This window comes from Homarus americanus, unplaced genomic scaffold (genome assembly GCF_018991925.1).
Source record: "Homarus americanus isolate GMGI-L3 unplaced genomic scaffold, GMGI_Hamer_2.0 scaffold40244, whole genome shotgun sequence".
Taxonomy (NCBI): Eukaryota; Metazoa; Arthropoda; class Malacostraca; order Decapoda; family Nephropidae; genus Homarus; species Homarus americanus.
The window spans coordinates 876-145054 of NW_024744801.1; the positions used below are offsets into that span (position 1 = coordinate 876).

Genomic DNA, 144179 nt, shown 5'->3' on the forward strand with positions numbered 1-144179 from the left:
TTACTGTTTGTGTACCTGCACTGTCTAGGCACACTGTATGCTACCTGCACCGTTCAGGCACACTGTCGGTATACCTTTCTTCGCACTGTCTAGGCACACTGTATACCCGCACTGTTCAGGTGCACATTGTTGTATACCTGCACTGCCCAGGGTACACCGTTTGTATACCTGCACTGTCTAGGCACACTGCATACCCGCACTGCTCCAGGTACATTGTTTGTATACCTGCACTACCCAGGCACACTGTATACCTCAAACCGTTCAGGGCACATTGCTTGTATACCTGCACTGTCTAGGCACACTGTTTGTATACCTGCACCGTCTAGGTACACTGTTTGCATACCTGCACTGTCTAGGGTAATAATTGTTTGCATACCTGCACTGTCTAGGTACACTTTTGCATACCCAGCACTGTCTAGTACACCTGTATACCCACACTGTCGAGGCAGGGGCCACTGTTTGTATACCTTCACTCTCTAGGTAATATTGTTTGTATACCTGCACCGTCTAGTACACCGTTTGTAATACCTTCTCACCGTCTAGGTACATTGTTTGTATACCTGCACTGTCTAGGCACACTGTATACCTACACTGTCTAGGGCACACTGTTTGTATACCTGCAATTGTCTAGGTACACTGTATACCCACACTGTCGAGGTAATATTGTTTGTATAATTCTCTTCACTCTCTAGGCACATTGTTTGTATACCTGCATTGTCTAGGCATTGTTTGCATACTGGCACTGTCTAGGGTACATTGTTTGTATCCCTTACTGTCTAGGTATTAATTGTTTGTATACTCTGCACTGTTCAGGTACACTGTATAAATTTTCACTGTCTAGGTACACTGCTTGTATGGCCTGCACTGTTCAGGGTACACTGTATACCTACACTGTCGAGGTACATTGTTTTTGTATGGCCTTCACTCTTCTAGGTACATTGTTTGTATACCTGCACTGTCTAGGTACATTGTTGCATCCCTTTACTGTCTAGGACACTGTTTGTATACCTGCACTGTCTAGGTACATTGTTTGTATACCTGCACTGTCTAGGTACATTGTTTGTATACCCAAAATTTTCGTCTAGGTAATATTGTTTGTATACCTTCACTGTCTAGGCACACTGCTTGTATACCTGCACTGTTCAGTACATTGTTTGTATACCTGCACTGCCCAGGGTACATTGTTTCTGTATACCTGCACTGTCTAGGTAATAACACTGCTTGTATACCCACACCGTGTTCAGGGGTACATTGTTTGTGCTACCTGCACTGTCTAGGTACATTGTTTGTATACTCTGCACTGTTCAGGCAATAATTGCATACCTTTCACTGTCTAGGTACACTGTTTGTATAATTACCTGCACTGTCTAGGTACACTGTTTGTATACCCAAAATGTCTAGGTACATTGTTTGTATACCTTCACTGTTCAGGGTATGGACTGTTTGTATACTCACACTGTCTAGGTACACGTTTTGTATACCTGCACTGTCTAGGCCATTGGTTTGTATACTCACTGTCTAGGTACATTGCTTCTGTATACCTGCACTGTCTAGGCACATTGTTTGTATACCTTCAATGTCTAGGCATACCGTTTGTATACCCTGCCACTGTCTAGGCACATTGTTTGTATACCTGCACTGTCTAGGTACATTGTTTGTATAGCCTTCACTGTCTAGGTACATTGTTTGTATACCTGCAAAGTTCAGGCACATTGTTTGTATACCTGCACTGTCTAGGCACACATGCATACCTGCACTGTCTAGGTACATTGTTTGTATACCTGCACTGTCTAGGTAACACTGTTTGGTATGTACCTGCACTGTCTAGGCACATTGTTTGTATACCTCTCTCACCAAGTCTAGTACACTGTTTGGTATACCTGCACCGTCTAGGGTACACTGTTTGCATACCCACACTGTTCAGGTACATTGTTGTGGCTACCTTCACTGTCTAGGCACACTGTTTGTATACTCACACTGCTCCAGGGGTACACTGTATACCTGCACTGCCCAGGCAATAGCCTGTTTGTATACCAGCACTGCTCCTAGCACATTGTTTGTATACTCCACACTGTCTAGGCATACACTGCTTGGTATACCCACACCGTTCAGGCACATTGTTTGTATTCCCAGCACCGTCTAGGCACACTGTTTGCATACCTGCACCGTCTAGGTACACTGTTTGTATGGGCTCCACACTGTTCAGGTACATTGTTTGTATACCCACACCGGCACACTGAACACCCACACTGTCTCTGGCACACCGAATACCTACACTGTCGAGGCAGGTTACTGTTTGTATACCTGCACTGCTCAGGCACACTGCTTCTTATATACCTGCAATGTCTAGGTACATTGTTTGTATACCTGCACTGTTCAGGGTACATTGTTTGTATACCTGCACTGTCTAGGCACACTGCTTTGTATACCTGCACTGTCTAGGTACATTGTTTGTATCCCTACACTGCTCCAGGCACACTGTTTGTATACCTGCACTGTCTAGGGTACATTGTTTGTATACCTACACTGTTCAGGGGTACATTGTTTGTATACTTGCACTGTCTCGGCATTTTTGTATATACCTGCACTGTCTAGGTGCATTACTTGTATACCTTCACTGTTCAGGTACATTGTTTGTGTTTGTATACCCGCACTGTCTAGGTGCATTGTTTGTATACCTTCACTGTTCAGGGTACATTGTTTGTATACCTGCACTGTCTAGTATACTGTTTGTATACCTGCACTGTCTAGGTACATTGTTTGTATACCTGCACTGTTCGGTACGATACTGCCGCCATGTTTACCTTCCCTAAAATAAACAACTGCTACTCACGTCACAAACCAACTTATGGACTTACTGAAGATGAGTCGACCATACGCCAGGTGTGTTAGGGAGGGCGTCTTGACGATCAGGTCCAGCTGGGAGTCCTACCCCTTCACCACCGTGCCAGTCACCTTCACCTCCGGCCACAGATCTGGGAACTCCGCCTCCAGCTCCACCTGTCCAAGGGAGGGAGGGGACGGGTGATGATTAAAACAAACATGGATAGATAGAAAGATATTGATAGATATAGGTTGATAGATAGATAGATACTGATATAATTTATTTAGCAAAATCATCACACACACACACACACACACAACCTCATCGAAGCTGTTATGGACGATGACGACGACGAAGGTGTAGTCGTAGAGGATCTGCTGGAGGAGGTGGTAGGTGAAGCGGTCCTCAGCCTTCAGGTACCTCACCTTTTGCTTGATGTCCCGCTGTATCTCCGTCAGTAGCCTACATAAGTAATACTAGTAAGTCACTTTAAAATGTGGTTTTGCAGGGATGGGATAACATGCGTATCTCTCTCATTGTATCCTGGGTTCGATCCGCGGCCCAGGACACATGTGAGAAAGGTATTATCCTGTGTGACACCACCAAACATGTCAGGTTTTTCGCGGGTACAGTCAGGTTTCCTCCTGTACAGTACTGGACAATAAAGGTCATAACAAATTAACACAGAACGGCCAGTATCAACCGCCTGAACGGCCAGTACCAACCGCCTGAACGTCCAGTAAGCTGACATTCGATGAAATGATAACTGAGTTACTTGATTGTAAATTTTACTATATAATAATGCAGGATCACTATAACCAACAGCTATATTCATTTTTAATCTTTCATGAATTTGTAAGACGTTTTGGATCAGCTAAATATTAGACTGCGCCATTGATCTATAATTATCCACTAAGAATGAACAAAGCTTTACTCATCAAGGACGACCTTTTAAAATGACCCTAAATAACAATAGATAACTGTATGAAAAACACTAATTGCCTCTACTACAAAACTCAATGAAAATTAATCTAGTAACATCACCTGCATCGCTCCTCTCACAAATGAATTTACCCGGAAGAGAATTCCTAAACCCCTTAATAAAAAACACGACTACAAATATCATCTGTGACGTGTTGAAATATTTACAGTGATCAGTAAGAGAGACTTATCACCTGTAACTGTAGAACCAATTAGGGGAACCTCCGCCCTGGGAGTAGAAGGCAGCTATCTCCATCTTGCCTGACTCCTTCTTCCTGTACACCCTGATGCTGTAGCCTCTGGGGTCCTTCAGTAGCGAACTGTTGAGGGTGACCGACACCTCCTCCCCAGCGTCCACAGCCCTGAGGGAGTAATAACACCATGACGATACTCCTGGTTGATACAACATGTAAAAAAACTGTAGTTTATTGAGTGTTGCAGACAGACTATAACAGTGAATTAATATAAGGATATTATTAAAATGGAATAAATGTTGAGTGAGTGCCAAAACTAATGAGAGGATGACCCAGTGGGGCCATCAAGTTAAGAAGAGATAATATAAGTTGCTTTTTCTGACACATCATTACACTGGGAAGACAACTTTATCTACTGTAGCCTAGTAAGGAGACCGATATAAAAGACTCAGTAAGACTCACGTGAAGGCTCCGGTGACCTGGAGAGAGAAGCCGTCTAGCACTATTACCCCGAGGAAGCCGTAGGTGTCCCCCGCCCTGTCGTAGCTGCACCTGAGTGACCCCGACGCCCCTGGACGAACCAGCGCCCCCGTCACTAGATACTGATCCTGCACCAACACCACCACCACCTGTTATTCTTTGTATTCTAAAGCTACTAAACTACAGTGGTGCATCTTAAGTTCATGAGATCCCCCAGATATAAACAAATTAAATTTACACACACACACACACACACACACACACACACACACACACACACACACACACACACACACACACACACACACACACACACACACACACACACACACACACACACACACACACACACACACACACACACACACACACACACACACACACACACACACACACACACACACACACACACACACACACACACACACACACACACACACACACACACACACACACACACTACCTGCTCTGAGCGACAGTCGACGTTGAGGACATAATGATGGTGGGTGTTGATACTGACTCGGCCAACCAACACCAGCGACACAGGAGGGTACGGCGCCTGTAGGAGGAGACAAGAGTTAGTGAAACATATTGATAAACAAAAAATAGATAAACATGGACGAGATACATAACACAAAATTTACTTAAAATCCCTCGGGGTCTGAAAGTTGTGAAGAAACGATAAACATTTACTTAAAGACCTAACTAAAACTAACCTTTTATATTAGGTTCTGGTATTAAACCGCACCAAAAGTATCCTCAGTACAATTGCATATGGTGAACCTGTCTCATATTTATCATAACTTGTTTAGATACGGTGAGCCTTGTGATAATAACTAAATCTCGTGTACAGAATGGTAAACTAAACCTGCTGGGAAGTAATATCGAAGGCAAACACACACGAAGCTAATCCGTATGAGGTTGGGATGGTAGTCACTAGTACCAGTCGTCTAACTAACCAAACACCCACCAGAGCAGTGTCTTACTCACTCTCAAGTACACACACACCTACACATGAGGAAGTATGACAGAAGTGAGGAAGCGGTTAAAATCTCTCTCTCTCTCTCTCTCTCTCTCTCTCTCTCTCTCACTGTTTTCCTCTTTATATCCATATATCTACTATCTATATCGATTTATCTATATATAATAGTAATCCAGTCGTCTCTTTTATCTATCTATTCAATGTCTCTCTATGTAACTATCTCCCTATTCTTCTCTACCCTCTCACCACCAGCCAACTCACCTGAGAGATAGTGAAGGTCATGGTAGAGTCGATGTGGTGTAGAGTGGCACCGGGGTTGTGGTAGTTGAGCGCCACCTCCAGAGCTCTGCCTCCCTCCCTCCACTGGACACCCGCCACGCCCTTGATCAACGCCCACGCCACATGTCCCTGCACTGTGCCGTCCGACCACTGTGGTCAAGTACCCGCCAAGATAAAGTATGGTATACATAAATTTTTTGATAACCTATATTGTATACATAAACCTTATAATAACCTATATTGTATACATAAACCTTATAATAACCTATATTGTATACATAAACCTTATAATAACCTATATTGTATACAAAGACTTTATGACACAATAAAGTTGGTGACTGACCTTGAGGAAGATGTTGCCTCCAGGGAGTGTGGTGAGGTAGGTGGCGAGGGCGAGGTTGAAGGCTGAGGTGGCCGGCGTCCACTGTACCAGAGCCCTCACCTGCCCCGCCTCCTCCACCAGCCCCACACTCACCTTACTGCTCAAAGATGTCTGCCACACACACACACACACACACACACACACACACACACACCATGAAGTGTTATTATTGTTGTTGTTATTGATGTAATTATCATAAATTGTCTCGTTATCACTATTGTTAGGACACTATTATTATTATTATTATTATTATCATTATTATTATCATTATTATTATTACTACTGCTATTACCTGTCTCATTGTTATCATCATTATTATTGTTGCTTCTATCAGTATTAGAATTATGATGCTTAATGCTAGATTGTGTAAAAGCTGTCAATTGGATACAACACTCGCCTACTGGTTAGCGCCCTGTGAGGTATACCTAACTTTACAACTGAGGTAGTGAAGGTGGTCAAGTGTAGTGACGACTTATGCAAGAGATCATCCTACCTGGAAGTTGTCTGGGAAGGTGCCGATGTGGTCTGTGTCGAGGGCCAGCTTAAGTCTGGCCCAGGGGAAGGAGGGGTCCACCAGGGTCAGCAAATGAGAGCTCTTGAGGGAGTCATTCCTGGCCACGCCGTACGACTCCACGCCCACCGCCCTCTGCCCCGACCACATGCGACCGTTGAGGGAGTAAGTGTCCACCGACCTCGTCAGTATCCCGTGCACCCGACCCAACTCAGGTACTGTCTCAGTTATCAGTCGGATCTGTAACATAACATATAGTAAAGATATTGTTACCTCCATAACACTCTACTTTACTGTTCTATACTCTTATTTTTTCGCCTCCCAGGCCCCGTTGTGGGTCGATGAGGGTGTGTCCGGGTGGGCTCTACCCCGTAAAAAAAAAAAAAATATGCAAGGCGCAATCGTGAAAAACGTATTTTATAGTCAGGAGACACACTAAGCTATAACCAAGGACTATCCGATACAGATATAGTTGATATTCCTCGGCTACAACGCAGTCAGCTATAAGTAACACAAGCGGGTACTAACATCAGTAGTTGTCACGTCGCTGGTGTAAGAGGTAACTTGGTGGTCTCCTTCAGGGGGCGGCTGGAGGGTCCTTTTGACCTTGATGTTAAGCTTCACCTCACCAGTAGGAGGCGTGTTGGTCCTCAGTAAGGTCTCCAGGTTAAGTAACAAACAACCTCCTCCTCCATCAACACCGCCTCCCGCACCACCACTTCTGTTATGGACGGAGGTGTTATACTATTACAGACATCTTCCCGGGCACAGTTCTTTTGTTGCTGATCGTCCTACTTATTGACGTACAGTTAATATAAATGTGTGAGTTAAGTAAACTTGTCTTGTCCTTAAGGATATTGTCAACTTATCTTTTACCATGACACAGTTCCAGCCCGAGCAGCCCACAGCACCTGGGGTTCCCTCTGCTCTCTGCTTAGGTCATGTTTAAGGAAAGTGTCAGACGAACTCTCGCCCACCTTCTGTTAAGGTTCCCAGTTAGTAGTAATGTGTGCTGAGGTCATTATGGTGACAAACACTGACCTGTAATCACTGGAGAGAGGTTGCTGGAGGTCGAAGTCCCAGGACAGGAGGTAAGAGGCGTCGGGTCCTGCTCCGGCTGATAATGTGAGGGCGGCCACCACAGACTCGGTGCCGGACACCTGGGAGCTGACGTCTCCGCTGGCCGTGTAGTACATCCCGGTGGGCGTCATGAGGGTCGCCTGAACCACAACACGGGAGATGAGACACACCTAAACTTGTTCCTCCCTCGTGTCATATACACAGACAACAGGTAGCCACTTCTGTAGTGACGGTGTCTGGCTGGCTGAGTCATTAAGCAGTGAGAACCGAGTGGCAATAAAATAAACATGGTGCACAAGGTAAAATTATTCTGTGATGTAAAAAAAGAAACTATTTTGGGGCATACCTTTTGCCTATGCATATGACAACAGGTGACCAGGTTAGGCAGCACCAAACACTGCCACTGTTTATTTCACTAACTTTTCTTCAGTGACCAAGAGACCTAATACATATATTTAACAATAACGTAAATTAGAATATTTTATTTATAATGTCAGAACTAAGAAACTTTATCGTTTACTTAGAATTCTTTCATCTGTTTTGAATTTGTAACAACAGGAACGTTGATGCGTAATAACTTAAAGACTCCCCTAAGTGAATGATAAATGTTAACACCTGATATATAAGACACACACACACACTTCACTAACTACGATGACGAGACTGTTGAGTTAGTGTAGTTACCTTAACGAAGTGTCTGTTGTTGATGACCGTGTGTCCAGCACGGCCCTGCACCACTCCTGCCCACAGTTGGTGCCTCCCTCCTGCTCACTACCACCTCCTGCCTACCAGATACCACCCAGGTATTAGTGCTGCTACCACACACACACACACTCTTTCATGACAATTTATTCTGGTGTACGTATGTTTAAAAGTGGTGCAGAAAACGAGTTATTTCATGGCAAATAATTCAATATTAAAAAATAAAAAATATTATCATCCAAACCTTTATCACCACCACGATACTTAAACTACCACCAACCACCACCATCCACCACCACCTCACCCACACACCGACCTGACATGAAGCGTCCTAGCTTGGTAGTTGAGTGTGAGGGTACCGTTGTAGGCGTGAGTGAGAGGCCCTTGCAAGCCCTCCTCCAGTAGCTCCTTCACCAGCACCTCCGCCGCCGCCACGTCAGTTGAGGCTACATCCACCTCGACACGGCCCTCAACCAGACGACCCCACCGCCACACAGCCGCCCTGCCCTTGACGTTGTAGTAGCCGATCATGTGGGCCGCGTCCACTGATACTGACCCATCCACCCAGTGCTGTAGAGACAACGTGTGGTATTACTACAGTGACCCATCCACCCAGTGCTGTAGAGACAACGTGTGGTATTACTACAGTGACCCATCCACCCAGTGCTGTAGAGACAACGTGTGGTATTACTACAGTGACCCATCCACCCAGTGCTGTAGAGACAACGTGTGGTATTACTACAGTGACCCATCCACCCAGTGCTGTAGAGACAACGTGTGTATTACTACAGTGACCCATCCACCCAGTGCTGTAGAGACAACGTGTGGTATTACTACAGTGACCCATCCACCCAGTGCTGTAGACAACGTGGTGTACTTACAGTGACCCATCCACCAGTGCTGTAGAGACAACGTGTGGTATTACTACAGTGACCCATCCACCCAGTGCTGTAGAGACAACGTGTGGTATTACTACAGTGACCCATCCACCCAGTGCTGTAGAGACAACGTGTGTATTACTACAGTGACCCATCCACCCAGTGCTGTAGAGACAACGTGTGGTATTACACAGTGACCCATCCACCCAGTGCTGTAGAGACAACGTGTGGTATTACTACAGTGAGCCCATCCACCCAGTGCTGTAGAGACAACGTGTGGTATTACTACAGGACCCATCCACCCAGTGCTGTAGAGACAACGTGTGGTATTACTACAGTGACCCATCCACCCAGTGCTGTAGAGACAACGTGGTATTACTACAGTGACCCATCCACCCAGTGCTGTAGAGACAACGTGTATTATTACAGTGACCCATCCACCCAGTGCTGTAGAGACAACGTGTGGTATTACTACAGTGACCCATCCACCCAGTGCTGTAGAGACAACGTGTGGTATTACTACAGTGACCCATCCACCCAGTGCTGTAGAGACAACGTGTGGTATTACTACAGTGACCCATCCACCCAGTGCTGTAGAGACAACGTGTGGTATTACTACAGTGACCCATCCACCCATTGCCGTAGTAACAACAAAAGTGGTACTCACAGTGACGACGATGTTGGCCTCGGTCCGAGAGACGCCGCCTGCAGCAGTGTGTTGGAGGTGTAGGTCAAGGAGCTCGTCCCCGCCCTGCTCCGCCGTCACCACCACCGAGCACTGACCCTTCCCGACACAGTTGAACGTCCCCACCACACTGTAAAGTTATCAGACGGACGTTGATGTTTACACGTGTACTTATATAATGTTATCGCCGCCCTCGTACGCCGCGACCTCTGACTCACATACCAGGTGGTCGGTGGTGGCCCAGATGTTCGGGGACGCACAGCAAGCATTTCGTTGTTATGATCATAGATAAGGACTCGGGACGCCCCTGGCTGACAGTATCGTCCAGACCCTTTGAGTGTACACACACTAGCTACCAGGAGTTACATGGAGTGATACTAGGAGTTAAGTGGAGCTATAAGCCTGCACACGTTAGTGAAAGGACACAGTGATTGTTTGTGTTATGGTGAAATGTTGTGAACTACATACTGTACGTGCACAGTGTAAGGCAATTTGGATAATAACCATACAGAATCGTGTATTTACTAACTGTCGTATAATGTATACATGTAATGGAATGTAATCAGTAGTTAACGAGTGTCTCACTATTACAGGTTTTGACCATGTCAATCAATAAACGTTGAGTGAGTCCACGTTGCGGGTTTCTCTCACCCTTAAGACGTGTCGTTATCTAACTGTCGAACATTCAGCAGTTAAATATACAAAGTTTGGAGAACACTCTCTCTCTCTCTCTCTCTCTCTCTCTCTCACCTGACGGGGCTGACCCAGGTGAGAAGCTTGAAGGTGTTGGAGAGGCCGTAAGAGAAGATCTCGTTGTCTGACCTCGTGATGATGATGGTGTCCATGTTGAAGGTGTTGCCGGGCTCCAGCCGTACCATCAGCTTGTTCTTGTAGCTCCCCCCCAGCGCCTTCGCCAGCGTCTCCTGCACCTCCACCACCTGACCTGGCCACATCACCTGCATCACAAGTTTCATATTAACCACCCAGAATCACACCATCTGTACCACAAGTGTTATAACATTAAAGGAAGGAAAACGTGTGTGTGTGTGTGTGTGTGACTGTGTGTGTGTGTGACTGTGTGCGTGTGTGTGTGTGTGTGTGTGTGTGTGTGTGTGCGTGTGTCTGTGTGTGTGTGTGTTATAACCTGAGAAAAATCTCTGGAGGATGAAGGAGAGATTGAGAGAGAAGAAAGATAAAGAGAGATAGAGAGAGGACAGACATACAGAGAGGAGGGAGAGGATAGAGGGAGGAGGGAGGAGGGAGGGGAGGAGAGAAGGAGGGGGGAGGAGAGAAGGAGGGGGGGAGATAGGAGGGGAGGAGGGGAGGGGAGGAGAGAAGAGGGGGGAGGGGAGGGAGGGAGGGGAGAGAAGGAGGGGGGGAGATAGAGGGAGGAGGGAGGGAGGAGAGAAGGAGGGGTGGAGGATAGACGGAGGAGGGAGGGAGGAGAGAAAAGAGGGGGGGAGATAGAGGGAGGAGAGAAGGAGGGGGGAGGACAGGAGGAGGAGAGAAGGAGAGGGGGGAGGGAGGAGGAGGGGAGGGAGGAGAGAAGGAGGGGGGGAGATAGAGGGAGGAGGGAGGGAGGAGAGAAGGAGGGGTGGAGGATAGACGGGAGGAGAGAGGAGGAGAGAAGGGGAGGGGGGAGATAGAGGAGGAGGGGAGGGAGGAGAAGGAGGGGAGGATAGGACGGAGGAGGGAGGGGAGGAGAAGGAGGGGGGAGGATAGAGGGAGGAGGGAGAGGGGGATAGGAGGAGGGAGGGAGGAGAGAAGGAGAGGGGAGGATAGAGGGGAGGAGGGGAGGGAGGAGAGAAGGAGGGGGGAGGATAGACGGAGGAGGGAGGGAGGAGAGAAGGAGGGGGGAGGATAGAGGGAGGAGGGAGGGAGGGATAAAGAGATAGAGACAGAGAGACACAAGGGAGATACACCCACCAGAACCCTGAGTAACACGTCGAGGTGAGTGTAGGAGTGGCTGGCGACCTGGACGAGGGAGGAGACCTTGTCGAGGGGGTTGTTAGACCACGAGACGTTCAGCCAGTGTCGTAGCTGATCCTCCCTCACTAAGAGCTCGTGCTCACAGCCCCACCACACATCCAGCGGCTCGTACGCCACTGTAATACAAGGCACAGGTTAACATCACTCGTACAGCACTGGACACAAGTTAACATCACTCGTACAGCACTGAAGACACAAGTTAACTTCACTAATACATCACTGAAGACACAAGTTAACATCACTCTCACATCTTGGACACAAGTTAACATCACTGTACAGCACTGGACACAAGTTAACATCACTGCATAGCACTGGACACAAGTTAACATCACCTGTACAGCACTGACACAAGTTAACATCACTGCATAGCACTGACATGCTAACATCACTGTACATCATTGGACACGTTAACATCACTGTACAGCACTGGACACAGTTAATATCACTTGTACATCTTGGACAATAAGTTAACATCACTCTGTACAGCACTGGACACAAGTTATCACTAATACATCACTGAAGACACAAGTTAACATCACTGCTGTACATCATTGGACACAAGCACATCACTGTACAGCACTGGCACAAGCATTATCACTCGTACATCTTGGACACGTTAACATCACTGTACAGCACTGGACACAAGTTAACATCACTCGTACATCATTGACACAAGTTAACATCACTCTGTACAGCACTGACACAGGTTAACATCACTCGTACATCATTGGACACAAGTTAACATCACTCGTACAGCACTGGACACAAGTTAACATCACTCGTACAGCACTGGACACAAGTTAATATCACTCGTACATCTTGGACACAAGTTAACATCACTCGTACAGCACTGGACACAAGTTAACAACACTCGTACAGCACTGGACACAAGTCAACATCACTCGTACATCACTGGACACAAGTTAACATCACTCGTACAGCACTGGACACAAGTTAACATCACTCGTACAGCACTGAAGACACAAGTTAACTTCACTAATACATCACTGAAGACACAAGTTAACATCACTAGTACAATACTGTAATACATCAAACTTCAATTACAATTAGTTAATATGTTAACTGTTAAGAATGAGTTGCAGAGATGAAGTGGAGGAGGTGTGTTAAGATCTACAGTAAGTGGTGAAGATAATGCTAAACTTACCTCTGGCAGACGTCTTGATATCCCCGGGACCACTGTAGGTGTGCGAGAAACTGAACCCTCCTTTCTCGGCAAGAACAAAGTTGAGGTCCACATCTACCTAGGGAGAAAGATTTCCCTAAAAAATACAATGTAGTATTTATCTTATCTTCAGAGCAGGACAAAAACACATTGCAGGAGGTCCTCACGGTGTTAATAAACTACTATACACTATTTAATCAAACGGTAAATGGTTACATGTTCTTGATGCGTTGGTCAAGGGTGCTGATGTTCAAACTCGTGTGAATACGGTTAGTTGAAGCCCCAAGTATTAGTTTAAGGACACCACCACAAGACTTAAAGGCGATATAAAAGTGTAAACTAATAAGATAAATAACAAGATATAAACTCAACTCACTCGACCAGCGTCCAGGATGAGGGCGACACTACCCTCCGTCACCCCGGGCTGCTCCCTGTGTCGGCCACTGATAGAGAACTTGAAGGAGGTTCCTCTAGTCCCCTCTAGTTGCTGCTGTTGTTGCTGGTCTATCAGGAAGGTCACCACAGGACCCACCGCCATACTCACTTCAATCTCCCCGTCATCCTCACCCCATCCAACCTGAAATTTTATGTATGGTAATGTGTGATATAACTACATGCTTGATTATCTATTTTATACGATAAAGATTATATGACATAATTTATCTTAGAGCTGAGTAAGAAAGAGGCCGTGAGTCACTGTGTACTAGCTGACGTGACCTAACGTGTACCGTAGTGAAGGTGAATAAAACAATAACAGTAACGGGTGAAAATAATCTAGGACGGTATTTAAATTGAATGAAAGACTGAGTGACGATGAAGTGTTTAAATTTGATTTATCCTCACATCATATATCTACCTCTGTTCCTGTCGTTCATGAATCAATAGAGTGTACCTTTATTATCATCATCATTAGTACTATTATTATTATTATTATCATCAGTTTACCATTATTATTACAGTATATACAATATACTACAACTGGCGTCGTAACAGAGTCAGTACATCACCTTGCAGCACTCATAACACAATACCTTGAGTAAGCCGTGCCCGTGGGGTGATAGTGTCAGGAAGAGCCGCCCGCTGGTGTCCACACGGAAGGTGCCAGGCCAGGCGACCGTCAGCGACCTCACCTCTACCATCATGAGTGACCCGTCCTCGAGGCTGATGGTTACCCCCACCTCGCCTGTCCTCATCATACACACACAGACATATATTAACGATCTTCCCACCTATACACCATTCTCTTTATAAATTACAGGTACAGTACAGGGTGTCTCATAAATATGAATACACACTGCGTGACGATCATGTGAATGTTTGTAATACAACAGCAACATTGTCCTCACCTATTGATGTACATTATCTAGCTTAAGAATTAGACAAGTTATTGGCGTTGCCAATGTTCACTTTTTAGTTTTCTGGCTTGTTAAACTATTTCAGTATCAACCTAAGGCAATAAGATACAACAGAGGGCCACGTACTTGCAATCCTTAAATTGATGTAGTCAGTCACTGGTCCCATCGTACTTAAACTCAACTCAGCAGAGAACACGTCCTCTTGCTCCTCCTTCCACGATATAAACCCCCGCATCACCTCCTTCTCGCCTCCTTCTGGGGTGGTGATGAAGGCAGAGGGACTCCATACTCTCTGACGCTCCAAATGTGGTGTGGATAACTGGAGACGGACGCCATAGCGGGATCGATCAAGACCCACCTCCAGTCCCGCCATCTGGGTAATTCTCTCCCGGGACCCAGCAAACCCTGTGAGGTACACGTAACACCCGGATATTACTACTTATATTATCTTCTCTTTTTGTTATACTAAATTTCCTCATTGATATGTTTTTGGTAAGGTAAGGTAAGGTATGGTATGGTAAGGTAAGGTAAGGTATGGTATGGTATGGTATGGTATGGTATGGTATGGTATGGTATGGTATGGTATGGTATGGTAAGGTAAGGTAAGGTAAGGTAAGGTAAAGCTAAGCTAGGTTATATTTGGTTAGGTTAGATAGGTTAGGTTAGGTTAGGCTATGTTACATTAGGTCAGATTAAATTATGTTACATTTTATTTATAGAGTTACATACATAAGATTGTTTGTATTTCTGTTCTAAACACTAATACTGTTGCTGTTATGTAATAATAATGATACCACTATAGAAATAACGACGATAATAATACTATCACAACTCACATGACTATCACTACTACTACTATTACTGTCATTAATTCTACCACTTAATGCTTTTTATAAATATTACTACTATTTTCCTACTCTTACAACCTTCATTCACTATCCCTCGTATACTATCACAACACCATTTACAATATCCTTAAGTCACATACAGTACAGATTTGACTCGACCTGTTAAGAAAGTTACTAATATTAAGAGCGGTGTTATTAATCAGTAACAGGGGTTCTTGTTCACTAATAGAGTTTTACCTTTGAAGTAGTACGAGTGATGGAGGGAGTTGAAGGTGAAGATGACGGAGAGGGAAGGCAGCTGTTGTATGACCAGGCTGGCGTCGAACCTATCACCGCCCGCCTCCACCATTATCTGTGTTACCTGAGCTTCGCCGCCCACTGTAAATCAACCAATTTTTTAAACACTACATCAAGATTATGACTTATAATAAAAGACAATTCACTGAACTACTCACTAAAACTAAAATGACTTGTTTCCCGGACTATGGTAAGTACACTACTACTGGACATTTTACCTTATTTACCTAATGGCCACCAAACAGAGATGCCTGTCTTTCTGGAGGTAGGGTTTCCATGCTTTAATACAGTAATCCAGACCTGGACGTAGTTAAGATTCTTACAGTTGAATGAACATTTTCCTATTTTTATATTGAAAGGTACGCTTTAAAATTCCCAAATCTCGATTTGCTGCCCCCACTTGTTGCGTCGCCTTTGGTGAATGATCTATCACAACACATCTTTCTCCTCACCGACAGTATCCAGGAAAGTGTTATTAATAGAATAGATGTTCTTAGGGTTGTTGTATTCTACGTATAAGGTCTTGCATTTCATAATTTTAAAGAGCATTTGTCAGTCTCCAGACCACTAAACAGCTCATTCAGGTCTTCCTGCATTGTTGCGAAATCATCTTGACTTGTTACCTGCCCAAATATCTTCGTGTAGTCCGAAAACTTGACAATATGACTCAATATATTTTCATCTATGTCGTTTATGTAGATCACAAGATCACAAACAAGGTGGGTCCAAGGATAGAGCCATGTGGTACTCCACTGAGAATCATTTTCCATTCAGAATGTACAGTCGGGGTCAAAAATCCTGTCGCCTCTCCTGCTGCTCCACGAACAACAACGCCTCTCCTGCTGCTCCACGAACAACAACGCCTCTCCTGCTGCTCCACGAACAACAACGCCTCTCCTGCTGCTCCACGAACAACAACGCCTCTCCTGCTGCTCCACGAACAACAACGCCTCTCCTGCTGCTCTACGAACAACAGCACCTCTCCTGCTGCTCCACGAACAACAACGCCTCCTGCTGCTCCACGAACAACAACGCCTCTCCTGCTGCTCCACGAACAACAACGCCTCTCCTGCTGCTCCACGAACAACAACGCCTCTCCTGCTGCTCCACGAACAACAACAACGCCTCCTGCTGCTCCACGAACAACAACGCCTCTCCTGCTGCTCTGCAACGCAACAACGCCTCTCCTGCTGCTCCACGAACAACAACGCCTCTTCTGCTGCTCCACGAACAACAACGCTTCTTCTGCTGCTCCACGAACAACAACGCCTCTCCTGCTGCTCCGTGAACAACAACGCCTCTCCTGCTGCTCCACGAACAACAACGCTTCTTCTGCTGCTCCACGAACAACAACACCTCTCCTGCTGCTCCGTGAACAACAAGATTCAGACTGTGAACCCAAACACTGATGCATTATTCTGTCCACGGCGGCTTCGGGTTCACTAGTCTGAATCTGGGGTTGGTGGAGCAGTAGGAGTGTTGACAGGACTTTTGACCCCGACTGTACTTCATTTATTATTAGTCTTTGTCACCTGTCTTCAAGCAAGTTGTTAATCCACGTCAAGATCTTGCCTGTGATGCTGTGTGCCTGGATTTTAGAGGCTCGTCGTGTACGTGGGACTTTGTCAAACAACTTGGAGAGATCCAAGTACAGCACATCCATTAGTAAGCTTTGGTCCAGGTAGTATGTTACTGTTTCAAGGAACGTGAGTAAGTTGTCAGACAGAATTTTCTTTCCATGAAACTGTGTTGTGATGCGTTGATAAGACTATGTTCGGTCAGGTGTTCGCTGATGGTGTACTTCAGAATTTTCTCAAAGCGCTTGCATAAATGTGATGTCAAGCTGTTCGGCCTATATTTTCAGCTGCACTTTTCGTACCTTCTTGTATACTGGGGTGACGTTGGATAATTTCCAGTCCCTCGGTGTTTTACCATGACTCAAGGATTTCCTGAATAAGAGTCTTAGTGGAGTGAAAATCTCGTTTGCCACCTCCTTTATCACCTTGGTTTGTGCTCTGTACATTCCAGGGTCTTTCAATTCTTTTAAGCTTTCCTTTTAATGATATCGTCTGTGCTTGCTATCTCTCTTAGGTACTGGCATGTTATCCATTGTGTCTTGTGTGAATACTGATGCCAAGTATGCATCTAAGGCATTTGTCATTCTCTAGGGCCACGTTATTTTCATCCTTTAACAGGTCGACGGTACCTTTAGTTTTCAATTTGCTCCTAACATACACATAAGAGGACTTGGGATCTTTCTGAATATTTTAGGATAATTTCATCTCGAAATGCCATTTGGTTGATCTAATTTCCTGATTGGTCACATTTAGGGCTCCTGTATACTACATAATCTGCATGTTGCCCTGTGCTCTGGTATTTCTCCCAGTGTTTATTTTCCGGCTTCCCTAGATCTGTGATTCATCCACCTGGTATTATTCTCTCTTCTCTTTGTTTTCCGGGGTATACATTCGTCTACTGTTAATTATTAAAATTTCCTCTCAGTTAATTCTCTGTAGTTTGTTTCTCATGAGCTGGTAATCTCCATGGTTGAAGTCATAGTGCTCTTTAACTACCGTCTCTCACTTATCAAAGACAGTATTTCATCTTAGTATGTAGCGGTCGCTGGTCGGAGTTAGTTTCTCCCTACGTGGACCTCGTCCACCAAAGCCTCCTCAGTTGGCAAGACTAAATCTAGAAAGTTGTCTCCCCTCGTGAGTTGTGACTACCTCCGAAACAGAAAAGCACAGCTGCAAATTAGTACGTATTTAGGCCCAACCATAGACCTCGAAAGTGGAGTGCCCCAGGGTGCCGCCCTGTACCCAACATTATTCACCATATATACAAGCAACCTACCAGAACCAACACAACTAAGCGAACATATCATCTACGCAGACGAGACGACATCACACAAATCATATCATACCTTGGGAAGTCAGAGGCAATGATGGCACGCTATACAGCGCATGCAATAAAGAACATAAATGATAATACGAGAAGATGGAAGATTAAAACAAATATTAAAAAATTTAAAATAATACCAATTGCTAAACAAAAGGTCGAATCAGTCATTGTGGATGAAGAAAAATAACCATACGTTATTACGTTAATGAAGGTACCATATTAAGACTCAAGATCTCAAAAACCGGATACCAAAGCTTCGTTAATGAAAAAGACAGCAAACTGCGCAGCAAAATTAAAAAAAAAAAAAAAAAACTAGGAGATTCCAAAACCTAAATACACAAAACAAACTAAAACTGTATTCAGTACTAATAAAATCAATAATAAGCTCCCTGCCTGTACCAATCAACGCATTCAGTGACACAAGAATACAGAAACTACAAACAATACAAACTAAATGTCTACGACTTATATATAACATCAGATATGAACAAAGGATAACAAACGAAGAACTGCACAGGAGAGCTAACATCGAGGCAGTAATGTAGACATATACAACAAAGCTAAAAGAACGTGGGGCAAGTAGAAGAGTTAGAAGCTGTAACTCACTGGCTCGGTAATGAAATAGAAAGAGTGAGAGATCATTCATGGTTCAGATCCAGCAGAACAAGACGAAACAACTCAGCACCAATACCAAGATATAAATAACCACCTCAAAGCAATACAAAAAAAAATCGCATAGAATGAATAGCCGATTAAAACACTGCCAACACAAACGTCAACCTTTTCAATTAAAATAAAAAGATAGGACCACCTCCTTGCGAACCAAAGTAGCAAGTTGGATCCTAAACTACTTCCTTGAAAAAAAGTTTCCTATTTTAAACAAAAGCTTCAATTCCTTAAAAGAGAGAAGAAAAGAAAAAGTGACCAATGGACACTTTCCTTGGCCTCTCCAGCCCCTTCCTGCTGCTTTTCCTCCCACCTTTAAAGCAAAACATACGATGCTCAGCCAGCTCCATAAAGAACCTGTCCAGAAGTAGTCACATCTTCCTTGAAATACTGGCTACTGCAATGACAAAACATGAACGAGAATAAAGCCCAGGCCTGAGAGCTAGAACTTAAATTACTAGTACAAAAGATCAACAAAGAATTTTTAAATACAACATACTCGTATCGGGTTGAGCCCGGATACCTTTACTCTCCTACTTTCCTTCAAACATTCCCCTCATTTAGCTTCTCTTAAAACCCATCCCCTCCCCCCTAAATACCCCCAAAGTACTTCCAACCCATAACCCCCCTCTCCTACCCAGCAACAAGCAATAGCCCTTCATCCTTATCTACAGGCATCAAGTCAAGTCGTCTCGTGGGTTCCGACACGTGTTGTGTGAAGATATAAGCATCTAATGGCTTTGTTGGCTATCCTTAGTCGAATCGATTTGGTGTTTACCATTGTTTGTACACCTGTACTATCAAAGGACAGTACGTTATTCGTGTGCCTGTACTTTCTATGTACCACCCTCAGTGTCAACACCTGACTGAATTATTCAGAATAGGCAAACTGTACTACAAGCTTTGCCAATAAATTTGTTAAACTAAACTAAAACTACATTATTTCAATTATTTGTAAGCCAGTATTGTCCATGTATATTGTCTATATACCGAGATTGTCCATTAGGGGGCAGTGAAATTTTGCTCAAAGCTGCACTCTTCAGGCATTGTTCCTTATACATATCTAAGACTCCATGCCAAATTTGAAGCTGATATGTCGAGGTTTAGTCTGCCGCATTTTCTACTGAAATTTTTAAATTTACCTACAGTACTAGCCAAACAGCCGCTGTGGCGGTGCAATGTTCTGTTCAGTGTTTATCAACTTTTTTTTCATATCTCTTATAGTTAAGGAGTGTGACGGATATCACCTGGCATGTAATTGTGTTATAAAAGTTCCCAAACGTGAGGTGCAGTTTCTCCTTGACCAGCGAGGTGATAGGAAGATGAAGATTGCAGGGGTTGACATGAAAGTGACGAAGATGTGGGACAGAGTGACGGCAAGAGAGAAGCATGATGCGGACAGAGTTAGGAGACAGCTTGAGCAAAAACATAGATATCTGGTAGCTGGAGATATTCCTTATGTTGAGGATAATTCAGATGATTCAAGAGATATTCCTCTCGTCAATACTGATGCTGATTTTGTCCCTGATCCAAGGGCTCTGACAGACACCAGTTCACAGAACCGGACAAGACTCCCTACACTGGCTGCCGCTTGTGACCGATACTTGATTAGTGATTATGCTGGAGCTGCCATTGCTACTGCCACCTTAACTGACTATGGCATTATCACAAAGGATGACAAGAGTCAGGTTATTGGACCACATAAGCTGCGGGATGCGAGACAAAAATACCGATTTAAGAGGCAAGAAATTGAGATGGCTAGTTTAGATAATTTGACGTCACTCTATTTTGATGGTAAGAAGACCGCCACTCGTGTGATGATAAAGAATGAGAAGACCGAGAAATGGAGTTCGAGGATGATGGTGAAAGATCATTATGTCATCATGGTTGAGCCTGGCAATGAATATCTCACACATGTGACTCCCAAGACTGGACACGGAAAGCAGATTGCCAAAACTATTCACGAGTTTCTGGTGGAGAAAAATCTAACCCAGCAGCCCATTGTGTGTGTTGGTTGTGATGGAACCAATGTAAATGTAGGATCAGAAAATGGAGTCATTCATCATCTTGAAATGTTACTTGGTCACCCGCTCCATTATTTCATATGTCAGCTTCACGGAAATGAGCTGCCTTTCCGCGCAGTTTTTTATCACTATGATGGTAAACCAAGTGGTCCTGAGCATTGGCGTGGTCCCATTGGAAAGCAGATCAAGGAGTCTTTGTCTGAGCTTCCAGTTGTCGCCTTCCAGCCAGTCAGTTTCCCTGATTTCCCTGTGTTTAATGATGAAGTGGAGAAAGATCTGTCCTGGGATCAGAAATACCTGTATAGGATTTGTAAAGGAGTTATCACAGGTGTTGTTGAAGATGACTTGGCTGCTATTGAGCCAGGTCCTCCCTGTGTGTCAAGGTGGAACACCTTATGGAGTAGAATCCTCAGGCTGTATGTAGCAACATCAAGACCCAGCCATGAGTTGAAAAGAATTGTCATTACAATAATAAAGTTCAGTGCTCCAATGTGGTTTTACATCAAGATACACCCTTACGTAACACACGGCTCAAGGAACGTATTCCAGTCCCTGCTATATATGAAACACCTGAATAGTGAGGAGGAGACGATAGTGAAGAAGGCTGTCCAGAGAAATGCATACTTCGCCCACACAGATCAACTTCTTCTTGGTATGTGTGCAGATGAGGACATGACTGTTAGAGAAAAAGCTGTCTCAATGATAAGAAAAATTAGAGAGGAGAATCAGCAAAAGGAAGAATGCACTGGCAGATCTGAAGAGGAGGAGGAAGATTCTGATGCTGCTGTTGACGAGAATTTGTTAAACTATACTGATGAGGAGGGTAAAGATGGAGATGGGAATGAGGATGTGCCTCCTGTAGTCAACATGAGAAAGGTGGTGACTCCGAAACTAAAGTGGCAAGCAAAAAACTATCATTCCATGATTAACTGGAGGAATGAACTCAAGACTGAGCCTCCTTACATTGCTTCTCTGTCAAATCTACAGGTTAATGACATTCTTGAGACACCATTAGTGGTGCCCAAGTGGCCAAACAGCACTCAGGCGGTCGAGAGAGGCATAAAAGTGATGACTGAAGCTTGCACTGAAGTGACGGGATACGAATCGAGAGATGGATATATTAGGCAAAGATTATTGTCTAGGAAAATGATGCCAAGGTTCCGCACAAAAAAGAATTTCAATATGAACTTGTAATGATTTTCTATACGGTGTACCTGTAAAATAACATGTGAATTAAATCGATGTCACCCATGTAAAATTTATCATTATCCTGGAAAACATTAAATGACACCTAATTTTTGGTATACACTAAAAGTTGACAAAAGTCGTTCGCGATGCGGCAGGGTAAGTATGCAACTATGCATGAAATGGCATGAAATTTTGCACAGGTGTTTGTTACAGCCATACAAACGATGCCTGAAAAGTGCAGCCTGCAACTCAAATAAAAGTGTTTTTCCCTGCCCCTATTGTCCATATATATGTTGAATAAAAGTAAACTTGTATGGCGATTTTACTGAATAAATGTCTATCTACTTATCTATCTCTGAACTCCCCTGGTAATACAAACTCTACGATGGACTACAATAGTGTACGTTACAACTGACTTACATTCTCTCCCCGACACAAATAAAGAAAACGTTAATATAACCCAAACAGTATCAAATTCTACGATTAAGCTCATCTTTCCTGACAAACAAAATTCATTAACATATTGTTATTCCGAAACATTATTTAGTATTATAATTTTTGTGAAATAGGTGTTTTGATTATTTTCTATTCCAAGCAGGAGCTAATTGGCACGTTTAGGAAGATTTTCTTGTATATGTAAGAATTTTCAGTATATTTGCTTTTAATTGCCCCCACTCCACTAGGGCAACAAATTATGTTTTTCCGATGGTTTTGATGAGTTTCGAACGATTATGACCTTAATTTCCGTCAGAAATCACTCGTTTCTGAAATACCGTCACCTCTACCAGTCTACCCTTCCCCAAAACGAGTGATTTCCGACGGAAATGAAGGTCATAACCTTTCGAAACTCATCAAAACCACCGGAAAAATCTAACTTAACCTAACCAGACCCCAGTGGCCCCAGCCACTTTGTTTCCGACAAAAATGTCATAGAAGAAAGGTGTTTTAAAATTTTCTAAACTACATGAAAGGTATATGTGGCTTATGTGAGTCCTATCTTCAAGAAGGGCGATCGTCACTCCACGAACAACTATAGACCGGTGAGCCTGACCAGCATAATATGTAAAGTACTTGAGAGTATTATCAGAGATGCCGCAATGGAACATCTAATACGAAACAACCTTGTAAAAGATTGCCAACACGGTTTTATGCCGGGGCGCTCTTGCTTAACACAATTGCTCAAGGTATTGGATATATGGACCCATATTCTGGAACGGGATGGTAATATCGACAATATTTGCCGAGATTTTGCCAAGGCTTTCGACAGTGTACCCCATGAAAGGCTGAAAATCAAACTGGAAGGGTACGGAATTAGGGGAAATGTCCTAGCGTGGATAGAAGACTTTCTACATGACCGCAAGCAGTGTGTGGTGATTAATGGCACGAAATCGTCATCTGTACCTGTAACACGTGGGGTACGACAGGGCAGTGTATTGGGCCCGCTGTTGTTTGTTTGTTTCATAAATGACATGCCTGACGTTGTACACTCCTCCATACAAATGTTTGCCGATAACGCCAAGTTATTTCGGGAAATTAAGAACAAAGCGGACTGTGAAGAGCTGCAGAAGGATCTCTGTGGGCTCCAGGAATGGTCGAAGAAATGGCTGCTAAGATTCAATGTCACGAAGTGTAAGAGGATGCACCTGGGGCGTACCAACGGCAAGGAGGCGTATCATATGTCCCAACGGGATGAAGAAACAGCACTAGTTGAGACTGTGTGTGAGAAGGACCTAGGTGTGTATGTTGACAATGAGCTGAAGTTCTCGGGCCATTGTGAGAAGAAGGTAAATCAGGCAAATAAATTATTGGGTCTCATAAGAAAGTCGTTCAGATATCTAGACGGTCCGTCCCTCGTAACGATCTTCTGGAGTGAAGTGCTTCCCCATCTGGAGTACTGTCACCCCGTCTGGTACCCGAGATATGCGAGGGACTGTCAGTTGGTTGAAAATGTTCAAAGGAGGGCCACCAGACTGGTGCCTGCACTTCGGCACCTCGGCTACCCTGAGAGATTGGAGCGCCTGAACTTGCCTAGCTTATACTACAGACGGGCAAGGGGGGACCTAGTTGAGGTGTATAAGCATCTCAGGGGGCACTACTCAGTTGAGTGTCCTTACTTGGAGCTGGCGGACGTTCGCCCCACAAGGGGTCACAGCTCAAGATTGAAGAAGCCGCAAGACCAGAAAACCGTGAGGGCAAACTTTTTCGGAGTGAGGGTTGTAAACTCTTGGAACAATCTACCAGAGAGTGTTGCGACGGCACCGAGTGTGAGCTCTTTCAAGACAAGACTTGAGTAACACTGGAGCGGGTTCAGGTACATTCAGGAGCCGGTGCATGCCCAGTATTTGCCAACAGTGCGTGACAGAGACGTGACCGATCGCCTGGGCGGCTAGCGAGCCGACCTTTTGGTGAAGAAGATACATGAAAAGAGACGTGACCGATCGCCCAAGCGGCTAACAAGCCGATCAGTGGCGAAGAGGATAAAAGTATATTAAAAAAAAGAAGCCAAAAGTTGTGAGTCAATTAAAAGCAATAATACCGAATATTATAGAATGTATTGCATAATTTTTATATTTTTTGTTATTTACTTACGTATTGTAAACCTAGATCATTCGAGAACTCTCCAAGCGTGTCCCGGTCCGATCCCCAGCGTCTTGATATCGCGAAAATGTTGTAGAAGTCTGACAAGACATACACTGTATATACCCGCTAGTTGCCTAGAAGTAGCCGATCGTTCCTGCACAGAGTGCGAAGTATAATAAGCCTTGTAACGGCGGAAGATAATTGTTGTGCAAGTATTGTGGAAATGTTGTGAGCGATATAAAGTGAAAAGACTAAAAGAATTGCACACTGGTAGTGTACTGACTGCATATATTCTAAGTGAAAAGTTCAGTGGTAAAAACATACCCTGTGAACAGTATTGTGAAGACTTAGTGGTCATTAAAGCAGACTACAGTGCACAAGTGTGTTTCCGTGACCCGGTGGAAAATCTACCTGCCTGTTGTTTGTCTATACACTGATACCGATCGTCGGGAAATTACTGGAGACTGGCGGGACAGCCAGTGGTAATTGACGACACTTGTGAGATATCTACTGCTTCTCTTTACGATCTGGCCGGTGGGACAAGAGTGATGGAAGCTGGTAAGCGGCGAAAAGGGTTTGTAACAATATTACCCTCGATAGAATGCATAAACCCGTGTTATCCAGTGTGACCATCACCACCAAATATCACAGGTTTCCTCCGGGTACAGTACAGTACTCTGGTCTCCTCCTGTACTAACAACACCAGACAGACCAACCGCCCGTCCAATGGCTAGTACTGTATGCTGATAACTGGTGAAATAATGATAATAAGACACGTACTGTTAGGGTTGGAGGTAGTAATGATGATAGGTTCGCCAGGAGGTAAATGTAAGGTGACGGAGTGGGCGTAAGGAGCCAGCCAGCCGTCGGGGCCTCTGACAGATCCTCCTAACGCCTCATTCTCGCTGGTGCAGGTTTCCAGGCACAGCTCAACAGGTCCCCCAGAACCCAGGCAGTCTTGAGTCACTCTGTTGGTGATAGTGAAGGAGTTATAATCGTGTGTGCTTTGTCTGAATCAATGTAAACTTATATATGATGATTTTACTGAATATCCATCCATCCATCTCTCTATCTATCTATCTTTCTATCTATCTATCAATCTATCTATGGACTCAGATGTTCTTCCATGACATTGATTTTCACAATATATAAGATGTGCAGAAATTAGTGCCAGACCTGAATGCAGCACTGGGTCTATAGTTATGTACGATTGAGAGAGAAAGAGAGTTATATATATATATATATTTTATATATATATATATATATATATATATATATATATATATATATATATATATATATATATATATATATATATATATATATATAATATATATATATATATATATTTATATATTAATATATATAGATAAGATGAATCTTGATAAATCACACGGGAAGATGGAAGCAGCAGGTGCCTTGAGCAAAGTCTTTATTCAGGCATGCCAGATGAGTACCTCAGCTGAAGAGTGTTGTCTACTATGGAAGTATCACGTCGTCGTTGCCACAGTAGACCCGTCCAGTCATCAGGGACACGGAAGCTCACCTGGATCGCTTCACCCTGTTGACACACACACATACACATACATTAATTACGTGGTCAGACAGTACATGTTCCTAGTTAATTATTCTCTGCTTTATGGTCTTATATTACCTCTATGGTCCTGAAATACATTACAAGTGACATAATTGTGTAATGTCCGCTTTTAGCTATACAGTCATTTGTGTTCAGTTTAGATATACAGAAATTTCCTTAGGTCTTCCCTTAGTTGCAGTGTGTTGTATTCATATATTTACACAAAAAGTTAAACTAAATTAATTTCACATATGTAAATCATAATATACTTTTCTTCGTGTGAAACAAATATATTCTGATAGATTTTTAATAATGGGTATATGAAACTGATACATGATTACTTATAAGAGATAAATAAATCAGTATAGGTCCTACATCATGGTCTCCTCTCTCTCTCTCTCTCTTTCTCATCCAAGCTCCCAGGTACCTGAACTTCGCCACTTGTAGACCTGCTTATGGATCAAGGTCCCACAACTCCCCCGCACCCCCCTCTTGTAAATACTCTCATCAGCTTAGTTTTTTCCACATTAACCTACACATCATACTTCTCAATCCTCTCTCTCACTGTCCATGATCCTCCCTGAGTCATCTGTATGTATGACATCTTTCACCCTCTGTCCTCACCCTCTGACTCCTCCCTCTGCTGCCACAGATTCAACCATTTTGACCTCAAGAGTAAATAGAAAAAAGGTTGTCTAATAAGATATCCTCTTATGTACTAACCTAACCTAACCTAACTTAACTTAACCATAACACTAAGCACTATGAAGGATTAAGTCATGTCTGGCCTTTGACCTCATACTCGTAGTCGGCGTTGATGGGGACGTCTGAGGACCACAGGAGATGGGAGTTGAGGGCTGCGTCACGCTGCTGCCCCACCTCCAGCCGCGCCCCCACCCACATTCCGCCGCTGAGGACATAAACAACATCTGTCACTGTATATACGACAACTGTAAAGGTTATGGTCTTTAATTCAATAAAGCTTCAAGATTACGGGTAGGTGGGTGAACGCACTGAGAGACGTGGTATGTGAACAAGTGATTTCCCTGAATGAAAGCTGAAGTGTTAGGCAGTAGTGCCTCACCTGGCCATGAGGTTGAAGATGCCGCCGTTCTGCCGAGTGTTGTGGTTTGCCAGCGTCTGGAGGCCCCCGACGCCAGTCAGGCGGAGGGCAACTGGCACCCCTGAGGAGGTGACCATGGTGAGGGTGTTGTCCAAGAGCGGGGCAAAGACCGCCAACTGTGGGCAGGGAGACACTACATACCAGGTGCTCGACGTGTGCACGTCTCTTGCACTGCGGCAGCACCTCAGTTACCCAAAGGGATTAGAACGCCTGCAACTGCCTATCTTATACAATAGACGGGCAAGGGTGACTTAATTGATGCCAACCCCACAAGGGGTCACAGTTCAAGGTTTAAGAAGCTACAAGACCAGGAAATTATGAGAGAAAACTATTTCAGAATGAGAATTGTAAACTCTTGGAATAATCAGCAAGAGAGTGTTTGTGACGGCACCGAGTCAGAGCTCCTTTAAGACAAGACTTGACCAATAGTGGCACAGGTACAGATACCTTCAGGAGCCAGATCACGCCCGGTATTTGCCAACAGTGTGTAGCAGAGACGTGACCGACCGCCCAAGTGGCGAAGAGGATAAAAGTAGAAAATAAAAGTTGTGACTAGGGGCTATTAAACATAGAAGGCAGTCACATGTGATGCTTCTGAACTAATTGAGCTGATCCCTGAAGGCAGCAAGAGTACTTACCGCAGCATGGAGAGGCGGCTGGAGCATGTCAGCGAGGGCGCTGAAGGGGGAGGAGTAGCGGAAGTTGGCGAGGCGGACGTGGAGGGCGTGGGTCCCCAGCAGGCGTAGCGACACCTCCAGACTGGACGACCCCATACGGTACCCGACAGGGATCCTCGACATGACCTGCGGCCGTCATTACCAGCGTCAGAGAACGACAAAGGGAACCAAGTACTGACCATAAGTTGTGTCAGTGAGGCTAGTCTTAGAAAATTCTCTCGGTCAGTTAACCAGCCAGTTACTCAGTCAGGGTTGATAATGACATAGCAAAATTAATTACAAGAATATTTCCTGTTAACAGCACCATCAACAGGAAGTATGTTGCATCTTCAACGTAATAACTGGACAATAAAGAGTTACAGCTAACTTGGTACTAGGTCTCACCTGCTGGATGAACTCAACGATCTGGTCGTGGGAGATCTCCCTCTTGTTCCTGAGGGAGGGACGGGCGAGGCGCGTCAAGGTGGACCAGAGGTTTGCGGCAGCGACGGTGGAGGCCTCCATCAGATGCTCCACCCCGGGGATACTCAACAACATCGCCTCCAGCCCCGTCACCCGCACCACCACCTGCACCAGATACGACAACCTGAGTTATTCATCTATGCATGAACCTCAACTTATCACTACATAAGTAACAAAATAACTCACCCACTTATGGATGAACATCAACCTATCATCACTAGTGTGCAAACATGTAGCAACAGTAGATAAAGGTCCCCCAAAATCTTTAAATGCAATCTCAAGGGGTGAATGAGGAGGACATCTTATTCATCCTCCTCACCTCATATAGAAACACAACTTGGTGAAATATTGTTGATGGTCATCACCTGCGCCATCTGGTGAGTGTGTCCGTCGTGGTGGAGGGCGAGGTTGAGGTAGAGAGCCCTGGGTGCGGGGGAGTACCTGCCCCACACTAAGTCCCCGGCCAGGGTGAGGGCTGTGCGGGCGTCCAGGTGCACCGTGCGGGCCATGTGTCGTGAGTGTTGTCTTGGGTCATACCACACCGGGTCCGGCACCTGAGAAATGTCGGCGGTGGTCAGCAAGTCACGCAGGTTCATCAGGGTGGGGTCGTCTGATGACAACACGGACTGCACGTGACTCCACACATACGACGCAACTGTTGAATAAATTGTGAACATTTTGTGGTGTGTCAGCATTAGGGTAGTTTAATATCTAGTTAAATTTTTGTCCTGACGAACTTCACGTCCAATAACAGAAAGCATGAGTGAAAAATGTATAACATGCGGTACACATTGTCGATAACTAGCATATCTTTCCTTCAAGTGACACCTTGCACACCTTACATTAACAAACATCACAGACAACATCTACCTTGAGGAGAATAGTCGACATCTTCAGAGTTGAGAGCCTTGGCGACGGTGTTCAGTAGTTGGGGCTGTACGGGGATACAGTGGACGAGGCCCCGGTAGGCAGCGATGCGGATCTCGGGGTCCGAGGGACTATTCAGACCCAGCTTCTGTAGTTCCGTCACGCCCTGGGATGAACGGTCAGAGTTGAATGACTGAGGCTACCGGGTGTATGATTATATTCAATTATTCTATCTTAAATACTGTATAATATTTCCGTTCAACTGCTGGAAGTGTGGGTGTATAAGTAAGGAAAACGTATACTGTTGGGTGGGTAGTAGGGAGAGTGGTGGCAGTGATGGTGCTAATGGTAGAAGGGTGGAAGTGATAGTGGTGGTAGTAGTGGTGGTGGTGTTGAACGTGGTGGTGGTGGTAGTAGTAGTGTCCATTACGACAGATCGACAGCACTGCCAAAATGATAAGTTGCAGCAACTATTGATGCAGGTTCCAGAAAATTTGAAAAAAAAGTAGCTATAGCGCAGGATGTGGGCGCCTCGAACTGGTTAACTACGTTACCGATAAGGGCAAATGGTTTCAGTCTTAATAAACAAGAATTTACAGATGCCATTGCTCTAAGGTACGGTCGGCCAGTAAAAGGTTTGCCCTCCCAATGCGTGTGTGGCTCTTCCTATGATGGCGATCACGCCATGGTGTGCAAGAAGGGGGGCTTCATATGCATGAGGCATGACGAAGTAAGAGATCTCACAGCAAATATGTTGAAGGAAATCTGCCGGGACGTCATGGTAGAACCGACCCTCCTTCCATTGGATGGCGTGATCTTCCAACACAGGACTTCAAACACATCTAACGAAGCCCGTGTGGACGTCAGTGCTCGAGGATTCTGGACGCGGGGACAGCGAGCTTTCTTCGGCATCAGGATTTTTGATCCCATGGCCGAAAGTCACCGTAACCTAGCTCTCGATGCTGCACATAGGAGGAATGAGAACGACAAGAGAAGGGCATATGGGGAGAGAATTCAAAACGTTGATCAAGGCAGCTTCACTCCTCTAGTGTTCACAACCTCTGGTGGGATGGGCCCAAGTGCAAGATGTTTCTACGCCAGACTCGCGGAGTTGATCTCCGAACAGAAGCAGCAGCCCAGAAGTTATGTTACAGCCTGGATGAGATGTCGACTGTCTTTCTCTCTCCTTCAGTCGGCTTTGCTCTGCCTCAGGGGAACGAGAGCTTCTGCCCCAACTCCGACAACTGCAGATATTGACTACGAGGCTACTGTCACTGAATGCGCATAGATCTACGGCTCAACTAATTTAGCACAGATAGGATAGCTTCTATGTATTAGGATATTTAATATTAAGGTAATTAAATGGTGGCGAAGTGGCTATTGGGGGAGGCTGGAGGCCATTAAAAAAAAAAGTAGTAGTAGTAGTAGTAGTAATAATAGTAGTGGTGGTAATAGTAGAGTCGTGTCGTAGTGGAGGGTATTACAGGTCGATAGCACTGCCATGAGTTGCAGCGAGGTTCCAGGGTAATAGCGCAGGACAACTAGTTACCGCCACGTTTACAGGCCATTGAAGGCCAGACAAACGATCAGCCAAAGCTTCACACCGACTCACAGCAGCACGTCCCGACACCCCCTGCAAGTGCTTTCACTCACATCACCTGGCAAGCATGCACATCAACACCTGGCATAGTCTGCAACACACACTCAACACAGTGCCATAGTCTGCAACATCTCACAGTCTGCAACACACACTCAATATCTGTCACAGTTTGCAACGTACGAGACTCACCTGAACGCTACAGTCGATGCAGGCGAGGGTGTCCATGGCAGCGACCAATACATCCACATTATCGTTGGCGAAGCAGGACCTGACCACGTAGTCCTGAGGCCGACAAGTAAACCCAGCCACACCCCGCAGCAACCTCACAGCCTGCAACACAACTCAACACCTGGCATAGTCTGCAACACACACTCAACACCTGCCATAGTCTGCAACATCTCACAGTCTGCAACACACACTCAATATCTGTCACAGTTTGCAACACACACTCAATATCTGTCACAGTTTGCAACACACACTCAACACTTGTCACAGTTTGCAACACCCCACAGCCTGCAACACACACTCAACACCTGTCATAGTCTGCAACACACATTCATCACTTCATAGTCTGCAATACAGACACACACACACACACACATATATATATATATATATATATATATATATATATATATATCATTTTAGTCCAAATAACACGCGGACTTTGAATATATATATAGAATCGAACCTCGACCAGTAGGTTTCATAGTCATTATATATATATATATATATATATATATATATATATATATATATATATATATATATATTGATAAAATCACACTTTAGCTTTCGTCTTTATTCAAGACATTTTCAGAGGCAACTGAATTACATAGACAGAGAGAGGCTTAAGCACATGAGGACAGTGCTGTCTTTTTTTTTAGGGGGGATCGATTGTAAGTAATATTCAGAAATTGTAATGCGATATTTAGAGACGTTAGAACAAAACTGACCGATCTGCCGAACAGGGAAACATAAGTAGTCCAGGCTGAAACACTCATGCCTCGTGGCGAGTTAAAACAAATCCTCCAAGCAATGCCCTCAGTCAGGAGGTGGACGCATTTTGAACTAGGCCCATAGAAATTTAAATGTACTTCATCGAATTAACGTAGACATGATTCATGAAGTTAAGGGACAATTATAAAATTGAAAGTTATTGTGGATAGTTTCCCAGTTTTAAATATGTTATGTGTGTCCCAAAGAAAGTATTAGAAATAGGCGAAAGATGACGTCATGCGGGGCAGGCGAGCGCCCTGAGGGATGCAGGCGTTGACCGAGCCTCAGTAAGTCAAGGTCACTGACCCAGACAGACGTCTGTATATGCGTTCCGCCAAGGAAAACGACCACGTGGCCTTGTCCCTTCCCGCGTGTTCATCCTTGTTGCAAGCATTGTAAGTCCTCTATTCGATCTCGTGCAGTGTTTAGATAGGGCGGAGAAGAATTTAACAGTAGTTAACAAAGTACTCCTTTTGCAGGGTAGCGAGACCCCACTTGGTTGGGGGTTGATGGTTACATATGAAAGTAAGGAGTCTGCAATAGGCCTGTTGGCCTGTGCATGGCAGCTCCTGTCTAGAGTTACAACCACTTTCTATCGTCCATGATTCTATCTAGCCTCCCCTTAAAACTTTCCAGCATTCCAGCACTTACTACAAAATTGCTAAGCTTGTCCCACTCGTCTACCACCCTATTTATGAACCAGTTCCTTCCTATCTCCCTCGTAAACCTAAACTTATCCAACTGAAATCCGATGCTTCGAGTCCTATCCTGCTCGGAGATTATAAGAACTTTATCTATATCTCCTTTATTGATTCCTTTCACCCACTTAAATACTTCTTCCAAATCTCCCCGCACTCTCTGTCTTTCTAGGGAATGCAAGTTTAATTTCTTTAATCTATCTTGATATGGAAGGTTTCTAAGTCCTGGAATCATTTTCGTCATTCTTCGCTGCACCGACTCCAGTGAATTGATATCCATTCTTTAATAAGGGCACCAGAACTGAACAGCACAATCGAGGTGCGGCCTGACCAGTGCAAGATATAGTTGCAATATGACCTCCGCACTCTTATTACTTACACTTTTAGATATAAACCTAATACTCTGTTTGCCTTATTTCGAACATTAACGCACTGTTTTCTAGGCCGTAGGTCCAGGCTTACAAGTACCCCCAAGTCTCTTTCACAAGTCGACTTCTCCAGATTGATGTTGTTAAGGCTGTATACATTGACAGTATTTGTTCTTCCAATATTAAGGAAGTTGCACTTGCTGGTGTTGAATTTCATTTGCCATTTTTCTGACCATTCCTGCAGTTTATTTAAATCCTCCTGTAGTGCATTTGCATCCTGCCCTGAATTAATCTGCCGCCCTATTTTGATGTCATCCGCAAACTTGCTTATGTCACTGCTGATCCCAGTATCTAGATCGTGTATGTAAATTATGAAGAAGAGTGGGCCCATTGCTGACCCCTGGGGAACCCCACTGGTTACACAGCCCCACGCAGATTTAACACCATCTACGCTGACCCTTTGTGTTCTATCGGTGAGCCATGATTTTATCCAATTTAAACCTTTCCCCTCGATACCATGAGCCTTAACTTTTCTCAGAAGTTTCTGATGCGGTACTCTGTCAAACGCTAAAGCCTAAGTAAATAACATCGTAATTTTCGTCATTATCTGCTACCTCGAAGACTTTCCTAAAATAACGTCAGCAGGTTGGTGGTGATGGTGGTTTGGAAGACATAGCTGGCTGCTCACGGGCTGGATACCCACCCGGTCGGCGTGCAGACAGGTGTCCCTATTTACCAAACTACCGTGACTGGCCGCAGAGCTCTGTTGTGGTCGATCTGGTTCTCCCCACCTAGGTTCATACAACACCACAAGAACCACCCACACATCTCCTCAGCCAGTCAGTGAAAACTCTTACTAACGGGAAAGTAGAACCCCTCCCTCAGCTGGGCAGGGTTCACCTGGTTGTACTCTTGAGCTGGCCTAAGTAGGCGGGCTGACGGTCGCTCTCTTCCTGTCCATGAAGTACTGGGAGTAAGCCAACTGAGTGCAGACCGAGTGAATGAAGAGTCACACGCTGGGACCGGGAGTTCTAGTGGTTACATAGACACATTCATCTCCCCAGTATTGGGTGTATGTGATTAAAATAGCCAAGTCCAGGTGTGTAATCAACGCTCCTCGTGGTTGATTGCACACGTGGGACGTAGGAGTCCCTCTTCAAGAAAATGGTTGATGCTGTAGCGCCTTAAAGTACGGGTGTATTCTGACTTACCATGATGTTTCATCTCATTAGGGGTTGATGCTGCTTTTGACCTTGACTGTACATGATATGATTTCCTGTGGTACTTCCGCTACACAGATTAGTTTAGTTCAGTTTAGTTTATGGTTTAGTTTATAGCTTAATTTAGGTTAGGTGAGGTTAGGTTAGGTTCGGTCAAATCAGATGACATGAGGGTGACTGACCTCGGCGTGGTCCCCTCGGTCGCAGGCGGCCTCGGGGGAGAGGTAGGGACCACACTTGCGCAGAAGTCGCTCATACAACTGCGGCGACACCTGCTTCAGCCCCTCCAGCAGCGCCGCCACTCCTGACACCGGTGGGGGCGTCTGTTGTAACAAGTAGTCCACCAGCTGCCCCAACACAACACGTTAATAATGTCGTGTGGTGGGGGTGTAAATTGCCTCATCGTCATCATACTGATAACCTCATAAGCATAAGTTATATATTTACAACTCAGTGACATATTAGTTTTATATCTTTTAAGTTTTAGTTGTTATTGTCTAGTGTATAAAGTGATTTGTACTAGATGTTGAAAAACCTTAGTTGTTGAAGCATATAAATACATTATAAGAAATACTGAAGGAACACATATTTGGCTGAAACGTGTATATAAAATCTTCATAATATAGAACCATACACAGAGATGTACATGTATATCTTATTCATACATGACTGTAAGTGTATACCGTGGTGCTGTATTTCTCCTCACCTCCTCATACACCATCTGGTTCTCCCGACGAAGGAAGAAGTCGTGAGGAAGGTTGTGTCGGGCATGGTGGCCGGGGTCCACTAGACTCCTCAACGCCAGGGTGAAAAGGAAGTCGTCCCCTAGCCTCATGGGGTCCTCGGGGTCTCGTGCCAGTTCCTGCACCATACATAATATATTTTAAGCTAATAAAGGATTCCCGGTTTGTCTTTTTCTTAACATTGAATAACAGAAGGTAACGAGACATCCCTAATACAATGTTGAGTAAGATTATCATCAACCATCACAGTGAATTGAATAGCAGAAGATGGTAAATTATCAAACCTTTGTTGGAGGTCACAGAAAAAAAAAATTCCCGCCAAAACAAAACAAACCTAAAGTGTGTTAACAGATTTTGTGTGTCTTCTTGGTCCTAGCTGTATGTAAACAAAATCTTCAAGTTCAATAGAAAGATGAAGAAATCAGCGTGAAATAGTCGTCAATAACCAAAGTATCGAGACAGTGATGACCCCGTGATGCCACCAGAGCATTATATAGAGGGTCATGGGTAACATAACTTAGCAAGAGGGAGGAAAGAGAAGGGGAGGGGAGGATCAACAGGAAGATGAGAAGAAGGGATGGAGAGAGGAGAGAGGAGGGAAAAATAGGCAGGAAAATGGTGAGAAGGGAGGGAGAGAAGGTGAAAGGAAGAAATGGAGAGGGGAAAAGGAAAGAAAGGAAAGAGGACAGGGAAGGGAGAGAATAAGGGAAAGGAAGGAGGGATAGATAGTAGACTACAAGACGAGGAGGAAGTACTCACAGCCAGCTGGGCGAAGAAGAAGTGTAAAGTGCGAGGACCTCCCACCACGGCCCACGCCACCGCCACCATCTTCCTGCAGCGGGGAGATCATTATTATAATACTGTATTAATATACGACTTTATGCTTACAAGTATTTTCCTACTGTAGGTGACGAATGAAACACACACACACCGGCTCCTACTACCACCTGAGATCCCTAGCCCGAGAATTGCTGTTCGACACCACAACCGCATCCAGCCCATACGTGCACGAACTGATCGCTATAAGAACAGCCCAGTCCCAACCATTGTAAAAATTATCAATAACTTGTAATAAATCAGTGTATTCACTCCCAGTAAACACTACTCTTGCACTGTCACTATGTTGAAATGCACTGTAGTTTGAGCTTTTCCCCATCTAGTTATTATATATCTTATTTGTATCACTTATGTTACTTGTATATTATTTGTAATTCGTAACCCATTCCCCAAATATGTAACTGTATATTTTCAGCCTTCTGGCTGCCAAGCTCTTTCAATAAACTGTTAATTATTATTATTATTATTATTATTATTATTATTATTATTATTATTATTATTATTATTATTATTATTATTATTATTATTATTATTATTATTATTCTCTATTCATTCACTATCATTCAATCATTCTCATTGCTGCAATATATGTATTGTTACCTCAAATGTCCACACTTTTTATCCCAGTCACTTCACACACGCGATCATCACCCATACGTTCTTCCTCCCAAAATCACTCGACTTCTTCCCCGTTCGGTCACGCCCACTGCTGCTCCCTGGAGGTCCACCCACCCACCTGACTTATAGATTCCCAGTGTGTCCTTCACCCCGTCCTTCTAACTAACACCATGGTCTTTAAATCTTCCTCTGTCTCTGAATTACTCACTCATTCTAGCCATCTTTTTTTCCCGCTCCATTACCAAAGTCTTGATAGCATTATTATTGTATCTCCCAAGTAAGGACAGTACAAGCTTCTTATTTCAGGTGACGATCATTTGATTACGCAGTGATTAAGAGAATTACAGATCAAACAAGCCCCTCAGGAATCCTATGTAACTACCTTCAAAACAGGACAGCACAGCTACAAATTGGCAACCATTTAGGTCCACCCTTCGACCTAGAAAGCGGAGTTCCCCAGGGAGACGTCCTATCCCCAACACTATTCTCCATATATACAGCAACTTACCTAAACCAACGCAACATAGCGAACACATTATCTTTGCCGATGACATCACACAAATCATATCATATCCCCGAAAATCAGAAGCAACGATGGCACGCCATACAGCCTTAGTAATAAAAAACATAAATGACTACGAAAAGAAATGGAAAATACGGACAAACATCAACAAATTTAAAATTATACCAATTGCCAAGAAAAAGGTCGAACCAGTAATAGTAGATGAAGAAATTTACCCAACACCAACGAAGGCAGCATCCTGGGACTGAAACTCTCAACAAATGGTTACCAGAGCTTCATCAACGAAAAAGTCCACAAACTACGTAGCAAACTCTCAAAAATAAGATTAAAAAACCTGAACATACCAAACAAAAGGAAGTTATACATGTTACTAATAAAATCAGTAATGTGTTACCCGCCTGTACCAACCAATTCATTTAGAACAAATCAAGAAACTAAACGGTACAAAATAAAAGCCTTTCATATATAACATCAGTTACTAAGAAAGAGTAACAAACGAAGAACTCCATAGAAGAGCCAACATCAACGCAGTAAACGTAGACATCTACATCCAAGCCAAAAGAACATGGGAACAAATACTAGAGTTAGACTACAGTAGCAAACTGACTCGACAACGAGCAAGAGAAGAACACGCTTGGTTCAGATTAAGCAGAATAAGAGTCGACAACCCACCACCAATACCAAAATACATCTAAAAATTATCAAATTTAATACAAAAACAAAAAGAACTGTATAGCCATTAAATACTGTACCTTCAAGTCAAGCTTCAATCTTTCAATTAAACCAAAAGATAGGACCACCTCCTTGTGAACAAAAGTAGCAAGTTGGATCCTACATCTCTTCTTAAAAACTAAACTTCCCTACTATAAACAAAACGCTTCAATTCTCTAAAACAGAAAATGTTTCATTAAAAAGATGAGTGACCAAAGGACACTATCCTTGGCCTCTCCAACACTTGTCTTCTTGCCCCTTCCTTCCACTCTTATTAAAACAAAAGATACGTTGCTCAGCCAGCTCCACAAGAACCTGGCTAGAGGTCGTCACCCCTTCCTTGAAACAATGGCTACTACAAAAATAAACATATTTTTAACTAAATGAAAAAGGCTTGAGAGCTAGAACCTAATCACGCAAGATGTAAGTTCAAATTATAATTATTATAACCTCGGCATATCTGGTTGAGCCCGGATACTGTCAATCTCTTACTGTCCTTCAAATTTCTTCCCTCTTTCTCCTTGATCCTAAACCAACCCCCTCTCCCCCAAATTGCCACCAAAGTACTTCCAATCCTAATCCCTGCCCTACCACTCAGCATTATAAGCAATAGCCCTCTACCTTATCTACAGACGTCAGGTCAAGTCAAGCCCCTCAGTGACCATAAAGACTGGAGTCCATTAGATTCAAGGTCCATTTGAGCAGTGATAGATAAGGCTACACGTAAACTGACCTGAGGTTGGCGGGGCAGGAGGTGGTGAAGTGGGGCAGGTCTAGCGTGGAGGAGCGAGCCACCGTGTGCATCAGCTGCGACATCTTCTGTAGTAAACCGCCCGTGAGACGTCCTTCACCCTCCGTCGAGCATACTTCCTTCAGCAGCTCCGACACGTCCTTGTCGTCTCCTGCGGCAGGTCGACAGCACAGTGTGAGGTAGTCAGCGACTTTACATACTTATAAGAAATAGTCTAACACGAAGTGATTACGTACTAAAAAAATGAGCTAGAACGCAATTGTGTTAATCTTTAATAACGGGGGAGATGCAAAAATGTAGTGTGTTGTAAGAATAAAACTATATTTCATTATTTAGTACCACAGGGGCGACTATTGTGTCTTGACTTAGATAATATTATGCATCACTGTTGAAATTGGAACATTTTAATTCGCCAGAATAATACAGATGCAAAGTGAGCAACAACAACACGACTGATAGAACTCTGCCTTTCGAGTACTGGAACTCTCTTGAAGGTGAGTGATGATTACTGCATATTTATCAGAGGAACATTATTAAAAAACACAGGAACGTTGTTTGATTTAACAACGGTGGGTGTTGTAATGTTATTGTTTACCTTCAGTCTCGTACGGCACTGGTTGGTAGGTCACGTCTGTTGTCTCGGTCGCCTCCTCCAAGTCTGAAAAAGAAATATAATTTTAAGCTTTTTAATCGACCCTCAAATAATTACTCGAACGATCAAAGCTGTTAACACTACATCAACAGTATATTTGTAAACTATAGTCAATATGTGAGAAGGTGTACCACCTTTATAACAGCTCACTTTGTATATAAATGCCACTTACACAGTCACGAGCATCTGGTACAGATGATAATCCGAACAACAAACACAACATACCACAGTTGGTGCTACGCTGACTTACACTCATAGGCAGCGGGGTTGAAGTGGGCGGTGGCGGTGTGTGTGAGGGATGAGGTGATGGTGATGTTGAGGAGGTCTGACGCTCGGGAGTACCGAGGGGCCACCAGTAACGTCTCTGTGCACTGGACGCCCTCTAGCACGCCCCCGGCTGCGCCCCGCCACCGGTACTGGCAGCGTGAGGTGCTGCCCACCAGGTCCACACTCTGTAACACACAACTCTGCCTTAAAATTTTGTTGATTATGACATTTTGTTGCTTTAACCTTTGAGTCTTGGCCAGATGACCGAATAAATTTATCAACCTGGAAAGCAATAAATTTCATTTTTAATTCCTCTGAAGAAACAAAGTAAACCTCCAGTAAAACGTTGCCATACTTTGAACCAGATGTGTAAAACCAGTTGCTGGTAACACTGAGCTATAACTTCACCAGGAATGTCTTACTTCCGTGTATCTTAACCTCTTGGGTCCTAAGAGTCAATGATTCTGCCCGGTATAACCCGAGAAGTCGTCACAAAGTCATTTCCCGTTACTTACCAGGTGAAGGAGGGGCAGGTGATGGCCACCGAGGACTCTCTCCAGGGTGAAGTGGGAGCAGCGGGTCAGGTCACGTTCGGTGATGGTGGTTGACCCCTGACGCTCATACCGCACCTCACACGTCCCCAACACATCGGCCTGTGAGGGTAATCCAGGTGAAATCACACAATACCTCATATAAAACGTCAATATAATCTGCAACTCATCAACAGGAGGTGATGGGGGTTACAGTACCTGTGTGTGGTAGGCGAGTGAGGCGGTGTGGTGGGCGGGGGTGAGGAGGGAGGCGAGCGACCTCTTGTAGTTAAGGGAGGCGGGTGTTTCCTCAACATGGTGTAGTAGGGAAGTAAGGTGGCCTCTCACACTCTTCACCACCACAGCACGTCCTGATCCCCGACCTGACACCTGTAAGACACCATATACTATGTAGCCGGACATATTATATGAACAATACTATAGGACTGAAGACATAAACCAGGGTTGAGCTTGAATGACCTTTATGGGCTAATTTGTGACAGTCTTAGTGAACAGCTTATTGATTCCGTGTTAGACACATACAGCAGTGCAACACAAAACAAAACGGTTCATTACTCAGTACAGATCAATAGTATTTGTTTTACTACAACATTCCAAATGTACAGTATTTTCTATTATAAAAATAAAAATAAATACTAAAATAATAACTAATAATGGTGTAGCAGTGCACAGTATGCATTGCTACACCCTGGTTTATGCAGTGTATACCTTAATACAGAAACGTGTAAGATTCTTGGATGAGGCAAAGTGATGGTCCGTCCTGAGCTCACAGTAGCGACCACCACCATAATATCACAACACCAACTGGCAACCGTCGATGACGCTAAATGGTGGTCTGGTTAACGAGTTATTTATTCCAACTGATCTTCTCAAGTGTTACTAGCGTTTGGTTTATTAAAAGTGTATTGAAATGTCTTAGAATATTTGGTCCATAAAGAACGTCTTATAAACTGACACACGGAGTAAAGACTTAAGTAATTTACGAGCAGATGGGAAAAACTCTTGAATGTTGTTCACTTTCTGGTTTCATTTAAGTTGCCCGCAAATCGTTACCATGGCAGGGAGTATACAGTATATTGAACTAGTGATGACGCTTTTATTGTAAATTAATGTAGTCACCGCTGAAATATATATATATTTTTTATTGGGCACTCCCCTACATCCTTGTGTAAGGTGAAGCGCAGAAGCGTTTACAGTGCCCAACAGAGAAGCATGCTAAGTTCATGCTTGCTTTATGTCTCATGAGTTAAGGGCGTAGAAGCCTGAAGAGTCAGTGGTTTATGTCATCAAGTTATTGGAAGCTCCAACAACTTTCCCTGAATACGAATTCGCAACTTTCGATTTACACCAGGTACCTACTTTACTGCTAGGTGAACAGGGACTAATGGGGGCTAGGAAGTAAGTCCAAACAACTTCCACCGGCCCGGGAATCGAACCCGTGACATATCGCTTGCGAGGCAAGAACGGTACCGCTTCTACCACCGATCCCCTGCTGAAATATATCTCGTATCCTCGTTTTCCTTAACCCCTGAAAAACATCATGGTGTTCTTTAGCCCCTGAAAGACTATTACCGCGACAGCATGTTTGCCACCAGTGTCTCTCCGAGCAGCCAGAAACTTACAAGGGGTGTGGCGTTGTTGTCCGGGTCTCTAGTGGTGAGAATTAGCAGTGTGTCTGAGGTGTACCTGCTGACTTCCACTACGGCGGTGGCGCTGTAGGCGGTGGTACCGTCCACTCTCACCTCCACCCGTTGCTTGTACACGGCTGACCTGTCCTGCTCCACAACACCTGCCAACACAATAACACAGTAACACGCCTGCCAACACAATAACATTAACACACATGCCAACATACAGTAACACACCTGCCAACACAGTAACAGGCCTGCCATTATACAGTAACATACCTGCCAACATAGGACTCACCGTATTACTGCATAATACCAAAGACATGCATGACAATGTTTTAGTCAACACAAGGGAATTGAGAACTAATCATAATGGTTACACTTCAAAACAATAAACCTAAATTCCTAGCATGCTAACCAAGGGGTCCATTACTCACAATACATTTCGGGAAACGGATCAAACCTAATAGGTACTGACGTTATAGCCGCCATACGAGGAGGTAACACCCAGGTCACAAGCACACTTAACTCTTACCAAACGCAGACTCGGCTATTCAAGACGAGTGAGCCCACTTGGGACACCAAAACTTTAATGACGTCACGCCTCATAGGCTTTCTCATTGGTCGAAGACAGGCCTAAGGCCTTCATACTATTGGCTTAAAATTGGAGGGGAACTCTCAAGTGGAGGGAAACTCATGATATTGTTACACAGTAACACACCTGTCAACACAGTAATACGCCTGTCAACATACAGAAACACACCTCCCAACACAATAACACGCCTGCCAACTTACACTAACACATCTGCCAACACAGCAGCTCACCTGCCAACATGCATTAACACACCTGCCAACACAGTAACACGCCTGCCAACTTGCAGTAACACAACTGCCAACACAGTAACACGCTTGCCAACATACAGTAACACACCTGCCAATATACAGTAACACACCTGCGAACACACACACCTGCAACACAATAACACACCTGCTGCATTAATAACACGCCTGCTAACACAACGCACCTGTTAAAACAGTAACAGCCAAATACAATAACACACCTAACACACACACCCAAGCAACCTGCCAAACATAATAACACGCCTGCCAACATACAATAACACACTTAACGCAATAACTGAGTAACACACCTGCCAACACAATAACAATAACACACCTGCTAACAAAACGCCATCACAGTAACACACCTGCCAACACAACAACACACAACACAATATCGACACCTAGAGTAACACAATTACACCTGCAACAACAGTAACACACCTGCATCAACACAGTAACACACCTACAACATACGCCAACACAGCAACACACCTGCCATGCCATACAGCCTAACATAGAGTAACACACCTGCCAACACAGACACAGTAACACACCTAAACACAATAACACACCTGCCATCATACAGTAACACACCTGCCCACCACACCTGCCAACACACAACACAACTGCCAACACAATAAACACGCCCAAGTCCAACACAATTACACACCACACGATTGCCAACATACAGTAACACACCTGTCAACATACAGTAACAACAGGTAACACACATGCCAAATACAAAACAACCTGCCAACATACAATAACCACGAGGAACACGCCTGATGAAAAGAAACACCTGCCAACACTAACACACCTGTCAACACAGTAACACACGCCAACACATACAGCAAAACACCCAAGCAACATACAGTAACACACCTGCCAATCAACAGTAACACCTGCCAACACACAACACTCCACACCAAGTAACACACCTACAACACACAACACACCACATCATACAGTAACCTGCCAGACACAATAACACACATAACAACACAATAACACACTGCTAAACAATAATACAATAACACAATTGCACGATTGCCAACACAGTAACACACCTGCCAACATACAGTAAACACACCTACAAACACAGCAAAACACCTACAAGCACACAACACATGCCAACACTCCAACACTAACAACAATACAGTAACACACATGCCAACATACAGTAACACTCACAACACAGTAACACACCTGCCTAACACAGTAGTACACCTCTACAACACAGTAACACACACCTGCCAACATACAGTAACAACTCTAAGAAGATATAAATACGCCTACAACATACAGTACACATCGCCAACACACAACACGCATGCTACAACATAAAGTAACACAGTACAGCAACACACACCTGCTACAGTAACACCTGCCAACAACACAGTAACACACTTGCAACATACAGCAACACCAACACAGTAACACACTCTGCCAAAATACAGTAACAAGTTCCAAGCAACACAGCAACAACTTGCCATACATAGTAACACCTACAACACAGTAACACACCCAAGCATACAGTAACACACCTGCCAACACAGTAACAACCCAACAACAATCTACAACATACAGTAACACTCTGCCAACACAGTGCAACACACCCTGCCAACACAGTAACACACCTACAACACAGGTAACAATCTCTACATAAATACATAGTAACACCTGCCAAACAGCAAACAACTCACAACATACAGTAACACCTAAGCAACACAGTAACACACCACAACACAGTACAAATCACATACAGCAACACTGCCAACAACATACAGTAACAACACACCCACAAACACAGTAACACACCTACAACACAGTAAAAACACAGTAACAAACGCCAACATATGTACAGCTGCCACACCTGCCAACACAGTAACACACCTGCTACAACACAGTAACAACCTGCCAACACAGTAATAACTTGCCAACATACAGCAACACTACAAATACAGTAACACACCTACACACAGCAACACACCTGCCACAGTAACAACCTGCCAACACAGTAACAACTTGCCAACATACAGTAACACCTGCACAACACAGTAACAACCTGCCAACACAGTAACAACTTGCCAACATACAGTAACACCTGCCAACACAGTAACAACCTGCCAACACAGTAACAACTTGCCAACATACAGTAACACCTGCCAACACAGTAACAACTTGCCAACATACAGTAACACCTGCCAACACAGTAACACCTGCCAACACAGTAACACCTGCCAACACAGTAACACACTCGAAATCTCAGTACATCTGCCACTGAACATTTCTACTTCTCTAAAAACAAAACAGCGAGTTAATGCGAAATTGGAATCACCAGAAGATTGACCATTCAAACTTACCCCTCGCCCCCTCAGGTAGCGCTAGGGTGGTTAATCTTCAGGCGCAATATGTTAGGGGCTTATCTTAAGGTAATTCGATAAAATTTAACCTTGTACCTATTTATTTAGGGCCAGCAAGCATGGGAACCTCCTCGCAAAAAAAATAGAATAAATAAATAATAATAAATTAATTCTGACCACACTCATATTTTTTTTTTAGTTTCTATATTGTTCAACTTAGTCAGGAGATTAAATAAGATAATATATAACTATATACAAGCCAATTAAATGTAAAGTTCAAGTTTAGCACCACGTACTTATTGACTATATTTCCACTTAGTGTATTAAATGAGGCCATGCAATGAAAAATGCTTTTTTAAACCTTGAATCATTAAAATCCTTATTCAGTATCCCAGCGCTGTTGAGTCATCAATAACAAAAGTCAATATTATCTCTTGTGATACACAGCATTAAAAAAGGTGGAGAGCCGTGGCAACGTGCCAGCAACTACACTCCCTGTTGTCGTACGCATGAGCAACAGTTATTTATCAGCGTAATGTTGGCGTTTGATTGACAAACCACAGAGACTAATCCAGCAAAACACCACGACAAAATAAATTCATAATTTTGTAGAAACAAAACGTAGACTAAAACTCTTAGTTCTCCTACGCCTTGTTTTGATAACTCTTTCAATGGTTAACATCACATAGCTAATCAGAAACTGTCGTGCCGTCAGTGAATACCTATTGTCTATAGAACTCCAGTATTTACCTGCAGTAGTGGTGGTGGCGAGTACTGTGGCAGGCAGCAGCAGGGACAGCAACAGCAGCAGCTGGGTGGTTGGCTGGGGGGAGCTCCGTGGTGGACGCATGGCTCCACCCTCACCCCCTGACGCAGCAACACCCGCCCTGAGAGACAACAGACGGTAAGTACTTCACCACTATCATCACGGGAATGACTCTATGACCAGTATCTAAAATAGTTGTCGAAATGATTACAGTGTGTCGCAATTTTGTGTGTACAGTATTCGTGTTATCTGGCGTGTCTGTGTTCTCAGGATGTCCAGGTGACTTCTACATCAACCAGTCAACTGACCTCGAAGCAAATGTTCCTATTTCCTACGCAAGTCATTCTATACACGGTAACACAAAACGTATAGTTATCCTTCAGATATTAATTTTGAACATAATCTTCCTAAAACAGACAAACTAAAGGCCCGTCCACACGATCGAGCAGTGCCCGGCGGGCACGCGCTAAATGCCCGTTATCTGGCAAAATTGGCGGGCAAACCAGCGTAGTGCCCGTGCCCGTCGTTGAACAAAATCATGGTCCGCCTGCCTGGTGGTTTGCTGCCGGATATGGATCGACGACTCTGCCAGACAAACGAGTTGACCCTGGGACCCCTTCACAAACCGGTTTTCCGGTTTTATCGATTATAATCGATAAAACCGGAAAACCGACATTCCTATAATATTGTCATTAATATTCAACATTACACAAGCCTGCAATACAAGACACGTGTTATTATTGGAACCTCACGTGACTGTCAAAAACAGCTGTTCACCACACCACCCTGACCTCGGGGTCCTCAAGTCGGTGAGGTATGAACAGAGATACTGACAGAACGTATGCTAGCACTTTGTAAAACCTGAGTTAAGTACTGCAAATGTGATACGTATATGTTCCCCGCTCGGTCCAGATGTCCAGTGTATAACCAAATAAGCTTATGCAATGTACATTATTGGCGTGACAATAAAGGGGAGATTGTTTATGTATTATGTAATGAGGACATTCGTGTGTGTTCTTCGTTCCTGCCGCTCTCCTCACTCTAGTTCCATAGCTTCCTGTGTATGCATATCATAATTCTAACATTATTCAATGAATTTTTATGTACTACAAATCTCACCTGTAAGTAATCTTCCTTGAATACTTCATACATGGCTTGACAAGTTGCAGGTATTATGTGAGGCAAACTTTTTGATATCCTCGTTCTATACTGAAGTGACGTGTAGGTGCTCCCAGTTGAAAGATATATGAGCATTGCTTCTAGACGAGCCTCAGCAGATATACTCTTCCTCATATACAGTAGGTATCCTGTTTTTTTTTATATATGGTTCCACCTTCGCTAGAAGTTTGTAAAAGGTGTTGGGGTCCATTCTCATGTAATTGGTGAAATCTTGCTCATGTCCATCTTGCAATTCACGTAAAATCGTGGCATGACTTCCCAATACTTTTCTTCGACCTAACCACTGTTTGCACCATTCCCTTTTCTGCATTTGGTTCTTCTTTTTGCTTATAGCAGCAATTATTATAGTACACAACGCTATGCTCTTCGCTTTAACTGTCCGGCGATTATTCCTGCGACACCATGGTGATCGAACCGCCACTGCCGACTACCTACTAGCTACCGGCGCCCGACTAAGACTGCCGCCAACCACCCCCTTGCGTACAACACACAGGCTTTGCCCGGTAAACGGGCAAAGCCCGCCGGGCACTGCTCGATCGTGTGGATGGGGCTCAATTCTCAAAGTTGAATGTAAGATGCCTTATAGAGGGGTGGGAGGACCTAATGATGTGCAAAGTTGTGAATTAATACCGCCCCCCCCCCTTTTGCCAAACCAAACTCCTGTACACTAAGGGTGTTGTGGTTCTCTTTAGCAATTTTTTTTTTTTTTAAACGGAGATTTTGAGCCCTTGATCTCTTGGATTTGCCACTAAATGATATACTTTACCTGTATTTACTAAATTCTTATCATTTCCCATGTATGCTTAAATGTGTTGTATATAGAAGATATACTGTAGTCGATAACGGGTTAAAACGAATACAACGACATTCAGTGAACTTTACAAGAAGCTTTGGTATACTGCGGTCTCATAACCTATTACGCGAGCGTCCCCGGGGTCAATGAATTCATAATCATGATATCCTTATCAATATTCCTCACTGCTTCCTCTTTCCACGGCATTTGTGAACAGTTGCACAACAAGGTGTTATACGAGCACTAGATGGCCGCAGGCAAAATCACTATGAAAGTGAAGATGGTGCACGTTTTACCCAATTTAGAAAAAAAATGGCAAAGCCACCTCAGATTGTCGACTCCCCATTAATACTATTGTAGACGTGTGTAAAGTCTTGGACTTTTGGGATATAAATCCCTTGCCAGCCTAATCAAGATCTTATAGAAAGAAAGCCAAGAACCATGGGTTTCCAAGGGGTAATAAACAAACATTAGAGATAGACATCTCTTTACTACGAAAATAATCACAATAATTGACACCACTCATACAAATATTACATAAACAATAACGAGTCAAACAAAGTACAGATATTTCCTACGTCTGTTGCTCCGTGGAATGTTCTGTTAACGCGGTGATCCGCTCTCAGGGGGTAGGTCCAAGGCAGCTTCCTCACTTGGCGCCGGTGGGCAATGTCTTGCCACACAGGAGAGACGCCAGGGCACGGACGGTGGATAGGACGTGGAGTAAGTGGCGATGACGAGGCAGCCGCGGTAGTAACTGAAGATTGACAGCCGAATAGTGAAGGATTTGGGAATCAGCCCACGAGCCTCAGATGAGTACACAACCAGAGTTGGATCGAACAGCAGGGGAAATGCAGCCGTGGTACTGGCTGAGTAGTGTCTGACGTGTGACGAAGCAGCAGCGACCTTCTCACCTCCGTCTACCCCCCCCCCCCCCTTGTGGGGCCGCGAACAAGCAAACGAGCGGCGGATAACCATCCCGCTCGTTACCGCCCTTACAATGTGTATAATAATCCAACACATGTAAATACCTTGTATACTCTGATGAATTATACATATCATACATACAATACTGGTAAAGTTTATTAATTTCTTTGATTGTTGTTGCTGTTTTGATTGTTTTAGTCATTGTACGTCCAGTCACAAAGTCACAACAAGGGCGTGGATTACATTACACGTAAAAGCAATATTGCATCTCGGATATATGCACAAAATTTTAGGGAAGTCTGGATATATTTTGGTAATTAAGGCTATAATTACTAGCACATAATGTGTTTTACTACTTACTTTTTTTGGGCAACACAACGGTGGTATGAAGTGAACATAAATTAGTACAAAAGATAACATGCACTTCAAATTCATAATGTTCGCATCCTCCTTCACTATAGACATTACATTTATACCTAAACTGTATCTTTCTTTATATCATATTTGTGGTTCCTTTTTCTGTTTATTTATTATGCCTTGTGGCTTCTGTCGGAACAACTACTTCATCGAAAATTACAATACTAAAGTTTATTAGTTTGACTCGACCTCGTCCTTATCAGCAGTGTATCTTTGATGATAAAATAAAGTTTCGTGTTTAATACTCTCTTGACAAAGTGGGGTGAGCATAGCACTTGATATTGTCTAGATTCTTCTCACTTCCTGAATATTAGCCTCCCTAACTCTTTATTCCATTTGATAATTTAAAGCAAGTTATCAATGCTAAGGTACTTGTTGGCTAGGTTAGGATAGGTTATGACAGATTATGGTTGGTTAGGTTTGGTTAGGATATGGTATGTTAGTTTAAGGTTAGGTATATTAAGTTATGTTGTGTTAGGTTAGTGTTGGTTAGGTTAGGGTGATTAATCGTGAGGGGAAATGAGCTGGTGGGAGAATCCTCAGGTGATCATTTCTACCCGATAAATTTTCATTCAGCTTTTATGTGACAATCTCAACTGCGTCACCACCTAGATCTTCATCACTGATAGTAGTGTGTAATATTGCCTTGAGAATATTTTTACGGATTTTTTTTTTACCGAATGGTTGTGAAATCCCTCCAGACGATTTTTTCTTCAATCCTTGTATTCGGTATAATAACTTCGCAATTCTGAGGTAACGCCGATGTTTAATGGTGATATTATAAACAAGTTGACGGCAAATAAAATTCTTCACATAATGTACTCCCTCACACCGAACCAATAATAAATTTTTAAGATCTATTTAAAGTCCTTATTATTGGTCAAAATAGGTCATCTCCATCACCTAAACAATGTCAAATCTGCTACGTTGTATTCTACAGTTAACCGCCTTGCTTGTGTTCCCTCCCAACATGTATCTTGCACATCCTGTCATATTCCACACGATATGCACTTATTAACACACACATATATATATATATATATATATATATATATATATATATATATATATATATATATATATATATATATATATATATATACACACACACACACACACACACGAGTATATATAATACGGGGATTAGCTCACCGGGCACAGGTCAATAGACCCTCATCAGGGCCTGGTGAGTGAAAATATAATAATAATAATAATAATAATAATAATAATAATAATAATAATAATAATAATAATAATAATAATAATAATAATAAGGAACTACAAATTAAAAAAGATCAAGAGTCAGAAACGTTATGTGTATGTTGTGTTGTCAATAGTAAGAGAAACAATTGAGACCCTGCAATTGTGTGTAAATGAGGCAGAAAGTCAGATCAGCAACCTGGGACTTGGTCACAATTTTCGTGATGCCATATGGCAGCAGGGTCTACCATTAGACAACACATTATGCTTCCAATATCTTCCCAGGCGGTAGTACCTCCCTGTTTGATAGCTGCTTCAGTACTTCATCTTTCCTTCCTGATGTTAAAAAGTAAAATATTGTATCGAAACTCCAGCCTTCATCAGGTTTGGGCTGTGGGCCAAATATTAAAAAACGCTTTCTATTTTCTGAATTTCGATAAGATTTCTTAAACTCTATCACCTGATACATATATTTAAAAGAAATTCGAGTCTGAAAGAGATTTAGGATAAAATATGTAGTTGAATAGAATCCAATAAAATTATAATTTATTTTGGGTAAAGTTTAAGTTAATTTAAGTTCGTGATATTATTAGTTTAGGTTTATTATTGTTTTATTTACACAATTACTAGCCACACTTTCTCACTGCAGGCAAAATAAATTGGGATTAGAATCATTCGTTAAGTTTCACGCAAGAAGCAACCTCGCGAAGACGTGTGTGAACAAGGCCAATAGCCATGAAGCTTCTACAGCATTATTAAATATTTTATGAAAGGTAAACCAAACAAACCTAACCTAAGAAATAAGATAAGGCCGTAAGGCTATGATAATTAATCTGATTCATAACTTCTTTCATAAGTGATTTCATGTTTCACGGGCCGCTATCGGGTCGAAAACACAGTACTTACACACTTTACTAAATTCTATAAAAGTTCATTATTTTTCCTTACTTCCCTCACCTGTTTCTGCAATAATTTAATTTCTTAATTCTGTAGCGTCTCATAATACGGGCCTAACTTGGCCTTATTTGTGGCTTCCACTGTTCCGTACAGCTAACAAGATCATAAAGGAGCGTTGAAACTGAAGTGTTCAATCTCTGTACTGTCGAAGCTGTTATAAGATATTACCGATAATTTTACCATATTTACACTTAAAGTTACAGACAACCACAAGCTCACACCCTCGTCCCTTTCTTATGACCTCGCCATGTATCGTTTATGGCTAGGATCAACTTCCACACCTTCCATACATTTTTGTGAATAATATTTTACAGACTCGCTAAAAGTAGAATTTTTTAGCCCCCCGTGCACCATGTTTATGTTGACAGCAATTCACTTGTCATTGCTCAGTGTACAGGTGTTATCAGATGACGTCCTGCCAGTGGCTACCTGTTGTCTGTTAATAACAACAGGGGACCAGGCTACTGAGGCCCGACACTTGAGAACAATCACCATTACCATCTTATCTGTTTGAAGGCGAGAGGATTTTATATGAATGAGAAAAACAACTGAACTCATTCGGCACAACTTTTAGATGAGTGTTGTGTAACATCGAAAACTTTTGACAAAGTTGACAACAAGCCTTGCAGGTTGGAGGCCATGAGAGCTGAGAGGTGCCGTGTTCTGTGTTGTCTTAGGTGTATCCGGGAAATTTATCTTTAATTGGGTTTTATGAAGTCTGGAAATGTCACTTTTATTATCAAATGATCCCAAGAGTTCTTTCTTCTCTCTCTCTCTAATCTGTTGACGACAGAATGAGAGACAGCTTGTCACAAAAGAAGGTACAGTATTTGGGTCACACCTGATAACTGGAACACACTGGCTTGTTGACCCCACGTTCTCCGTCTTCACACATTGATAGCAAGGTCTCTCAATACCAACAATTACTGTGAATAAACAACACCTCTCTCAATGAATTATACCCAAAAATATCACCTCGCTAAGTACTGTACTAGTGTTGGTTACTTGGTGGCTAACAGAGGAGTCACTTCCATATAACACAATGCGTAATGCCTTCATGTGTGTGTGTGTCAGATGATGCAACACATGTACCTTCATCCATCGACTAATGACCACTGTATACTGCACGATTGATCATACCACTGTAATAACTTGCCTCCGCCCTACAACCTAACGTCGGGTGATGTAAACGAAGATTCATAACTACTAACTTAAAAGTGATCCTGAATAATATTAATGTAGTACCTATAAATATATGCACATTTAATTACCTAACCTGCCCAACTTTTTCTGTAATAATGAAATTGAATTCAGGTGTTTGATCAATTATAGAGAAAAGGCCGTAATGAATAATACTAAAACGGGGCTCTCGTACTCATATTAAGTAATTCCTCTCTACTGTACTTAAAATCATACAATCATACAATCATCACTTTGTTTTCTTCTTTTTTTATTATCATTCGCGCCATTTATCAGCTTACTAGCCGTTTGGGAGCTCTATCCAGTGTTATTACAGGAGGAAACCGGGGACCGGGAAACCTGTGATGCTTGGTAGGGTCACACTGGATAACACCCTTCTCACGTGTGTCTGGGCCGAGGCTCGAACCCTTGACATACTAGTGAGTTATGCGCGTTATCGCTGTACCACCAATACTTTGTCTACTATCACCGTGCCGCAGCGTATATGAGCCACTAAGAAGTACTAACACATATTCAAGAGAGAGATTACATTCGACTTCACGAGAGAGAGAATCCAGATCCAAGCATATTTTTGATGAGCTCGGAATGCGTTCAGAAGTTGCTTGGTTCTTGTTGCTGATGTCCTTGATGTCTGGTGATAACCTGTGTACTGCTGGGAGGAGAGAAGGAGGGAAGTTTTACTCTAACACTACGCACTACAACAACTAACACTCACAAATACATGTCTTATCTATTTCACCAGATTTTAATTAGCTATGATATTTATTCATATTTAAATTGAGAGAACAGAAGTTAAATGCAACGGATCGGCTATCATTCGACCCAAAGGGAAATATTCGGCGAGGTAACCCAAGGCACACGTGGGTCTTGGTGTCAGTGAAGGCGTTGAAAGAAACCACCTGAAGTGTACGGACAGATCGTGTTGTAGTGAGAGGGAGGTGGAACACTGAATGAGAGAAGAGACAGACGGGAACACCTGAAGATTAGCCCCTTCAGCTTATATCACTTGTTAATTAATCATCCTAACGCTACCTGGGGGTGGAGGGTTAGTTTAGGTTAGTGTTAGGATAGTTAATCGTAAGGTTAGTTTACCATTAGGATGGTTTATCTCCGGGTGAAATAAGTTGTTGGTTAATCCTGAGGAGATTCGAGTGACCTACAGGTAAAAATTCCTCATACGTTACCTGCTGAAACACCCAATTCTTGCCTCCGTGATGAAGAGTAAACCCCAGTGGTAAAGATCCAGTCTGCCTCACTTTCCCTTCACTAACCACACACACACACGCACATCCACTAGCCACCACACAACACTTTTGACAGCTAGAATATCGTGAGTATTATTATTTCCAGCCACTGTCAGTCACACGAGATCACTTTCTGCCTCTGTATCAATATGCTGGCAGATGGTTTTATTACACAAGTTAATGTTTTAGGTTCACTACGGTGGTGATTGTGAGAGAGGTTGTGACGTACTGTAGGGGCCCGGGGACTACTGCTGCCCGCCACACACACACACTTAGATAGTGGAGATATGATCAAGTGGACCTCAAATGAACAGGCGCCAGGTAGACCCATCCATGGCCATCATCATCACTACTATCACCCTCATTAACAATCATCATCCTCATCACTTGCACCATGACCATCATTACCACCACACCACCATCACCACTACTACCACCATCACTTGAAATAAATAAATGGGTTAAAATTCATCCCCGGTGTTGAGTATCCTCCTGAGGGCCACGCGGGTTGTCATTATTTGTTCCAACACTAAGACCATCGGTGGCAGGTCAGAGGAAGTCATTGACACGTGTAGAGTGCGGGAACAATACCATGACGATAGAGGCTGTGGGGGAGGGGGGGGGGTGATATTAATCCACTCTCCGTCACCGTCATCCCCATCACCCCTTCATTCCCTCGAGAGATTCCCGTGTCACAACAGTCACTGAATGCCGCATAGATCTGCGTCTTAACTAACCCAGCTCGGGTAGTTACTTTGCAATAGGATAATTAGGTAATAAAATGTGTAGAGAAGGCTTAGCTGTAAGGGGAGGTTGGAGGCCATCACTAAAAAAAAGTATCACTTGTAGAAGTGGGCGTACTAGGTGTGTGTGTGTGTGTGTGTGTGTGTGTGTGTGTGTGTGTGTGTGTGTGTGTGTGCGTGTGTGTGTGTGTGTGTGTGTGTACGTGTTTAGAAGCATGGGGGTCAACTGGACGTACTTGAGCGGCTGATCTTAACCAGGCGGGGGAGAGCGGCGGCCTCCAGATAGTTCAGCCCAGTGTTATCTGCCGCCGTCCACTCCTCACCAGCTCCACCTTATCTATGCCCAACGCATCCCCGAGCTGACTGATAAAAACAGAGAGGTTCTCAGGGCCACAATGATGGTCCCAGGGCCACATTAATGATGCCAGGGCCACATTGATGATCCCAGGGCCACACTGATGGTCCCAGGGCCACACTGATGGTTCTATGACCACACTAACCTTTACAGAGGGCTTCACTATAAATAAAATTCCTTGTTGACGGTTACATCCAGCACTTCTCTACGGCCGTGAAGTAACGTGTGGGAGCGTCGGGGTCGGTGGCTGGAGCAGGCTGAAGTATGGCTGAAATGAAAACTTATATTTTTTGAAATCCCAACATTATTTACCCAAGATACTGTAGTTCGGATCACATTTAACATAAACCACCCTAACACTACCTGGGGGATTAGGTTAGGTTAGCGCTAGGATGGTTAACGGGTTATTCTCTAGATACAATAAGCTGGGGTGTCCAATATTCAGATGATCCGACAGTCAAACAGGTGTCGCGGAGGATACAGTAAATAGAAGTTTATCAATTAGTTCATTTTATTATATAAAAAAATAGCATCATGTAAGTTGAAATAAATACTACAGTGAGTGACAGGACAGAGGAGCAAGACAGGCACAGTAGTGGGTGAGAGGGAGCGAGGCTCACTGTGCACCTGAAACATCTTCCAGTGATACCACAACAGTGAGTCATACAGTAAGTTGAGCAAATAAACCCCCATAATAGTGTTGGCAACATTGGCACCAAGGGTTCTCAGAATCCTTTATGCAAACAAGTTCTTGGTTATTGTAGTTTAAGGCATCAAATGATTAATAAAATGATTTAAACGGGTTCGTGATGAGGTGTTGACCGGGCTGATCCTAACTTGCTTCACCCCAACACGATATGGCAAATGAGACAGTTTTAACTAGTTTGATCTATTACTATGTAAATATCAGACGGGCACTCTGTACTGAATGGTGATAAGAGTAACAAGGAGCTATTTTGATCTAGTAGTTTCCATAGTGGATGAGGAATCTGAGATGAACAATGATAGCAGGCAGGCGGTACTCGAGGGATGGCTGCAATACAACTGTCTCCAATTTCCTTTCCTCATTGTTGTCGCCGTAGGTATTGTGGCGGCGTCGTGTTATTCGCAGCAGGACTTTACAGTGTACTCCGGCAGCGTTCACCAGGGACAGAATCTTATTAAGAGAGTCACAGAGATGTGAGGAGAAGGCAAGAGAAAGTACACCAAGTTGTGCAGTACGTCGTTCTGTCCTTTATGAACACGCCTTAAAGGTGTCTGTGATGCAGCCACTCATGCACTTTACGCTTCAGCAGGCTCAGTGACTGGCGCCTCTGCGTCCGCCTCAGCAGCTTCCTCAACTACTGGGGCGTACTCAGCAGGAACAGCCTCTTCAGCAGGGGCAGCCTCTTCAGCAGGGGCAGCCTCTTCGGTAGGGGCAGCTTCTTCGGCAGGGGCAGCTTCTTCAGCAGGGGCAGCTTCTTCAGCAGGGGCAGCCTCAACAACCTCTACAGGAGCAGCTTCTTCGACAGGGGCGGCTTCATCAGCAGGGGCAGCTTCTTCAGCAGAGGCAGCCTCAACAACCTCTACAGGAGCAGCTTCTTCGACAGGGGCGGCTTCATCAGCAGGGGCGGCCTCTTCAGCAGGGGCGGCCTCTTCAGCAGGGGCAGCTTCCTCAGCAATTATGAGGTCAGCAACTGGTTCTGACTCCTCGTCTTCAGCGGGTTTGGAAGGGGCGGGGTAAGAGGGGTAGCGGGGGTAGGAGGGGGCAGGGTGGTAGGCTGGGAAGTAGGGCTTCCTGGGGTAGACGGGAGGGGGAGCGGAGTGCTTGGGGTAGGGGTCAATAACAATCTCGCCCTCGTAAGCCACTTCCGCCAGCAGGCCGTCACCGTTGTCGGTGTAAGTGACAATCTGCTTGCGGCCGTCGGGTAGATCGACGGAGTATGACCCAGCCGTCTTGTAGCCGTCGCGAGACTCTGACTTGTCGAACTTCAACTTCTGGTAGTCGTCATTGACGTCGTAGGTATACTCGTACTTAGGGGGTACCTGCCAGGGTAGAAGTACATGCTGGTTAGCACCTTCTTACATATCATATGAAAAAAAGATAAATAGTCTAATGTGGCACTAAGCTGCAGATTCATCACCAGTGTGACCCCAGGCTAGTGAATCATACAATTGTGTAGTAAGACTATCGTCTCCAAGCAGGAGGCTGAAGAACAGCAAATACCTTCCACGCACCAGCTGTCACCGCAAGTGACGTGGGACGACACTTAACTCACTGGATGGAGATTAATACTCCCAGAGGTGCCCCCCATCCCATTCCTTCCGCTGCTCAGTTACCTGACAACATATGGTAAGCCAGAGTACGGTGACACAAGAACTGTGTGTGGTTGGTAACGCAGCTCCTTAGCTACAGGGAGGTAGTGCAATAGGTAAGGTGAGAGGCGTGAAATTGGTAAAAGTCGAGCTTTCACCGTACTGCCTCATTTTCTCTCCACCTGGGAAGTAATTACCCATGTTTCATCCTCTGCTATCTATGAGCGCATTTGGGAGTCAGTGAATCACCATGCCGAAAGTCATCATTATCTTCATCACAAGGGATTTTCGTCATTATATCAATCATTTCCGTCAATGTAACAAATCCCACTTTTATTCAGGCGCGTTAGACCAAGTAAGACGCGGGGAGAACATACTGTACTACTACCCGCACCTACAGTTACCGAGACACCTCACATCTGACGCGTCTCTTAACTAGAAAAAAAGATACGTGAGGCTGGTGAGTACATTCACACACACACACACACACACGGTGGCTGTAATGTGCCCGCATGGGTGACATAATGTATGGGTGTAATCATTATGATGCGTCCCCTCCTTTGAGAAACTTCTGGTCAGTGGTCACTCCCGCCACGACAGAAAGGCAGCCATCCACCACAAGAGGCAGCCATCCACCACAAGAGGCAGCCATCCACCACAATAAGCAGCCATTCACCACAATAACAGCCATCCACCACAATAAGAGGCCATCCACCACAATCGGCAGCCCATAACCAGTCGATGTTTATACTTATAGATATTCTTGTATTCAGTAAATAGTTCTTAAGCAAGTAATGGAAGGAAGGAGAAGGAATTACGAGGACATGACGTCAACGATTCTCAAAACGAAGCAAAACAAGTTATAATAGTCTAATAAACACCATAAATGAAGACAGGCAATTTTTAAGTTTACCAGACAAGATGTTTCTCAGAATGGTGCAGTAGTAAACCAGGCCGATGTTTTTTTTTTATTGTCGTTGTCAAATAATTATATGATCCGAGTAAATCTTTAAAGACCCTATCTAATGCAGCATAATAACAAATCATACTATCAGCTGAAAATATTATATTCCTTTATGTTTTAGGTGGTTGTGTAGTTGTATTTTAGGTAAAAATATACAAAACTATACTTACATCATAGTTGGGTTCAGGGTGGTGGTAGGGGGCGGGTGGTGGGTGGTTGTAGGAAGGTTCAGGGTGGTGGTAGGGGGCGGGTGGTGGGTGGTTGTAGGAAGGTTCAGGGTGGTGGTAGGAAGGTTGTGGGTGGTAGGCAGGGTAGCGAGGGTAGACAGGGGCCACAGATCCCCAGGCCACGGTAACAAGAGCAGCAGCGAGAACACACACCTGCGAGGGGACAGACAAACACACACTAGAGACATATGGCCACACGTCATATATATCTATACGTTAATCTATCTAGCCATCACTACTTTTCCAGTCATTCCTTTAGTCTTACAATAAAAGACGTAATCAACCTCACAAACCCAGAGGTCGCAAAGAAAAAACCTAATCAATATAGACCCAGGCAAGACTGTCTACTGTTACATACATATTGATGTTCATTCCATTTTTTTTTTATATTGATTAATTAGATTTTTTAGATACTTACTCTTATGGCGGAGTACATCACTTTCATTTACATTATGAAACCACTTGGCCTTGCTAGGCTTCGGGTCTGCTTCTTATAAGTTATATTATGTATATTGGCGAAGGAGGTACTCGTGTTTACCTTTTGATTATATTACATGTCCTGTATATTGCAAAACTACCTTTACTTTCTGCAGTGTTTAATGATGCGGTTTTACTGTACAGCATGGTTCTTGGTGCTATCTTTTAACATGGTTTTGTTGCTGCTTGTTGTTGTAACTCTGTTATAAGATATTGATACAACAAGTTCCACGATAGCGCCGGGTTGGCTAACTTAATGCATTTTTTGGAAAGCGAAATTGATTTGCCACTTGGATAACTTTTCCGAACGCAAGTGAGCTGTGGAAGTTGTGTTGCATTTTGATGTTAAGAAAGACGCCCGCTTTTTTCTTCTCTATGTCTAAACACAATTACAGGGATCGCCTTTCGCAGTAGTGCCAGTAGTCAACTAGTAATAGTAGTAGTAGACCTATACCTCAAAAACAGCCAAATGCATCGTATAAGACTACAAGCACCTCAAGCTAGCGTCAGGTGTTGAGACAATGCCCACTAACACTAACCGCCAAATTACACTCCTGCCTTCTACCCAAATCCCCGACCATAAAAATTACCGCCAACACAGAAAATCAAAAGCAGGTGGTATTCCCTCCTTCACAATGTAATATCACGGTGATTTGAAGATACCTCAGACAATATTCGTCAGACATAACACCTGTGGTACCCTACTTTAACAAGAGGGTTTAAAATAATTCTCCCATAGCACTGATAGATGACCAGGAAATTCATTAACGACCAGTAAAAATATTTTGGCGCTCCTTGTGATAATACTGTATAAATCTGATACACATATAGCATTTAAAAAATAACCCGCTGATACACTAAGGCTTGGATCACTAGGACTTAATGCAGTAAAGCTTGACCCAAACTGGGATTTGTTACGTTAAACTGAAATGTTGCTGACACAAACACACACACACACACACTGATTACTGCTACACTGGGATTTAGTACACTAGGAGTTGTACTGCTACACTGGGATTTAGTACACTAGGAGTTGTACTGCTACACTGGGATTTAGTACACTAGGAGTTGTACTGCTACACTGGGATTTAGTACACTAGGAGTTGTACTGCTACACTGGGATTTAGTACACTAGGAGTTGTACTGCTACACTGGGATTTAGTACACTAGGAGTTGTACTGCTACACTGGGTATAGGAGTTGTACTGCTACACTGGGATTTAGGAGTTGTACTGCTACACTGGGATTTAGTACACTAGGACTTGTACTGCTACACTGGGATTTAGTACACTAGGACTTGTACTGCTACACTGGGATTTAGTACACTAGGAGTTGTACTGCTACACTGGGATTTAGTACACTAGGAGTTGTACTGCTACACTGGGATTTAGTACACTAGGACTTGTACTGCTACACTGGGATTTAGTACACTAGGAGTTGTACTGCTACACTGGGATTTAGTACACTAGGAGTTGTACTGCTACACTGGGATTTAGTACACTAGGACTTGTACTGCTACACTGGGATTTAGTACACTAGGAGTTGTACTGCTACACTGGGATTTAGTACACTAGGACTTGTACTGCTACACTGGGATTTAGTACACTAGGACTTGTACTGCTACACTGGGATTTAGTACACTAGGACTTGTACTGCTACACTGGGATTTAGTACACTAGAGTTGTACTGCTACTGGGATTTAGTACACTTGGGAGTACACTACTGGGATTGAGTACACTGACTACTGCTACTGGGATTTAGTACACTAGCTACACTGGGATTTAGTACACTTTGTACTGCTACACTGATTTAGTACACTAGAGTTGTACTGCTACACTGGGATTTAGTACACTAGAGTTGTACTGCTACACTGGGATTTAGTACACTAGAGTTGTACTGCTACACTGGGATTTAGTACACTAGAGTTGTACTGCTACACTGGGATTTAGTACACTAGGAGTTGTACTGCTACACTGGGATTTAGTACACTAGGAGTTGTACTGCTACACTGGGATTTAGTACACTAGGACTTGTACTGCTACACTGGGATTTAGTACACTAGGAGTTGTACTGCTACACTGGGATTTAGTACACTAGGACTTGTACTGCTACACTGGGATTTAGTACACTAGGACTTGTACTGCTACACTGGGATTTAGTACACTAGGACTTGTACTGCTACACTGGGATTTAGTACGCTAGAACTTGTATTCCTATACTAGGATTAAATACACTAGGACGAGGTAGTGCTGCACTTGGACTTATTACTCCTACATTAGGATTTCTAATGGATATAGGGATTTAGTACAGTAGGATTACTACGACTTCTTGAGCAGGATTTAGTACACTAGGACCCACTAATACTACACTGGCTGGTGGAGCTGAGGACCTCCTACCTTGAGCGACATGATGATGATTTGTGTATGGATGGAGGGCAGCGCTAGTGCTTATATACCTCCTGTACCACACCTGCGTCTCACCTGCCTACTCCTCCCGCGACCTCCACAAGGGCGTGGCCCAGAGGAGCTTTCTCCCGCGTCTCCTCTTCCACTCACACGCCGCCTCTTCCTCCTCCTACACCAACACGCCTCCGCCTCTTCCTCCATTCACAAGCCGACGCCTTCATCCACACGCCTCCTCCGCTTATTCAGACAAACACAAATATTTCCCAAGTGATGATCTTACTCACGGAATATTTGGCTTAGACTTGTGGCACTGCAAAGAAAAAACACATTCAGTTTTAATGCTGAGACGCTCAAATGCAAGCAGACAGTACATACAGTACAGCGGTGTCTGGTAGCCGAGCAACCACCAACATTGCGCCGAATCGTCTATTGTAACTACTCAATGTTCAGTCGACTTAACACTATTTTTCAGAATGTTAGCCAAGAAAAGATTATCTGTCTAAATTGTTGATAACGAGCTTACAGACACTTGTTGTTGAAGCGTAGCAATACATTACACCATCAATATTCAGGATTATTTAATATTTCTCCTTATTTGTAACACTAGTTATTTATCTAGTATATAGAGGATGTGTTTAAAGGCCTTAGTTGTTGAAATACAGAAATACTATCAACACTATATTCTTTAAACACAATGTTGAATTCTTGTTGTGGTCAGACTGTGGTTATTACGGCAAAGCATATGTGCTGATTGTCTCCCGTCACTATGCCGCCTTACAACTTGGCGAACTAATATCCAAGAGATGATGTAATGGATTTCATGCCGTTATTTGTACCCTAGTCTCCCTTATTTCTTCACTGCATCCACTCTGCGTCATCCACTAGTGATACACATCAACTAATCTATGATCAACAGGAAGTGCATCACAGTAAGAATTAAATGACGATGCAGTGAACGCACGCTGTCCTACTCCAGTTTTAATGATAAACAAGTCACTCAACCCACAGCTACATCTAACACATGCTCTCAGCCTTCACTCTATCTATCGTACCTTCCACACTCAAAACATTACACCTTGTCTCCCAATTAAAACTTTCATAAGAGTTATGTTGGTCAATACGCGTTACATGTATTCTTTCCCAACACATTATAAAGTGAAGGAGTGACCCACACTACCTTACATAAATTCTCACTTTACCTCCTGCGGGATCACTTGCGGCTTTGTTGATCCTTATCTCTAGCCTGGAGTGGCGGTGGCTCGCTACCTCTTACACTTTGTGGTCTTATTACCTTACACTCACTGCCATCATTCTTTATACCTGTTACTGTGTATGTAAACATCTCCGTAACATCTTTCTCCAATCTCCATGTACTCTTAAAGTAACACCGGGTGCATTGTCTTTCTCTCTTGTTTGACACTTGTCTATAACTCCATTCGTTGACTCTGTGGTGTTTATTTCATATCGGCAGCTGTGAACATCTTCCAGCTCACCCTTATTCTTCCCGGCTGTGTGTTTTTTTTTTTTTGCTCAACGTCGTAATCTTTGTACTCACTAAAGACGTGTACAAAACATTTACAAGGACAGTCTACAACAGCGACATACGTACATACAAACCCCCAAGGCGACAAAGGCTTCTCATGATCACACACCACATACTGTACAGTGTACACCCACTCAACCAACCATATCCCCTCTACACACACACACACAACATAAACAATAGCATCACAACCCTGGGAGTGACCACACACACTGGGGGATCATAGCCCTGAGGTAACCTGCGGCTGAAGGAGTGAGTGGTTTTCGTCACCTTGCGTTAATTACCACAGTACTGGCAGAACTCTTACCTCCATACTGTTACCGTGGCATTACTATAACACACACACACACACACACACACACACACACACACACACACACACACACACACTTTGTCTACATTATTGACACATTATAAGTTTGGCAATCTTGACCATTGTTCACGACGCTTCCGTATCTCATTAATGTTACTATTATTATTAGTAGTAAAACTTTGAACAAATTCTATTGGGTACTATTTTCAATAGCAATTACTGCACTTAATATACAGCCTGGGAAAAACCTGGAAGCATAATGTATTGTCTAATGGTAGACCCTGTTGCCATATGGCATCACGAAAATTGTGACCAAGTCCCAGGTTGCTGATCTGAATTTCTGCCTCATTTACACACAATTGCAGGGTCTCAATTGTTGCTCTTACGATTGACAACACAACATACATATATTGTTTCTCACTTTTATCCTTTTTTTCATTTTCGCATTTCTTTACTACTATTATTATTATTATTATTATTATCATTATTATTATTAGTGTTATTATTACTATATTATCATTATTCATTTATTATTTTATTTTCAATTATATTTACTATGAATTATTATTATATTATTATTATTATTATTATTATTATTATTGTTATTATTATTATTATATTTTTTTTTATTACATTTTCGTCCCCCAGGCCCCGATGTGGGTCAGTGACCTGTGCCCGGGTGGACTAATCCCCGAAAAAAATAAAATAAAATAAAAACGGATTCTCTGTGATGTGGCTGCAGACGACACACAAGACAGGGAACTAATGATTATACTGTATTTACAACACACATTCACAGACATTACTACACAACAATAAATTTTCAGCATCATACACGAGATTATAAAGACTTTTTCACTCTAAGAAGCCATATATCGGCATGTTGTAATTTGCCGTTTTCATAATTATTACACCTTGAGGTATATAACTACTGTACATACAATTTAAATGTTATAGGCTTTAACTGGGGCCATTAGCACTCCAGGTATCATTGGGACTGCTAAGGAATGTAATGGCTTAGATTTGGTTTGAGTGAGAGCTGTCTATTGATTTTTAATTGTTGATGACTAGTGTACGTATTTACCTAATCTACGCGCTGAAATAATCTAGTTGTTAAAACGTACTAGTTGACAACCCCTTATAAGAAATTCCGAAAACCGAAAGTTTTTTCGTGGAGCAAAACTTTTTTTTCTAACAAGGATTAGCCCACCCGGGCACATAACAGGTCACTGACCCACAGAGGCCTGGGGGGCGAAAATGTAATAATAATTATAATAATAATAATAATTCATAGTAAATAAATTTTATAATAAAAAATACACAAAAATAAAATAATAATGATAACAATACTAAAACTAATAATGAAATAATAATAATAAAATTACTAATAATAATAATAATAATAATAATAATAATAATAATAATAATAATAATAATAATAATAATAATACTGTAATACTAATAATACTAATAATACTAATAATAATAATAATAATAATAATAAATAAATAAATATATACAAGAATGAAAAAAAGATCAAAAGTGAGAAACACGACCTAGACCTATGAATTATTATTATTATTATTGTTATTATTATATTTTAGCCCCCAGGCCCCAATGTGGGTCAGTGACCTGTGCCCGGGTGTGGCTGATCCCTGTAAAAAAAAAAAGAAAAAAAACCTAACCTAACCATTCTAAAATCCGAAATGCATCTGGCCCCAAGGATTTCGGGTAAGGGATTGTCAGCCTGTAATATATTATAACATCAACGGTTCGGTTAGGTTAGGGCCTCACTTAACGCCTACTATGAACATTACTGAAGTTATGCGTTTAGTGGCCTGACAACACCCTGAGTTTCCACAGGTTTCTACGATGAATATTTTTAATAAAAACACGTAAGAATATATTTAAAGGGCTGGCTTTAACTAAAACACATATCCACAAATAGCATAGAAATTACAGAGAAAATCTATTTATTTTATTTTATTTTTATTTTCTATTTTTTTTTTATGGGAAATAGCCCACCCGGGTACGGGTCATCAACCCACCTCGGGGCCTTGGCGGCGAAAACAAAATAGAAAGGGAAAAGGTTTTATTAATCTACACCACGAAGATGCCGGAAAACCAGCTTTTAAAAGCGAGACAGATTGTATGAGTGTGGAAACACAGAAGAAGGCAGAGCATTCCACAGTTTGGCTGTGTGAGGAAAGAAGGATGTACTATAACGAATGTTGGAAAAATGAAGTGTGAAAAAGCCGATCCTCCAGCAACCGCGGTGGCGACTTTGGAGTCATGAGTTATGAGGTGAAAGAAGATTATTAGGCGTTGAAGAAAAAGTGGTGAAACTGAAATACAGTTGGAGTAGAAAGAATCTGAGCTCAACCAGATCGCTTCATCTTTCCTATTGGTCAGTTGAGGCCCCAGTAGTTTGATGATGATCAGGTCGGCCCTGGGGTCCACAACCTTCCCGACCAGTGGGACCCATCCGGGAAGGCCCCGCTTCAATATTAATATCAACTGACATAGGAGAATAAAATAGAATGAATTGAGCAGATCAAGAGAGAGTACGGTTACATTTGTTGTGTTGTCAATAGTAAGAGAAACAATTTTTGAGACCCTGCAATTGTGTGTAAATGAGGCAGAAAGTCAGATCAGCAACCTGGGACTTGGTCACAATTTTGGTGATGCCATATAGCAGCAGGGTCTACCATTAGACAACACATTATGCTTCCAATATCTTCCCAGGCTGTAGTACCTCCCTGTTTGGTAGCTGCCTACTACTTTTAATACCACTTAGAAAACCGATTTACGGTACAGGATGTTTACGAATCTCCATTTATATTTTATTTGTTTATATTGAACATATCTAGTTAGTCTCAGACAGACAGGCATAGATAGATAGATAGATAAATTTATTCAGTAACATCGTCATTTAAGGTTATGATTAGTTCAGCTTATACATGTACTGTATATAGACAACACAGATACAGCCTAGTGTTACTGACGTGGGTCTGGCGTCACAACCTACAAGTGTCCGTCACGTGGGTCTGGCGTCACAACCTACAAGTGTCCGTCACGTGGGTCTGGCGTCACAACCTACAAGTGTCCGTCACGTGGGTCTGGCGTCACAACCTACAAGTGTCCGTCACGTGGATCTAATTTCACAACCTACAAGCATCCGTCACGTGGGTCTGGCGTCACAACCTACAAGTGTCCGTCACGTGGGTCTGGCGTCACAACCTACAAGTGTCCGTCACGTGGGTCTGGCGTCACAACCTACAAGTGTCCGTCTCGTGGGTCTGGCGTCAAGTGTCCGTCTCGTGGGTCTGGCGTCACAACATACAAGTGTCCGTCACGTGGGTCTGGCGTCACAACCTACAAGTGTCCGTCTCGTGGGTCTGGCGTCACAACCTACAAGTGTCCGTCTCGTGGGTCTGGCGTCACAACCTACAAGTGTCCGTCACGTGGGTCTGGCGTCACAACCTACAAGTGTCTGTCACGTGGGTCTGGCGTCACAACCTACAAGTGTCCGTCACGTGGGTCTGGCGTCACAACCTACAAGTGTCCGTCACGTGGATCTAATTTCACAACCTACAAGCATCCGTCACGTGGGTCTGGCGTCACAACCTACAAGTGTCCGTCACGTGGGTCTGGCGTCACAACCTACAAGTGTGTCCGTCACGTGGGTCTGGCGTCACAACCTACAAGTGTCCGTCACGTGGGTCTGGCGTCACAACCTACAAGTGTCCGTCACGTGGGTCTGGCGTCACAACCTACAAGTGTCCGTCACGTGGGTCTGGAGTCACAACCTACAAGTGTCCGTCACGTGGGTTTGGCGTCACAACCTACAAGTGTCCGTCTCGTGGGTCTGGCGTCACAACCTACAAGTGTCCGTCACGTGGGTCTGGCGTCACAACCTACAAGTGTCCGTCTGGTGTCGTCTGTGGGTCTGGCGTCACAACCTACAAGTGTCCGTCTCGTGGGTCTGGCGTCACAACCTACAGTGTGTGGGTCTGGCGTCACAACCTACAAGTGTCCGTCTCGTGGGTCTGGCGTCACAACCTACAAGTGTCCGTCTCGTGGGTCTGGCGTCACAACCTACAAGTGTCCGTCTCGTGGGTCTGGCGTCACAACCTACAAGTGTCCGTCTCGTGGGTCTGGCGTCACAACCTACAAGTGTCCGTCTCGTGGGTCTGGCGTCACAACCTACAAGTGTCCGTCTCGTGGGTCTGGCGTCACAACCTACAAGTGTCCGTCTCGTGGGTCTGGCGTCACAACCTACAAGTGTCCGTCACGTGGGTCTGGCGTCACAACCTACAAGTGTCCGTCTCGTGGGTCTGGCGTCACAACCTACAAGTGTCGTCGTGGGTCTGGCGTCTCGTGGGTCTGTGGGTCTGTCACAACCTACAAGTTGTCCGTCTCGTGGGTCTGGCGTCACAACCTACAAGTGTCCGTCTCGTGGGTCTGGCGTCACAACCTACAAGTGTCCGTCTCGTGGGTCTGGCGTCACAACCTACAAGTGTCTGTCTCGTGGGTCTGGCGTCACAACCTACAAGTGTCCGTCTCGTGGGTCTGGCGTCACAACCTACAAGCTACAGTCTGGCGTCACAGTCAACGATGTCAAAAGCGACACTAAGCTCCATCCCGGTAAGGTCAACAAATGTCACGTATAACAAGCGTCCGTGACCTGGACGACTCCCCACATCGTCAGCACTGTCGTCACAAACCACAAGAGTGAACCAGTGTGTAGCGAGTTACTACAAGTCGAATTTAAAGTTTTGTATGTTTGAAAGTATCATTGTGATCATAAGTCAAAACAAAGTCTTGTTTATTTTCTTTACTGAACACCAGGGTTTGTGGTTGAACTTTTCGTAGTCGATGGCTTATTATTATTCCATTTTTTGAAGGACAGGATTCAGGAAAAGACTATTTCCATAATGCTCTTGAACTTTAAGATTTTCTCTGAAAGGTATCAGTGTGTGTGTGTATGTGTGTGTGTGATGGACAGGATCTATAACGTAATGTTTTCATCTTGACCAGATTTTCTTTGCTCATTTATTATGTGTGTTGTCCATAATAATCACCATGACACCATGACATCTTCAAAGGCTACAGGCAGCAAGAAGAGCACACGGCACCATGCATCTCTCGGTACTGACGAGGAGATGAAGGTGACACTGACAGTATTGTACCCTGGGTTACGTCCGCCAGCTTACCACCACTAGTACACAAGGACAGTACTGTATATATCACGTTAGCTTACCACAAGTCCACACGAAAGATTATGCTCGAGGCATTTACGTATCCAATATGATTAGGCTACAGTTTAAGCAGAATCTCAGTTTAGTAATGTAATTTTTGGTAATTATTTGAAATGTTTTAGCTTAAGTCTACCTGTTAAATGCATGGTTACATCAGCAGTTACTAGGAATATTCATCGTAAAAGCCTTGGGAACTCAGGGTCGAAAACTTTATTATTTTTTTGGGGGGGGAGACAACAAGTGGTTACTGAAGCGGTCGGTCTGGTGGCGCTTCCTGGTATAGGCTACAGTGCACCCAGACCTCTGCAAGTTTACACGATCATGACCACGTTAAACCAGCGCCATGTAGGACAACGTCACACTTTGTAATGATGTAGACAGCTCTCTCTCTCTCTCTCTCTCTCCCTCTCTCTCTCTCATTCCGTCACTCCAGCTTCACTGTTTTGGACGTCTTGAAGCTTTCACCACTGCTGGGGAAGTAGAAGTGAATTGAGGGAGAAAGGCAGTAAGTGGTGGGAGGAGGGCAGTAAATGGTGGGTGAAGGCTATTAAGTGGTGAAAGAAAGGCGGTAAGTGGTGGGAGGAAGGCAGTAAGTGGTGGGTGAAAGGCAGTAAGTGGTGGGAGAAAGCCTATTAAGTGGTGGGAGGAAGGCAGTAAGTGGTGGGAGGAAGGCAGTACGTGGTGGAAGGAAGGCAGTAAGTGGTGGGAGGAAGGCAGTAAGTGGTGGGTGAAGGCAGCAGTAAGTGGTGGGAAAAACCTATTAAGTGGTGGGAGGAAGGCAGTACGTGGTGGAAGTGTGGTGGAGGAGGGCAGTAAGTGGTGCGAGGAAGGCAGTAAGTGGTGCGATAGGTGGTGGAAGGAAGGCGGTAAGGAAGGCAGTGTGGTGGAAGGCAGTAAGTGGTGGGAGGAAGGCAGTAAGTGGTGGAATAAAGGCAGTAAGTGGTGGGAGGAGAGAGCAGTAAGTGGCGGAAGAAAGGCAGTAAGTGGTGGAAGGATGGCAGTAAGTGGTGGAAGAAAGGCAGTAAGTGGTGGAAGGATGGCAGTAAGTGGTGGAAGGATGGCAGTAAGTGGGGAGGAAGGCAGTAAGTGGTGGAAGAAAGGCAGTAAGTGGTGGGAGGAAGGCAGTAAGTGGTGGAAGAAAGGCAGTAAGTGGTGGAAGGATGGCAGTAAGTGGTGGGAGGAAGGCGGTACGTGGTGGAAGGAAGGCAGTAAGTGGTGGGAGGAAGGCAGTAAGTGGTGGAAGAAAGGCAGTAAGTGGTGGGAGGAAGGCAGTAAGTGGTGGAAGAAAGGCAGTAAGTGGTGGAAGGATGGCAGTAAGTGGTGAAAGGAAGGCAGTAAGTGGTGGAAGGTTGGCAGTAAGTGGTGGGAGGAAGGCAGTAAGTGGTGGGAGGAAGGCAGTAAGTGGTGGGAGGAAGGCAGTACGTGGTGGAAGGAAGGCAGTAAGTGGTGGAAGGAAGGCAGTAAGTGGTGGGAGGAAGGCAGTAAGTGGTGGAAGGAAGGCAGTAAGTGGTGGAAGGATGGCAGTAAGTGGTGGGAGGAAGGCAGTAAGTGGTGGAAGGAAGGCACCAGTCAGTTCCCCATCCTGTTACCGACCACCACCACACAAGGACGGGGGCGATCATCGTGCAATTATTTCTTAAGTGTTCCTGAGAGAGGTTGTTGCTGGGTGGTGGAGGTCGCGTGTAAGTCCAGTAAATGATCGTCGGGGAGGAATGTTTGGGTGAGGAGGATAGTTCGGGCTGGGTGTTGCCTGTACGGAGAATCACTGTTGGTGGCTTTGTGCATCACTGAACCTTAAGTCTTGAACGAGGGAGTATAAGATCTTTATTTAAGGCTCAATAAATCTTGAAAACTCCCAAGTAGAGTTGGTTAGGGAAAGGAAACTCGGCGTTATTGGCAGGTGATGGTGCGGTTTCTACTGCCGGGAGAAGCCAGGTATGTGTGGTTAGGGAGGTACAAGGGACTGGTGTTATACAGCAGGTGGTGGAAGAACACAGAGCAAAGCGACACGCCTCCACACGGCCCTGCAGTGACCATCATCATAATCTTCTGTCACTTTCCCTAAACTCATCTGGAATAGGCCCTTCCCTTCCTTTCTTTCTGGTAACTAACATCCTCCTGCTCACTGCGCATCTTCTGTCCGGCATGGCACTGCCATATTACCAAGTCAACCCTACGAACCCCAGCCTTCCTACCCACCCATAACCACTACCAACTGTGGTGTCCATCACCACCCCGCAGCCATCACTCCCAACCTCCCTTCAGGAAATCTTTCCCTCCCTCCACGGAAGCCAGCCTACTTAATTATCTCCTGGACTTATTCTTCTCTTGTTCCTTTCCCATGGAGACTGTCTCCACTCGTCTCACTGAGTCTCCCTCAGGTCCTGGTCTTGTAAAATGCCTACTCTTCCATTACATTCCCCTTTCCTATTACCTTCCCACCCTCAGGGCCCCGATGTCTTTTTTTCGCGACGCAGGAGTTGCTCTTTTCCTTTTATGAAGACTCCAAAACTTCATGGCTAAACTAAATCACCATTTTCTCTCCAACATAAACCTTTTTTTTTCCATTAAGGAGCAAAAATTTCATATTAACGTCCGGAGTATCGTCCATATTCTTACAAGATTAATTTTATTTTTCTAGTACTAACGCGTGTGATGAGATACAGTAGACAATACATAAAAGGGCAGTTGTATCCACGAGACTGGATTTTGAACTACAGTATTGTAATTCATGGCAGCCGAGGAACTTGTTAGACATCTTTTAACATAGCTGTAGTCATAGTGTGGGGTACTATGGATATAGGAAGTGAATTACACTTAACAGTTGTTGAATAGAAAACATTATTTGGTAGTTGGAAATAAGATATTCTGTTCCTGTATTTGAGACTGAATGTGAGAAGGACCTAGGCGTGTATGTTGACAATGAGCTGAAGTTCTCGGGCCATTGCGAGAAGAAGGTAAATCAGGCAAATTAATTATTGGGTCTTATAAGAAGGTCGTTCAGATATCTAGACAGTCCGTCCCTCGTAACGATCTTCAAGGGTGAAGTGCTTCCCCATCTGGAGTACTGTCACCCTGTCTGATCCCCGAGATATGCTAGGGACTGTCAGTTGGTTGAAAGTGTTCAAAGGAGGGCCACCAGACTTGTGCCTGCACTTCGGCACCTCAACTACCCTGAGAGGTTGGAGCGCCTGAACTTGCCTAGCTCATACTACAGACGGGCAAGGGGGCGACCTAATCGAGGTGTATAAGCATCTCAAGGGGCACTACTCAGTCGAGTGTCCTTACTTGGAGCTGGCGGACGCTCGCCCCACAAGGGGTCACAGCCCAAGATTGAAGAAGCCGCAAGTCCAGAAAACTGTGAGGGCAAATTTTCGGAGTGAGAGTTGTGGAATCTTGGAACAATCTGCCAGAGAGTGTTGTGACGGCACCGAGTGTGAGCTCTTTCAAGACCAGACTTGACCAACATTGGAGCAGGTTCAGGTACATTCAAGAGCCGATGCATGCCCAGTACTTGCAACAGTGCGTGACAGAGAAGTGACCGATCGCCCAAGCGGCTAACGAGCCGATCAGTGGTGAAGAGGATAAAAGTAAGACACTAAGGAGCTGAGTAAGCCGATCTGTCGGTCCCTCCAGTGAACTGTGTGGGTGTTACTTCTACCTCCTGCAGTCACTAACAAGACGAGGGGACGCCAACAGTAACACAGATATAGTTAGGTTTAAGTGAGTTTATATTATACCCAGACTTTACATATAGCAGTTCGCCTGCACCAACTGCACTTGAGTTATGGTGTCGTTGTCACCACTAAGTTTTGCGACTAACTGTCCTTGCTGGTGATATTCTTGTTTTACAATAAAACTTTCTATGTCTACTTGTACTTATATCGAGTTTTCTTACTTTAACCTAGAAATAGTTCCATACTTTTACTACGTGTTCGCCTGCCGCTCAGAGTTTTGTCATCATCGCCCTTGACCGGGTTACCCAGCTGATGACAAGTGTATGGTGAGCAAGGAGCTCGATCAGAGGGCGTAGCTGGGGCGGCCACAACAAGGCTGGCGGGGCCACACCGCGACCTCCTTACGTTCACCGCAAGACGACTCACAACTTCCTCGGGTGGGGCCATCATCATTATGTTGATCATCCTCACACTCACTTTTAAGGTTTAGATGATCTTATATACACTGTATAAAGCTCAGCCACGTTTTTTATGACAGAGCTAAAATTTGGTTTGCTTATGCTATTATGTATACAACGTATAGCCCAGACAATGCTCATGAACTGAATTGGTGATGGGGGTCAGGCCCCTTAACGAATGAGAGCAACACCGGGTACACCAGTTAGGTTCTAATAAAACAATAGTATTTCTATCTTCGGTTACTAGTTCCCTGGTAGTCTTTCCTGGCTGACTGACGGAAAGGAAAGTCTCCTGTCCTCCGCGGGAAGATCCCTCCCTCCCTCTCCGGCCCTTCCTTACTCCGCATCAGATGTCTCCGACCTAGCCCAGTCTCCCAAGACTCTCGCAACCTCCCCCTGCTACTGCTAGGGCGTCTTACTTACTGTACGAGGCCATCATTCTCAACCTTATTTACGAAAATCGCGGGAAGTCTTCATGCTATGATTTTTGTGAGAACACAAGACGCCTGTCTCGGGAAAATCTGTAGTGGTATATATCCTCGAAGAAATCATTAATTTAGTATTTTGATCTGGCGAGATTGTATTGGCGTATTTGTACTCCAGTTGCTGAACACTTTGAGCCACCTGCTTCTGTGGATCGTCTCTCGAAGCCAACTGTTTCTGGAGGAGAGAGCTCAAAGAACGATTTCTCAGTGTTATGCATAGTGATGGCAAGTGTGGGGGAGAAAGTGTGGAGTAGATTGACAGTGGAGTGTGTGTGCTGGTCACCTTCCCGCCACGACGCACGACCATTATTCACTTTGTTGCCAACAGTTCTACTAGGCTACACATTACGATTCATATTATAATATTTTTTGTTATTTGTCACTGTGTTGTGTACTTGTTTCTTTGTCATAACTCCCTGAACAACGTTAATGAGTTTTTAATTACTATCTTGGCTGTGTATAATGTGAACTCGAATGGCGGGGTGTCTATCAACCTGTAACAGCACCAATATACAAATATCACAAGCTTCACTGGCCAAATCTGCTAAGTTAGGTTAGTTTAGGTTATGCTATTTTGTGTTCAGCTAATTCAATTTGGGATAGACTAGTGTAAGGTGGGTCAATATAGTTTAGGCGAGGTAAGTTTAGGTCTAATTTAGGTTATTTAGTTTAGGCCAGTCTAATTATTAAATTATTTAGGTTAGCGAAGATGAGATGTGGTTAGTTTTGGATAACTTTCTCAGGCTTGGTTTGTTCGAGTTAGGTTAATTTAGGTTAATTTAGGATAACTTTTAGGTTAGATTAGTTTTGGGTACACTGGTTTAAGGTTAGGCTACCTTATTCTATCTTCGGCTATGTTAGTTTAGTTTAAGTATGTAAAGTTAGGGAGGGTATTTTAAACTAGGGTAGGTGAGATAAGTTAATGTGTTAAGTCAGGGTAGGTTAGGTTAGGGTAAAGAGTAGATTAGATTAAGTTAGTCGTAAGTTAAAGTACTTAAGTCAACGTTGCGTAAGTTAGGTAAGGTGGCTTTGCCTCCGCCGTCAGGATGGCCGCGGTGCGGGCGTCTGGTGATGGCGAAACTTAACACGCAGTCACCACAAGTCACCAGTCTCTCTCTCTCACCCTTTCATTTGTGGTTCTCATAATTTTTAAATGTTGATGACTAGTTTAATCAGTAAGTCTACGCATTTAACGACCTTGGTTGTTAAAGCGCAGTAATACATTATAACAACAACAACGTGAGTAATGTTTCTTTTAATTCTTATCTGGTGTCTTGGGAGTATATGAAGTTATGTAGAGGACGCGTTTAAAATCCTAAAGTTCCAAGTGCAATACCATACATTATAATATACCTATGTATGGCGGTAAGATGATGGAAGGCGAAGCTAGATGATGACGACAACCACAACCAAAAACAACAACCACAACATACTTCGTCGTCTTCGTCTAATTATTATTAGTGATATGCGTTGGTGTGAGGGGGCGACAGTCGTACGTGCTATACCAGAAAGCACATTTAATCTAAACAGGTGATGGTTCTCCTTCACCTCCTCCTCTTCATCCTTCCATTCATTTCCTCACACGAGACGGGAGGGGACAGACAAGACAAATGGTATATCGCAACACGCATACAATGTGTTGGTTGGTTGGTTGGTTGTTAGAGGGTGATCACTGACAAGCCTCCTCCTGACTGACTGACTGACTGACTGACTCACTCACTCGCTCTCCCCCCCCCTCTCTCTCTCTCTCTCTCTCTCCTTGGCGCTGACCTTCAGGATGTACAGTAGAGGTGACCATCACGTTGTTGATATGTGACCTCCACCTCTCAGCACCTGACTGGTGATGGTCTCTTCTCCTCCCCCACCCTCCTCCCTGGCCTCACTTCATCTTGCGCCTTCAGCTCCACTTTCGTATTTACAGATTACAGATTGCCCACGAGGGGGCTAGTTTATTGGGCACCCCCTTACATCCTGTGCAAGGTGAAGCGCAGAAGCGTTTACAGTGCCCAACTGGGAAGCATGCGGAGTTCATGCTTGCCTTTATGACTCATGCATTAAGGGCGTAAAGGCCTGAAGGGTCATGGATTTTGTCAGCAAGTTACATAAAGTGACAGAATGATGAGTGTGTGGGGGGGAGGGGAGGGGGGAAATTCCCGGTACAATTTATCTGTTTAGGGCAAAGTGTGGCAGGTCCCTAATAATGTCAAGTGCCAGGCCTGTCACTAAGAGGAGGGATATCTGGTCAGGGAGGGAAGAGGTGTTGGTAACGGCTGGGGACCCGTAGGAGGAGGTCATAGGGCAAATGAGGATGTGGTGAAAGAGGGTGTGAGAGTCGGTTAACAAAAAGTTTACAAACAGTGCGGCCAGGCTCAGGGATGCCAATGTACTAGGCGTGGCGAAGTACAGTGGGGTGTGGAGGAGGTGATATGGTGTGGTGGGGCAGGTACAGTAGGGGTGGAGGGAGGCACATAGGCATTGACAACATTGAGGGACACACCTTTTAGTGTAATTGTGATGGTGTGTGCGTCGACATGCCGGTGGGGTACAGGTAGCCCTGGTGAAGACAGCTCAGACACAGGAGTGGGCGCGGCTTGCGGTGGGTGGAGGACAGGTTGAGGCACCAAGTGTCGTGAAGATGGGGCAGGACTTCGCATGGGGGCAGCAGGACACACCAGGGCAGGCCCGGTAGGCACTACACCAGTAGTGAAGGCCGCCGGCGGTGGAGTAGGCCGTGAGCAGGGGGGGCTCACAGGGAGACTACCAGCTTGTGTCAAACCAGAAGAGAGGAGTGACTGGGTGGCAACAGAGGGCAGGAGTAGGTGGGAGATGGTGGTACAGAGTGTAGCGAAGAGTTGTTCAATACGGTTGGTAAATTCTTGGAAGAGGGATATGATCTGTGTCATGTCACTGTGGGGGGGCACCGGTGGGAGCACAAGGCCTGACAGCCTCAGAGTAGAGACAGGGAGGAGGCCCAGTAGTAGTTGAGTTAGGAGACGGCCGGGACTGCTGTGTTGTAGCCAGGTGAGGCCAGGCAGAGGCAGGTGTTGTTGTAGAAGGCGTTGCTGGAGACAGAGAGACAGAGGGTACACAGGGGGGTGTGGCCCGGAAGACTGGGGGGGGGGGCGTTGTGGTAGACTTGGCCTTCGGGGAGGCTTTTCCCCTGGGACAGACGGGCGATTGGGGCATTGCCGTGAGTCAGCATTGTGCCGGCCGCCACAGTTACAACACCTGGGATTAATTACATAGCCCACCCCACCACTATTAAGGTGGTCTTTGATTTTCTGGGCACAGGCGGCGGAGTTGTGGTTACGTGAACAGAAGCGACATCTCGGCCGATCACGACGACAGCAGGCAGTGAAGTTGTGACCCCAATGAGAACAGACAACACAAAAATGTTCTTATTACCACCATGCTATTGTGTACTATTCCAGATATCACTGAATGTTGGCATAACATTCTCGAGATAAATGTGTAAAGTATATATCAGGTGCCTCAAAGAGAGCTCAGATTCTCAACTGGCTCAGCCATGTTAATATTGTTATTATTATCTACTCTCCATCTGTGTTTTTTCTACAATAAAACTGTTACAATTCAATTCAATACAGTGGGGGGCAGAGTGGGTGGGCATGCACAGAAGGAGCACTCTTTCCTTTCACTTCTGACAATGACAGCGGTTGTGGGAACTTCCCGGTAATGGATGCATATCAGTATACTAGGAGTTAAGCCGCGCATTCGATGCCAGCGTATAAGGGAATGTGTCAGTAGGATGTGGCAAATATTCATCTGCGGCTCATTGGGGGCCACCAAGATGACCTTGTCAAAGCCGTTAACAACAGTACTACGTGTTTCACATACCTCAGAAGTCTAACACTTGATAAAGTTCCGGTTCTTCCCTTGTCGGAATTCAATGCTGAAACCGTGCTGTCTGCAGTACTTCATCATCCAATTAAAGCGTTCCTCTACAGTTTTCAGAGAGTCCTTGGGGAAGTGGAGATTCAGCTTACTTGTGATAGGGTCCATGGCATTGGCGTTTCCACTGTGGCTAGTGTTTCCCATAGAAACATTACCGTCACTGTCATAATCACTGGGGTCTGACTCTTGAAGGGTGTTGGATTCAGTATGACCAGGCAAGTTGGTAATGGCAATAGTATTAGAGATGTCTGCGTCTGCGTGATGAGAGAGCCTCTTCTGGGACGTTTATGTCGACCCCCTCAGCTGGCAAAACTTGCCAGCTGAGGGGGCCTTTGTGGGATGATCGGGAAGTCAAGAGCACCTATATGGGCACGTCTGTCCCCTTGTGTGGTCACGCCACGACTGAACACTTTCGTATTGTGCAATCAGGCGTGGCTGACTGACCTTATTAATGACACGACCTCGGGTACTGGAACCACACCCCTGGGTATGTAATTTAACGTGCTTCATAGCTGGATGGCTGAGTTCTTGATACGTCTTCTCAGTCACTCGAGGTCACTCCTCAGATACTGTCATAAGTCAGTTGCTTTTGTCTCAATCAAATGAAATTTTACATACGACAGCAAGCTTTGAATTATTTTCGGATCACCTGAAAATTAGCTCCCAGCTTATTTCACTGGAAGTTTAACATAACCTAACCAAAACAAACGTACATTAACTTAATGCTAACACTAATCAAACCTAACCTTACCAAACCAAACTAGACCAAACGCTAATCTAACTGGACCCCCCAGGTAGCGTAAGGTTGGTTAATCGTAAGGTGAAAGAGCTGGGGCGGGGTGGCAATTCTCCAGATGATCCAATATTTATTTCGCTAAATGACTGGGCAGACAGACTTAATATAGGCAATGAAGCGAAATTAGAAGACGTAGTAAACAATAGATTAAACGAATTACTGGTTACCTGAAGATTAGCCACCTCAGCTTAATTCACCGGATGACCAAGCTCCCTAATATGATTATAATTATTATTATAATATATTTTTTTACAGAGTTAGCCCACCCGGGCACAGGTCACTGACCCACAACAAGGCCTGGGGGACGAAAATTTAATAATAAAAATAATAATAATAATTAGTTCATAGTAAATAAAATTTATGATAAAAAATAAAAAATTATAAATAAAATAATACTAACAATAATAATATTAACAATAATAATAATAATAATAATAATAATAATAATAATAATAAAGAACCATACAGTATATAAATACAAAATTGGAAAAAAAGATCAATAGTGAGGACGATATATGTACTGTATGTTGTGTTGTCAAAGAGAAACAACTGAGACCCTGCAATTATTAAGACATATTATTGTTTTCTGCCCCCAGGCCTTGATGTGGGGTCACACCTGTGCCTGGGTGGACTAACTTGCTGTACCTGTGATGCCATATGGCAGCAGTGATCTACCTAGGTTTAGGTTAGGTTAGGTTACAAAGCTAGGTTAGGCCAAAGATAGGTTAGGTGAAGTTAAATTAGGTTAAAGGTTCGGTATAGTTAGGTTAGTGAAGTTAGGCTAGGCAGTTAAGTTAGGCTATAGTTTAGGATTAGGTTAGGTGAAGCAGGGTTAGGTGAAGTAAAGTTAGGTAAAAGTTGGGTTAGGTTATAGTTTAGATTAGGTTAGTGGTAGTTAGGGCTAGGTGAAGCTAGGTTAGGTAAAGTTAGATCAGGTTAGGAAAAGATAGGTTAGGTGAAGTTAGATTGCGTTAAAGGTTCGGTTAGGTGAAGATAAGTCAAGTGAAGTAAGGTTAGGTTAGGTTAACGTAAAGGCGGTTAAATCCTCCAGAAGGTGGTGAGGGAGTGAGTGCCTGCTCCATCTGGCCTGTGACAGATGACGGCGACGTGAGGTGTTGTCTCAGTACTGTTCGGTTACGTCACGTGGCAGGAAGTACAGTAAGTGAGAAGTTACGAGTGTTGCTACGACTGACGCCCCAGTGCTCGGGAACCTTCTCATTTGACTTACTGTAATTTGTTAACGGTAGATGGATGAATGGATGGATATATTGATATGTAGAGATGGATGAATCGATGGGTGTATGGAAAGATAGATTGATCGAAAGATAAAATATGGATGGATGAATGAATTGGTGGATAGACATTCAGACAGACAGGAAAACAAATAGATCGATAGATAGATAACATGGATGGATGGCTAGATGGATGGATGAATGGACATGCAGACAGACAGACAGATATAGAAGTAAATAGATCTATAGATAATATGGATGGATGGATGGATGGACAGACAGACAGATGGATAAACAGACTGACATACAGTAGATAGGATAGATAGATACACGAACAGATAGTTAATTAGTAAAATCGTCATACAAGTTTACTTTTAATTCATCATGTATATAAATAATTCAAATACAGTTATACACCATACATATAGAGCCGAATTGTTGTCTCCTGTATAAACCTATCTTAAAAGAACGTGTGTAAAGACCTTAGTTGTTAAAAACACTGAAATACATAATATACTGTACCCCTTAAGTTACAGACATCAGTACAGGTAACACAAGTTCAGTAACACACAGGTAGTCCCAGTGAGTGACGTAATGGACTTAAAGAAAAGTTTCACCAAGTTAGACATATTATTATAGTACCTTAACATACACTAAACCTCGTAAAGTAGTTAACAAATTGCTGTGTGAAATCATCTTGCTTTCACTACCGCCTGAGTGTGTGGAGAGTTACTGTGTGTGGGGGTGAGTGTGTGTGTGTGGGGTTAGTTTGTGGGGGGGTTAATGTGTGGGGGGGTTAGTGTGGGGGGGTTAGTGTGTGTGGGGTTAGTGTGTGGGGGGTTAGTGTGTGCATGTGGGGTTAGCGTGGGGTTAATGTGTGCGTGTGGGGGTCAGCATGCGTGCGTGATAACAGCGCGCGCGGGGTCAAGCGTGCGTGCGAGGCCAGGCGTGCGTGCGGGATGGGCTATGAGTGGCGGGGTCAGTGCGTGCGGAAGTGGGCCATGCGTGATGGGGCCAGCGTGCGTGTAAAATGAAGCGCGTGCGTGGGGGCCAGTGTGCGTGGCAGGCGTGCGTGCGTGCAGGATTTCAGCGTGTTGTGGCCAGTGCGGGCGGACTTTCAGTGTGCGTGGGCGGGTTAGTGCTGGGCGTGGGGTTCAATGGACTGTCTGGGCCAGTGCGTGGGGGCCAGTGTGCGTGGGCGGGGCTGAAGTGGGGCGTGGAGGCTAATGCGGATTGCCTGGCTAGTGAGAGGCTTCCAGTGAGCGTTGGATTACATGCGTGCGGGGGGTTGATGCGGAGTGCGTTATTTAGTGGGGGTGTGGGTTTAGCTTGTCAGGAGAATTTTGAGCTTAGGGGTTAGTGTGTGTTTGGGGTTAGTGTGGGGGTTAGTGTGTGTGTCGATAGTGTGTGTGGCGGGGCTAGTGGAGCGTGTGTGGCGGGGGTTAGTGAGTGTCGAAGTAGTGTGGCGGGGGTTAATGAGAGTGTGTGTGGCGGGGGTTAGTGTGAGTGTCTAGTGTGTGGCGGGGTTAGTGTGAGTGTCGAGAGTGTGTAGAGGGGTTAATGAGTGTGTGGCGGGGGTTATGTGGAGTATGGTTGTGTGTGGCGGGGTTAGTGTGAGTGTGTGTGGCGGGGGTTAGTGTGATGTGTGGCGGGGTTAGTGTGGTGTGTGTGGCGGGGTTAGATGTGAGTGTGTGTGTTGGGGTTAGTGTGGAGTGTGTGTGGCGGGGTTAGTGAGTGTGCGTGGCGGGGTTAGTGTGCGGTGTAGTGGGGCGGGGTGTGTGTGTGGCGGGGTTAGTGAGTGTGTGAGGGGGAGGTGGAGTGTGTGGCGGGGTTGGTGTGTGTGTGGCGGGGTTGGTGTGTGTGGCGGTTAGTGTGAGGTGTGTGTGTGGCGGGGTTAGTGTGTGTGTGTGTAGGGGTTAGTGAGTGTGTGTGGCGGGGTTAGTGTGGTGTGTCGGGGTTATGAGTGGCGGGGGGTTGTGTGAGCGTGTGTGGCGGGGGTTAGTGTGGTGTGTGGCGGTGACAGTGTGTGTGTGGCGGGGTTATGTGAGTGTGTGTGTGGCGGGGTTAGTGTGAGTGTGTGTGGCGGGGGTTAGTGTGGAGTGTGTGGCGTATGTGTGAGTGTGTGTGGCGGGGTTAGTGAGTGTGTGGCGTATGATGTGTGTGTGTGTGTCAGTGAGCGTGTGCATGCAAATAGTGTGAGTGTGTGTGGCGGGGTTAGTGGAGTGTGTGTGGGGGAATAGTGTGTGGTGGGGTTAGTGTGAGGTGTGTGGCGGGGTTATGTGAGTGTGTGTGTAAGGGGTTATGTGAGTGTGTGTGTGTGGCGGGGTTAGTGTGTGTGTGTGTGTGTGTGTGTGTGTGTGTGTGTGTGGCTGGGGTTTGTGGGTGTGTGTGTGTGTGTGTGTGTGTGGCGGGGTTAATGTGAATGTGTGTGGCAGGGGTTAATGTGAGGTGTGTGTGGCAGGGGGTTAATGTGAGTGTGTGTGGGGTTGGTGTGTGTGTGTGTGTGGCTGGGGTTAGTGTGTGTGTGTGTGGCGGGGTTGGTGTGTGTGTGTGTGTGTGTGTGTGTGTGTGTGTGTGTGTGTGTGGCTGGGGTTTGTGTGTGTGTGTGTGTGTGTGTGGGGTTAGTGTGAGGTGTGTGTGTGGGGTTAATGTGGGAGTGTGGCAGGGGTTAATGTGGTGTGTGTGGCGGGGGTTAGTGTGGTGTGTGGCGGGGTTAATGTGAGTGTGTGTGGCGGGGGTTGTGTGAGTGTGTGTGGCTTAGTGTGTGTCGAGTTAGTGTGTATAGGGGGTTAATGTGGTGTGTGTGGGGTTAGTGTGTGTGTGTGTGTGTGTGTGTGTGTGTGTGTGTGTGTGTGTGTGTGTGTGTGTGTGGCAGGGGTTAATGTGATGTGTGTGAGGTTGTGTGAGTGTGTGTGTGGGGTTAATGTGAGCGTGTGTGGCGGGGGTTAATGTGAGTGTGTGTGGGGATGAGTGTGTGTGTGTGTGTGTGTGTGTGTGTGTGTGTGTGTTTGTGTGTGTGTGTGTGTGTGTGTGTGGGGTTAGTGTGTGTGTGTGGCGGGGTTAGTGTGTGTGTGTGTGTGGGGGTTAATGTGAGTGTGTGTGGCGGGGTTAATGTGAGCGTGTGTGGGGGTTGAGTGTGTGTCGGGGTTAGTGTGTATAGGGGTTAATGTGAGTGTGTGTGGGGATTGTGTGTGTGTTGAGGTTGGTGTGTGGCGGGGGTTAATGTGAGTGTGTGTGGCGGGGGTTAATGAGTGTGAGGTTGTGTGTATAGGGGTTAATGTGAATGTGTGTGGGGTTAATGTGTGTGTGTTGTGTGTGGCGGGGTTAATGTGGTGTGTGTGGCAGGGGGTTGTGTGTGTGTGTCGAGGTTAGTGTGTATAGGGGTTAATGTGAGTGTGTGTGGCAGGGGTTAATGTGGTGTGTGTGGCAGGGGTTAGTGTGGGCGTGTGTGGCAGGGGTTAATGTGAGTGTGTGTGGCGGGGTTAATGTGGTGTGTGTGGCGGGGGTTAATGTGAGCGTGTGTGGCAGGGGTTAATGTGGTGTGTGTGTGAGGTTAATGTGAGTGTGTGTGTGGCGGGGTTAATGTGAGCGTGTGTGGCGGGGTTAATGTGGTGTGTGTGGCGGGGTTAATGTGGTGTGTGTGGCAGGGGGTTAATGTGAGTGTGTGTGGCGGGGTTAATGTGAGTGTGTGTGGCGGGGTTAATGTGAGTGTGTGTGGCGGGGTTAGTGTGAGTGTGTGTGGCGGGGGTTAATGTGAGTGTGTGGCGGGGGTTAATGTGAGTGTGTGTGGGGGTTAATGTGGTGTGTGTGTGGCGGGGTTAGTGTGAGCGTGTGGCGGGGTTAATGTGAGCGTGTGTGTGAGGGGTTAATGTGAGAGTGTGTGTGTGGGGGTTGGTGTGTGTGTGTGTGTGTGTGTGTGTGTGGCGGGGATTAATGTGAGTGTGTCGCGGGGTTAATGTAAGTGTGTGGCGGGGTTAGTGTGTGTGTGTGTGTGTGGCGGGGTTAATGTAGTGTGTGTAGGGGTTAATGTGTGTGTGTATGGCGGGGGTTAGTGTGTGTGTGTGTGTGGGGTGGTGTGGAGTGTGTGTGGCGGGGGTTGGTGTGTGTGTGTGTGGCGGGGTTAATGTGGTGTGTGTGGCAGGGGTTGGTGTGTGTGTGTGGCGGCGGTTAATGTGAATGTGTGTGGCAGGGGGTTAGTGTGTGTGTGTGTGTGGCAGGGGGTAAGTGTGTGTGTGTGTGTATGGCGGGGTTAATGTGAGTGTGTGTGTGGCAGGGGTTAATGTGAGTGTGTGTGGCGGGGGTTGGTGTGTGTGTGTGGGGGTTGGAGTGTGTGTGTGTGGCGGGGGTTAATGTGGTGTGTGTGTGGGGTTAGTGTGTGTGTGTGTGGCAGGGGTTGGTGTGTGTGTGTGGCAGGGGTTAATGTGGTGTGTGTGTGGCGGGGTTAATGTGAGTGTGTGTGGCGGGGTTAGTGTGTGTGTGTGTGTGTGTGGGGGTTGGTGTGTGTGTGTGGAGGGGTTAATGTGAGTGTGTGTGGCGGGGTTAGTGTGTGTGTTTGGCGGGGTTAGTGTGTGTGTGGCGGGGTTAATGTGAGTGTGTGTGGCAGGGGTTAGTGTGTGTGTGTGTGTGTGTGGCGGGGATTAATGTGAGTGTGTCGTGGGGTTAATGTGAGTGTGTGTGGGGGTTAGTGTGTGTGTGTGTGTGTGTGTGTGTGTGTGTGTGTGGCGGGGGTTGGTGTGTGTCGAGGTTAGTGTGTATAGGGGTTAATGTGAGTGTGTGTGGCAGGGGTTAATGTGTGTGTGAGGTTAGTGTGTGGGGTTAATGTGAGTGTGTGTGGGGGTTAATGTAGTGTCGAGGTTAGTGTGTATAGGGGTTAATGTGAATGTGTGTGGCGGGGTTAATGTGTGTGTCGAGGTTGGTGTGGCGGGGGTTAATGTGAGTGTGTGTGGCGGGGGGTTAGTGTGTGTGTCGGGTTAGTGTGTATAGGGGTTAATGTGAGTGTGTGGCAGGGGTTAATGTGTGTGTCGAGGTTGGTGTGTGGGGGTTAATGTGAGTGTGTGTGTGGGGTTAATGTGAGTGTCGAGGTTGTGTGTATAGGGGTTAATGTGAATGTGTGTGTGGGGTTAATGTGAATGTGTGTGGCGGGGTTGTGTGTGTCGAGGTTGTGTGTGGCAGGGGTTAATGTGAGTGTGTGTGGCAGGGGTGGTGTGTGTGTCGAGGTTGAGTGTGTATAGGGGTTAATGTGGTGTGTGTGGCAGGGTTAATGTGAGTGTGTGTGGCAGGGGGTTAGTGTGGGTGTGTGTGGCAGGGTTAATGTGAGTGTGTGTGGCGGGGGTTAATTTGAGTGTGTGTGGCAGGGGTTAATGTGGTGTGTGTGGCGGGGGTTAATGTGAGTGTGTGTGGCAGGGGTTAATGGTGTGTGTGAGGTTAATGTGAGCTGTGTGTGGCAGGGGGTTATTGGAGTGTGTGTGGCAGGGGTTAATGTGGTGTGTGTGGCAGGGGTTAATGTGGTGTGTGTGGCGGGGTTAATGTGAGCGTGTGTGGCGGGGGTTAATGTGGTGTGTGTGGCAGGGGTTAGTGTGGCGTGTGTGGCAGGGGTTAATGTGAGTGTGTGTGGCGGGGTTAATGTGAGCGTGTGTGGCGGGGGTTAATGTGAGTGTGTGGCGGGGTTAGTGTGAGCGTGTGTGGCGGGGGTTAATGTGAGCGTGTGTGGCAGGGGGTTAGTGTGAGTGTGTGTGTGGGGTTGGAGGTGTGTGTGTGTGTGTGTGTGTGTGGCGGGATTAATGTGAGTGTGTGTCGCGGGGTTAATGTAAGTGTGTGTGGCAGGGGTTAGTGTGTGTGTGTGTGTGTGGCGGGGTTAATGTGAGTGTGTGTGTGAGGGTTAATGTGAGTGTGTGTGTGTATGGCAGGGGTTGGTGTGTGTGTGTGTGTGGCGGGGGGTTGGTGTGAGTGTGTGTGGGGTTAGTGTGTGTGTGTGTGGCAGGGGGTTAATGTGAGTGTGTGTGGCGGGGTTAGTGTGTGTGTGGCGGGGTTAATGTGAATGTGTGGCGGGGTTGGTGTGTGTGTGTGTGTGGCAGGGGGTTGGTGTGTGTGTGTGTGTATGGCGGGGTTAATGTGAGTGTGTGTGTGTGGCAGGGGTTAATGTGAGGTGGTGTGTGGCGGGGTTGGTGTGTGTGTGTGTGTGGCAGGGGTTGGTGTGTGTGTGTGGCAGGGGTTAATGTGAGTGTGTGTGTGGGGGTTAGTGTGTGTGTGTGTGTGAGGGTTGGTGTGTGTGTGTGTGGCGGGGGTTAATGTGAGTGTGTGTGGCAGGGGTTAATGTGAGTGTGTGTGGCAGGGGGTTAGTGTGTGTGTGTGTGTGTGGCAGGTTAGTGTGTGTGTGTGGCAGGGGGTTAATGTGAGTGTGTGTGGCAGGGGTTGTGTGGCGGGGTTAGTGTGTGTGTGGCGGGGTTAATGTGAGTGTGTGTGTGGGGTTAGTGTGTGTGTGTGTGTGTGTGTGTGTGGCGGGGATTAATGTGGGTGTGTGGGGGTTAATGTGGTGTGTGTGGGGTTGGTGTGTGTGTGTGTGTGTGTGTGTGTGTGTGTGGCGGGGGTTAATGGTGTGTGTGTCGAGGGGTTTTGTGTGTGTGTGTGTGGCAGGGGTTAATGTGTGTGTGTGTGGCAGGGTTAGTGTGTGTGTGTGTGGCAGGGGTTAGTGTGTGTGTGTGGCGGGGTTAATGTGAGTGTGTGGCGGGGTTGGTGTGTGTGTCGGGGTTGGTGTGTATAGGGGTTAATGTGAGTGTGTGGCGGGGTTAATGTGTGTGTGGCAGGGGTTAATGTGAGTGTGTGTGGCAGGGGTTAATGTGAGTGGTGTGTGGCGGGGGTTAATCGAGTGTGTGTGGCGGGGTTAATGTGAGTGTGTGTGGCGGGGTTAATGTGAGTGTGTGGGCAGGGGTTGGTGTGTGTGTGTGTGTGTGTGTGTGTGTGTGGGGTTAATGTGAGTGTGTGGCAGGGGTTAATGTGAGTGTGTGTGTGAGGTTAATGTGGTGTGGCAGGGGGTTAGTGTGAGCGTGTGTGGCAGGGGTTAATGTGAGCGTGTGTGGCAGGGGTTAATGTGAGTGTGTGTGGGGTTAGTGTGTGTGTGTGTGTGTGTGTGTGTGTGTGTGTGTGTGTGTGGCGGGGTTAATGTGAGTGTGTGGCGGGGATTAATGTGAGTGTGTGTGCAGGGGGTTAATGTAAGTGTGTGTGTGGCAGGGGTTAGTGTGTGTGTGTGTGCGTGTGTGTGTGTGGGGGGTGTGTAAGTGTGTGTCATGGGGGTTAATGTGAGTGTGTGTGTGTTGGCGGGGTTAGTGTGTGTGTGTGTGTGTGTGTGTGTGGCAGGGGTTAGTGTGAGTGTGTGTGTGGGGTTGGTGTGTGTGTGTGTGGCGGGGTTAATGTGAGTGTGTGTGGCAGGGTTAGTGAAGTAGTGTGTGTGTGTGGGGGGTTAATGTGTGTGTGTGTGTATGGCGGGGGTTAATGTGAGTGTGTGTGTGGGGGTTAATGTGAGTGTGTGTGTGGGGGTTAGTGTGTGTGTGTGTGTGTGTGGGGTTAATGTGAGTGTGTGTGTGGGGTTGGTGTGTGTGTGTGGTGTGTGTGTGTGTGGCGGGGGTAAGTGTGTGTGTGGCGGGGTTAATGTGAGTGTGTGTGGCGGGGTTGGTGTGTGTGTGTGGGGGGTTGGTGTGTGTGTGTGTGGGGGTTAATGTGGTGTGTGTGTGGGGGTTAGTGTGTGTGTGTGTGGGGGGTTGGTGTGTGTGTGTGGCGGGGTTAATGTGAGGTGTGTGTGGCAGAGGTTGGTGTGTGTGTGTGGCGGGGGTTAGTGTGTGTGTGTGGCGTTAATGTGAGTGTGTGTGGCAGGGGTTAGTGTGTGTGTGTGTGTGTGTGTGTGTGTGGCGGGGTTAATGTGAGTGTGTGTCATGGGGTTAATGTATGTGTGGGTGGGGGTTAGGTGTGTGTGTGTGTGTGTGTGTGTGTGTGTGTGTGGTGGGGGTTAATGTGGGTGTGTGTCGGGGTTAGTGTGTGTGTGTGTATGGGGTTAGTGTGTGTGTGGCGGGTTAATGAGTGTGTGTGGCGGGGTTAGTGTGTGTGTGTGTGGCTAGGTGTGTGTGTGTGGCGATGTGAGTGTGTGTGGCGGGGTTATGTGTCGAGGTTAGTGTATAAATGGAGTGTGTGTGGCGGGGGTTGTGTGTGTGGCGGGGGTTAATGTGGAGTGTGTGTGGCGGGGTTAATGTGGAGTGTGTGGCGGGGTTAATGAGTGTGTGTGGCGGGGTTAATGTGAGTGTGTGGCGGGGGTTAATGTGGTGTGTGGCGGGGTTAGGTGTGTGTGTGTGTGTGTGTGTGTGTGGCGGGGTTAGAGTGTGTGGCGGGGGGTTATGTGTGTGGCGGGTTAATGAGTGTGTGTGGCGGGGTTAGTGTGTGTGTGTGTGTGCGGGGTTAATGTGGGTGTGTGGTGGGGTTAGTGTGTGTGTGTGTGTGTGTGGCGGGATTAATGAGTGGCGGGGGGTTAATAAGTGTGTGTGGCGGGTTATGTGTGTGTGTGTGTGTGGCAGGGTTAGTGTGTGTGTGTGGCGGGGTTAGTGTGTGTGTGTGTGGCGGTTAATGTGAGTGTGTGTGGCGGGGTTAATGTGAGGTGTGTGGCGGGGTTAATGTGAGTGTGTGTGGCGGGGTTAATGTGAGTGTGTGTGGCGGGGTTAATGACTGTGTGTGGCGGGGTTAATGAGTGTGTGTGGCGGGGGTTAATGAGTGTGTGGCGGGGGGGTTAATGTGTGTGTGTGGGGTTAATGGAGTGTGTGTGGCGGGGTAGTGTGTGTATGGGGGTTAGTGGTGTGTGGCGGGGGTTAGTGTGTGTGTGTGTGTGTGTGTGTGTGTGTGTGTGTGTGTGTGTGTGTGTGTGTGTGTGGTGGGGTTAGTGTGTGTTTGTGTGTGTGTGTGTGTGTGTGTGGGGTTAGGTAATGAGTTAGTGTGTATAGGGGAATGTGAGGTGTGTGGCAGGGTTAGTGTGTGTGTGTGTGTGTGTGTGTGGCGGGGGTTAGTATGTGTGTGTGTGTGTGTGGCGGGGTATGTGTGTGTGTGTGTGGCGGGAGTGTATGTGTGTGTGTGTGTGTGTGGGCTTGTATGTATGTGTGTGTGTGTGTGGCGGGGTTTGTATGTATGTGTGTGTGTGTGTGTGTGTGTGGCGGGGGTTAGTGTGTGTGTGTGTGTGGCAGGGAATCAAAGGGAGAAATGGACAAGGCAAGTGTAATCCCAATGGCCTATTCCTCCTCAACAAGTGTGCTGAACACTACCTCACTATCAATAACACCTTGTTTAGGCAGGGCGATAAGTTCAAGGGTTCGTGACAACACCCATGATCCAAACACTGGCATCTCATTGATTACATCATAGACAGAGAAAGAGATCGTGGAGATGTCCTCATCACCCGAGCAATGTGTCGCTCAGACCACTGCCACACTGACCATCGGCTCGTCAGAGCCAAACTCTCACTCCACATCGCCCAAAACGGCGAAGGCAACAAGCCTCCAGAAGAGGTTTTAATACTAAGCATCTGGAGGATCCAGCGGTAGCACATGATTTCAGAGAGCAACTCGAACATGGGCTGATAAACAACCTGACAACAAACAACCCAAATTCCAGTGCCGAATGGGGTATTCTCGACACTGTCATGACAAAAACCTGCAGAGAAACTCTCGGCCAGTTCGAAAGAATATATACCAGGACTGGTTTGATGAAAATGACCCGGAAATCAATGTACGGTACTCGTCGATGATAAACGTGCTGCTTTAACTGACTGGCAGAACAACCCTTATTTTGGGACCAAAGCTGATACCTTCCACAAAAAGACAGTAGCGGCCCAGTGCGAACTTCGCAAACTAAAGAACGACTGGTTTAAAAATAAAGCAAGTGAAACGCAAAAACCTGCATATCAACACAAGTTGCACTAAAACTTTTTATGGGTCAATCACTCATGGCACAGCCCCCTTCCGCTCATCCGGCGGTAACTCCCTAATTAAAGTGCTGGGAAGAACACTACCATTCACTGCTCAACCGAAACACCAATGTGGATGTCCTGACTATCCAGCAGGTCCCTCAGCATGCTGACCCACCTGAGCTATCATCCATCCCTGGATGAGGTAGCTACTGCCATCAAACAGATGAAAAATAACAAAGCCTCAAGGCCTGTGGAATCCAGCCGAGGTGTATAAAGCAGGAGGACCTCCGCTTAGTAGCCGTCTCCACTCTCCCCTGGAGGATATATGGGAAAAGGAGGAAATCCCCAAAGCTCTTAAAGATGCCTCCAGCGTCAATATTTACAAGAACCGCGGGATCTCGCTGTTGTCCGTAGCTGGCAAGATTACTGCCCGAGTCCTCCTAAACAGACTAATACCTGAGGCGGAAAACTTCCTCCCAGAATCTCAATGTGGCTTTAGACCATCACATGACACCATTGGCACGACCTTCGCTGTCCGCCAGATTCAGGAAAAGTGCAGAGAACAGAGTCATGACCTGTACATGGCATTTATTGACCGAACCAAGGCCTTCGACTCGGTCAACAGGGAAGCCCTCTGGAGGACCCTCAGTCGGTTTGCCTGCCTACCAAAATTCATCACCATTGTGAGGCAACTCCACAACGGCAAGAATGGCAGTTTACTGCACAATGGCACTCAGTCTGAGTTCTTCCCCATCCAAACAGGGGTAAAACAAGGATGTGTAAAGGCGCCAACTCTCTCTTCCATTTTCTTGGCTGCCTTCCTTACTCGTGCCAGTGCTAATTTAGACGGCAGGGTGGACATAGAATACCGGGTGAAGCATCTTTTCAAAATAAGACGATTCCAGGCATGAACAAAGGTGTCGGCAGCTTTCATTACTGAATTTCAGTATGCGGACGACCTCACCCATGTCGCTCACACTGAACGCGACCTACAGGAGATCCTGAACACTTATGCAGATGCGCACACACGCTTCGGCCTTGAGGTGAATGTACAGTCCGTTCAGAAGTTTGTCCATGATCAGGCCTGAATACCTGGGCAATCTGATATGCCCAGGATTCAAAACTCTTCAAGGATCAAATGTATGGTGTGGCAGCCCGGCAAGCAGGGGTCAACTCCCACTGTAAGCCTGTGCGATCCCCTTTCCTGGCAGATGTGGACCACCATAAGACAAAGTTGCTAGGCTACATGGTTCACCAGGAGTTTACCACCTCTGTTCTTTTTGGGCACACCACCTTTTGGCCAGGAGGAGGTTGGTGTAGATGAAAACTTCAACTGAAGCCCTTTCACCCACCTTTACTCTATTTTACTATACTACCTCAGTGATTCCACGTTCTTCATGTTTTGACCATCTCCTGGTCAGAATACCCGGATGCTATCACAACAAGGATACGAAACTTTTCCTTTCTCTTCCTAGAAGATCCGCTCGATTGCCTGGTTTACCAGGAAGGTGCCACCTCTTCCGTCTCCAAGCCCCCCATTTCTTTCCAGCCTGCTGTAAGACTTTACTATAAAACCTCTATGACAATATCCTCATTACACAGTCTTTTAGAATACTCTGATATTTCAATATCAAAGATTCAAAACTTTTCCTCCACTAATAGTTCCATTTCATAACTTTGACATCGGACAATTTCCCCAACTGAAAAAAATAGTTTCCCCCCTTAACTACAAAACATTGTTTGTTTACACTTACCAGAATGTTAGTATCTTGTTCTGTTGCCTTTTTTCGTGATCACTTGCTGCATTAGAGTAGGTAATGAATAAGCAACACTACTTTTAACTTAGGCACAGAGCTCTTGTCCATTTCACGCAACTGTCTTTTCATTATTGACCATCGCCATAAGTTTTCTATTGGATTAATGTCTGGGCTGTTTCCAAGCCAATCCTTGAAATAATAAACCTCACAACTGTCCAACCATCCCTTAATAGTATTACAATTGTGGCTAGGAGTGCCATCATACATGAATGTATCAGCTTTGCATTTGTCAAAACAATCTTCCAAATTGTCATTATAGGAAAGTGCTCCCAATACAATCACAGAATCAAGATGTGTAACCATCTTTAATTGTTTACAGTATATTTAGGATCACACCTGTCAGCAGTTTTGGGACGACACACCCTGCCAAAACTTGTACCAGACACAGTAAAGGTGCTTACATCCGACCACAATATGCTATGCACTTTGTCAAGAGGCCAATTGATATATTTCTTAGCAAAATTAACTCTGTTTACTGTGTGGCAAGCAGTTAAGAACGGTTTCTTGGCAGCACTCCGGGAGGGTAAGTCGAGACCTTTCTGGATGTAACGTGATACACTCCGTACTGACACATTCTGCAGTAAATCTGGGTAACTTTCCTTGATTTGACGTGTTGTGTTTAGCTTTTCCTGGCCATTTTAAGTGAGTAGGTGTCTGACCGTCTGCTGCTTCCCACGATTTTTTCAACCAGTGCTCAACATACTGTTGAGGCACACCAGTCTTGGTCACAATCTTTTTTGCAGTAAAACCAACTTATAGCCGATTTTGTCCTGAATAAGTTGTGGCTTCGGTCTCATGACCCACTGAGCGATAAGTTTTGGAAAAATCTGCGTGATAATTGCCAGACAATGACAGTCCCCTACCACGTATCATTAAGCACTTTTGCAATACTGTACATACTCACCAGTAATTGCATAGTGTATGGTGATTTGCAAGACTCACAATATTTCTAATTGTTTCCATATGAACGTGATGGGTGGGGTAAGAATGAGATTAGTAATTTCAGGTGGTCGCTGGTGTTCACCAAGTTAATACAGTACTACAAAATTTGCTGGCTTTCTACGAGCGGACAGACACTGACCCCAACAGCAGGCCACTCCCTTCAAAGCTACAAATTGTTGTCCCACCCTTTTGTCCACCAGAAAAACTATGTTCATTTATCTTTACAGTATAGTAGTGAAAAGTTAGTGTTAAATAGAAAATAGTAAAGTTTGTCATAGAAAGGTGATATTAAAGACTGAATTTTTAAAGAAAAAATAAATAAATAAAAAAGGAGTCTTAAACACTTGCATGATGATTAACATAGTTAAGGTATTCCCACCTAAATCCAAAGCTCCTCCCACTCTCGTGGTCCTTAAATACTCGGGAGGCAGTGGAAGGAGGTCAGTTCTGATCAAAACCCCAGCCAGGGTAGTGCAACATAACCCAAGGATAAATATCTCTACTCTATTCAGCTGCTTCTACTAATTCACCCGAGAGATCTTACACAGTTAAAAAAAGTGTTGTAAAGGTATTATTTTTACTTGGTATAACTTAACTATGTGTTATTGATTGTGTAAATGATTCTGACTTACATCTTTGCGAGGGATATGTGCAGTGACTAGCATTTAATTTAACTTAATTATGTGTGCTGTCTTAACCCTACCTCCCTTATGTTTGAACCATTTTAACTAAGTAAGTGGGTAGGAGTCAGAAAAGTTTCAACTCTTTGATTTTTTGTATAGAAGTGTGCTTAGATATTAAAGAATAACCTTAGTTGTAAAATAAATTATAACTGTAAACTTGACATACACCTTTTCTTACCCCTTGTGGAGAATTGATTATGCCCAGAAATAGTGAATGATCTCTTTTTACAAGAAGTGCTTAACTCAAATGCATTTTAGGGGGGCTACTTATCAATGTGTTACCTGTTCCCTTGTCTGCCTCTCACTGAACTTAGTATTAGTCGATTGAAGTTCAGATAAATCTAATACCAGGTCACCTTGGAGGTGGGCTTAGCAATAACTTATGAAATTTAGCTAAGTTTCATTACACCCAGGTTTGGCAATAAAATTAGCATAGAGAATATGAATGTTGCCCACATAATAAAGACTGGATCAAATAACATTTTATTGGTTTATTCCAATATTACCTAAAACCACATACAGGGGGAGGGGGCCACCCCAAATTCGTGGGGATTGGGTTCTCAAAACGGCCGTGAATCGCCAAATCCGCGAATAACATTTGCTGACCGGGGGGGGTACATTTTAACTTGTGTACAAAGAAATATATATTCCCTTTATGTATTTGCCCTTAAGACAATTATTTCTTTTACCAGTATTGTATACTGTATATGTGTGTGTACACACACACACACACACACAAATAATCAGAAACAAATTTATTAAAAATGTGAGTCTACCATCAAGTCCGTGCTTTCTTAATAAAGTAATAAAGCATGGAGAAGGCTTGAGGGTAGATTGTCACATTTTTAATAAATTTGTTTCTGATTATTTGAGAGGATTTTCCCATTAATATACAGTATACAGTACAGTGGTCCCTCGGTTAACGAACACAATTCGTTCCACAGAGTCGTTCGTTAACCGAAAATTTCGTTATCCGAATCTATTATTTGAATGGAATCTTGTGTAATTGGTTCCAACTCACAGAAAAAGTATACAGTACATACAAAGTACTGTATACTGGTAATGGAATTAACAAAACATTAAATATAAACTAAATGCAGTACTGTACAGTATACTGTACAATAATAAATAAAAAACAATACAATACTGTATTTTAACTTACTTGGAGGTGTGTATGTCATATTACCGGCAGCTTTGTTAACATATCAAACAGTTGATTGTATGGGCAGTCGATGATGACATGCCATATTCTTTACAGAGTGCACTGGTTCTAATGCCTTCTTCGTGTTTCATAATAATTTCTGCACTGTATATTATCAATATGTTAACTAAATTTCAGAATGACCAATAATTTTAATGTAAAAATGCAAATATATTCAAGAGACCAACAAATTGGATGTTCACTCCACTGTAAACAAAGTTAAACTAAGAAGCGTTGTTGGGCGATTCAATCAGCTGATTGGCACACAAAAACTGATCCCTGTACTGTATATATTATCAATATGCTAACTAAATTTCAGAATGACCAATAATTTTAATACAGTATAAAAAATGCAAAAATATTCAAGAGACCATTTTCTTGATATTTACTCCACTGGAAACGAATGTTAACATAGAAATGATTACTGTAATGGCGGACTGGCCGATCAACTGATCAGCTGATGCGCACGACAAAACGTTTGTCGTAAGGATTTCGTTAATCGAAGTTTTGTTCGTTAATCGAACTGAAAATCCTTATGGGAACTAATTCGTTAACCAAAATTTCGTTAATCGAACCGTTCTTTAACCGAGGGACCACTGTATTTGTATGTGTTTTGTGTGTGTGTCTACACACACACACATATTTACAATACAGGTAAAGGAAATTGCTATCTCTAGAATGAATGGCTCCGTCCCAGCAGTGAAAATGTCGGTAACTTTAAAACTACCCTTAGACATTCTTGGGTACATCCAATGTGTCATCGTGAACAATAGAGGACCGCAAACTAGTGGGGGCCCCCTGTAATTATAAAATATCAGCATTCACAGGTTGAGGACACATTACTAAACACAATGGTGTTGGTGCACCCCTCACCATTCCCTCTCCTTACATCACACCTTGCTACACCGCCACCGTCTAGCAGATAGGAGCCAATGACCATGCAAGAAATGCTTGCATTCAGAGATAAGAGGTGAAATGTTTATTTAGCATCCTTAGTCTGTCTATTATTGTAAGGTTCCTCATTGTCAATCCAGGAATTTTATTATGATGTAAATAAACACAGAACTGCCACATCTCACAAAATGCATCAACCTCTGTAACAGGTGGAACTGTGGGCAACTGTACCTAACACACCCCAGCTGCACTTTCTAGCACTGCTCTTCAACTGTTGTCATTCCTCTTTATCCCTCTATATATGTGACCAACTTGTCTCAATAATTTTATTGGGTTGATGTATAAGTAAATGTTTTCAATATAATTTATTAAACAAATACAGATGGGTCCAAAGTTTCTTTTTTGGGCTTTAATATTTACTATATACAAAGTTTATTTTTAGCAAGTCAACAGAAGCTTTTACATATAAAGGTGATAAAAAATGTAACATCTGTTCCTACATAAACATTATTTTGTACATATTAAGAAAATAAAGATACATTTATCAAATCTACAAAACCATCATTATCATTAAAAATTACATTTTTGTTGGAGGTACATTCATTAGTACAAATCATGTACTGTACAGTAGCTAAAACAACTATCTGTGCATACTTTGTGGGAAACAATATGAGACCATGGACGATAAATTTTGGTATATGAGGGCCGTCACTAGTCGCACGTAAAATTTCGGAGCATATCGACCCCCACCTGCACAGATAGTTGTTTTAGCTACTGTACCTTTCTCTATGCCCAAAACATTGTATTTAATAGTTTCCTAATATGTGAGATGATTGTTGCTAATAGAGTAATTTTCAGGTTTTAATACAAAATCTACAGTAATGAGAAACACCACAACCTAGTCAGCCAATTTTCCTACTGTGTGCATCATAACCTGAAAGAGAGAAAATGAGAAATTGGTCATGATACTCCATTTTATAATAGAACCTGTATTTGGCAACTCATGAAAAGTCAGCCAGTCTAACTGGTTGAAAATCTGGGGTTCTTAGGACACAGAAAAGTGTTGGAACTAATTTGAAAATAAATTTCCATTAATCCTTGAGCTTGTGTGAGTGAAAGACTCGCTGCTTTCATCCTTTAGTGGTAACTGATGTATTTAAGTCTCTTCTCTATTGACATTTTAACATGCCTCTTTGATATTCGTAAAGCATACGTCACTTATTCACAAAGAAAAATTACAGTATCCTACAGTAATATTTCAAACCGAGTGGGCTAGCTGCAGTTCTCAAATTCCGTTGTAAGGCCCGATTCACACAAGCGGTTTTTTTGCGTGTGAGGACCTGCACGGTTTAGAAATTAATGAAGATCAATGGGACTGTTCACACGGAGTAAAGCTAGAAAATTCACGTGCTGAAGATGCTCACCCCACGTCTGTACTTCCACACCGCAGCGTGAAAAAACACGCCAACCATTCTAGAATTCTTCATATGGCAATGATAAATGCTAGTTTAAATGTTTACACTCATTAATAAATGTCATACACACATTCTGTGTTCTTTTGTATTGATTTAAGGTACAGGGGATGTGCCGTTTAGCCATCAGGATGTGTTCCTAAAATACAGGTTGCTAAGAGATTTGATCCCCGAGTGAACAGAAACGAGAAATATAATCTTAAACAAGGGATAACGAGGAATAATATCCATGAAAATGACACGTAATTGTGTAGTGACTCGCCACCCAGTAGCGCTCAGAGGCTGTGAGCTATGTTATTGTTCAACTCGTAATTTTGGCTAGATATAGTATAAGCAATTTTCTTCATTTTCTTTTATTCTGTTACGTGCACAGAGAATGTGCAAACAAAATAAAAAATAATAAGCATAAGGTCAAAAACTAAAAAATTGAATACACAGTTCTTATGTGGTCCACAGTTAGCCGACAGTGGAGGTAGTCCAGGAGCATTAGATTTAAAATGGAAATAATTCGTCAAAAGCTGAAATCTTCAGGAAAGATGCAGAATTTTGCTCTTAGTACCATATCCAAATTACATCACAAAATTCCTTGAGGAATTTCCACAATTAAAGATGGCGTCCACGATGGTCGCCACTGGCCTTGGGCAAATTATATCACGGTTTGGTTGAACTGTGAAAGTTCCTATGGTAATTGGGAGAGATGTGTTCTTCTTAAATCATATAATTAGTCTAAAACATTTGATTTGTGACTTATTTGTTATTAATTTGAATATTTCCATTGTTACAAGTTACGATTGAATGATGGAGTTCTATGTATTATGTGACGGGAGTATTGCTCCTGGTGATGAAACACACATTCTCAGCATAGGACTACAACATGTAATTGACTCCAGTATTGAACACGGGATTATATAGTAAAATTACATAAAAACAAATACCACTTTTGGCGCAGGCAAGATGTAGATTAGAATATATTCGTATTAAATCCATTCAGTCTTATAAGAAGCAAAAACTTGTTGATGCTGAGCTTCTAACGGTGTGATACCCCAGCATTTGATATCAAGAACGATTGTCCTTATTGTGGGGAGCACATCACTGCAGCTTGTAATGGAAGACAGCCAGTTGCACGACGGAGGTCTGTCAGTGAGGTGACGACCTTAGACTATGTCAAAACTATCTTGAAATATGCCTTTGAAAGTAATGATGAGTGGGCTGAAATTGTTCAAATCCAGGTTCAAGCAGTTAATGACTTGGTAGCAGAGGAGCCAAAATATCATCATGACTGTGCAGTGAGGCTTAGAATGGGTTGTCAGCTACAGTCTGAAAGGTATAGTCCAGTACAGTGTCAGAGTGGGCCCATGCCATACTACATTGTATCCCCATCAGTGAGGCTCTATGCTCCAAGTTCAGAGCAGCACGAGGACCTATGCCACAGCTCTGTAATTAGAGATAAACAAGATTATGACTCTTTCCGTCACTGGCTTGGGGTGCACTCCCCCCTTTTCCCTTAAAGAGTCAAATAATCTAGTGTTAACTGTGATCAGGCTCACACAATAGGGCCATTGGCTGCTCAAACAATCAAGGGTGCTTCCTTAGCAGATATGAAGCTGAAGCGAAGAGACAGAATTGTAACGGAGGACAAGATGAGAATCACATGTGTCATAAAAGATTCCCAGGAAATGGAAGAGTCCCTTACCTATGAGTTAGTCCCACAACCACCTGTGGAAGACATCAAAGAGCAAATTTGGAGTACTTCTGAAAGCTGGAGTTACAGCTCATGATACTGTACCTGAGAATATTATTGATGGTGGTCATGCACTCCATGCAGTATTGTAGCCAAAAGGGACAACCTATGATGAACTTTACTGGAGATATATGTCTTATGTTACGCATCACTACGGATTTACTGACACAACCATTGTGTTTCATGGAGCTCACAACACAACAAAAGCTGCAGAGCAACAATCAAGAACAAGTGCCTCGGCCTCCATCACTATCATTTTTAATGACAACATGAATACTGTAGTACTCAAGAGATTTTTTTTATTTTTTTTTCCCGGGGATTAGCCCACCCGGGCACAGGTCATTGACCCACATCGAGGTCTGGTGGGGGGATGATTATGATGATTATGATTTTGATTATAATAATAATAATAATAATAATAATAATAATAATAATAATAATAATAATAATAATAATAATAACAATAATAATTATAATTATAATTATAATAATTATAATAATAATAATAATAATAATAATAATAATAATAATAATAATAAAAATAAAAATAATAATAATAATAATAATAATAATAATAATAATTAATAAAAAAGTAAAAAATAAATAAATAAAAATAAAGTAATACAAATAATAATTCTAATAATTAATAAAATACAAACAATTTAAAATAAAATTCAAATAATAATAACCATAAATAAAAAAAATAAAAAAATAATCAAGAGTGAGAAACGATATTACATTATGCATGTTGTGTTGTCTTGTAAGAGTAACAATTGAGACCCTGCAATTATGTATGTAGAAGGCTCCTGGTTGATGATGATGATGGGAATTAGAAGTGGGGGTGGAGGAGAAGGGAGAAGAGAAGGAAGTGGGGGTGGAAGAGAAATCACCCTATGCTTGAGGCCGTCATCTCACCCATAAAATTTTAGGTTCACTAGGTGTAATTCAAGATTATTTTCTTTAAATCAACACTGCACTACACTATATATTGTCAATATGTTAAATAAATTTCAGAATGACCAATAATTGTACTGTAAAAATGTAAAAATAGTTTATGTTCAAGAGAGCCACAAGCAAGATGTTACCTCCACTGACCAGAGATACAAACTAACACCTTTATGGGTGAGTCAAGTGGCTGATTGGTGCACCAAAAACTAGTTTCCAGTACTCCAATTATGTTAAGTAAGTGTTAAAATGACTACAAATTTTAATATAAAACTTGGAAAATTATTGAATAGTACAACCTTCTTGATATTTACTAAAATGGGAACAAATTTAAGCCCTAGAACCAATTACTGTATTGGCGGACTAATATTCCACCTGGTGAGCAAGCGAAAACATGTTGACACGATTTCGTAAGAATTTCGTTAACCGAAATGAAGATTCTTATGGAAGGTAATTCGTTAACCGAGGGACCACTGTAGTGGTTAATGTTTTAGAGCAAATGCTATTGAAATATGAATGGCAAATGAACATAAATAAAAAGAGGGACTTAAATGAGGTAGGTTAGGGATAGGTACTTTAAAAAGGTATGTTTTATTTCCGTAGACTTTATTTACTATTAACCGACCCTTTGGATTATCCGCCGGCCCCTTCCCCCCCATATGTGGGCGGTTAATCGAGGTGTGTATGCGTGTGTGTGTGTGATATCTCCATTAGCCGGAACAATTGGTGCAGAGCACTTCCGGAAACGAGAGGTTCCGGGTGAAAAGACGACTCTCTCAAAGCCGGAAAAAATCCCTCATTCCTGGAATTTTACGGGCAACGGAAAAATATTCACTGAAGTTCCAGAAAGTGCCCATTATATCATCTCTCAAACTTGGAAAATATCCCCCATCCCTGGAATTTTCTGGGTACCAGAAAGCTTTTCTCGGAATTTACAGAAAATGCGCCTAATTTTCATTTCTCAAACCAGAATAAAACTCCCCCATCCCCGGAATTTTACGGGCACTGGGAAAATGTTCTTGGAATTTTCCATAAATGTGTCCCTTGGAAAATCGTTCCCAAAGCTGGAATTTTCCAGAAAATTCCGGCGTTGGGAATGACTTTCCAAGAAAATTTCAATTCTGATTATCGGAGAGTTCCAGGTTTGAGGGATTCCGGCTAACCGAGACATTACTGTATATACACATTTATTTATATATACTGTACATAGCTAGATAATGGATTAATTGTTTGATACAGACAGGTGCAGGTGTTAAATGTAGTTTATGTTTCAGGTAAAATTCTTTGCCCCACAATCATGTATTTAACCTTATTATGATCTGTCAGTATGGTCTGAGTTTGATATTTGTCCCTAATTTATGCACTTGTAATGTAACTGTTTATGACATTACGTACAGTAATAATATAGAGAAATATCATGAAATAAGTAAGTTCTTGGATTTGACCTTGAGATGGCCTTACTCTGGTGGGTCAATTTATTTTCCACTATAACTGCACATGTATAAGCTTGGTAACGAGTCATCATTTATAATTCTAAAGAGATAAAGTGTGACTTAGTAATACAGGTACACCACCGATTATCCGGGAACTGATGGTCCGGCACCTCCTTTAGTCCAGACAAAATTATGAGAGGGCACTTAACTTCCCAGCCTGGGTGAAGGTAGTTTTAGGCTGACTAGACTTAACAGAATATAAACTGCATTGCTGGAATCCTTGTAAGATAGTGATTAATTTGAGTATAAACATCACATAGTTTGCATAAGGGATAAAAATTTTAGTCTAGTGTAGTATATTTGTGTACAAGTTTTTTAACTCATATTTTCAGGAAGATATGTGTAACCTTCTTCATTTATTTTTACTCATTTATCTGCACACACCTTCCTAAATATATAGTGAAAAAAGGTAAAAGAAATAATTGTCCTCAGGGTAAACCTGTAATAAGTTAATTACTAAAAATTTTATGTCTAGTGCAAACTATGTGATGTTTAAACACAAATTAATCTCTATCTTACAAGAATTGCAGCAATACAAATTATATACTGCAAAGTCAATTCAGTGACATTTATAACGGTAAAACTAAAACTACTCGCGTTTTGATAACTACGCACCTTGTTATCTCCCCTCCCTGATAGCTGCCAACCCCCCTCCCCTTCCTCACAGCCAGGATGAAGGCAGTTTAGGCTTCAAGTTTTTATCTTATAAAATGTCACAACTAGACTTAGCAGAATATAAATTGCATGGCTGGAATCCTTGTAAAATAGTGATTAATTTGAGTATAAACATCACATAATTTGCATAAGAGATAAAATTTTTAGTCTAGTGTAGTACAGTACATTTGAGTACAAAATGTGTACAGTAATGTTCAAAATTATGGCTTTTTCACATTTGTTTAATTTAAGTTTCTAGCAGTCCATGGTGCTTTAGAGACACATGAGGTGCATAATTAGTGGGTCAGAGGTGTATTGTTGAATTATTATTACCTGGCCTCGGTTGATCCGACAAAACGGATAATCCGGCAAGGCTTTGGAACCAAGGCTGCCGTAAAATCGGTGGTGTACCTGAATACATGTGTGTGCTTTATGGGATTCTAGCATCATGGCAGCCATTTTGGATAATCTTAAATTGCAAAAATTCCTCAAGATGTTATGAGGCGTAGTTTGGATGTGTTATTCTAGACATATTTCTGTATCATTGCTGAAAATTTCAGCTTTTGACAAATTATTTCCATTTCTGACCTAAAATTTTTCTGATGCTCCTGGACTAAGGGAGAGCCTGGAGCAGCGTGGGAATTTCCCAGATGTTTGCTGTCTCGTGTCCCGTATAGAGTGAAAAGATTACCAAATGGTGTATTGAGGAAAAAGCCAAATAATTTTCTGTTATGATAAACTACAGTAAAGTAACACTCACCAAGTCCACGTTAGAAGCAAAGTCATCATGTGTCCTGTCCGAGGCTGGAGAGGACTACTGTTATTAGGGCCGTCACTTAGTCTCAAGAGTTGGAAGGCCAACGCCGCCACCACCACCATAACTACAAACACCACTATTGTACCACCAGCAGTACATACACTTACTCGACATGATAATATTTCAAAGATGGTGTTGATATTTATATGGAGTAAGATTTTGTAATAAAAATTAATAAATTTTAACAAATAATTGTTTTCTCAACATATAATTCAAGCCCGAGTATGTAATAAACATACTAGCTACACTAGTTAAACCATTTTCTGTAAAACAGAATAAAAAGCAATGGCCGGGAGACATTTCACACTTGGCATTTATTTTACACCACTTTATTTTGTAATTTCCAATTTTTTATGGTAGACTCATCATTATATAGAACTACTGTACATACCGGATTTTATGGCATATTAGACGCACGGCCATATAAGATGCATCCCCCATTTTAACGGAGTATTTAGGAAAAAAATTGTGTGTATTTTTCTCCTGTAGCCATAGTTTTCTTAAAACAATATACTACTGTATACTGTACTGTACTTTTACTTAAGAGTGAATTTTTAATACTTTTACCCCAAAACAATTGAAAAACCAAAATCATTACAAGCAAACTAATAATAATTTTTGTAATTACCAAATTTTAAGGCATAGAAGAACCCTGCATTCTGTATGTGAAGCTGCAGTCTCCTGAAAGCTAATGAATCCCCAGTTGCTGTCTCCAATAGGCTAAATTCTACCTAACCCAACTCCAGAATTAATAATATCTCATTACTTAAACACATTATTAGTAGTAGTACAGGCATGCCCTGACAATTCGCGTATTTTTAATTCACGTATGACACCCTGGATATACCTAAGAATGTCTAAGGGTAGTTTTAAAGTAGCTGACATTTTCTCGCCCGGGACAGGGAGCCACTCGTTCTAGAGACAGTAATTTCGTTTACCTGCATTGTACAGTGGTCCCTCGGTTAACGAACACCTCGGTTAACGTTTTACCTTCCATAAGATTCTTAACTTCCGTTACGAGTTTTTACGAAACTTCAGCATGTTTAAGCTTGCATTTGGCGGTCCATGTAGCATTAGTCGCCAATACTCGGTTTTAGAGCAATTTCATTACTATTTTAGTAAATATCAAAGTTTATACTATTCAATAATTTAAAGTTTAATATTCTTTTTAGTCATTTTAACAATTATTGAACATAATGAAATAAAGAAACTAGTTTCTGTGCCATCCAGCCTGTGAACTCTTACCCGACCTCAACATGTTTTCGCCTGCACTGACCGGGCAACCAGCTTTAGTATCAGCCCGCCAATACATTAATCGGTTCTAGGGCTTAAATTCCTTACTATTTTAGTAAATATCAAGAAGTTTATACTATTCAATAATTTCAAAAGTTTAATATTCAATTTTTTTATAATTTTAACAATTATTGAACATAATTGAAGGTAAAGTGACTAGTTTAAAGCGCAGCATCCAGCCTCTTATCACAGCAAACAGGAGTTAGTCTCTCTCTGTTTTCACTGGAGGTAACATCTTGCTTGAGACTCTCTTCAACTAAATGCTTTTTTTCTGTGTTTCCAAGCAAATTATTGGTCATTTTGAAATATATTTTACATACTGACAATATATAATGCAGTGCAGTGTTGATTTAAAGAAAATAATCTTGAATTACATCAAGAAAGCTAAAATTTTATGGGTGAAATGGCACCATGGGGTGACTTCTCTTCCACCCCAATGCCTTCTCTTCGTCCTTCTCCTCCTCCCCCATTCTAAATCCCATCATCATCATCATCATCCAGGAGCCTTCTACATACGCACCTAAAAGTAAGTGAACTTTTCTACCATTTTTGTTGAATTTAGGAAATTTTTGGTGAGCTGGAACCAATTACCCAAAAACCCATTGAAACAATGGTTTCGGTTAACGAACTTTTCGGTTAACGAACGACCTTCTGGAACGGATTGAGTTAGTTAACCGAGGGGTCACTGTATTAACTTTTTTAGTCATTTTAACAATTATTGAACATAATTGAAGGTAAAGAAACTAGTTTCTGGCGTGCCATCCAGCCTGTTAACACACCAGTGTTAACATCTTGTTTGAGACTCTCTTCAACTAAACGCTTTTTTTCTGTTTCCAAGCAAATTATTGGTCATTTTGAAATTTATTTTACATATTGACAATATATAATGCAGTGCAGTGTTGATTTAAAGAAAATAATCTTGAATTACACCAAGAGAACTAAAATTTTATGGGTGAAATGGTGCCATGGGGTGACTTCTCTTCCACCCCAATCCTTCTCACCCCCATTCTAATTCCCATCATCATCATCATCATCATCATCATCATCCAGGAGCCTTCTACATACACACCTCAAAGTAAGTGTACTTTTCTACCTTTTTTGTTGAATTTAGGCAATTTTCGGTGAGCTGGAACCAATTACCCAAAAACCCATTGAAACAATGGTTTCGGTTAACGAGCAACCTGCTGGAACGGATTGTGCTCGTTAACCGAGGGACCACTGTACTTTTCTGTGAGCTGGAACCAATTACCCAATATCCTATTGAAACAATGGTTTCGGTTAATGAAGGCCCCTCTATAACGAGTTGTGTTTGTTAACCGAGGGACCACTGTATATGTATGTGTACACACACACACACACACACACACACACAAAACACATACAAATAGATAATAATGGGAAAATCCTCTCACAAATAATCAGAAATAAGACAACAAAATGTATTAAAATGTGTGAGTCTACCCTCAAGTCAACTCCGTGCTTTGTTAATAAAGTTTAATAACAAAGCACGGAGTTGACTTGAGGGTAGAATCTCACATTGTTAATACTTTTTTGTCTTTTTTCTGAGTATTTGTGAGAGGTTTTTCCAATTATTAACTTGTATGTGTTTTGTGTGTGTCTACACACATACACACACACACATACATATACAATACAGGTAAAATAAATACAGTAATTGTCCTGAGAGCAAACACAAAGGGAATATACATTTCTTTGCACACGAGTTAGCTGGCTCAGTGAAGGAGCGGGAAGATGGCGCAGAGTGCAGGGGGTGGGGAGCTTTGCTAGGGAATTGGCAGAGGTAGGGTCCCAGCAGGTCTCCATTGCTATGGTGAAGCAGGGAGTCTATGCAAATGGCAACTGTGTTAAACTTTAATTTGGCTTTAATTTAGTGGTTTGGCATTACAATATTTTTTGTTGTAACTTATTTATTGGTATTTTTATTTATTCCTCATATTTACTGGTACTGTATATATTATTTTAAGAAAACTATGGTTACAGGAGGAAAATACACACAAAAGTTTTTCCTAAATACTCCCTGCTGAAATGGAGGGTGCGTCTTATATGGCCACGAGTCCTATATGCCGTAAAATACCATACCACATTTTTGTTTTTAAACATTTAGTATATTTGTCGGAAGATACGGACAATCAGCTTTTTTGGACAGGTCGTCCCCCCCCCCCTTTTTAGTCTGGATATTCGAGAGTTCACTGTATGTCTATTATAATAAATCATTAATCTGACTCCTCACCAATATTGGAAGCATAATGTGTTGTCCAATGGTAGACCCTGCTGTCATATGGCATCACAAATATTGTGGCCAAGTCCCAGGTTGCTGATCTGACTTTCTGCCTCATTTACACACACTTGCAGGGTCTCAATTGTTTCTCTTACTTTGGCAACACAAAATACATACATCATTTCTCACTCTTGACCTTTATTTTTTTCATTTTTGTATATATTTATGGCGCTTTATTATTATTATTATTATTTTTCCCCCAGGCCTTGATGCGAGTTAGTGACCAGTGCCCAGGTGGGATAATACCAGTAAAAAAGTAATAAATAAATAAATAAATAAATAAATAAATATAAAAAATAAATAAAAAATCCCCCCCATTTACATTATTTCTTATGGGGAAAATTGCTCTGATATTGAGGATGACTTTCAGGAACACATCCTTTGCAATAACTGGGGTATTCCTGTACTGTAATAAACATTATGTTCACTGTGTCCAGTTTCTTACAAATCAAAGAAAAATAAAAAATATATCTTACCATTTTCCACAAAATTTCAGAGGTTCTGGCATTTAATTTTACTTGGGTCCAAGCATGTCTTCTGGTCGCACCCATTTATCGAATTCTTCTTCAGTCAAATACCCAAGCTTAAGTGCAGTTTCTTTCAGCGTCGCTCCTTCCTTGTGAGCTGTCTTGGCAATTTTAGCTGCCTGAAAAATAAAAAATAAAATTATAATTCATACAGCATTGACAATCCACATACCGCATATCTCGGCCTACAAGACGGAATTTGAAAAAAAAAAAAAATCAGCCCAAAGTTAGGGGGTCGTCTTAAGCACCAGAGATAAAATTCTTACCTCTTAAATATTGCAGTTTAGCGTGTCAAGAGTGGTGATGGAAACATGGTAAACCACTCACAAGGTCCTGCCACTAATTATTTTATACTGAAACTTACGTTTGGGAAGCTGGATTAAAATGAAGATTACCGGTATATTAAAATAATAAAAATGTATTATAAACCAGTCTAACATACCGTAAAAGAACAATATACCCCGGTAATAAACACAGCTGCTATCATCATCCCCCCCCCCCACCCCCATTTGCCAGTGACAAGAAAGGGAAAGTGACCTTGACTGTGACCGCCTGTGGCTATTTTTAGCCGTCCTTGTGTTCGGAGGTGGTCAGTAATGCATATCTGTATATTTACTGATCATAACACTTATCTCCTATAAATAATTAATTTAAATTTTATTCTTTTACAAAGAATATTCAGTAATGACTGTGTTAATTCTTGAAACTACCGACAGTGGTAAATTTAGGATGAGAATGATGAACAGAAGTCACGTCATGGATTCGGAGTTTGGTCCTTAATGATCACCATAAATTTCTGGTCAACTTCACCTACCAGGTATAATGGTAGCCTCCCTTTTTTGCAAAACAAGTATATAAATTAAAGAAAATACTTGCAGTGTGTTTAATGTATTACAGTATATTATAAATAAATAAATAAACAAATAAATCGGCAAATCTATTTCAAGTAAATGGAAATATTTTACTCACACCAACATTAGTTCCAGTTAAATAATTGACGCTCAAGTGAGTCACTTGTGTACACCAGCCGGTAAAATTTGATGCCAATACTTTAAGTGAATTGGCCTTATTTTAAATAACCAACCATAAATAAATGCAAAAAGGAAAAAAGATCAAAGGTGAGAAAAATTTTATTGTATGTATGTTGTGTTGTCAAAGGAAGAGAGACAATTGAAACTCTGCAAGTGTGTGTAAATGAGGCAGAAAGATAGATCAGCAACCTAAGACTTGGTCACAATTTTCGTGATGCCATATGGAAGTAGGGTCTACCATTAGACAATACTATACATTATTCTTCCAATATCTTCCCAGGCAGGTAGTATCTCCCTGTTTGGTAGCTGCCTGAAATTTTTAGTAATATTACTTTGATACAACATGATAAATTAGACAAACAATGAAAATAAACAAACAAAAGTTATTTACCAAAACCTTCTCTCTGAGAACAGAGGGTAATAGATGGAGGGGAGATAAGACGACTATTTATAGCCCGTCTTTGTGTAGGAAGTCGACCGCACTATAAATAATTCATTTAAAATTTATATTCTTCACATAGAATATTCAGTACATGACTGATTATAAAATAGGCCGAGATATACGGTATGTAATATTTATGTGTGTGTGATGTAAACAGAGCGCTTGGCCTCTCTCTCTGTGTATGGATGTAATTCGTGGTTTACAGTGAGTGATACGAATGTCGTAAAATTACTAGGCTGAAGGCGCCTGAATACTACTTAAACACAAAACTATGTTAATTGATCACTGTATAATAAATTCATTCACTCATAATTTAAAATTCCCTTATCATCCTGTGTTATATACAGAAATACTTGAGTCCCTGAGCGAGTACACAAAAAGAAAACGAAGGACTAAGACATCCTGAAGTGGATAGAGAACGGACATCTCTACTGGGGGACTCAAACGTTTCTCATGTTTTGTGGGCGCTGTAGCATAATATGAATAATATGTAAATTACAATTTACATATATATACTGTATGTAAATTGTAAAAATTTAAATAAAAGGGAAAAACTAAATACGTAGCGTTTAAAGTGTTGTGGCTTGGCGCGGGGTTATGCAGTGTTTACAGTTCACGTTCGACATCACATGTTTAATTGATTTATGTGTTTTGTTTGTGAACAATTGCAGAAATAATTTATGTAATATTTATGTATACAGTATACCTGTACAGTATATGTAAAATGTAAAATTTTAAATAAGAGAAAAACAAAATACATAGCGTTTTAGACTCGCGCGCTCTGTTTATTCCACACGTTCAGTTTGAAACACGTGTGAAGTTTTTAAGCGTCCTCAGTGAATTCTGATTACGGTACTGTTTCTCCAATTTTGTGACTATGGAAAAGAAGAATATCTCTGGGAAGCATTCTGGTGATCGCATTTCCGGTGGTGATCGTAAAAGAAAGGCTATAACACTTGAAGAAAAGCTTGATGTTGTCAATTGTTTTGAAAATAAGGAAAGAACTTGTGATATTGTGCGTGCAACGGGAATAAAGGAGTCTACTTTACGCACCATTAGAGACAATGCAGCAAAGATTAAAGCAAGCTGTATTGCTGGAAAAACCTTGAGTGCTAGCAAAAGTGTGAGATCAAGGCCAAAGGAACTTGAGGAGTTGGAATGGCTTCTAAGTGTTTGGATAGAAGATCAAATGAAAAGCGATCTGGGACCAGCTTCCTCACCATTAAAGAGAAGGCCTTATCAATATATGAGGACCTAAAGAAAAACTGCACCTGATGATGATGATACTGTTGATGACGATGACAACTGTCAAATCCTGTCTGCATGACTCAACATCAACCTTCTCCCCCATCAAGTTATTTTCATAGTTTTTCAAGGTAAAGTGTAACATTTACTGTATGATTTCATTATTAGATATGAATGTAACATTTACTTAGACTGTTAGGCTAACTTCGAAATTTTTTTCCGATTTGGAGTAATCTGCACCTAACCCTATTTTCTCCATAAGCCCTGTTATTTCTATTACGCGAATTTCTATAACACGATGTTTTACAAGAACACAACTATCGCGTTATAGCAGAACTGACTGTACTGACAAAATGAGTCATGGTACCTTGTCGTATCCAATATGTGGGTTGAGGGCAGTGACAAGCATAAGACTTTCATGCAGAAGCTTGTTGATCTGCTCACGGTTAGCCTCAATGCCCACTACACAGTTGTTAACAAAGGCATGACAACTGTCCCCAATGAGCCGAATGGACCTGGAAAAAATAATAAATAATAAAAACAACAATAATAATAATAACAAAAAAATTACTTCAATAAGGTGCAGATGTTTTAATTTTTTGTACTATTATCTGCTTAAAGTTCATGTAATACACCAATCAGCTTTACTCCAATATCACCAAAACATCTTGGAACAGATGTTTTATGGCCCACAAATGCAGGGATAGGTCTTGGGCTAAAACCAAGATATTTAAAGTTTAGATCACTCAGACCAATACAGCACTATTGACCATGCGTTATGGACAGTATCATTTAAGGTCATATCCCACTATTTTCAAGTAGTCATTGCCTTAAAAAAGTACACACAATGTGCTGGATATAATGTGTACTGTATATCTGCACATAGCACACTCTAAAAACCTATGATGTGAATATGTATGGTATGTTTTAACAGTTCACTGGTTCACATGTTCTTGGCAATCCTTACCTGCAATAAATTTATGAAATCTTTTACCTGACCAAACTGAAAAATTTCTTCTGTATTACAGTACAATTATGCAACCACAAAAAAATCTTTAATAGTAATGATCTCCCTTTATTAAAGAAGGTGTCAAAATGGTGGAAATCTGAAGACAAAGTATATATTCAATACAGGGGGTCCTTGTTATCTGCGGTTAATTGGGACCGGAAAAACGCCTCTGATAACGAATCCACTTAGAGCAAGGAATTAATCCCATAAGAAATAATGGAAATAGGTCAAATTGGAACCATGATTGTACACGACACAAAAAAAATTTACAATACACCTTTTCACATATCCGTTGAGACATTGTTACATAACTATTTGACAAATTTCATAACCAAATGACAGAACACATATCGAATGACAATCTAAAATAGCTGTTCGTTCATGCTAACGGAAGTGATTGACATAAGTTATGAAGTTGACAGACGTGAACAATAAACCGACAGTCTACATATAGTTTGAGAATGTAACAATTGGAGAATGACATACCACCAACAGTTATTTTAGATTGTCATTCGATATGTGTTGTCATTCGGTTATAAAATTTGTCAAATAGTTATGTAACAATGTCTCAACGGATATGTGAAAAGGTGTATCTTAACAATTATTTATCTTAGAAACATTTGTTAAACATTTGATAACACATTATTTTAAGAAATTATTTAACTTTATAAGTTATCTAACGTCCTTAAAGTTCATTGGTGTCTGTGTGTTGAGGCAACGTACATTGTGCCAGCGACCCAGTGGTCCAAACAATCGTTGCCGGTGCACACTTACTCCAATGGTTCATTGAGACAAAATATTTATTATAATGATTTAAAAATAAATTTTTTTAACATAATAAAATATTTTTATTTACTTGGCTTCAAAGTCTTGATTGGATTGATGGAGGTGGGTGTTAGGGGATGGAGGATTAGTTGGGGGATGGAGGATTAGTTGGGGGATGGAGGATTAGTTGGAGGATGGAGGATTAGTTGGAGGATGAAAAAGGTGGATTGTCCACTCCCACTCTTCTTTCGCCAAATCACTTCTAATTTTACATCTATACTATGGCTAGTGCTTCCTTTTAAGCACTCCGCCCTGTTTGGGTTGGGAACTCATGGCAACAAAAATTATAAAATAATTCACCACAACATGCACAAAAAGACACAACAAAGGCAGGAATAAACACAACACAACACTGGTCTGGACGAAACAATGAGGGAGACTGGAGCGAAGACACGTGAGTGCATGCACGACGCCTAAAAGAGGATGAACTTTCAAACGCTTCAGCAAAAAATCCGTAGATTTTATCGGGAGTTTTCAGAGCTTTTGGGTGGAGTCCACTTAAATGTGGGGACTTTTCACGTTGATGGTCACAAAAAGTTTACCACTTAACTGCGAAACCACGGATAGTGAATACTCTTATAACGAAGACCTGCCTCCTGTATTGACTACTGTGTGTTGTACCTTAGGACATTGGCAACCATCATGGGCTTGAAGACATTCAATTCAAAGTGACCGTTGGAGCCACCGACAGTGACGGCAACGTGGTTCCCCATCACCTGGGCTGCAACCATAGTGATCGCCTCACACTGAGTTGGGTTCACCTTACCTGGAATTGAATGAGGTGAGACATTATTACATAATTATCCCAAAGAAGCTGAAAGATGAGAAGAAAGATTATCACAAGGTATTAAAGACCAAGATCCTCTGGAGGATATTAATAGGGTGAATAAAGAAAGGAAAACAAATGGCAATGATAGTTAAGAAGAAAGATGGGAAAAACTGCAGAAACACGATGAAGCAAAAAGGGGAGATGGAACTATCTTGAAAAACTGCTGAATGAAACAAATAGGACAGCAGACTTACTGTATCTAATTTAAGATACGTTATATATTAAACAGTCAAGGCAAAGAAGAACAGGTAACAAGGGAGGAGGTAAGATATGCAAGCAAACTCCACACAATGGTAAGGCACCAGCAGAAGAAATAACCATTGAAAAGCTAGGAGTAAACAAATTAATTATTTTTCAAATATTGTTTCATCAAAACAGCACCAGTAAACATCTCTATGAACAAAAATATAATTCTAGAGTGCATGGGTGATCAGCATAAAGCAGCTATGACTATTCTTCTTTTGTTTCCTATACTGTTCTCCCAACTCTACCAACTATTTGGAACTCTGACTATCTCACTTCTTGCCATGAGTCGTTGCTATCCACCCACCCCAATACCGAGATCGTCTAACTAGGGGATTTTAATGTACATCACAGGGAGTGGCTTGGCTCTGCAAGGGATGACCCAGGTGGAGCTGAGGCACTCTCCTTTTCCATAATGATCTGGAACAAGTAATTAAACACCCTACACATGTTCCAGATCGACATGATCAACTTGCCAACATTCTTGATCTCTGTTTTACCTCTCACCCCTCACACTATTCATACTCAATTTCTCCCCTCTTAGGGTCTTCTGATCACAATCTTATTTCTATTAAATCAAACTGGGCACGACCACCTCCCCCACCCCCCTCTAAACATCAACTATTGCACTATCGGAGGGCAAACTGGCAATCCTTGCGAGAATTCTTCACTGACTTTCCTTGGGATGAATGTTGCTTTTCCACTCAGGATGCCTTGGTATGTGCTGAGAGCATTGCTGGGGTTATACTGGGTGGTATGAGTGCATTTATCCCATCTACCAAAACTTTCACTTTACAATCATGGTTTGATCGCTCCTTTTCTCTTGCATGTAGGGAGAGAGATAGGGTGTATCAAGCTATGAAACTATCTCCTCCTCCTATTATTACCCACTCCTCTTTCATTACTTCTAGGAATCGTTGCAAGGCTATTCTTCGTAGGGCCAAGCGGAATTTTATAAAAAGAAAGACCGCTGTCCTGCCTAATTCTTCCTATAGTAAATCCTTCTGGTCCATAACCAAAAACATCTGTAATAACTTCTGCACTCCCTCTTTTCCGACCTGATAACCCTATAGCCAACTCTCCCCCTGACAAAGTCAATCTTTGGCACCTTATTCTCCTCTAACTCCACCTTAGACAACTCCTACTCTATCCCTCCTACTCCTGCTCCTCCTACTGAACCTATGCACTTTCCTATAATCTCCACTCGTAGGGTTGCTGGTGTGTTATCCAGGTTGGATGTGAGTAAGGCGCATGGACCGGACGGAATACCTCCATGTTCTGAGGGAGTGTGCTGAAGTTCTGGCTCCTGTGCTTGCTCGCATCTTTTGCTTTTGCCTCAAAACCTAAATTTTTCCTTCTTCTTGGAAGCATGCCTTGGTTCAGTCCATCCCAAAGAAGGGTGACCATTCTAATCCCTCTAACTATTGTCCCATTGCCCTAACTTCATCCCTCTCTGTCACCTACAACACCATTCTCTTTTGTCGGATCACCCGTATAGCTTTCGCCAGGCGAGATCTACTGGTGATCTGCTCTCCTACTGCACCCATCTTTGGTCATCCTCCCTTAGGGATTATGAAGAAACTTTCGTCGTGGCCCTCGACATCTCCAAACCATTTGACAGGGTATGGCACAAGTCTTTGCTATCTAAACTTCCCTCTTATGGTTTCTCTCCCCCACTTTGTTCTCTAATTTCTAGCTTCCTTAAGAACTGATCCATGGCAGTTGTTGTCAAGGGATCGATCTCTCGCTCTTTCTCTACCAATAGTGGTGTCCCACAGGGTTCTGTTCTTTCACCTACTCTCTTCCTTCTTTTTATCAATAATTTACTTCACACTGCAACTAATTCTATCCATTCTTATGCTGATAATTCTACTCTTCACTCTTCTTCACATTTTCCCCTTCCCCCTACCTCTCAAACTAGATCTGTTTCTAGAGCTGATATCATTACATCTATCAATGCGGCTCTGTGCAGCATCTCCGAATGAGGAGGTAGAAACTTGGTTAATTCAATAGTAATAAAACTCAGTACATATTTACCAATTACACTTTCCAAATTAGATGATCTCCCACCAATCATATTTCAGGATGCAATTATTCTGCCAAATTCTAAAATAGATATGCTAGGCCTCACCATTTCCTCTAATATGTTATGGAAGCCACACATCCTCAACATTGCTAAAGCTGCCTCCCGAAAGCTGGGAATGCTGTACAGATGTCGCAGCTACTTCACTCCTTAGCAGTTGCTCCAAGTATTTAAGGGATTCATTCGTCCTAACTTGGAGTACTGCTCTCATATCTGGGGTGGCTCTTCTTCTGTCCAACTGCCAGACAGGGTGGAATCAAAGGCATTTCGTCTTATTAACTCTCCTCCTTTAGTTGACAATCTCTCTTCCCTTTCTCTTCGCCGCAATGTTGCTTCACTCTCTCCCTTTTACAGGTACTTTAACGGGCAATGTTCGGTGGATTTGGCATCCTGTGTACCGCCAGCAAGGCCGTGGGCTTGTAACACACGTCTTGCCCGCGGTGCCCACCGTTTCTCTGTGGATGTCGGTCACAAGAGGATGGCCCGTTATAGTACCTCCTTCTTTCCTCACATAGCCAAACTGTGGAATTCTCTGCCTTCTTCTGTGTTTCCACACTCAAACAATCTGTCTCACTTTAAAAAGTTGGTTTTCCGGCATATTCGTGGTGAAGATTAATATAACCTTTTCCTTTTCTATTTTTAATTTCTTTCTATTCTTATTTTTTTGCCCCCTAGGCCCTGTTGTGGTCAATGACCTGTGCCCGGGTGGGCTATTCCCCATAAATTAAAACAAATCTCAATGTGTTCCTTAAGGATGACTCACCAGGCATGATGGAGGAGCCAGGTTCATTCTCTGGGAGTGAGATCTCTCCCAGGCCACATCGAGGACCTGAGGCAAGGAACCTGATATCATTGGCAATTTTCATGATGGAACAAGCCAACACATTCAGTGCACCAGAGACCTCAACCATGGCATCGTGAGCTGCCAAGGCTTCAAATTTGTTAGGGGCAGTCACAAAAGGCAGGCCAGTAAGTTCTGATACCTGCAATTTCAATTTTGGACACAGATTAGAGCCTGCAATATGTTTGAACAGTACGAGAAGATAAATATTATCTTCTTTTCTCTTTATCATTTTCACAAGCACAGTACAATATACTACTGTACATAAATATAACCAACTGTGAACACAATATTTGAATCAATGTTGAATTAGCATAATACACAATTTGCATGTTTGTTCCTCAAGAGATATGACCAACTGCTTGACAGGCTAGTAAACTGACCAAAAACAAAGAGAAATGAAATCAAGTACCCAGACAAGAACCAGCAATGTTTGGCAATGTGACATTACCAAACATGGCAGGTATTCTCTGGATACTCTGGTTTCCTCCTCACTAATATTGGGCAATGAAGGTTATAACAAAGTAACAAGGAATAGTACTACTATGCTGATCAGTGGTGTAAATGATAAATTATGAAATAGATTAAGTTGTAAGGCAAATTATTAGCTACTATTTTTTCTTTTACTTATTCAAGGCTTTTCCTGCTATAATACAAGGTGACCAAATTATAGAGCATTTACCTTGGCAGCAATTTTCTCAGCAAAACCGATCCTGGTGTTGAGACCTGTACCTACAGCCGTGCCACCCGCTGCCAGCATGTACACACGAGGGAGACAAACCTTGACCCGTTCGATGCCAAACTCTATCTGTTGAGCATAACCTCCAAACTCTTGGCCGAGGGTCAGGGGCGTGGCGTCCTGCAATGTTTGGTTTCAACGTATAAATTACATCCATTGAAACACCAATATTCTGAACTCTCAACAATATTATAAAATTTTTGAGGCATATAACAAACTGGTGGATAGACTAACAGATGTAGGGATAGAATTAATAAATAGGGATAGGAAGACTGGTAGACAGAGATTGACACTAATAAACAGAAGGATAAAAATATTAATTGTCACAGATATGGAAAAACTGAGTGACTGAAAAATGTGAAATAAAAAGTTAAATCTTTACACTTTAAACTAAATACTGCATTGAAGTTTATTTTGTTTCAGAGTTTATTTTAACTTACCTGTGTGTGAGTGCGGCCGATCTTGATGATATCCGCGTACTCTTTGGCTTTGCCATCTAAAGCGTTGTGTAGGGCCTCCAGGCCAGGCAGAAGTGTATTGTGAATTTCAACAGCAGTTGCAATGTGCATTGCAGTGGGGTATGTGTCATTTGAGCTCTGAAAGTAGTTACACATGATACAGTAAGTTTGACAGAAGGGCCTAAATATGAAATTCTGTATCAAATAAAGTCTTCTATTATTCTCCAGTTCAAATCTGCACACTCTTCACCCTATAATTTTGTTAAAAATACATACAGTATACAAAGCCCAACTGAAAGTCATAATAATGCAACTCACTACAACTGAAACTAAGCTTCCAATAAAAACATTCTCTCTTCATTAAAAATGTCTAATCAGGTGAACAGTTCACCAGGGGGGGTCTTGGGGATCCTGACCCCCCCTCCCTTTTCATAAAAATATTCCAATACCTTTTCTTTAATGCAGTCTTATACTCGGGAATTTTTGTATAGTAAAAAGTAATTACTATCAACTTCAGAATAATTCCTAATATCAAGTGTACATGGCTTCAAAATGCCCATGATATTGGTTAGATTCCCCCCAAAATTCTGGGGGCTTACAGTGCCACCCCCCCCCCCAAAAAAAACTCCCCAGCTGGGTGGGATCGCTATGCTCGCCAAGTTTGCCCACCCACAATTTCTTGGACTCCCCCTTTTGATATTCCTGGATCTGCTCCTGTTCATGTTTGAGAAGAGAAATTAAACTCAATTACTGTTAAATGAGCTGTACTGTACTGTGCAGCATTATGTTACCAGAGCCTTGGTACACACATACAGATGCACCTCCAACAGAAGCAATACAAAGCTAACACAAAGCAAGTAAAATATTCTAACATGATGACTATCTCTATTCCTATTTGTGCTATAGGATGAACTTAAATAACACCTCTTGTATAAATATTTCCAGAAAGATGACAGCCCAATATACAGTACCTGTAACTTGCCCAAAATGCTATAAATAACCCCCCCCATGAGAGACAAAGGCCAACTCACATAACCCTGGTACAGTACCTGACTCTTGTTGACATGATCATTAGGGTGAACGGGGGATTTGGAGCCCAGTGTTCCACCCAGAAGTTCAATGGCACGGTTGGCAATCACTTCATTGGTGTTCATATTTGACTGTGTTCCAGAACCCTAAAGAAGAGAATTACAGTAATATCTCTGTTAGTCGGAATCCCTCAAACCCGGAACTCTCCGATAGCCAGAATTGAAATTTTCTCGGAAAATCTTTCCCAAAGTCCGAATTTTCCGGAAAATTCCGGCTTTGGGAATGATTTTCCGAGGGGCACATTTTCTGGATGATTCCAAGAAAATTTTCCCGATACCTAGATAATTCTGGGGGAGTTTTTTGGGGGGTTTGAGAGATGAAAATTAGGCGCATTTTCTAAAAATTACAAGAAAAATTTTACGTTACCCAGAAAATTCCGAGGAGGAGGGATATTTTTCCAGGTTCAAGAGATGATGTAATGGGCAATTTCTGGAACTTCCGAAACATTTTTCCGTTACCCGGAAAATTTTGGGGATGAGGGATTTTTTCCGGATTTGAGAGAGTCTTCTCGTTACCCGGAAATCTCTCATTCCCGGAAGTGCTCTGCACCAATTGTTCCGGCAAATGGGAATATCACTATTTCATTTGCATATTTATTAAAAAAATACAAAAATACAAAAACAATAAAATTAGACTTGTAAAATAACTATATGATCATGTGTTCATTGGTATGGGTTATTTAGAGGAGTATAACCAATAATAATACTGTACTGTACTTGTTGAATACATTGTGACAATTCTTCCAATTAAATTTCAGAGTTAAAAAGTTGATTAATTGTGATAAGTCTCTCAAATTCTGATAGAAATAATGTATATACAAATTTTATTCCATACACATTCTCAACCAATCAGAATACAGTATAATATTTTTTCACATCAACTATAAGTTTTATCCAAATTTTCAGCTGTCTTCTGATATGATAACACTAAACATTAACACAAGTGATTGTAGCATATTGCATCAATTTAAGATAAAAGTTGGACAATATTTTCTTCGGCAAACATTTCCACCAAAACAGGCTGATGTACACTACATTTTCTGCACAGTGCACAAGATAAATATGGAACACAACTGACCGTTTGCCAGATGACAAGAGGGAAGTGGTCCTCATACAGCTCACCACTGATGACTTCATCTGCTGCCTTGGAAATCGTGTCAGCAACAGTTGCATCAAGACCAAATTCCTTGTTCACCTCTGCAGCAGCCTTCTTCAACACTCCAAAGGCCTTGATCACTGGCAACTGTAACATTCAGTATGTTTCAGGTACAATATGTAAACATGCCGTACAGTACTGTACCCATATCTCATTTGATCAAGGCAACAAATATTTCCCTGTTGTTTATACATTACAGAACTCACTCTTCTTCACATTTTAAACTATATACTGTTATTACATTAATAGACATGGTGACAGTTTTAATATAATATTAATGATTAAATCATAACTTGTAATAATGTTCTATAAGTCTAGTAAATGAACACAAAATTGTGAACTTTTCCCACAAAGGCTTATATAAAACAAAATATTAAGTAAGCTTTCTAATCATAAATTGAAAAACTTTCAACTTCAGACACTAACTGGCATACGTTCTGTCTCGCCACCGATGGGGAAGTTCATGACGGAGCGAACAGTTTGTGCTCCATAATATTTACTGTTGGGCACCTCTAACTCCCCGAAGGTGTCAGATTCCTTCCTCACTCCTGATTTGCTGGTCTGAAAATACAGGTAGTCATTATATCAGCGTCACTTCCAAACCAACCCTAAGAAATGTGATGCAAGACGTGGCACCAACTACCCAAGTGTAGAGTTGGAAACTGAGTATAAAGATACTTCAAGTGCAGGGTATTGAGAATTCACTTACCAGGCATCATTATACAAGTTACCAACATAACTACGGTAACAATATGTATTTGAATTAATGACCTAACAAAATGTATAAAACTATTGACAATAACGGGATAATAAATAAAGTATCTATCCAATTTTAAAAAGAACCTTTGGATTTGAGTCTGTATACATTAAGGCAAAACTGAATGTAGTATATCAACCATAACTTAACCATTATTGTATCCATCAGTACTCATGGTGTAAATTACATTAATACTGTATACTGTACTATTAATTATTAGATGACCCTGAGAGGAGATATGCATTATAAAAATAGACCACATGTTCAACCTACTCCTATACAGTACTAACACAGCAGTACAGTAACACTTAACCTGCAAGTCTGCACCTCAAACCACAACTGACTAAAAGAACTTGTGTTACCTTTAATTTGCAATTTTTTTAAACTTGATGGCTTAGTCTGCCATATTCCTGTTGAGAAATGCTTATCATTAGGGTAAGAGCAATATGCATAACAATCAAAGATTTATCTAAAGCTTTTATCAAATTAAAAAGAAAGGAAAAAAGCTTTTGGAAATGATCCAGACCTAGCTTCTATTTTTGTTTAAATGCTGCAATAGTCTTAATACATACATTGAGATAACACGACAGTCTTGCAACAATTTCACGCTGAACAACAAAGCAAATTATAACACAAATGAAAATTAGCGTGTGCAGCAGAACCTTGTTGGGGGTGAAACAGAGGACAACATTCCAATGATCAAAATGTTATTATTCACAATGCTTTGAAATTTTTTTAACACTATTATCATGATCATTAGCTGTGGTGTATCTGAGCATGGAGGAGACTATAAGTAAAACATAGTGCAGTAACAGGTTAAGTACTGTATGGGGAAAAGGTCCAAACCAAAGATACACTGGAGCTACCCAGTCACCAGAGCTAAGGACACTCAAGTGAATTTAAAGTGTACCCTTTATGTACAAGAGCTGTTGTTGGTCCATATTTTTCCTCAACATAACAGGCAATGATACTTATTATGTAAATTACTGATTGACTTTATCATACCCCAGATGATGCTAAACATTAAATATTCAGCCAGTTTTCGTCAGGAAGATGGGACTTGCCATTCTAACTTTTATGCTTCAGTTTCTTGGAGGAACAACTTCAGTGGGGGAGAGGAAAAGCTGGGTCTTTGTTGTGGGCGGCCTGCACACTTGCTATATCTAACATGTTACTTTCCGGGGTATATAAAAAAAAAATGCCACTGGAATATGTTGGTCCTCAGAAACAAACCTCATCATGTGTGCCAAAAAGCCTTACATAAAACATGAGAAAGAATAGAACAATGCACTACAAAGGAGAGCAATCATTTACAACATTTGCAGCATTTACAGTAAACTCATTAAATAAGTGCTAAAACTTATTACAATAGATCGTAATGAAGAACTTTGCTACAGTGAAGATTTTTATCTAAAGTGTAAAACTCTAGGCTACAGTGAAGAACTCTGTGTTACAAAACAAAAATTACATGCGAAGGCAAAACCTCCTATAGATAAAATAAACTCTTACCTTTTGGTACTTCACCTTTCCTACTTTCGTTTTCTAGCAAAGAAAAAATACACAACATTTTATTACAGTATTTTCAAATCTTGTTAGCAGCATACAGTATACATTATGACTTACCACACAGGCTAGAGGCTTCTTCAACATCTTAATGTGACAAAGTGTATTAAAGTCATTATAGGACACAGTAACACAGCTATAAGAAGCATTAGCATACCAGTAAGCACAATCTAACTAATATATAATGAAGCTAGTGGACTCAATTTAATGTGTTGTAAATAGAACCTGACATCAGATAAATACTGAATTGATAAATTAATCTGCATAATCTTGCCTAATAAAGAGAAGTAAAAAAATTTTTTTTTCATGTCATATCAGATAATCTAATACAGTATGATCAATAATGTTTCAGAAATAATTTAAAATACTGTATATATTTTCCAGTACAATACTGTATATGTTTCTCACTGTAAAGCTCCATTCACCCGAGCTAATTCTCAGACTAACCTGAATCTTATGGACAACTCAAGAGTACTGTATGGTGAATGTTGTGTGTTTCCATACACTTAGATAATACAGATGCCAGGAAAAAATTGGATCATCATGTGACAATTAGCCACCTCCAGCTTATTTCATCTAAAAATTAATTATCCTAACACTACCCTATCCCCCTCCCCACCCCCAACCAGTAGCATTAGGGTCTTTAAGGGGAGCGTCCAGCTAAAGCACGAAATTCATTAATATAATTGATCAATCAATATTCATTTCCTGTCAGCAATTAAGGACACCAGATACATTGGTGCTATACCTTAATACCTGATTTTTCCCTGATATTCTTATCAATTTACAAAATCCTACTTCTCCATAACTTCTCACTAGATTACGTGTAAATTCGTGTGGAGTACGTATAGGTAATTTACTCCTCTTGAACGTGACGTATGGATATTTCTGATTTTCACTTTTGTTTTGGGTGCATAAATTTTTTTCCTAACATACCATTTTTCCTCCAAATATTTATAAAGATAAATCAGCAAATAATAAACCAAGCAATGTACAATATGGTATTCTACTACTGTATTTAGTTTTTGTTTTATTAGAATCGGCCCATAAATGGCTGAGCCTTATGGATTTGAACGTTAGAAATACTGTACTGTACAGTACTTGTTCTGAGACACAGGCCAATAAGGGTGGTGTGAGAGCAACACACAGTTGAGCATCACTCTCATTTCTTTCATGGGTAACTGATTTTTACCAAGTGATAGTTATTACTTTACACCAAAATATTATTATAAATAGGTACTATTCTACAGCTTTTGCTATGTAAACAGATGTGCCCTCCAAATGATGGGGGGGGATAGAACAATCATGCATAGCTATATAAATATAACGAATTATGCAATCAAAATACAACAGCAGATAGCCATAGGCAAAAACTGTCCTCAGGAGTTTTTTTTTTTAACATTTTCGCAATTTTCCAATTTTCATCGTATTTTCAGACGGACGCTCCCCTTAATTGTCAAGCAAAATAAGCTGGGTCGACTAATCTTCAAGCGACCCGAAAAATTTGCCAATTACAGAAATCATTATTGTAATATTGTATACCATTTATGTTTTATCTATGATGCCCCACACCAGGGGGTTCCTCTCAGGGGAAGGCCACAGCAGAAGGACCTCCACATCACCCTATCACTGAATAATATTACACCTGTATCTCATATGACCTCACTATTTCCATTATCCTATCTACTGTTCTCTCCTTAATTTCACTCTCCACCATATTGTTCTTATCAAGCAACACTACCAAGTACTTCTGTTCCTTAACCTGTTCCAATATCTAAGTTTTCATCATATCATTACAATGTGTATTTCAATTTGCTCTGCTTTTCTAGTCTATTAGGTCTACCAAAATCCACAAAATGGTACCTCAAATGCCCTCCCAATGAAATCCTATTTTTTAACACATTAACTAGGTTCACCACATTACATCAAAGCACAACACTTCATAACTTACAACAGCTGCACGTCTTACCTACACAGACAAACTCAGAAAGAAAAAAATGCGATCTCATAAAAAGTTGGTAAAATAGTCAATAAATATCAACATTCCACTTTGAAAGAATCACATGAATTTTTTTTTTTAGTTTAAGAAATAAAAATAAAAAGGTAAAGATACTTGAACTAAATTACACTGTGCCATCTTCCTGCTACAGAAGAAGGCAAACTAACAATGCCTATACTGTATAATTTTACAGTGGACTTTATTACTGTTCCGTTGAGCAGTAACCCACAGAGGTGTGTATCTGGCCAAACCTGATTTCTTCTTTTCTTTCTAATACACTTTATGCTTATAGCTACAAAGACCTCATTTGGCATCCTCTGAAGAATCTCCACCCCAGTTTATTTCACCTCACGATTAACCAACCTAACTTAACCTCACCCCCCAAATAATATTAAAGTGGATAATCTCGAGGAAAAATAAGCTGAGGTGAAAATTCTTCAGTTGATCCCTCGTTTGTTACCAGTGCAAAAAGTATCCAAAATATCCTAACTACAGTAACTGCTAATTTTATAATATTCAAATAGCTATGTTAAAAATGTTTACCACAACCCTCATACAGGTTGTACCTCTTTAGTCTGGCAACCTCGGGACCTGACCGGTGCCGGACCATGGAAATTGCCAGACCATGGAAATTCACCCTTTTCCTGGATAGATAGTGACTTGTGCTTATGCTTGGAAGCACTAGCACCATTTTCTCTGCATCATGGTCTCTTTTAAGACATATTGAAGGGTTAAATGTCGTATAGTAGCTTCTCAAATTTCGCGAGTTTTTTATTCAACGTATTTTATTGGAACACAAAAAAAATAAATAAAAATTTTTACGGCGGAAACTTGAATTTCGACGGGTTTGAACGGCCCGCCAACGTGCAGACGAGCATAATCGTGTAAACAGCGTCATTTCTCTTATGTACAAAAGATTCATTATTGTTTATTACTGAATGTCTTTTTTATTTAATTAATGTTTATGTGTGCAAAATGAGCAATACAATTCATTAATAATACGTAGAATATTAAAACACACGAGGAAATGACACAGCATTGTTTTCGTTGATTACAAAACCAGTGACTGACTGGTTCTACATATAAAACTGAAGAAAATAAGACCTTGGTTGTAGCTGTAGTAAAATTAAGATGGTTGTTTGAAGTAATGTTATTTAATGTTAATAAATGGAACAATAGAAGTAGATAACCATTAATGGTAAAAAAAAGAGTGCGCATATGTAAGTGCGCACATGTGAAAACATATCATCATTACTCTACATAAGAATATGAAAGCAACACTTATTTACTGCTCATATATATTGAAGGGTTAAATGTTGTACTCTGTATAGACAAGCAGAGAGAGAGAGAGCAGCCGAACTGCCGGATGAAAACAATCCTTAATTTCCTGCGGCTTTGTTGTTGTTTTTTTTTACGGAGATTAGCCCACCCGGGCATAGGTCACTGACCCACATTGGGGCCTGAGGTGCAAAAATTTAATACTCCTGTAATAATAATTCAAATAATAATAAAAAAAAAGAAAAAAAAAAGAGCTGCCTATCTACCTATTGGACAAACTAAAATCGTTCCGGACCACAGGAGTTTCCGGACCACAGAATGCCGGATTAGAGAGGTACAACCTGTACTACAACACCCTATTTAAGGAATTCAACTTCATAGTCTAATTTACAACTTAATTATATACAGTAGAGTAATATGGTGAGAGGTAATAAGCTACAGTATTACTAGTACTGTATATCCTGAATGCACTACAATATCTATAATAAAAAATAACTCCTGATCTAATTATATGTTCTATAAAAAAAAGTTCATAGTAAGATATTAAAATAATAATGCCCCATCCCCTACTTCTTGGAAATATTAGTGTGCAGTATAAAGTTCAACTGAGCAGTTCATACCATTCTGACAAGAACTGTACTGATGTCAGTCTGGGTGTCACTGAACTAAAGCTGCTTGTTCTTCACAGACTATATGTACTTGGTGTTATAAAATATAATTTCTGCTTGTAGACTTCACAGCTGTAAAAAAAAAATGAAGAACATACATATCTACATCCAATAATCTTCATTACAGATCGAGTATTAATCATGGCTATTTATAATTTCTTTTTATTTAATTTCTGAATTCATATAAGGACATATTCACTGCCCCTGTATTAACATATAGTCACCTGATCCACTAATGAAAAAAATGGATGAAAGTAGTGTAGGGTTACAACCACACAAAACTGGACAAATTATTAACATACAAATCTAAACTAATTTACAGGAATTAGCTTGAGTAAGTCCAGTTGGGTTTGTTTTAGTAAAATTATCTACTGTACTGCATTAGGAACTGTACCGTAACTGTAGTCTTCTTGTATTTTCATTATTAGTGGGTGGAGTGAGTGATTATGTAATGTTTATTCAGTACAGTCATGTAAAGAACAACACGTCCAGTAGCTAAAACAACTATCTGTGCATACTTTGTGGAGAAACAATATGAGACCATGGATGATAAATTTTGGTATACGAGGGCCGTCACTAGTCACACGTAAAATTTCGGAGCATATCGACCCCCACCTGCACAGATAGTTGTTTTAGCTACTGTACATCAAATACAGTATAAATAATTTACATTTAAACACATGAAATTGTTACGAAGGGACTAACAGCCTGCGGGCCTATATACTGTGAGTTTAGCTAGCCAATCAACTTGTCTGTAGTTATAAACATTGCGGTCAGTGAATAAATGCCAGGAAATCTGCTCATATTAAATTGGGTAATGGTGGAGGAGACGGTTAGCACCAGAAGGACTTCATGGAATTGCACCAAATTTTCAGATGTTGTTTGGATGATACGGAGTAATAAAATTGAAACAACACTGTAGTATTTTTTTCTTCTCTTTGGCCTATCCTTCAATCACAAATAACTTGTTAGTGGACAGGGAATGAAATAAGAGGGAAATAACGGGGTAAAAACACTTCGAACACTGATCATATGGCAGTAATATCACGTCTCTGTGCTTGTAGGTGAAGAAATAAATTATTTACCGTAATTATGGCGCTGTCGGATCTCCCATGGTGACCTCCATGTTTAGGTTTACATCGTCTGCTATATGGGACTGTCTACGGTCTTTGTCTACATGTCAAGAAATTAACGATGATCTCATTGGGCGTGTTTATTATGATTTATGTTAGAGCGAATTCAGTCACTTTTTTTAGAGATGTTGTTTGGATGATAGTAAGAAAATTTAAACAATGATGCACAGGTTAGAAAGTTAGGTCAGGTTAGGTCAGGTTTCTAATAGGTTCTGTGCATTGTCACTTCGATTTTCTTAGTAACATCCAAACAACATTCCCTGAAAATTTGGTGCAATTCCATAAAGTCCTTCTGGTGCTAACCGTCCCTACCATCATTACCTTACACTGAACTACAGTACTGTAAAATAATAAGACCTCGGTACAGTGTTGCCACAAAATCCGACACCGTGAAGCGTGATTTGTATACATTGTCTCGAATCATTGGCAAGATACTTGTTACCAACAACAAATATTGTCTTCTTCTATACCTCTGGGTTAACATATAAAAAAACACTAGATCCTCGACCCACCAACAAGACATGGTGTATCTAGAGGTGTTTTTCCTACCTTTATCATAACTTTACCCCATATAACAGTTAGTACACCTACAATTTAACTGAACCTTTTCCATATTAACTGACAATATCGAGATATGACTATATTTATCATGACACTATTGACTGCAGAACATCTTGTACCATCACACTGTATACCCACAGTCACAAGGGCACGGTCTAGTTATGGTTTAACCTTTGCCACTTGTCAGTTTATTAGCAGATCAGGGTGGTTGGTGAATTCTCTCTTACACACTGTTGGCAAGTACTGTGCATGTATGGGCTCCTGGATGTACCTGAACATGGTCAACACTGGCAGTTTATAATAAAAGCTCATAACTTTTACTTCAAAGAAATTAGTACGAACACTTTTCTGTACTTGTGGCTTCTTGTATTTAAAGGTGTGTTTCTAATGGGGTAACCATTCACTAGCTCCAGATATGTACATTTCACCGAATAATATCCTTGGTGTCTATACTGTACTAAACATTGTGATATATATCCTGGTGTTTGGTGCCATAACTCTAGCTGTCACCTACAACACAGCAGCCAAGGTGAGATTAATATAACTCACTGAAAACCTCTGATAATCACTATATATGGTTTATTCATGGCAGCTCCTTGCCACCGGTCACACTGGCACTACAGATGGTGCTATATCCTTTCCGCCCACCTCCCAGCGAGTCATTAACGCCTACAGCTGTGCCGACACAATGACCAGTGGTGCCTATCCCGTAAAATAAACTGAGACAGTGACTAATGGTGCTTATTGTCAAACAGGTGCGGTGGTAATCCTTGGTACTCAATCAACCTGATGCAATAAGTTTTATTTACATCAGCTGATATTTAACTGACTGTACACGGGTGCCGGTGGTCGCCCCCCAGCGCAGACGACAACCACCACAACTCTGCCTAACAAGTCTAATGGTAGTTTACTTAAGTCTCGTATAGTTACCACGGCTGAGGACGTTGATATGCCTATTGCTTGGTTAGGCAGAACACCCCTAAAGGTAGTAGACAAGCGAGAAGATGATACTCTTAGCGCAGCCATGACGACGGTGATATATAAGGGCCAGCCAACCTTACACGGGGCCGGCCAGTGGTGCCAGGCCAGGGAACACAGTGTGTCGTACTGCATTGAAATTTTCAATTTGAAATAAGCAATTAATAGCGCAGTTAGCCCAATGGCATACTAGTTATCCAAATTAAAGCAAATTACAACACAAAATTAGTTAAGTTCCGTCACAATAAGTATTTAACGCCTGAAAATTATTGCTCATTTAGCAAAATGTAAAATATTAAGTTTTGATGACAAGTCGCGTCACGGCTTCATGATTAACTCAAGGTTATAATCTCAATTGCTTAGTCAATTTGACCAAGAATAGCCCACAAGGTCATGGCACACTTAGTTACAGTAGGTCCTACGTCACCCATCAAACGCTAAATGTTTACTATTTTCGCTGACTGGGTGCGAGGCACAGGGCCTACACACACACACACACAAAACAGCCACCATAATTGTTTTAAATAATTCAAGCTATCTGGGTAAAACACCTTCAGCGACAATCTTTACCTAATACTTTAAATAATCCCTTTAAAAAATGGGATAACATAGACGCCTTAAGCTTAAGGTGGAGGCACACTGAGCACTTCCCTCCTAACATGTTGCCCGTTTTGCTGGCCGTTGGCCAAAACGCCAAACACAAAACAAGATTATAGTTGTGTAAGATGTGGAGAAGTAGAATATCCATTACATATACAGTATTTTACTTCTGCTTCCATAACAAAAAGATAATTAAATGGTTTAAAAATTACCTTATCATGGGGGACTTTAACTATGTTGTTCCAACATGTTAAGACAGACGCCTTACAGCGGGGACTAAACACCCAAGCCACAAAGTTAAGAAAAAATCCCAGAAATTCAAGACGTGGGTTGGGTCAAACGATGAGCAGGACAGGAGGATGTATGCAAGAGCCAGAAATCAAGCAAAGATAGAGTGTAGAAGGGCTGAAAAGGAGTTCCAGAGGCTGGTTGCAAGCGAGGTCAAGTCAAATTAAAAGGCGTTTTACCGCTATGCAAAGTCGAAATTAAAAACGCGAGTAGGAGTATCAGACCTGAGGCTTGAAAATGGTAGTTACGCAGATTCTGACCAGGATAAAGCTAAGGCATTGAACAACTTCTTTTCCTCGGTGTTCACAAGAGAGGATGCGATTAACCTTCCTGCGTTTGAGGACAGACGGTTCGACACAGCACTGACCCACATCGTGTTCACAGAAGAGGGTACTAGAAATAAACTGCCAAAGCTAAAGGTCCATAAGAGTCCCGGCCCGGACATGGTGCATCCCAGATTGTTAAGAGAATTGTGGAACGAGCTTGTCGAGCCCCTGAAGATACTGTTTTTTAAATGCCTGAATGAACAAAAGGTCCCCAGTGAATGGAAAGTGGCTTATGTGAGTCCTATCTTCAAGAAGGGCAATAGTCACTCCACGAACAACAATAGACCGGTGAGTCTGACCAGCATAATATGTAAAGTACTTGAGAGTATTATCAGAGATGCCGCGATGGAACATCTACTACGAAACAACCTTGTAAAGGATTGCTAACACGGTTTTATGCCGGGGCCCAACCTGCTTAACACAATTGCTCAAGGTATTGGATATTTGGACCCATATTCTGGAACGGGGTGGTAATATAGACAATATATCCCTAGATTTTGCCAAGGCTTTCGACAGTGTACCCCACGAAAGGCTGAAAATCAAACTGGAAGGGTACGGAATTCGGGGAAATGTCCTAGCGTGGATAGAAGACTTTCTACATGACTGCAAGCAATGTGTGGTGATTAATGGCACGAAATCATCGTCCGTACCTGTCACAAGCGGGGTACCACAGGGCAGTGTATTAGGCCCACTGTTGTTTGTTTGTTCCATAAATGACATGTCTGACGTTGTACACTCCTCCATACAAATGTTTGCCGATGACGCCAAATTATTTCGGGAAATTAAGAACCAAGCGGACTGTGAAGAGCTGCAGAAGGATCTCTGTTAACTCCGAGAATGGTCGAAGAAATGGCTGCTGAGATTCAATGTCACGAAGTGTAAGAGGATGCACCTGGGGCGTACCAACGGTAAGGTGGCGAATCATATGTCCCAACGGGATGAAGAAACTGCACTGTTTGAGACTGAATGTGAGAAGGACCTATGTGTGTATGTTGACAATGAGCTGAAGTTCTCGGGCCATTGCGAGAAGAAGGTAAATCAAGCAAATAAATTATTGGGTCTTGTAAGAAGGTCCTTCAGATATCTAAACGGTCCGTCCCTCGTAACGATCTTCAGGGGTGAAGTGCTTCCCCACCTGGAGTACTGTCACCCCGTCTGGTCCCCGAGATATGCTAGGGACTGTCAGTTGGTTGAAAATGTTCAAAGGAGGGCCACCAGACTGGTGTCTACACTTCGGCACCTCAACTACCCTGAGAGATTGGAGCGCCTGAACTTGCCTAGCTTATACTACAGACGGGCAAGGGGCGACCTAATTGAGGTGTATAAGCATCTCAAGGGGCACCACTCAGTCGAGTGTCCTTACTTGTAGCTGGTGGACGCTCACCCCACAAGGGGTTACACCACAAAATTGAAGAAGCCATAAGTCCATAAAACTGTGAGAGCAAACCTTTTCGGATTGAGAATTGTGAACTCTTGGAACAATCTGCCAGAGAGTGTTGTGACGACACCGAGTGTGAGCTCTTTCAAGGCCATACTTGACCAACACTGTAACAGGTTCCCATACATTCAGGAGCCAGTACATGCCCAGTACTTGCCATCAGTGCGTAACAGAGACGTGACAGACCGCCCAAGCGGTTACAAGCTGATCAGTGGCGAAGAGGATAAGAGTAAACGTATGAGCAGGACAGGAGGATGTACTCGTATGCCAGATCCAGGAACCAAGCAAAGTTCAGAGTGGAGAAAGGCTGAAAAAGAGTTCCAGAGGTAGATTGCAAGCGAGGTCAAGTGTCAAACCCAAAGGCGTTTCACCACTACGCAAAGTTGAAATTAAAAACGCAAGTAGGCGTAGATTCTGATCAGGACAAGACGGAGGCATTGAACAGATTCTTTTCCTCGGCGTTCACAAGAGAGGATACCAAATATCTTCCTGCGTTTGGGGATAGACGGTTTGACACAGTGCTGACCTGTGTTCTTAGAAGAGGTTATAAGAAATAAAATATTGTCAAACCTAAGGGTTCATAAGAGTCTCGGCCCTGACAAAGTGCATCACAGAGTTCTAAGACAGGTTGTGCAACGATCTTGCTGAGCCCCTGAAGATCCTGTTCTGTAAATGCCTGGTTGAGCAAAAGGTCCCCAGTGATTGAAAATGATTTATGTGAGTCCTTTATTCAAGAAGGGTGATCGTCTCTCCACGAATAATTAGACCGGTGAGCCTGACCAGCATAGTGTGTAAAGTACTAGTTGGCATTATAAGAGATACCATGATGGAACATCTATTACAAAACAATCCTGAAAGGACTGCCAACACAGTTTTATTCCGGGACGTCCCTCTCCCGTTTAACACAATACAACACAATTACTCAAGATACTGGATGTTTGAACCCAAATTCTGGAACAGGGTTGCAATACGCTTTCGACAGCGTAGAGCGTACCCCATGAAAGGCTCAGAATTAAAATGGAAGGATATGGGGTTCCGGGAAGTGTCCTAGCGTGGATCAGAGACTTTCCTTAATGCTTGCAAGCAGTGTCTGGTGATTAATGATACGAAATAATTTGTACACGTGACAAGCGGCTTACCACAGGGCAGTGTACAGGACCCGTTGTTGTTTGTCTGTTTCATAAACGACATGCCAGAAGAAATACACTCCCACATACAAATGTTTTTGGACGATGCCAAGTTATTCAGGGAAATTAAGAACCAAATAGACTTTGAAGAGTTGTAGAAAGATCTTTGTGAGCTTCAAGATTAATATTTTCAGTGGCGTCCGTGACTGACTAGCTTCGTGCATTTTACTAGTGACGGTTCCTCTGTGATCTCGACAGCATGATGATTTGACCTGAGTCAGCCAGCCAGGCACAGCCGCCAGTTATCGCTAATCACCTTGTTAATGAAATCGTAATTCTCACACAGAGGATTATTGTCAAAGGTACTGGATTACCGCACCTCAGTGGCGAGGTGAGGGATGGGCCCAGGTGGGGTGGAGATCCTTGGGTCACTGAGTGACGGTCAACGTCAACCTCAGGTGACTGTCGGGTCAGTAAATGGCTGTTTTGGGAACGTTAAGGGACAAAACTTTGTATGTGTGACATATAAATGCAAGACTTTTGTTACTGGTTTGGCCTTGGTCAAAATTTTCGCGCCAAACCACTCAAAACTATTCTAATCGGCGTGAAAACCACCAACCACTGCAACCAGGCAACTCTGAGCCAGACCGTCGTGGTTATCATCGTTGGCAAAACCTGCAGCTTCGTCTATAAATTATATTTTACAGATTCACTATAACATTATTACTACATGTTCATTACAACAATAGTATGAAATATTTACCACAATATTAGTAATACATGTTTATAAAAATGGAAACCTTAGGGCTAAAAGGAGAGCCCATTTCACTACATACTCAGGAGGAACTACAAAAGACATTACGCACAAATTAAGGGCAAAGGTTCGCTCATAGAGTGAAGCAAATTATCTTTAAATATAATCTCTCATGAGGATTAAGAGTCCCACTTCATTTTCTCTGATAATAATTAAACGCCCTAACGTTACCTGGATGGGTGATATAATTTACATTTGTTTTTGCTGATCAACGTACGACATAGCACAGAGTGTCATAAATCACTACCATGAAATTCAGATTCTGAAAACAAAGTTAATTACGATAACACATTAATGTTTCAGACTCACTATCTTGTACTAGTATTTTCTCAAGGCAAAAACAAACTCCCAATAATTTTATTAGAGAAATTTACAACAATAGGTTATAAAAATACATCATGCTTGTAGTAACGTAGGTGAAGTGGTGATATAACAGCCAATGAGTGTAATGCAGCAAGACAAATTGTATACATGCTGTTCCAGCCAAACTGTATATATATATATATATATATATATATATATATATATATATATATATATATATATATATATATATATATATATATATATATATATATATATATATATATATATATATATATATACATATATATCGAGGAATATAACAAATAAAACGAAAAACACCCGACTGTACAGGGCACCATTCATCATAATTGAACTCTTGACTCAGAAAATTAATAAGACTTCTTAACGCTCATCAGTCACCAATAAAATAACATTATCCCACCTTATAGCCTAATAACCAATAATACGCCTTAATCTCTAAACGACTCAAATGAGACACACTAACAAAAAGAATAATTTATGTTTAATATTTCGCAGTTTACAATGCGTCCATGATCCCTGAAGAGCTGACACGCTAACCTTCAAGTCATCAGTCAACGTTGGATGCTGTTAGCCTCCACGCATTGACTACAGTATTGTACATATTTACAATGTTAATATATCTCCTCTTATGTATGGGATTAATTAACAATGATTTCAAGGATATTATTCCGATAAATTACAAGAAATTATAAAGCATAAAAATCTCAAAGGAAGCTACAATTATATTAATGATCCCATGATCCCAGTATCGGGGCAGTCCATAGTGGTATAGTGGTCATGGGGTATAGTATTATACCAACATAACTATAACAACAAAAAACATTTCAAACAGCATGAATATCTTAACTACATAAACATAATATCTAATAATTCAATGCAGAATAAACACAAATTTGCATTTATATATATGTATATATATATATATATATACACACACACATATATATATATATATATATATATATATATATATATATATATATATATATATATATATATATATATATATATATATATATATATATATATATATACACGACGGTCACTGTTGTGTGTGTGTAGCCAACCTCACCATGTCATGCGCCTGTTGAACAAACAAACACACACACACACACACACACACACAGTAAGACCAGCTCAAGGTTTAGTGTGGCCAGGTTCAGACAAGGTGAGAACAGACTCCTTCTTGTATCTCATTAAGACCAGGTGAGCACACAGGTAGGACAGTCAACACACCTGCCTAGACCTTTCTTGTGATTAGTGCCTTCCTCACCTGCAACAGGATATTCATATGGAAGGGCAATATTAACCTATATTTACTTACTAACTTAAGACCCATACAGGTGCTTGGTTCCTGAGGAAGGGGAATAATAATGTTTGTGGTGGGTGGTGGTGATGGTAGTGGTGGGTGGTGGTGATGGTAGTGGTGGGTGGTGGTGGTGATGGTAGTGGTGGGTGGTGGTGATGGTAGTGGTGGGTGGTGGTGGTGATGGTAGTGGTGGGTGGTGGGTGGTGGGTGGGTGGAAAATGGTGTAGGTGGAGTGGTGGTTGTGGTGGGGGGAAATGGTGTAGGTGGAGGTGGTGGTTGTGGTGGGTGGAAATGGTGTAGGTGGAGGTGGTGGTTGTGGTGGGTGGAAATGGTGTAGGTGGAGGTGGTGGTTGTGGTGGGTGGAAATGGTGTAGGTGGAGGTGGTGGTTGTGGTGGGTGGAAATGGTGTAGGTGGAGGTGGCGGTTGTGGTGGGTGGAAATGGTGTAGGTGGAGGTGGTGGTTGTGGTGGGTGGAAGTGATGTGAGTGGAGGTGACGGTTATGGTGGGTGGAGGTGACGGTAGTGGTGGGTGGAAGTGTTGGAGATGGAAGTGGTGTGGGTACAGGTGGTGGTGGTGGGTGGAAGTGGTGGTATTGGACCTTCTCAATCATCGTATAGACACTTTGCGTTCTCCTAATACTATAAGTACATACACTTAATATTATATGACCGTACATTGGTACAATTCGTATAAAACAACATACAGCAGGCGAGTTATCCATTATAAAAAATTTCGCGTTTTCTATCGTTTTCTGTGACTCTACAAGCGCGGTGGATTTGAGTATTATGTAGCGTAATATGAATTAAAGAGATACTGTATTAAGGATGACAATGATGTGCGCAGTACATAATAACTATTATTTTATTATTATAATAATCAATACAAATTAATAACAAAATAATTAAAAAATAATAAAAATAATAATCATAATCATAAATAAATACAAAAACGAAAAAATAAATCAAGAATGAGAAACGATATACTGTACATCATGTATGTTGTGTTGTCAGTAGTAAGAGAAACAATTGAGACCCCGCAGTTATGTGTGAATGAGGCAGAAAGTCAGATCAGCAGCCTGGGACTTGGTCACAATTTTTGTGATGCCATATGGCAGCAGAGTCTACCATTAGACAACACATTATGCTTCCAATATCTTCCCAGGCAGAAGTACCTCCCTGTTTGGTAGCTGCCTACTGCCTACTACCTGTAATGATATTATGCCATATGTTTCCATAGGTGATGATGCCTTTCCTTTATTGGACAACCTAATGAAGCCTTTTGCTCAAGGAAACCTCACCAAAGAACTAGACATTTACAATTACCAGGAATAATGGCAGCTCGATTTAGGATTCTTCTGTGTGCTATCAATCTGTTTCCAACCAAAGTTCAACAAAGATGTTAGCATGTTGTTACTTACATAACTATCTTCGAAAAAGAAACGCAACGGCTTATTTACAAGGTGGGTTTGATATGGAAGATGCAAGTACAGTACTAAACAGATTAAAGAAGGAACTGGAGGCCTGAGAGTAGACAGCCTATACCATTGGCGCCAACATCTGTACGCAATTCACCTTCATCGGCAAAGGAAATACGGGATAAATTTTGTCATTATTTCAATAACACTGAGTCAGTAGTATGGCGGGAAACAAGGATTCAGGGACACGACTGAGTTACAGTGTTATGTATGTTGTGTCATTAATACACGGATTGTGTACAATTACTATGTAATGTATGTTATAGGAATGGTTATGTATGTTATTTATCTTAAATAAAATGGTGTATTAACTTACCGGGTTATCCACTGAATCTTCATGTCTATTTTCCTCTCTCTCATCGTCCAAGCTTGACTTTTTTACTTTTACTTTTATCCTCTTCGCCACTGATCGGCTCGTTAGCCGCTTGGGCGATCGGTCACGTCTCTGATTACTTTTCCTCTTCATTTATCACTCCACCTTCCTGAATTTATTGGTCCCGTAGGAATGTGAGGTCTTTAAGTACCACAAGGATGGTCTGTAAATGACGTCTGCTCTAGCTCCTGACTTCTCGCTACTTATGACTTTCTTCAATTCCCTCCTGTAATTTGAACGCAATGCATTAATTCTCTTGGTCACCATGCTCCTGGTCGCATTGGGGTCAATTTCCTTTAGTTTTCTATTAATTTGCCATAGCACTCCCCTTTCAGTGATATTTTCTTATAATCATCATTCTTGAATTTCCACAATGCTGGGAATCCTCATTACTAGACTGGAAATGATTGCGCAATCATTCCACACACCGTCATACATGATTGCGCAAGTATCATGATTGACGAGAAAATATCAAACCGTGTCTGATACTCTTCAATCATTTGCGCAATCCGTCAAACATGCACACTCACACGACAGATATGCCTGCACAATCTCCATTATTGCGCAATCATGACTGACCGTCTATGGGCCTTAATACTACATTAACACTATCATGTAGCTACATCATCAACACGGGTATAACTGTGATGGCAGGTATACAATCCTGACTAAACGTTCCTTAAAGCTCCTGTTCCGAGATTGCATCATACTCACACGAGACATTAAAGTGCCATTTATGGGTAGAGAAACAATTCGGACACTCGTTCCATCAATTCGAAAGTCTCAGGTGTATAAACAGACCTCAAGTCATCACTCTCTCAGCTGGACCACATGTCTCGCCTAACTCAATATCTCTGTTGTTCTGTTTATCTCCAATTAAGTAGGGAATTATTTTCATTATTTCAGATATCCGAGAATGGGGCGGACTGTGTGGGTGGCCATTTGGTTGGTGTGGGTGGCAGCGGTGGCCCAGGGCGAATGGACTAATGACCAATACCAGATGAGGAGGACTGGTCTATGTGGACCGGTACTGACTACCTTACTTCTCACGTCTGATGTTGTGTGTGCCATCTTCTGCTCCCGAGGTAAGTGCCCCCCCACCCTAGCTCGTTTCTCTTGATGAAACACTCCAACGCCACCCCGAGAGGAGTTAAATTAGGTAGAGCTATGTTCTTGGGCATCCACTGGGGTCAGGTCTATTACTGGGAGGGTTTGAAACCTTTCTTTTCGTAGAACATCACTTGCTGAAGAGCTCCCTACAGACGTGTTCAACTTGATGCCGTTTCTATTTCCTCCACAGCCAGAGTATGTTCAGTCGCGTTCAAGATTCTTCGAAGACTGCTGGAGACAGCTGGCAACTCAAGGCCGTTTGTTTACTATAGTACGTAGTAAAAATTAAGAATGAATGTAAAAGTGATCGGTGATTGGTTACTTAGTTCCCTGTTGCTTAATTAATAGTTGGGCTTTGTTGTTTCGTATTATATTATACTACGTACTACAGAAAACAAACGGCCTTGAGTTGCCAGCTGTTTCCAGCAGTATTCTCAGAATCTTGAACGAGACTGCACCTTAGGCGCAAAGTATTCTACAGCCGAGAACACAACCAATTTGATGAAGATCAAGTGGTTGAGCGCCCTGAATGAGGAATATTGCACGACTCCGCTGAATGTTGTCATGTCAGGTAGCCCCCCTCGTTTCGTCCATGTAGGCCGAGAGGAGACGGATGCTATCCAACGCTTCATTGATGGAAAGGTCGGCTCACTACATCTCATTAAGCGAGATGAACCTGTCCGACCCCAAAAAATGAAGGAATACCTTGTCACCCACTTCCCCAAGGGTATTCCCCCCAGTAGAGCTCTGTCACTTCCGGGCGTCCACAGAGCAAGAAGACTTTATAAGGATGGTGCACAACTTAGTAGAATCATCATTGTTTGGAAAAGGAAGGAACCACCTCCTGAGGAATACTGCTTCATCGACATGTACGGTACCCCTAGTAACATCAGTCGGTGGACTCCTCTCCCTGTGGTGTGCTACAACTGTTTCGTGGTCAATCATGTGGCGAAATACTGTCACAAGACAGCCACCTGCGGCATCTGGCATCTGTGCTGGAATGCATAGCACGAGGAGCTGCCCCACCAAGGAAGCTGCCTCTCGGGAGGGAAGAGAGCAGCCCCCCCCCCTCCCCACCTGGGTGGCAGTGTCCCAGATGCAGGGAGAAGGGTGTGGCGGTCGGCACCCAGGTTGCTCTGGGAGCCCGCCTCCACCCTCAATAGCTGTCACAGTCAGTGATGCCAACAGCAACACTGTGGGGTCGACTCCAGCGCCTGAAATCAACAGCTACACCTCCCCACCCAGGGGGCAGTGTCCCAGGTGCAGGGAGGAGGGTGTGACGGCCTGGCACTCCAGTTGTCCTGGGAGGCCGCCTCCACCCACAATAGCGGTCCCATTCAGTGATGCCAACGTGGCCAGATCGCCTCCACCACCTGAAGTCAACAGGCACAGTGACTCTCCTTTGTTAGCCAATGCAGGTCAGGTTAAAGCCTGCCAAGTAAGTGTACCAGTGAACAATGGCAGTGATAGTGTCAGTGGAGCTTCTGAAGGGGCTGGTGCCTCCTCTCATAATGATGCCAACTTGAGGGTGAGTAACCAGAGCGAGACCGATAGTGATGGAAGCATGAATGGGGAGAATGAGCCCCAGACTGCCAGCGTGGTCTCTTTAATAACCCCAGGTCTGAAAACTGTCCATAACCCTGTACTTTTTCCAATATTTACGGAGGAGGAACTCGCAAGACTAATGAAGGAATCTGTGTATAAAAATCCTACTGGAATAAGGGCCGTGAGGCGCATTATCAAGAACTCCAGGGGTGAAGAATTTGAAATGGTCATCTTATTGGTCAGGTTGATCTATGAAGCCAACTCACGACTCTCTATACTATATTCAAGGTGGAACGAGTAACACGAACGCTTTGGTTCATTTCATGGAACATCCGGAGTGTTAACCGCAGAATTAATGACCTACAATGGTTTGTTAAAGTGTTTAACATTGATGTAATTGGTTTACAAGAACCTTACACGTCCAGCACCCAGGATAGCTGAGTTTACAGCATACAATAGTGAAGCAGGAAGTGGCCTGCTCACTTATGTTAAGAATGGTCTGGTCTGTAAATGGATCAAAACTCACAATGATGAAAGTATTCACTATCAACAATTTACAGTAAAGACAGCAAATAGTCAATTTTCGCTGTATAACATCTATGTTCGGTGTGATGAGCTGCGAGCGGACGTGTTACCATGTAATGGCCCCTGTCTCATCAACAGAAGTATTATATAAATGGGTTACTTACATCTGATTTATATTCAGATTCACCCTCTGTAAATTTCCACTGGCTATGAGGTGACATGTTCAATGCACGTGATAAGGTGTGCCCACGGGAAGCTGCGTCATACTATGCTGAGTAAAGGCATAAGTAGCCGGCTCTCTGGCCACGTGAAGCGAGCAGTAGTTTGATATCCTTGACTAGAGGAAGACGTTATTTGAGAGCTGCAGTGGATGGCTCCATCTTCCCTCGAGGGGGAACGACGTACCCATGCCGTTCTCCCTCGATGGGTCACTACTCAGCAGTCACTCACATCAACTAAAATCGAACGGATGTTGATCCACGTTTATATTGCATAAACGCCGTCCTTTCTCATTCACTCATAAATAGTGGAACTTACGGTTGATATACACTCAGGAATTATAAAAATAATACTTTAATAATAAAACAAGAAACTTCAATTGGGTTTCGTTACCAAAAACCCAATATATATTATATGTGTTCCAACCTGGTTAACTGGGGAATTAACCAGCGTAACATATAATGAAAAGAGAGAAAGAGATGTATACTGATTGTTAACGCTCATAGGAGCATTATTGGTTTGTTGCTGGAGAAATAAACCCTCAATGTTGATGTGTACCATATAATTCGGTCAAAACCTGTTAAAGAACATTTCTCATATAACAAATGCTGTTATCTCAGGACACATATTATGAAATACAATCAATATACAGTACATAGCCTGTTAACATCTTAAATATAACTCGCATGTTATAACTATTGATACAGGAGACAATTGGTATAATATGATCAAATTGCAGTACACAAATATACTTATTAAAGTTATTTAGAGTTTCTTAGCAGATTCTAATACTTCACGATCACTCACGTTTTAGGGTCTAGTGGTCTGAACCAACGTGTTGTCTGTCCTGTAGAAATCAGTAGACTACCCTCGAGGGCAATCTCAGCCCGGAGGCGAGGGCCATATGTTTTCGTATTGAAACACCTCAGCAGATTGGTCAGCAAATTTGTTGTCAATACTATATCTCTTATCTCACCCCCTCTCTCTCTCTCTCTCTCGCCTAGTTTATCTTATTATGGTTATCCCTCTCTTTCTCTTTCTTCTAGCTTATCTTACTGTGGCGGTAACACTGATATATCATCCATTTGATGTAGTTGATGTGAGTGACTGCTGAGTAGTGACCCATCGAGGGAGAATGGTATGGGTACGTCGTTACCCCTCGAGGGAAGACGGAGCCATCCACTGCGGCTCTCAAATAACGTCTTCCTCTAGTCAAGGATATCAAACTACAGCTCGCTTCAGGTGGCCAGAGAGCCAGCTACTTATGCCTTTACTCAGCATAGTATGACGCAGCTTCCTGTGGGCACACCTTATCACGTGCATTGAACATGTCACCTCATAGCCAGTGGAAAGTTACAGAGGATGATTCTGAATATAAATCAGATGCAAGTAACCCATTTATATAATACTTCTGTTGATGAGACAGGGGCCATTACAACCAAAGCCATCAGGTAAAAATGCTATGTTGTGTATGGGTGACTTTAACTCTCGTCACACTGTCCTCAGTGATGTCCAGTGTAACTGTAATGGGAGGGTGTTAGTAAATTACACCAATAATCATAATATCACTGTATAAGACACAGACAAAGTGACACATCTGATGGGGGGCAGACTTGATTATATGATTGGGTATAACCTAGTAGACAGTAATGTCAAGGCTAAGGTCATCTCAGACCACCTAGTCAGTGATCATTATGCAATACTTACTGAATACACTGTTGCTGATGTCAAGTGTGAACCCCATCCTAAGCTCAGAATTAAAATCCCATATAATCTTAGACTGCACTTCAAGGCCTACATCCACAGATGGTATGCTGGATATACACCTGGGTCAGTGGATGAATTTTGCTGTGATCTTGTAAATCATTACCACATATTATACCACCTGGGTTAAGTCAAGGAGGAAGGGGGGCAGCACTAAACCACCTCTGTGGACACATGACCCCATCCTCACCAAAGAAAGAGAGAAAGTAGAACAGCTTGCCAACACTTATAAGCAAAATAAAACTAGTGATAACCTCCTGGCATTCCTCAAAGCTAACAGAGAATTTCATGAACTCAAAGGTCAGATAAGAAACACTTATTGGGAACAATTCTTACAGGGGATTAATAGAACAACTACTCTAGCAGAAGTGTGGAACAAAATTAGAGCCATTACCAAGTCACCCACCCCAGTCCAGCTTCATCACAGCCCTGCAGAATATGCTGACATGCTATTAGACCAATGGTCTAGTGTGTCACAAATCACTTCCCTGCCTCCTGACATACAGCAATATCTTAAAACCACACATATTAATAGGGGTTTCAATATTGAAATAGCCTGTTCCTCACCAGACCTTACCGACTAGTTTCCTATAACGCACCACGAACTAACAACAGCACTAATGAAAGGCGAGTCATCCTCCCCTGGTGAGGATGGCATAACCTATAACACCCTGAGATTGTTGACCTGTATCAAATGAGCCTCACACAGGGTATTCTGCCTAAGACATGGACTCATGGAAACATAGTACCAATCCCTAAAGCAAACTCTCCAAACTTCAGGCCAATTTCACTCACATCCTGTATGTGTAAAGTCCTTGAAAGAGTTGTTCTCAACCGTCTCATGTTTCAAGTCAAAAACAAACTGGCCCCTAATCTGTATGGATTCATGCCCGGGAGTAGCACACAGACATGCTTTGCAGAATATCTTGTTCACTCAAAAGATAAGACACAAACAGCCTTCATAGACCTTAAATCACCCTTTGATGTACGTAGCTAATAGGGACATTATACTTGAGCAACTAGCTAATTTTGGCATCCAAGGTAACCTCCTGACATGGATAAAGGGTTATCTGTCCAACAGGTATGCTAGTGTTTTGTTTAGGGGAGTTAAAAGTGCCAGAATGAGATCATTTGAGCTTGGCATGCCTCAGGGAGGAGTGTTAAGTCCTATGCTCTTTAATATACTGATGCACAAGCTTATTGCTGACATTCCAGTTCAGCCAAACGAGGCTGTAATATGCTATACTGATGATATCTGCATTATGACTCAGACCAAGCTCAGACTCCAAGCCTTGCTGGACGTATTTGCTCGGAGGACTGTGGAATGTGGTCTCATAATATCTGTTGACAAGACGAGGGTCCTCAATCCTCGTCCTGCTCACCCTTTGCCTCTTGACTTTAACATTAACAGCATGCCCTTGGAACTATGTAGCTCCTATAAATATCTTGGAATTTGTGTGAATGATGCAAACTTTGTCGGCAACCTTCGTGCCAAACTAATGCAACGCATTAAATCCCTCAGAACCCTTGTTAGCAAGGGCTATGGAATTAACATCACCTATGCTCGTACTTTCTATCTTCACTTCATTCGTTCTGTAGTTGACTATCATGCTCTCCATCTTGTGACTATTCCGCCTAAACAACTCAACAGTCTTGAGGTAGTGCAAAATGAAGCTATGCCCATCATTCTAGGATGCCCAAAATCAACCAGAATTGTAAACATGAGGAAAGAGCTCGGACTGCCCTCCTATCTGAGAGGATAGCTCTACTTAATACCATGTTTTGTGTCAAAATTTTGAAGAACAATGGTCCCCAAACTACAGCTCAAACTGAGTTAATGTTCTATCTAAGTAATCCCGACTATCTCGCTAACCTTCCACAAAAGACTCTCTTTGGGGCGTGGCTTCATAAAAGTGTTGCAGATCTCTTGAAACTGAATGTCCCAATCACCCCAGACGAACCCATTAATGCCATTCCTCCTTGGCTGGATATATCAGTTCCTATTAATTGCACTCCTGTTGGTAGTAAGCAAATGTTAAACACCGATGTGGTGAGATGTGTCACACAAGAAACTATTAACAGACACATAGAGAGTATTAAATCAAGTGAATGTTATGCTTTTACTGATGGTTCTGTGCAGACAAACACAGGTAGAACAGGCTGTGCAATTGTAATATATAAAGAAAAAGAGATGATAGTGTCAAACAAGCAAAGGCTGAACAACTGGGCCAGCACAACACAAACTGAACTAACTGGAATCTACTTAGCCACAGACTACCTCAAAGAAAATGGAGGTGGGATGATATTCTGTGACTCTCAAAGTGCTTTGAAATCAATGAACAGCCCATCAGGCTCTATGTCTAAAGTTGTATGTGATATTAAAAGGAATGTGATAACTGCCAATGAGAACAACTTTCGTATCGAATTTGTGTGGATTCCGTCCCCAGACAATGTGATGTAGTCGTGGCCAAATTAGGCTCGGATACAGACACATCTGGCAGGTTAGTAACGCTTTACCCTTGCCGGAACACTCCAGCATGTAAACTTTGTGATAGCCTTTAAAAGCCTACACTTAGACACTATATATTTATTGAATGTGAGCACTGCCAAGAACTTCCGAGCCACCTGGCTTGTTGTATATTGAACTTTGTAATTATTACATTGAATCAGGGGTACTTGAGGACATTCTTGCTGTTTATCCCAAATTTGCTAGCCCACACTGATTAGTCTTCAATTAGAATGGCGTTCAGTATATGAACCACTGTCTTGCATGGCAGCCAGACAGTGACATCACCCTTGACTCTGACCTATATATACTGCAAATGAATATGATGTATTTCTTTTGTGTACGAACCTCTGTCCTGCATGGCAGTGAACAGTGACATTACCCACATGAATCTGACCTCTACATATATAGCTGTTAATAGTATGTTGTATTTCTTTGTGTATGAACCTCTGTCCTTCGTAAGCAGTGAGAAGTGATACCACCCTCAGTGTCAAGACCTGACTGAATTACTCAGAATACGCAAACTGTACTACAAGCTTTGTCAATAAATTTGTTAAACTAAAACTACAGGCGACGCGAATTATTTTACGAGGGAACTACTTATTTTGCCCATTTCAGTTTTGGTGGTATGATTGTGTCTGGTGAGGTTTTGTGTTTCTATGTATTGAGTATATTAAAGTGTGTGTTTACCTACCAACAGAGCCCCAGTGCGAGGGGTTCAGTGTAGGTGTTGATACCAGCCTATCCTGTCTCCTCCACTCCCGAAATGACGTCGTTTCTGGCCTCTCGCACCTCTGTTATCTCAAAGGTTAGTTCGCCCTCTCCATACATTATAACTCCATTTCATCACTAACCATCTCTCGTAACCCCCAAAAATGTTCATTTATTGATATCCTTTACATCTGAACCTCCTCACCCATATTCTCTCACTTCTTGTGCCTGTCGTCGGTGTAGTTCCTCCATACACATAAAGTATACAGTATGTTTAAGGGAGGAACTCTACTGGAAATATGCCTCTGATGACTTTATTGGCTGTCCTTTGTCAAATTGCCTTACTGTTTACTATTGTTTATATACCCGCATTGTTGAGGACTCTAGGTATACTCGGTTGTAGCACCGACTGACATACAATACTTTTTAGTAGACTGGGAATATTTCTGATTAGCGTATAATATGGACCTTAAAGAAGGATTCAGATACAATTTTCTCTCTATGTACAACTTCAGATAATTCCTCTTCCATTTGCAAAACTTCCAAAACACTTTTCTTCTCCACCTGTACCGCCACACACATGGTGCTGTAGCTAACAGATAGTACCTTTTCGAATGTTACAGAGGTGTCCATCACTGTGCCTTCACCAAGCAGGGATCCCGACACTACTGCAGCGAGTAGCATCACAACCGCAGCACCTGGTTCTCTGATGGTAACCACTGTATCAGCATCAGCTATAACTGTCCCTGTAAACAGTGACTCTCTGACTACAGTCGTTACCGTCACTACAGACACTTCTTCTACAACGGTGTTGGGTCCTGAAACTTCCAGTAGCCCTCCATCGCCTCTTACCACTGTTGTCCCCACACAGTCTACACCTATATCTGGCGATGAGTCACCTACTATATCTGCTACCCTTACTACCACACTCCCAGCCTCTACAATAATTAACACCACAAGCTCCCTTAATGGCACTGCCTCAACAAATAGTCTCGTCAGTCAAAACAAACAACCTCTACTGATGTCTTAGTCAGTGCTCCTCCTACCAACCCCTGGGGATCACTGTCAGGCATTCTAAATAACTTCGGCTGGTTCAAGTGTCCAGTTGATCACGTAGTTGCAGGATTCGGGGTTACCAGTGTCCTCAGC

General features: G+C 42.6%; 5 protein-coding genes across 11 annotated transcripts; 1 reads left to right on the forward strand and 4 right to left on the reverse strand.

Annotated features, from left to right (window-relative positions):
* Positions 1-2838: 2838 nt before the first annotated feature.
* LOC121878026 lies at positions 2839-7844 on the reverse strand. Its single transcript, XM_042383983.1, has 10 exons — positions 7675-7844; positions 7162-7354; positions 6616-6873; positions 6084-6233; positions 5723-5890; positions 4943-5038; positions 4462-4607; positions 4000-4167; positions 3145-3286; positions 2839-3000 (listed from the first exon to the last, which is right to left on the reverse strand). Exons 1-10 carry the CDS (start codon positions 7842-7844, stop codon positions 2929-2931), a joined length of 1563 nt encoding a protein of 520 aa, XP_042239917.1. The 3' UTR covers positions 2839-2928.
* Positions 7681-54019, reverse strand: LOC121878019. The gene is made up of 31 exons (XM_042383976.1): positions 53710-54019; positions 45837-45973; positions 41875-42041; positions 40451-40621; positions 40217-40354; positions 39685-39886; positions 39378-39440; positions 38765-38933; positions 36102-36174; positions 35306-35461; positions 34782-34946; positions 31504-31644; positions 29718-29880; positions 29213-29502; positions 28770-28952; positions 28347-28511; positions 27670-27824; positions 27381-27495; positions 26467-26570; positions 25790-25977; positions 15591-15731; positions 14632-14910; positions 14182-14333; positions 13527-13727; positions 13133-13229; positions 11905-12083; positions 10729-10934; positions 9961-10108; positions 8732-8985; positions 8398-8498; positions 7681-7853 (listed from the first exon to the last, which is right to left on the reverse strand). The coding sequence occupies exons 2-30, from the start codon at positions 45934-45936 to the stop codon at positions 8399-8401; spliced, it is 4665 nt and encodes a 1554-aa protein (XP_042239910.1). The 5' UTR covers positions 45937-45973; positions 53710-54019; the 3' UTR covers positions 7681-7853; position 8398.
* A 1341-nt stretch (positions 54020-55360) lies between these two features.
* Positions 55361-58332, reverse strand: LOC121878020 (tropomyosin-1, isoforms 33/34-like; the record flags this gene model as incomplete). The annotated part of the gene is made up of 2 exons (XM_042383977.1): positions 55361-56892; positions 58297-58332. Coding segments are annotated over 2 exons (780 nt in total), but the record flags the coding sequence as incomplete, so codon positions are not given.
* Positions 58333-94735: 36403 nt separating this feature from the next.
* On the reverse strand, positions 94736-126661 carry LOC121878027 (fumarate hydratase, mitochondrial-like). 7 transcript variants are annotated; one of them, XR_006091086.1, is made up of 13 exons: positions 126505-126659; positions 119882-119914; positions 118042-118176; positions 117538-117702; positions 116421-116546; positions 115354-115509; positions 114857-115033; positions 114097-114316; positions 110800-110944; positions 108712-108859; positions 105576-105745; positions 101451-101571; positions 94736-95319 (listed from the first exon to the last, which is right to left on the reverse strand). XR_006091086.1 is itself a non-coding variant. In XM_042383988.1 (13 exons), the coding sequence occupies exons 2-12, from the start codon at positions 123833-123835 to the stop codon at positions 105614-105616; spliced, it is 1440 nt and encodes a 479-aa protein (XP_042239922.1). In that variant the 5' UTR covers positions 123836-123952; positions 126505-126658; the 3' UTR covers positions 94736-95319; positions 105576-105613. The 7 variants fall into 7 exon arrangements, 6 of the variants coding, with proteins under 6 accessions (XP_042239922.1, XP_042239918.1, XP_042239923.1 ...); XM_042383988.1 differs by lacking the exon at positions 101451-101571 and adding an exon at positions 123833-123952 and having other exon boundaries at positions 126505-126658; XM_042383984.1 differs by lacking the exon at positions 101451-101571.
* An 8905-nt stretch (positions 126662-135566) lies between these two features.
* On the forward strand, positions 135567-144060 carry LOC121878022 (integumentary mucin A.1-like). Its single transcript, XM_042383978.1, has 3 exons — positions 135567-135735; positions 143020-143127; positions 143654-144060. The coding sequence occupies exons 1-3, from the start codon at positions 135567-135569 to the stop codon at positions 144058-144060; spliced, it is 684 nt and encodes a 227-aa protein (XP_042239912.1).
* Positions 144061-144179: the final 119 nt, after the last annotated feature.

Coding starts and splice junctions, on each gene's coding strand:
- LOC121878026 (XM_042383983.1), bottom strand. CDS start 7,844: ATGACGCCCACCGGGATGTACTACACGGCCAGCGGAGACGTCAGCTCC. Junction 5,039..5,722: donor TGACCTTCACTATCTCTCAG/GTGAGTTGGCTG, acceptor CTCCTCCTACAG/GCGCCGTACCCTCCTGTGTC. Junction 4,608..4,942: donor TCGACTGTCGCTCAGAGCAG/GTAGTGTGTGTG, acceptor GTGTTGGTGCAG/GATCAGTATCTAGTGACGGG.
- LOC121878019 (XM_042383976.1), bottom strand. CDS start 45,936: ATGCGTCCACCACGGAGCTCCCCCCAGCCAACCACCCAGCTGCTGCTG. Junction 35,462..36,101: donor TCTTCTTCGCCCAGCTGGCT/GTGAGTACTTCC, acceptor TGTATGGTGCAG/GAACTGGCACGAGACCCCGA. Junction 12,084..13,132: donor TATCAAGACGTCTGCCAGAG/GTAAGTTTAGCA, acceptor CTTGTATTACAG/TGGCGTACGAGCCGCTGGAT.
- LOC121878027 (XM_042383984.1), bottom strand. CDS start 126,600: ATGGCTGCGCTAAGAGTATCATCTTCTCGCTTGTCTACTACCTTTAGG. Junction 118,177..119,881: donor GAAAGGTGAAGTACCAAAAG/GTAAGAGTTTAT, acceptor CTGTATTTTCAG/ACCAGCAAATCAGGAGTGAG. Junction 105,746..108,711: donor CACATATTGGATACGACAAG/GTACCATGACTC, acceptor TTTATTTTTCAG/GCAGCTAAAATTGCCAAGAC.
- LOC121878022 (XM_042383978.1), top strand. CDS start 135,567: ATGGGGCGGACTGTGTGGGTGGCCATTTGGTTGGTGTGGGTGGCAGCG. Junction 135,736..143,019: donor TGCCATCTTCTGCTCCCGAG/GTAAGTGCCCCC, acceptor ACCTACCAACAG/AGCCCCAGTGCGAGGGGTTC. Junction 143,128..143,653: donor GCACCTCTGTTATCTCAAAG/GTTAGTTCGCCC, acceptor CGAATGTTACAG/AGGTGTCCATCACTGTGCCT.